We start from the raw sequence: 124,216 nt of genomic DNA, 5'->3' as shown, positions 1-124,216 counted from the left end.
TAATATAAAAATTTCTCAAATGGTAAAATTGAATTTTTATATTAAGTTATCCAAATATATCCCAAGTCTAACCTTGGCCTTTGGACAATGACCTTGCACAAAACATACTGCTACAGTATTTGTGTATTGAAGCTTACATTTGCCAGCTAACAGATAGACAGACTGCTGCATGCACAAAAACTGTTGTCAGGACACACACAAAAAAGAAATGTAATAATTACGATTGTTACACATTATCTGTCTCCAGTATAAAAAAATGGTTAAACAGCAACAATTTTAACTTCTATCAATATATATAAATAGCTTTATTACATGCTTTTCGATGGTTTATAGAAATATATCAGTGATATAAAACTGGTAATTTCACTGTTTGAAACAGTGAAATTACCACTTTGATAATTTCACTGTTTTGAATTTAAGCCCCTTACGTTGTTTCAGTGAAATACCAGCGTGCACAGAACTGGGTAACAACTTAATGACGTGACGTCGTAAATGACGTCACGTTGTATTATTATTTGGTGCGCTTTTCATTCAGTATTAGGTTAAATGTCTTTTTAAAACGCTTCTTTGCATATAATAAAAAGAAAATTTGTTTAGTTTAGTGTAAGATCGAAATATATTTCACCTTGTGAACACCAAAAGTTCATATTTCACACGTGGCTGCGCCACTCGTGAAATATACCTTTTGGTGCTCACTAGGTGAAAATATATTCAGATCTTACACTGAACTAAACAAATATCCTCTATAAATTTTTTTATAATAAAAAATTTGATTTTGTGTAAGTACATATATCATTACTTTAACTTTAATTTTTTAAGGGGTTTCTTAAAAAAATATCAATAGCATGAATATAAGTTTTAATTTACAGTATAAAAACAAGCTACTTTAAGTAAATTTCTTAAAAAGTATCCTAAGGATATTGGATGAGTGTACATGTTACTAAGGTGTAATACTAAATCTATTGAAAGAGTTGAATAAAATCATATTATACGAGCCTCTGGCGAGCATAATATTGTTTTTTTCAACTTGTTAAATAAATTTAGTATGGAACCTATACGAATCTAATATTCTATTTTATCACATACCAAAAAAGAGAGAAGCGGCTTATAGTTAAAAACGAGTCATTTTTCATTGACGCGCCTACAGTGTAACGCTAACATTTAGCGCGCAATAACTCTACATATAGCACAAATGACGTCATAATAAAATGTTATTACACTAGAGTAATATTGATTTATTAAATGGCTTTATTACACTCCTGTGCCGTGGTTTATGTGATAATTAGAGTTATTTAAACAGGTAACAAATTTGACAATAGCAAAATTTTACAACATATACCTTATAACAATGGAATGAAGCGGTTTTGGCTAATATTTTAAACACCATTTACATATGAAACAAACTGTAACTTAAAAAAATCTAAAACTGCTAAACATTCATTAATTTCAAGCTGATCAATTTCTTGTGTTTGTGTACACTGCTGTCATTATTGTTAGAGTTGTGCTATATTTCTGCTCTCCATTACCCTTGATTTGGTTTTTCACATCTGCTTAATATAAAACTTCCATACTATATACCAAACCAGACATGAAAAGAAAGCAAAAATAATGTCAAAAGAAAATCATAAGTAACAAAATATTTATAAGTTAAATACATGTCATGTGTAATAATCAATATGCAACCCTTACTCTTCCAGACAATTGAACCCTTAATCTGGTGGAACATGGGGCCATTAGCCTTTGTCACAGAAAAGAGCAGGCCAGCCTGCACTTTCGTGGAGTCTTACCAAGTCCTCAACTGTTGGCAGCTCAGTTTATTTTCTAATTCACCTAAACTTTGAATTAGCAGTTCTAAATTCAAAGGAAGGTCAATATCTATTTCACAAGTTGAGCAGGTAAAGTGCTATTTAAAACAGACTTGTCATGCATTCTTCTTGTACCTGATTCTTGCAAAATTAATAGATTTAACATTATCTGCAACATTTAAAATAGCAAATCTATGTTAAGACATAAGGTCCGGAAATATTACTTAAGTTGCATTATTTGGGCCTACAAAATTTGATATCGGATTGCCAATTTTGTCAGTTCTTTTCTTATACATGTGTCACGGGTCGTTTTATTTATTTTATTCATTGTTCATTTTGCCGTGCACTGTTCGTCATTTAGTTGCAGGAAAAGTAATCTTAATTTCCGCGCATGTGTCGATTATCGTTTGTCTCCATGGCGTCTGTTATCGTCTGCTATTGTATTTATCGGATGGTTCCGTAATGTACGCTTATAAGCGGAAATACACGGAAACAGCCGAAACAATTTAACTATGTCTGTATCTCGTGCAATTTAGTGAACTGTTTTTGTATGTCCAATCGTTTTGTACGTTGTATGAAAAGTTTTGAGAGAAAGTTTTAGAATGGTTTTTAACATTTCCTTTCTTCCAAATTCCCGCGAACTTTCCTTCTTCACTTCACTTCGTCTTTATTCTCTTACGAGTTTAGATACACAGTTGTACTTTCATTGATTCTATAAGTTTATTTCATAGACTTTTTGATAAGAAATAACTTATTATTAAGTTATTTACTTTTTGTATTGAGACGCTGTGGTAAGATTATTTTCATTTTATTCATTTACTTGAAATAATTCTTATTTGCATCGTTCAATTGTTGTATTGTTGTATTTTATGTATGTTTTAATTAACTTGTATTATAATCATGTATTTATGTTTTTTGGCTTTTTCTTCGTATTATATTAAATTGACGAACCTACGCCAGGAGTTTCTATTATTAATTCTACCCTGTGACATTGGTGGCCAGTGTGGTCTGCGAGAAGCCACAGTTTACTTGAAATAATTCTTATTTGCATCGTTCAATTGTTGTTTTGTTGTATTTTATGTATGTTTTAATTAACTTGTATTATAATCATGTATTTATGTGTTTTGGCTTTTTCTTCGTATTATATTAAATTGACGAACCTACGCCAGGAGTTTCTATTATTAATTCTACCCTGTGACATTGGTGGCCAGTGTGGTCTGCGAGAAGCCACAGTGTCTGGACAGAGGAGGTGGTGAGTTTACGTCCATCGGTAGCGATTGAGCGAGAGAGCCAATCTACAGGTCACGGATGTGAATCCGACCACGTTTTTTCCTAGAGGTGAGGAATTTCCGACAGAGCCGTTAGGACCCCCGATTTTTGAAGAAACCAGGAAGGATTTGTTTCAGATCATTGGAGGATCCTAATTGTGAAATGTTGATGTATCAGGAGTTATTTTATTGTGAAATCTAGCGCTAGTGTTATTTAAGTTATTAGTGTGCACACTCGCGTATTCATTATTGATTTACATCTATACTTGAGAGGATTGAGGAATTTCTACGACGTGTAGTTATTACGGAAACCGGATGACTAACGCCGGATGAGGAAAAGAGGAACATTGTACATTTTGAATGAACATTTAGCAGGTATTTCTAGCTATATAGTGGATAAGGACTTAATTTTGTGTAAATATTGCTTAGGATTTTTATTGGATGTGATATATTGGATATTTGTATAGAGGTTTTGTGAATATGGTAACTGATTTGTCATATATTTTTGTGAGGTATTTTTTTTCTTTCCGATTTTCTTTTTTTTTACTTTTTACTGAGTAAACAATCGATTAGGGATATGTTTTTGTCATTGTTTTGAATCTAGATAGAGTTTATATTTGGTACAACACAGCGTCTTAGCTATTTTTTTTTTTTTTTTTGGTATCTACATTATTTTTTTCTCAAAGTATAGGGTGTGTTATATATTCATCATTTTTTTCTAAAACGTTAGGGCGTGTTTATTTTATTGAGTTGTCCCAATCCTTCGGTCTGATTTATTCTTGTCCAACTATCGAGCACACTTTCTTTGCATACTGTTTTCACATACTATTTGCATTTACTTACCATAGCTGTATGATTGAGAAGAGGAGCGTGTAAGGTAAGGGATATATGTTTTGTGTTGTGTTGTCATTTTGTGTTTCAGTATATTAAATATAAATTTTGAGCAGACGACGGTTGAGTATATTGTGATCCGTGAAATTAATATAACGTATCTGTATACCATTTTGTAAAATTTTGTATACAGTATTTGATATTTTATACGTGTTATTCACTATTCAGCATAGTGTTGTGTAATGTAGTAACATTTACGTACCATAACTCAGTCGCGTACTCCTGACATATTTTCGTTAGTTAACATATTAACTTTTGTGTTTGGTAATAATATCATACACAATATTTATTTGTTTTTCGCGTTATTTCGTTCTTGTTACTTGGTGACCGAACACTAAATAGCTTACTCATTCGCGATTTTACAAGGGGTGTCACAGCTGCTGCAGCTTTTGTATACATATCTTGCAATGTTATAGCTGCATTTCAGAAATTAATACGGTTTGAATGTTTTGCTGAACAACATCCACCTTCGGATGAAACCTCGATAAAAGTAGATCCTCAGTTTGCAGTATGTCACATTTAGATCACTTTTTATTAAAATACTGTTTGCATAGTGATAAATAAGCTTTGAAAGTTCAAAACTATGCACTTTCAGTTTAAAGAAACATTTCTAAACATGAAAGCAAAAAAAAAATGAAAATTACTATTTCATTCATAAAAAGCATTGTGTAAACCTACGTACGCTTCAAACTTCGTATCCACGCATGCACGCGAAAGAATGAATGAATTACGACAGACTCTGTATAAAAATATGCCAAACATCCAATATAAATATTAAATCAAACAAGTAAATCTTATTTTCTTTTTAAATATACGCTTGCATATTTTTTTCTATTTCAAACTGTTTAACAAAACGAGCATATATAGATATATGTCTTATTTAGTGGTATGTAACATTGCAAGCGTCTGTATGAATTGAATAAAAGTTAACGTTCTGAAAACGTATTGTCATATAATTGCATATAATAGAACCCTATCAACATGGTGGCATCGGAGGAGTATGCAATTATTTGCTGCACACCTGCAGTGTGAAATATTTCTGCCACTTAAGTGAAATATATCGCCCTAAAGCCTTTTTCGGGAAGGGGAAGATTCGTACTCAATATAATTCGATTTGAAGATACGTACTCAATATTATTCCAACTAAGGATTCGTACTCAATATTATTCAAACTTAGCCTTCTCAATCGGTATTATTCGAACTGACAATTATGACAGATACGTTTAGACCCCCTGGACATTTAGATGTTAAAAATGGTAACATATCACACAACTTTATAAAATGGAAGCGCCAATGGAAATTTACTTGACCAGTGTTGACTGCCATTAGAAATGCTGAGAAAGATGAAAAGATACAAGTAAATATCCTATTACACTGTGCTGGACCTAAAGTTATGGGATGTGGGGGCAGACATCATTTTATAGAAAAGATGTAAGAAAACACACAAAATTGAACTTGAATCATCAAGTGAAGATGAATTTTGGTTACAATTTGTCAAAATAGGCCAAAAATAAAAAAAGAGCAAAAATGATTGTGAAGTTGATTTTCTGTAATGCTTATCTGTAATTGCATACATACAGACAGTGACACTTCAAATTCTACATGTATGATATTAACATATTAACATACATTAACATTAATATTACCATATTAATATTGAAATGTCTCAGCATGTATAAGGGACTCGAACACCTAGCTGACTCTCGGAATACCGTTCTCCCAACTGAGCTATCTAGCCGGTTACACAAAATTATCTCCCCTAAATAATAAACAGTTTTATTTATGCATGTACATATCTTTGGACAGATAAGAAAATAATATGGTGGCAGATTTGTATTTTGCCTGGCGGGTTGGGTCTTTCCGAAACCTGGTGGTTCAGACCCGTGTGCCTACATTAATAAGATAAGACGGGAGCTGAACTAAAAGTGCACACGGTGTGCACTTTTAGTGCACTAGACCAAATGACCAGGCTGGCCAGGGAAGGTGACACCTAACTGGTTTATTGGATAATTGCATATCAAGTGACAGGGGTCATCCATTGTTAAGCTGCTGTAAAAAAAAAACTTTGGGAAGATCTGGCCTATTCATGAAAATAAATAAGTTAATTTTAAAATCAGCAGTTTTAACATTTTAGGTCATATCATGTTAAAGCTTAATTATTTTTTATTTATTGTAATCATATTTTTATTAACCAGTATTTAACTGTAAGTGTAAAATAATACCCCTTAAAATCAAGTTTATAGAATTAATAAGGTTAAATTTAAATATGCTGCGTAATGGATTATTAAATAAGTGTTTTTAAAGCTTTTTTAATGACCATGTATTTCAATTTTTCTAGTGTACAAATGGGAAAATCAAGTGATAATTCTGGCCCAATTAATTTAGTTTGTTACAACGTAAACTTTTTTTTCATAAGCTCAAACAAATCAAGGAAAGGTTTATATTTAAGCTAAAATATTATTTCTATAATATATAACTTAGAGACAATTCCACATATTCAATATTGAAAGAGAATATTAATACATTGATGTTAAAACAATCAATATACTGTGATAATTTAGTATTCAACTGTGTAATGCTTGCATATGTTTTAAAGATATAAATAATTAACATATTATCCATAAAATAAATAAAATTGATAACTGTTTTCATGGTTTCAATATTAAAAATTTAATGTATTTAGGGAATATTTGTATTGAAGAGGAAAATCTCAAGTCATGCTTTGTATTGGTATTTTCTGAGAGGGGCTGTTTTCATAATACAAGCCTCCTGCTGATCAGAGGGTCACAGGGTAAATAACAGAGAACAGTCAATTTTGCAGATTATAAGTATACATTGAAATACCCTGGTTTTCTCAAAATGCATGTTAGACATAAGCCTGGGGATTCAGCAGGTGTTGGCACTCAGGCTAGTTACTCATATAGATAAATGACCATATTTATTGTATAATAAAATATACAAAACAAATTACATAATGGCTTAAGTGTATATCATATATTATTGTCTCTATAACAGAATTTTCTAAATTAATTTAATCCATTTATCCACATTTATAGCCATTCTGCATAATAATATGTAAATTAAGAGGCAATTCCTCATGTTCAAGATTGAAAGAGAATATTAATTCATTGATTTAAAACAATCCATACACTGTGATATTATGTTTTTCAAGCATGAAATGCTTGCATACGTTTTAAAGATATAAACAATTAAAATAATTCCATGAAATAAATAGAATTGATAACTTTATTCAAGATTTCTAAAAATTTAATGTATAAAGGGAATGCTTGTACACAAGAGGAATTAAGTCTCAAGTCATGCTGTGTATTGGTATTTTTCTGAGAGGGACTGAGAGCGACTGTTTTCACTACACTGGTCTCCTGCTGATAAGAGGGCCTCAGGGTAAATAACAAAAATGTAGATGTATGCAGTATTTATCTAAATTTCCAAAATACATATAAGACATAGATAAATGACAATAATTATTGTAAAATCAAATGTAAAAAATAAACATAATGGCATAAACACATGTTAGATATTATTGTCATTATTGTCTTTGAAGTGGAATTTTCTAATCTTATCATAAAAAACTGGTTTTAAATCAATATCAGTGTTATCTATTCTAGAAAGACCTCATATCAATATTTATCCAGATTTCTTGCATTTCTGCATTAAGGTTTGCAGTATCTTTTAGTTTCCGAACTGGGAAATGTTGATATTTTCTATTAAAGACAAATTTGCCTTGTCAGTTTTAACACATTAAGAAGATAATATATTTTAAATAAAATACATAATTATAAAACTTTTGCAACTTCCTATTCACTTTAATGCACTACAGTAGATCTGTATTTTTTGTGGTTTTTTTTTTTTTTTTTTTTTTTTTTTTTTTTTTAAAGTAAAATATCATACATGAGCAGAAAACAGTTACAGAAGATTAAAGTGTCAAAGGTCATGCTGTGTATTGGTGTTTTAATATAGTACCCTGCTGATAAGAGAAGCCCCTCAGGGTAAATAACAAAGGCAGATGATAAATATAAGTAGGCAATGTAAATTCTGTATTGCAAATAAATTTCATTACAAGTAGTACAAAAAGAAAAAAGAAAACTGAAATATTTTTGCATTTTATAAAAAAACTCATAAAAATAATCATATTGCATAATTATGTTACAATGCATGAAAAAAAGAAAAAAAGATTGGTGTTGTCTAAAAAATGCAGGAATTTAAAGATTTTCTAATCTTTTTGTTACTATCCATGTGAGTAAAAGTATACTAGTGTCCCACAGGTACATATCAATACTTAATCCACACATGTCAATACTAAATCCACATTTCATACATACCACCATCATATATGAATATTTATTTTCAGAATAATATATATCATTTATATTAATCTTAGGTAATTCTCAGATAGAGAAGGTAAGAGAAATCATAAATGAGACAAAATTTAAGCCAATTATAAACATAATAATTCCTTAATGTATTAAAGGCTATTAATGCTTAAAATCATTACCTTTTTTAGTAAATCAACCATAAGTTAATAATTTGCCCCCCCCCCCCCCCCCCCAAAAAAAAAAAAAGACTGAATTTTGTTTAATTAGCATTTCAATGTTTCATATTTCATTACCAGATAATAAAAAAAATAGAATCATATTAAATATCAATTTATTTTGTTTATTTATGCACTTATCTTTATAATTATTTATATTTACTTATTCTTACAATTTAGTTTTAAAGTACAAAATCAGTAAAAATAATAACTTTGACACTTATTGTTCTAATATTTTACGCCATATTTTACAAAACTTCAAATTTATTATGAAAAACTTTTATACAGCTATTTATATTGATCTGTCTTTTGTAAAAGTCAAATTGCTATTCATTGAAATAAAACTACTTAAAGGTAACTGCTTAATACATATAATAGGTCTGGTGCACTACTAGTGCACTTTGAAGTGCACAAAGTAGTGCACATGTAGTGCACTCCTAGTGCACTTTGTGGAACCTTTAGTGTGAACTCAACTGTACAGCTAGAATAGTCTGTAATGACTAAGATAGACAGATAAGAACAAACTATTTAGTTAACATGAGTTACATCCCTTCAAATGGAGATAAAGATGAAACCCATAAGAAATTGCCATGTCTGACAGACAGCAAAATTATAAAATTCTGCAGGCTCAGTTTGATTAGGCCCATTAGGAGGTAGTGGTAATAACTGTGGGTCAAAATTTAAATGATATCATTTTCAAGGGATGTTTCTGATATGATTTACTTTTAATAATGGGTCATTATCAATGAATGTTTCTTTGATTTCTATGCCCATGTATAATAGATTATAGACATTGCCAGCTAGATAGCTAAGCTGAGTGAGTCAGTACAGCCGACATACATGTATAATATTCTGATTCAGGTTTGATTCCGTTTAAACTGCACATTTTTTCTCACCCTGTGGTATTTTCACCCTGTTACTTTTAGGGTCCAATATTTATATGTTTATGATAGTACATAACTGAATCATAAGTCAATTCACTTTTGTTAAGTGTTCCAATGAAAAAGGACAAATTTCAATATGCTTGGGATTATGACAATGCATAGAACTATGAGCCTGAAAATGTTTAAGCTGTAGAGCTGCTGTATGGTATTCCAAGGGTTCTGGTGTTTTTTTCGTAGTGCTGAGGTATCGTATTCTGAGTGTCTCTGGTTTGAGTTTTAGTCAGGCTGCATTTTATTTTCTCACTCTTTGATATTGATAAATATTTTCAGCTCATTATCGGCTGGACTGCATATATTAATGATTTATTTGTATTAAATCAATATTGTTAAATATTTAATTATTGTCTATGTATGTGACTTTATTTTTGATAAGGCATTGTAACAGTACTACTTCTTAATTTGACCTTTTTTGTATTAGGAGGAGACCCCTGGGGTCATATATTAAAGTTTTCCTTATATTTATATAGCAAAAACTTTTTAAAAAATCTTTTTATCAGAAGGTTTAAGGCTTAGAGCTTAGATACTTGGTCAATAATATCATCAGAAAGTTGTTCAAATGTTGCCCCTAGTGAAATAGCACCAGGGTGTCATAGGTTTTCCTTAAATGTATAAACATGTATAAAAAAAAACTTAAACTAGAAATGTGTCATCATGCCACGGATGCCCCCGCATGCAGCCAAAATTTCAGATGGTGCATTTATTAATTTTTTCATTTTAAGTTCAAAGCCATGTTAACATAAACCATTTTCATACAATGTTCAAGGCACTGAAATTATTCAGTCTTAACCTTTTAAAAATAGCATATTGCATATTTGTAGCCAAAATAATGGCTAAATGTATGAGTGCTGAAACTGAAAGTTCAAAATTTTTCCAACATTCAGGAAAATCATTGAACCACGACCAAAATTAAACTTAAACTGCTTATTCCTAAGATGTATCTATATTATTTTCAAAGTGAAAGGGACATAACTCTGCCAAAAAAATCATCAAACCATGACCAAATTCCAACTTGACCTGCCCATTCCTTTGACATATCCATATGTCAAATTTAAGTTGAATATGTAACACTGTTGGGTAGACAATGAACAGAAACTGTAAATTTCATATTATTTTCAAAGTGAAAGGGGCATTAATCTGCCAAAAATCATTGAACCATGACCAAATTCGAACTTGGTCTGCGCATTCCAAAAACATATCCATATGTCAAATTTAAGTTGAATGTGTTGTACCATTGGGGAGATAATAAACGGAAACTGAAAATTTCATATTACTTTCAAAGTGAAAGGGGCATAACTCTGCCAAAAATCATTGAACCATGACCAAAATTGAACTTGACCTCACATTCCTTTGACGCATCCATATGTCAAGTTTGAGTTGAATGTGTTGTACCTTTGGGGAGATAATGAACGGAAACTGAAAATTTCATATTGTTTTCAAAGTAAAAGGGGCATAACTCTGCCAAAAATCATCAAACCATGACCAAATTCAAACTTGACCTGTATTTTTTTCATGACATATCCATATGTCAAATTTAAGTTGAATATGTAACACTGTTGGGTAGACAATGAACAGAAACTGTAAATTTCATATTATTTTCAAAGTAAAAGGGGCATAACTCTGCCAAAAATCATCGAACCATGACCAAATTCGAACTTGACCTGTATTTTCTCATGACATATCCATATGTCAAATTTGAGTTGAATGTGTGCAACTGTTCTTAAGATAATGAACGGAAACTGATGATGACGGAATGACAGAATGACGGAAGGACGGAAGGATGGAAGGACGGAAGGATGGAAGGACGGAAGGACGGAAGGACGGAATGACGGAACAGGGTAACACTATATGCCCCGGCCATTACATGGCGGGGGCATAAAAATATTCTCCTCTGGATTGACAAAGGCTCGATGTTTGATATTTGGCATGAAACCTTTACTTGTGAAGTAGACCTCTATCACTATTGTTCAAATTAAGCCCTGGGATCAAAATTGGCTCTTCCAAGGAGTCTTCTTAGATTTTCCTTATATGGTATGTATATAGTAAAAACTTTTAAAAAAATCTTAGGTACAAGGTTTACCAGGCACCAGGGTTTTCCTTCAATGTATATACATGTATAGAAAAAAACTTAAACAACATTCTCCTCTGAATTGACAAAGACTAGAGGTAAGATATATGGCATGGAACATAGTCTACCTCTACTAAAATTGTTTTAATTTTAGCCCTGGGATAAAATTTGCCTTGGGGGAGGGAGTCATTAATTTTCGTTATGTATTTGTAGTAAAAATTTAAGAATGTACAAGGCTAGAGCTTAGGGCTTTGATGCCTAAATTTTGTCAAGTACAAATGCTTTTATTTTGAATCAATTATTGCACTATGGAGTGCATTTTTTCCAGAGAGTGTTTTTTTCATGGAAACAAAAATGTTCACCTAACTTTTAAGTCTTGCTGAAAGATTCAATACCACATTTTTATAGACTAGAAACACGCATGTTGGTCTTGTTTTTAAAGTAATAATAAAAACACTGAAGACTCTATTTTACTATTTCAGTATTGTATACTGCAGATAATGAACAGGTCTCTGCAAACTGATTTCTGTATTGCTCTTCAGTTTCGAAAACCATATAGTCTTGCCTGGAAAAACACAGCACTAGTCTGTAGGAACAAAACCTTATTCTTGTCCTATTAATAGCTTGAGAAGAAATAAGCCTAGATTTGTGTTTGGAATCGACTGTAACCAGAAGATGACTTCTATTGAGTTAAGTAGATTAAAATCACATGGTCTTGATAACACAAATATTGTCAAGCAATGTATACCTCAGTGCTTGCAGCGCTTTTGATTTATCTTGGTAGAGGTTCACTACCAAAAATAACCTCTAGCATTTGACAATTTCGAGAGATGATTTTTAAAGTTTTTTACTTTATGCATATCAGGAAAACTAATGACCCCAAGGGTGGGTGCTAATTTTGACACTAGCAGGCAAAATTTGAACATTTTTGCGTTAGAGGGACCATATAGATGATAATATACCAAATATCAAAGCTCTAAGCTCTGTTCACATAGTGGACAATCAATGACTTCCGGGGCAGGGCCAATTTTGACCCCAGGGCTATAATTTGAACAATCTTGGTAGAGGTCTACCCAACAATTTGCCTCATGCAAAATATCTAAACTCTATGCCTTGTGGATCTTTACAAGAAGATTTTTTTAAATTTATTCTTATAATTCCTTTTGTTTGCCATGGCAACCAGATTTTCTGCATGGAATGAAATTCTTTGAAACAGCTTTGGGAAGGCCCTTCACAAGGATCAATCCTGCCAAGTTTGGTTGAAATTGGACTAATGATTTTTCACAAGAAGATTTTTTAAGTTCACGTTATATAAATCTATACAAACACACATACACAAAACACACATACATACATACAAACACACACACAGGTTGAATCGCTAATATTGCCACCGCCGCAATTGCTACAGGTGGCATAAAAAAATATAGATCCCTTGACTGGGATTTGAAACCCCCAGTCCTTTCTCACTTCCTAAATGAGCACATGTTACCCCTGGACCTCAAGGAAGTTATATGAAAAATGTCGAAGCAAACCAAATGGTAAACCTGTTGTTTAACACTGATATAAATAATGTAGCAAAAATTTTTATTGCCCCAAACAGCCAACATGTATATAATATTTCAATTTACTTGACAGTTCAAATTTATTTGTGTAATACGGCCTGAAATGTGCCCCGATAATCAAACATCGCTAAAAATAGCGCCTTGATTTACGTGGATTCAATTATCGGAGTGCTTAACTTATGAGGACTATTTTAACTTATTTATAAGAACATTGAATTATTCGATCGTCGACTGCCCCTAAATTCGCCCCCTGTAACTTAAGAGTCAACCATCCTTACTTTAATTTTTAACAGAAAGTCTTAAAAATTAGAAAATGTTTCATTAAGCGGCATTTAATTCCGATCACAATAATCCGAAGCTTTACGGAAATAGCTGAGGCAATTTTTATGATAACAAGAGCTGTTGGAGGACAAAGCAATGCTTGACTATTTGGTTTTACCTAAGAGTTGCCACAAGGATGTTTTATTTGAGTATAAAAAAGGATCATAAAATATGTAAATAAGTAAATTCAGATTATGGGACCTGTTTGCCAATTCCCCATTGGCTTTAAAACAAAATCACAGTGAAAAATGTATGTTAAGTTTTCATTCCATTCCCTTCAGTAGTTAAGGGAGATACCAGCTTACAAGCAAAAAAAGTTAACATGAGTTTCATTGAGTATAAAAAAGGTTGCATAAATTTGGAAATAAGCAAATCACAGCTGTCCGATACAGCATGCTCCATAGTTTATTCAAAATAAATGGCATTGGACTAATGGAAAGTGACAGGGATTGAATACATGTCTACCTTTTTGACAAACCAGCACTCTACCCTGTGCGCTATGCCTGGCTGGTAATTAGGTGAAAATGCATTTTTATATTTATAAAAATATTTATTTGTTGTAGTAGTACTGCAAGTGAAAATTGAAATATTTATTCAAAAAATGCAGTTATATTGATGAACAACTGGTACTTTTTTATTAGTTATTTATGAAATATACAAAATTGGAAGATGCCATTATAAGCTTAAGTTTTCCCAATAAGAATCTGAATTATCATAAAAGCAAATTAAAACATTGAACAAACTAAGCAAAACAACTTTTGAACAAAGTACCACTTTCGGTCAAATTGGCAATGTGTAAAGGTGTCTTTAATAAAAGATGTGATAATTATGATAGCAAAAGTACCTTCTGTACACAAGCAGTACCACATTAATGTATAAATAAAAAAGGCCTCTACCTGTGAACAAAAATGTGTAAAAATATTAAAACAAGAGACACAAGCCGGGCGGGGCAACGCTCGACTTTTTACTTTGTTCAAAAGGCAAACAAGGTAAATGTTTAAACAAATCTTAACGTTCCTTTTTTATAAATTTAATCGGTCTGTCTTGTCAAATTAGTTTTGTCAAAGTAATGAATCCTTTTCCATATATAACCGCATGTGCAATTACAAAAAGAAACTAGAATTGTGTCCAAAGGACACGGGATGCCCCCACTGTGCAGATGTGCTCATAAACAAGAGCATGCATATCTGTATGTAAGATTTTTATGTGGAACTTTTCATTCATTCCACTGTTTCATTTCTGTACATATACCTAAAATGATCTACAGGTAACCTTATGTACATGTTAAATGAAATTACAAATGTAAAATTTATATGTCAATTATTTATATCGATGGTATATAGTGAAAAATCAACAAAGGGCCAAAATCTGTTAAATTGGTCGCAACAAAAATTCCTTACTTTACTACCATCTACACATTAAGGTTGTTCATCCCTGGAAGTTTAAGCAAAATCTGCCAACCAGTTTTAAGAGGAGTTGCGTTCACAAAATTTCTATATGGTATATAGTGAAAAAATCACAAAGGGCCATAATTCTGTTAAATTTGGTCGCAGCAAAAATTCCTTTCTTTACTACCATCTACACATTAAGGTTGTTCATCCCTGGAAGTTTAAGCAAAATCTTCCATCCGGTTTAAGAGGAGTTTGCGTTCACAAGATTTCGGAACGTACGGAAAGATGGACGTCGGACGGATGGACGAACGGACCAAGTGCAACGCTATATGCTCTACCACTTCTGTGGGGGCATAACTAGGAATGTGTCAACAGGACACAGGTGCCCTCACACTCCATCAATTTTGTCAATCCTATGTCTCTAGGTCAAATATTTTTTTTTGGTACATGTGCGCAAGTTGAAAACTAAAAATCTTTTATTAAGTAAAGGGCAAATACAACAAATACTAAATAAAGCCAAAAGAAAACCCCAAGGTGCATTAAGTACAACATGCTGACCAACATTCTTGTAAACTTTCAGGCGTACAGGTCATAAACTTTTTGAGTTACGTGCAACACAAGTTAAATATTGTAAATTTTTACTAAGACAAGGGCAATAACTCTAATAATACTAAACAAGAGCCGGTTGAACCGGGTGATGCTCCCCGAATAGGTTTTGGACACAGGAAGGTATACCTCTTGTTGTGTCAGAGTTATGTCACAGACAAAGTTCAAAGTGTAAAAACAACCCAAAAATTGTGCACGACACATTGTCTAAATATGGTGATCATTTTTGTGAAATAGTTGTAAAATCCGATTTCAAATAACAAAGTTATGCGCCTGACATTATTTTGCTGCAAGGTCATGCTGTGACCTTGACCTTAAACGTAGTGACCTAAATGTTGCATGCGACACGTCAATTCAATATGGTGATCATCTCTGTGAAATAGTTGTTAAATCTGACTTCCAGTAACAAAGTTATGGGCCGGACACGATTTTGCTGCAAGGTCATACCGTGACCTTGACCTTCAAGGTAGCGACCCAAATGTTGCGCGCGACACAATGTCTCATTGTGGTGATCATTTCTGTGAAATAGTTGTAAAATTCGACTTCAAATAATGAAGTTATGTGCCGGACACAATTTTCCTTCATTGTCATGCTGTGACCTTGACCTTCAAGGTAGCGAGCCAAATGTTGCGCATGACACGCCATTTTAATATGGTCATCATTTCGGTGAAATAGTTTAAAAATCTGACTTCAAATAAGGAAGTTATGGGCCGGACACGATTTTGCTGCAAGGTCATGCTGTGACCTTGACCTTCAAGGTAGCGACTTAAATGTTGTGCATGACACGTCATCTTAATATGATGATCATTTCTGTGAAATACTTTTTAAATCTAACTTCAAATAGGGAAGTTATGGGCCGGACACGATTTTGCTGCAAGGTCATGCTGTGACCTTGACCTTCAAGGAAGCGACCCACATGTTGCACGGGACACATCGTCTCAATATGGTGATCATTTCTGTGGAATATTTTTTAAATCCGACTTCAAATAACAAAGTTATGGACCGGACAGGATTTTGCTGCAAGGTCATGCTGTGACCTTGACCTTCAAGGTAGCGACCCAAATGTTGCGCACGACATGTCGTCTCAATATGGTGATCATTTCTGTGTGAAATATTTTTAAAATCCAACTTCAAATAACAAAGTTATAGACCGGACACGATTTTTGCTGCAAGGTCATGCTGTGACCTTGACCTTCAAGGTAGCGCCCAAATGTTGCGCGCGACATGTCGTCTCAATATGGTGATCATTTCTGTGAAATATTTTTAAAAATCCGACTTCAAATAATGAAGTTTATGGACCGGACACGATTTTGCTGCAATGTCATACCGTGACCTTGACCTTCAAGGTAGCGACCCAAATGTTGCGCGCGACACGTCGTCTCAATATGGTGATCATTTCTGTGAAATATTTTTAAAATCCAACTTCAAATAATGAAGTTATGGACCGGACACGATTTTGCTGCAAGGTCATACCGTGACCTTGACCTTCAAGGTAGCGACCCAAATGTTGCGCGCGACACGTCGTCTCAATATGGTGATCATTTCTGTGAAATATTTTTTAAAATCCAACTTCAAATAATGAAGTTATGGACCGGGACACGATTTTGCTGCAAGGTCATGCTGTGACCTTGACCTTCAAGGTAGCGACACAAATGTTGCGCGCGCGACACGTCGTCTCAATATGGTGATCATTTCTGTGAAATATTTTTAAAATCCAACTTCATATAATGAAGTTATGGACCGGACACGATTTTGCTGCAAGGTCATGCTGTGACCTTGACCTTCGAGGTAGCGACCCAAATGTTGCGCGCGACACGTCGTCTCAATATGGTGATCATTTCTGTGAAATAATTTTAAAATCCGACTTCAAATAACAAAGTTATGGGCCGGACACGAATTCGGGACGTACGTACGGACTGACGGACGGACGGACGGACGGACAACCCGACGACTAAATGCTCCCCCGAAATTTTTCGGGAAGCATAAAAAATCCACAAGAAAATACCCAGGTGCACAACTACACATGCTGATCAACATTCCTGTAAGGTTTCATGACTCTAGGTCAAATATTTTTGAGTTACCTGCGACACAAGTTGAAAATTGTAAATTTTTTACCTAAGTCAAGGGCAATAACTCATAAAATTACTAAACATATCCACACGAAAATACCCAGGTGCACAACTTCACATGCTGAGCAACATTCTTGTAAGGTTTCAAGACTCTAGGTCAAATAATTTTTAGTTACGTGTGACACAAGTTGAAAATTGGAAATTTTTACTAATTCAAGGCCAATTACTCTAAAAATAATAAATATATCCAGACGAAAATACCTAGGTGCACAACTACACATGCTGAAGCAACATTCTTGTTAAGGTTTCATGACTCTAGGTCAAATATTTTTTGAAATTTTTTACTAAGTCAAGGGCAATAACTCTAAAAATACTTAATATATCCACACGAAAATACCCAGGTGCACAACTACACATGCTGAGCAACATTTTCATGACATATATGCACCACAAATGAATATATTTTTATGGGGTTTTATGTTTCTTGTCAAAATGTTTTCACCTATTGTAAAATTAAATATATAGTTGATATATATAACTTAGTACCCCTTAGTTCTATTGTTTGGAAATGTTCATTATATGCCTACATAGTGACATATATAAAAACTGACTACATGAAATAATGCCACTCAAGTCGGTCTTATATATGGGCCCCATAAGTGATGGTATGTGTTATGTACTTTTGTACGGTTATATATAAGTTTGAAGACAAGCCATTCAAAAATGACAAAGTTACAGCCAATAATAGCCAAAAAAATGAAAATTTCAATAATTTGACCTTCAAAGTCAATGTCATTTATGAGTGAAGGTCAAGGTCTGTCTGGTTATTTTTAAGGGTTATCCTTGAACATTATTATGTTCAAGTTTGAAGACAATCCATTCAAAAATAACAAAGTTACAGCCAATAATAGCCAAAAAAATGAAAATTTCAATAATTTGACCTTCAAAGTCAAGGTCATTTATGAGTGAAGGTCAAGGTCTGTCTGGTTATTATGAAGGGCAATCCTTGAAGATTTTTATGTTCAAATTTAAAGACAATCCATTAAAAAATAACAAAGTTACAGCCAATAATAGCAAGAACAAGCAAAATTTGGACTTTTGACCTTGAAGGTCAAGGTCATTTATGGATGAAGGTCAAGGTAAGTGTGGTCTACTGAAAGGTCTTGTCCCAAGGGTTGTTGTGGCCAAGTATGAAGACAATACACCAAGAACTAAAAAAGTTATGATCCAGGTACAAGTTTGCGGACGGCACTGGCAACGGCAAAGGCAACATCGCCAGGACTATAACCATTCCTCTACTTTTTGTTAAGAAGTCAAGCTAAAGAGTGCTTTCTCACGCTGTTTCCGGTATTGATCACGTGCTCTTATTGCACATGCGTGATTACTTGCGGGTAATTTAAATCATAAGACCAAGATGAAATGCTAAGCCAAAGGCTTTATGAAAAATAATGTCTCATATACTGAAGGAGATCAAATATTCTGTGGCAAACTTATATTTTTCCCTGTAGACTGGTGCATATCCCAAAGAAATTGGTATAGAAATAAAATACTGCTATTTTCTTTTTCGAATCAAGCAGTATTTGTCTTGGAAATGATGCCTATAATGATGTCAAGGTCACATGTTATTGCTACACTGTAATAAGTCTTTAAAGAAATTTTTTTTTCTTAAATAAATATTATTTACCTTTCTCCTTCCAGCCATATAGTCAAATATTGAACCATCAGCAGAGTAGTCATTGAGTTTAGCAGCTTGACCATATTGGTATTTATATATAGTAGACTTGGACAGTTCTTTAGCCAGTTTAAGCATTTCCTTTATGTTCTCCGGAGCACGTCCTGTTCTTTGAGACAGAGAATCTGGACAGAAAATGTTGTGAATGAACATTAGTATTAATATAAGCAAGCAATGTCAAACGACGCCTATGCCCTGCTTACTAGCCCTTGACTCGTACTATGGAAATTTTGTTATAGAAACATGTCATAATGGGTACATTATAAGTAGTATTCAGTATTGGAAAAAGAGAAATAATGACCAATATATGACCTGAAACTAAATGAAAGCTATCATTAGTATAAAGAGTAGAAACCATTTTCACATTATAGCCCCTGTGACCTTGACCTTTGAATAGGGTTCATCTACTAGTTATGACCAATCAGAATGTGAATATGAAGACTTTGTGATAAATAGTTTTTAAGATAATCAGTGGAAAACATGGGGTCTACCAACATGACTAATCAATATGTGAAATATGAAGACTTTGTGCTAGTTTTTGAAGATAATGAGTGGAAACAATTTTGACATTTAAGGCTTCTGTGACCTTGACCTTTAAACTAGTGACCCCAAAATCAATAGGAATCATCTACAAGTTATGACTAATCCATTTGTGAAATATGAAGACTTTATGATAATTGGTTTTCAAGACAATAAGTGGAAACCATTCTGACATTCAAGGTCCCTGTGATCTTGACCTTTGACCCCAAAATTAATACGGGTCATATTCTAGTTATGACCAATCAGTATGTGAAATTAAAGAGTTTGTGATAAATGGTTTTCAAGATAATGAGCTGAAACCATTCTGACATTTAAGGCACCTGTGACCTTGACCTTTGAACTAGTGACACCAAAATCGATAGGGGTCATCTACTACATATGACTACTAATCAATATGTAAAATATGAAGACTTTGTGATTAATGGTTTGTTTGTTTTGGGTTCTACGTCACATCAACACAGTATAGGTCATATCGCGACGTTCTAGCTTTACTGGTGGAGGAAGATCTCAGGTGCCCTTCCGTGCATTATTTCAGGCATGGTTTTCAAGATAATAAGCAGAAACCATTCTGACATTTAAGGCCCCTGTGATCTTTACCTTTGACTTAGTGACCCTAAATTCAATAGTCACCTACCAACCAACATGTGGTCTACTGATGGACAGATAGACAAACCGACTGACATTAGCAAAACATGTGCATAAAAACAAGAGCTGTTGTTGGCAGCACACAAATGCCCCCAAAGCAAGGCCAAGGAGAGGAACCATGACCTTGACTTGCATCAAAGGCATAGTTAATATAAAAATATTGTCTCAATAGTATATTTTCACAAATTCTCAGTTAGCCCAATTATTAAACAAGAGGGTCAAGATTGCCCTAGATGGCTCACCAGACCCATCAAACTCATCCAAGCAATTAACTAGACAAGCATCCTAACCAAGTTTGATTACAATTGAGTCAAAAATGTGACCACTAGTGTTAACAAGGTTTTTCCATATTTGAGCGGTGTGACCTAGTTTTGACCCCAGGTGACCCATATTTGAACTTGACCTAAAATCATAAAAACAAACTTTCAGACCAATTACCAGCATATTTGGATCAAAACAGTAGTCACTAGAGTGTTAAAAGGGTTTTTCTATTTTTAGCTCCTGTGACCTTAGTTTTCATCCGGGATAGCCCATATTCAACTCACCTGAGCAATTACTTAGACAAGCATTCTGAAAAAGTTTGGTGGCAAGAATGTCAAAAATGTGACCACTAGAGTGTTTCCATATTTGAGCCGTGTGACTAAATTTTTATGACATGCGCATCTCCCCTCGATATTTATTGTTACAATAAAGTTTCATTGAATTCCAGCCAGTAGTTGGAGAGAAGTAGTGCGGAAACGGTTATTGCTCTATATGCATACTGCATAAACTAATCAAAGGAGAAAACTCTGTGTTGAAGAGTCTGAGCGGCACAAAGCAACATGCACATCTCTTGGTATTAATGGCTCCCATAAAGTTTTGTTGAATTCCAGTCAGTAGTTGCAGAGAAAAAGTGCAAAATGATTATTGCTCAACATGCATACTACATAACTAATCAAGGGCCATAATTCGTCTTGAAGGGTCTGAGCAGAACAGGCAATGATATGCCCCTCTCCTCTTAGTAATGGCAGGGCTCATCCGGAAGGGCGATTCAGGAGAAAACTTTGCCGTGTGTATTCCAATTTCACTCTCCCGATTGATCAAAGAGAAGTCAACTTCGCCGATAAAATCTTAATTCCCAAAGAGTAATTACTTGGCGATGTAAAGAGCAGAGACTGTATCCGCCCATATGACGACTGCTAATTATCATTATCCAATCAGAACGTCGCTTTATACTACGCTTATACCTGTATTTTTTACAGTAAAATTGTTATGTCGCTCACGTTTAAGCTACAGGGCGAAATGCCCAAACCTAGCAGTAAAATAAAGTTAGATAAAGATCATGATACACTGACGCGAAAATTTAAGGAAGCTTATTCGCAAAAATCTTACGATTGGTATGTTGTAGACAGTGAGGGTGTTTAGTATTGTTCTCTGTGCAGAAATGTCAAAATGCACGACATCCCGGCTAAAACTACGAATCATGATCATCATGCTACATGTAAGTAGCATATCATGTCTATAACAACAAAATTTGTCAGGAAAGATTAGTGTTCTTATTGTTTCAATATATATATTTGTTTTAATGTCATAAATATGACACTCATATTAAGATTTATCAATATTGTAAATTTCCAAAAGCATTATTTATAAAGATATTACCGAATTTAACATTTCATGAAAATAAAGGGAGGTAATTAGACATTTATTTTCTATAATTTCTCAGTCAAATTTTTCAATAAGAAAAGAATGTATATAATTTTAGTGTTTAAATATAATGTGCACAAATGTTTGCAGTATATATTTTACATATTTTTTGATGTTTGAAAATTGTTTTATAAGCATAATTATATGCATATATAAAATTTCACTTAAATGTGACATTATCTTTAAAGAAATTTCTGTTATCAGAACAGAATATAACAGATTTTATTATCCAAAATCTAATGTAACTGCATCTTCTTTTAAAAGAGATAAAAGTAAATAATATAAAATTAATTTATTTATCATATTTTTTCTTACACATTATTATCAACAAATCTACATGATATAAACAAATATTTAGAGAAAGCTTATAAATAGCTGATAAATAGATATTTGCAGCTCAAAAACATTTAGACGCCATTGCAAGATCTACTATTAATTAATAAACTGTAGAAATATTTTAAGTGCTGTTAATTGTGTTTATATTGTAAGTTAAAGGATGCATACACATTGGGTTATTTCCCTTCTCCCTAATTTTCGTGAGGAAGTCACTTCTCCCTAAAATTTCCCCCCAGGATGAGCCCTGAATGATGCTTCACATTTAATAAATTTTCATTAAATTCCAGCCAGTACTTTCAAAGAAATGGCACCGAAACTATTATTGCTCTATATGCATACTGCGTAACAAATCAAGGGCCATTACTGTTAATGTAGGTTAAAGGGTCTGACCGAAACAAGGGGACAATAATTATGCGCATCTCCTCTTAGTATTGATTGCTAACATAAAGGTTTGTTGAACTCCACCCAGTACTTGCAGAAACCATTAATGCTCTATATCAGCATACTACATAACAAATCAAAGACCATAAGTCTGAGTTAAAGTGTCTGACCAGAACAAGGCAACGATATGCGCATCTCCTCTTGGTATTGAAGGTCCCCATAAAGTTTCATTGAATTCCAGCCATTAGTTGCAGAGAAGTAGCACAGAAACGATTATATATCTCTATATGCATACTGCATAACTAATCAAGGGCCATAACTCTGAGTTAAAGTTCTGATTAAAGTGTCTGACCAGAACAAGGCAACGATATGAGCATATTCTCTTGGTATTGAACGTTCCCATTAAGTTTGTTGAATTCCAGCCAGTATATGCAAAGAAGTAGCGCAGAAACGATTATTGCTCTATATGCATACAGCTGAACTAATCAGGGACCATAACTAAGAGCTAAAGTGTCTGACCGGAACAAGGGGACGATATGCCCATCTCCTGTTGGTATTGTGAATGTTCCCATAAAGTTTCGTTGAATTCAGTAGTTGAAAAGAAGAAGCGTGGAAAACAATTATTGCTTTATTTGAATACTGTATAACTTATCAAGGGCCACAATTCTGAGTAAGTGTCTGACCAGAACAAGCCGATGATATGCACCTCTCCTCTTGATATCAATGATTCCCATAAAGTTTCTGAGTTTCAATGTCAATGGACTTTGAAAATATTTGACGTATTACAAAAACCTTTAATGCAAATTCTAAGTAAAACAAGAGCACCGCTAGGCGGAGCATTATATGCCAAGTGTTTTTTTTTAGTAAGGATGAAGCATTTATTAGACATAGGAATTAGCTGTTCATCATATAAAATTTTACAGATGTAGGTTGATTAATACTTAATTTATTAATAATGACCTTAACCTTTGACCTTGTGACCCTAAAATCAATAGGGGTCATCTACCTTATATGGACAATCATCCTAAGGAGTTTGAAGATTGTGGGCCAAATGGAACTTTAGTTATGCTCCGGAAACTGTTTTCAATTTTAAGGTAATAGTGACCTTTGACCTTTTGACCCCAAAATCAATAGGGGTCTTCTACCCAATATGGACAATAATCCTATGAAGTTTGAATATTGTGGGCCAAATGGAACTTAAGTTATGCTCCGGAAACTGTTTTCAGTATCAAGGTAATAGTGACCTTGACCTTTGACCTTGTGTCCCCAAAATCAATAGGGGTCTTATACCCAATATGGACAATCATCCTATGAAGTTTGAACATTCAGGGTCAAATGGAACTTAAGTTATGCTCCGGAAACTGTTTTCAGTATCAAGGTAATAGTGACCTTGACCTTTGACCTTTTGCCCCAAAATCAATAGGGGTCTTCTACCCAATATGGACAATCATCCTATGAAGTTTGAACATTGTGGGCCAAATGGAACTTAAGTTATGCTCCAGAAACCAAATTGCTAACATACAAATTGCTAACGGACGGAAACTGTTTTCAGTATCAAGGTAATAGTGACCTTGACCTTTGACCTTTTGACCCCAAAATCAATAGGGGTCTTCTACCCAATATGGACAATCATCCTATTAAGTTTGATAATTGTGGGTCAAATGGAACTTAAGTTATGCTCCGGAAACTGTTTTCAGTTTTAAGGTAATAGTGACCTTGACCTTTGACCTTTTGACCCCAAATTCAATAGGGGTCTTCTACCCAATATGGACAATCATCCTATGAAGTTTGAACATTGTGGGCCAAATGGAACTTAAGTTATGCTCCGGAAACCAAATTGCTAAGGGACAAATTGCTAACGAACGGAAACTGTTTTCAGTATCAAGGTAATAGTGACCTTGACCTTTGACCTTTTGACCCCAAAATCAAAAGGGTCTTCTACCCAATATGGACAATCATCCTTTGAAGTTTGAACATTGGGGGCCAAATGGAACTTAAGTTATGCTCTGGAAACCAAATTGCTAACGGACAAATTGCTAATGGACGGACGAACGGACGGACGGACGCCAGGGGGTAAAACATAATATGCCCTTTCGGGAATATAAAAAGGGGCATTATTCTGTCAAAATGCTTGAAACAGTTACCTCCTCCTGTCTACAGGCTGGGATCATGATGGTGAACAAGTATGCAAAGTTTCAAAGCCATATGTCAATGGACTTTGAAAATATTTGAGGTATTACAAAAACTTTAACTTAAATATTAGTCAAAAAAGGGGCATAATTTTGTAAAAATGCTTGACACAGTTACTTCCTCATGTGTACAAATTGGGGTCATCATGGTGAACAAGTGTGCAAAGTTTCAAAGCCATATGCCATATGGACTTTGAAAATACTTGAGGTATTACAAAAACTTTAACATAAATTCTAAGTCGAAAAAGGGGCATAATTCTGTCAAAATGCTTGATATAGTTACCACCTCCTGTCTACAGATTGGGGCCATGATGGTGAACAAGTGTGCAAAGTTTCAAAGCCATATGACAATGGACTTTGAAAATTTTTGAGGTTTTACAAAAACTTTAACATAAGTGGTTATGCCGACGCTTGGTGACTACAATAGCTCTACTTATCCAATAGTCGAGCTAAACATCAAGTTACCCCCATGGCAGGCTTTGACCCTAGGGGCTTAATTTGAAAAATGTTTGTAGAGAACTTCAAGATCATGTTACATACTAAATATCAAGGCAATAGACCTTGTGAATTTTCACAAGGAGATTTTTTAAAGATTTAACTATATAATTTTTTATCACACACCCGTGCCGATTTTGCGACTCCGTAAATATGGTATTGCACGGCCGTGCATATATTTTGACGTGACGTCATAAGCGTTATACAAACATAGTGTAAAGACGCGCTAAATAGAGAATAACAGGTTACTGTCTTTTGAGAAAGGGTTTCTCAGACGAGGTTAGATATGGTCCTGGAAGGGGCGAGGCTTGCCGAGCCCCTTCCGGACCATATCTAGCCGAGTCTGAGAAATCCCTTTCTCAAAAGACAGTAACCTGTTATTCTTTTTATCATGCCTTTATTATGATTTTGCATCTTATTTTTTAATTCGGGGCGCTAATTTCTGAAAGTACAGTAACCACAAGAGGGTTATACGCCAAAAAAGTAGTCCGAGGGGTTTTACCAATACTTTTATAACACAACACAATTTTTGGTACAATTTGCTTTAACAATTTATTTACTGTGTATTATCATAAATATTCAGCAAAGTCAATTAAACAATACCAACAATAAACATCATCAGTGCTGATCTGGCGTAGGAACATAGTGTTCTCAAGTCACTGACTGAGAAAGGTTGCTGTTCTCAGACAGGCTTTATCAGGCAGTTGTCATAGTAATGGCATGATAAATGTTAGCGTTATACTATAGGCTCGTCAGTAAAAAATGACTCTTCTTTCACTTTAAGCGGTCTTTATTTTGGGTTTGTGATAAATAGAATATTAAATTCATGTAAGTTCATTACTGACTTTATTGCACTCGTTAAATAAAATAATATTATGCGAGCCGAAGGCTCGCATAATATAATTTTATTCAACTCGTGCAATAAATTCAGTATTGAACTTACACTCATTCAATATCCTCTATATATTAAACTGATGAGCCCCCTGGTGGGGCCCCTTTTGACCCTAGGGTCATAATTTGAACAATCTTTATAGAAGACTACTATATCATGTTACATACCAAATATCAAGGCTCTACACCTTCTGGTTTTTCACAAGAAGATTTTTTAAGATTTTGTTTTAAAAAAAAAATTTCAAGGAATTTAATTCTTTTAACAACTGGTAGAGCTTCATGCAAGGAACATGCCTGCCAAGTCTCATTAAATTTAGCCAACTGGTATTGGAGAAGAAGTCATTTGAATAAAATAGTTAACACACGGACAGACAAATGACAGACAACACTGTGTTACAGAAGCTCACCTTGTCACTTTGTCACAGGTGAGCTAATAAGAAGTACAGAGTAATGATTCTTGTGCATTGCACTTCGGGTTATTGATACCAAGCTTGGAGTCAATCTGACCTAAAGTGAGTTATGCTCCCAACAAAAAATAAAGATCCCTGTCAAATTCTAATTATCAGGTTAATGGATACAATAAAATTTTCACCAAAACATATTTGTTAACTAAAGAGCACATGTCAAAGTCAAGGTCAAAGTAGTGATCTATCAGAGTTTCTGGCAATATGAATTCATGGCATTTAATAAATATTATACTTTAAATGGAGTGATTGATGGATATATAAAAGTTTAAATACCAGCCTTGGTAAATTGAATGTACAAACCTGCAAATGGAATGTAAATTTGTTTAATCCCCGAGTGAAGTGATAGGAAACCATCAAAGTGGACCTGCTCAGTCAAATCCCTGTAAGTTTGACTCTCTGGCTCTGAAAAATAGCAATAAGTCTCCACAACAAGATTGCATTTGTGAAAAAATGCCAAGATGCATGCATACAACACTAAATAGTAGGAACAGAAGTTTTTAGTTCACCTGAGCTCAACGTGCTCATGTTGAGCTATTGTGATCCACCAACGCATTAATACAGCACTAAATAGTAGGAACAGAAGTTTTTTTATTTCACCTTAGCACAAGGTGCGTCGTTGTGCGTCATGAAAAATCTTTTCAAACAACATCTCCTCTGAAACCAATGACTGCACAGTAACCAAACTTTACAGGAACGATCCTTATGTCCTCTACCACGTTGCAAACTAGAAATGTGTCCATGGGTGCCCCCACACTCCACTGTTTTGTCAATCTTATGACTCTAGGTCAAACATTTTTGGGCTACATGTACCACAAGTTGAAAACTAAAAATGTTTTACTAAGTAAAGGGCAAGAACTTTATAAATACTGAATAAATACACAAGCAAACCCAAAGGTGCATAAGTACATGTGCTGGCCAACATTCAAGTAAACTTTCAGGCCTACAGGTCAAATACTTTTTAAGCTATGCATGAACAAGTTGAAAATTGCAAATTTATACTAAGTAAAGGGCAATAACTCTAACAAAACTGAAACAAGAACGTGTTTGTTAAACACACATGCCCCCGGCTCAGATTCTTGTCAGTAGCAATATTTCAAAAAATGTTTACCCATTCACTCAGTTATGGACAGAAAAATTGCCAAAAAATTGTAAACACAAGTTATATAGCTTGACAAAGTCATGGCATTTTGTAATTGTGAAATAGATAAGTTGCCAAGTCATTGCTCTGACTTGTGAAATTGAAAAATACTCATCTTCATGCAAGTTATCTAAAATCCTACCAAATATGTAATACATCTGTCAATAAATAAAGGCTGTATGGGCAAAAGTGTAAAAATCTATTTTTAGCACTGGTGACCTTGACCCAACTGACCCCTTACTCCATCCAAAGGAAGAATACCATGCAAGTTATCTTCCTACCAAATATGAAATACATCTGTCAATAAATAAAAGCTGTATGGGCAAAAGTGTAAAAATCTATTTTTAGCACAAGTGACCTTGACCCACTGATCCCTACCCCAATCAAAAGGATGAATACCATGCAAGTTATCTTCCTACCAAATATAAAATATATCTGTCACTTAATAAAGGCTGTATGAGCAAATGTGTAAAAATCTATTTTTAGCACTGGTGACCTTGACCCAACTGACCACTAACTCCATCAAAGTTTATGTTTCTATCAATTATAAATAACATCTGTCTATCGAATAAGGTCAATACACCTGTAAAAATGTAAAAATAGATTTTTAACATTGGTGACCTTGACATTGGTAACATTGACCTTGACCCAAATGACCCCTTACTACACCATAAGAAGGAAGACCTCCCTTGGCATGTTTGTATTAATCTAAGACATCATCTAAAAAATAAAGGCTGTATGAGCAAAAATGTTTATATTTATTTTTTAAACCAGTGACCTTGACCCTAGAGACCGCTTACTCTGGACACAAAAAATTAGAGGACCATCAAAGGTATCCCCCTACTAAATATGAAAGATATCATTAAAGAAATAAAGCAATTAGGAGAAATTTAAGATAAATCCAACTTGCCGAAATAGGTTAACCAGACAAGGCCCTATTTTCAAAGTGAAAAAAAGGGAAATAACTGGGAAATATGGATGACACAGTTATATAACTTGGCAATATCATGTACTTTGTATTGATAAGTAAGTGTGGAAATTATAAAGCCATTAGTATAGATAGAACTTAAGATATTTCCAACTTGCCGTTTTAGGTTAACCATTATTCATTTTCTAAGTGCTGAAAAGGGCAATAACTTGGTAAATATGAAAGCCAGAGTTATGTAACTTGCCCAGATTATGTACTTTGTATTGATTAGTAAGTGTGTAAACTTAGAGGCCATTGGTACAGGTAGAACTTGAGAAAAATCCAACTTGCCGTTCTAGGTTAACCTTGTACGGACAGATGGACGGACGGTTCAATTACTATATGCCCGGGGGCATAAAAATTCACATGCAAACCCCAGGTGCATAGCTTCACAGTAAAGTTGATCATTATTCCTGTAAAGTTGGTTGATTCTAACTCGAGCACTCAAGGACCAAATACTGTACAAGTGAATATTTATGTGTCATAAAAATTTTGCGAATGTCAAAAAGTGGACTTTTTTCATGCGGAAATATTTGCAAAAATATGATTTCTTGATACAGTTTTTGTGATATCATTAATTACGCAGGTACATGTTAACTATATGCTGTTATTATAATCATTCTTTAATTCAGTTGTTTAATACTTTTATTATTTATATAACTGTTTGAAATAAACATTGTTAGTTTGATAAATACCTGATCACACATTTCTTTGTCAATTATTTTGAAACATTCTTTTGTATATGAAAACCAATTGTGTTAGTAACACATATATTGTTTTATTTAAAGTGATTTTTTAAGACCAAACTTGAACAATTTTTTAATAAGCAATGTGAAAAAATAATCTCAGTACATTATTATGAGCAGTTAAACTTATTCATGTAAGATGCTGTATGTCAACATGTTTTCAAATGATAGAAGAAAGTTTGCCTAAAATTAAATAATTTTTGCCCGATCAAATATTTGCGAATAATTTCAATTCACAAAAAAATAGCAAATATTTCCATGTCGCAAAATTAACCACTTATAAAGTAAGGTAATATAAAATAAATTCCCAGATTCTCATCTCCGCCCGCCCGGCAAAAATTGCTCCGCTGTTAAAATCAAATTCAACAACTACTAGCATTGTAAATAGTCATGCAGGAAACAGATATTTTTTCATTTGTCACTTATTTTCGCAATGCTGATTTTTATAATAAAAAAAGAAGTCACTAAAAGGAAACTTTGTTTTGTTAAAATTTGTTCAATAACACATTAGATATATTTTATTGATTAAAATTACTTATGGTACTGTTTACATTAGTTTAGAATGAGAAATTTTCCAGTATGTGTTGTACAATGGATATTTTCTTAAGAGAGTGGGGCGGGGATGGGGTGGAATCAATCGGGAAGAAAACACCAGAATGGCCTGATGATACAGGGTTTTGGAAATTATCTTTTTAAATTTTTTTCAAGCACTTCTTTACGGTACAGTGTATATTGATCAATTACAAAGATGCAGCAAAGACAGTTTAACATATTCAACATGGTTTGGGACTCCTACTTTTTCTGGCTTGGGAGTCTCATGATTTTAAAAATCCTATTGAGGACCCTTATTATGTCCAGATTTTGTTTGTTTCTTCAATGAAAGCCACACTCACTCTGTAATATAGGCCCACATTTGCCAGAAATTCCCTAGTAGAAGGTAACTGTTTATCTAAATTACTGCTCTGCAGGATATCTTATTATAACCCTGGCGTGAACTATAAACTGTCCATGGTGCATTATCGATACAACTCTTATCAGAAACAATATGGCCATTTACCAGTGGTCAGTGTGGATTGATTTCACCTCAACATTAGATAAGGTCTAAGGAATGAAAATAATGTTGATTCTGTGAAATATGTTTTATATAGATTTAACAACTGATTACAAATATAATAACAAAGCCATTAATTGTCATAGTGTTACATTAAGTTTTACAGTTTTAAAATACATGCATGATTTAATACAGAAAGTTGTAGGTATTTTACAGTTTAGAATAAGTAAACAAAGATGCAGTTAAGGAAACTGATATAACAAATCAATAAATCAGTAGTACTGCATGCCGCATTCCAAACAAATGTAGTAAAACAAATATTAATGTCTATGTCTGAAGAGTTTGCAAGTACCTGATTGATTCTTCTTTGAAAATTCAAATCAACACAATAAAACTATTTTCGCAACCTGTGTGAAAATCATGAATTTATAATAAATACATGTACATCATCAATAAATATTAAGCTTGTTATTAATAGCAGCTTAAACCACCACACAAATAAGCTTGCCAGATAATTCAAAGAACTGAAAGTATGCTATATTAAATAGCATTTTTGTAAAACCGAGATGATTTTCCGTGACTCACATTCTTACATTTTTAACCTTTTTGAAGAATTTAATTTGTCATGAAAAAATGAATCCCAAAACCAGGAAACAAAAATAACTGCATTTGAGTAAAGCATACAGACAAATTGAAAAAAATCAATTTGTTTTATAGATGTTTTTATTTTGACCTTGGGGTTGATGTAAGTGGTCTCTTTCTACGTGCACCGTGTTGTGGTGTGTCATCAAGCTGACGTTTTGATTTCTTCTGTTTAATATTTGGGAGGTCACAGAGAGACACAAAGTGTGCTTCAGGCCCAAAGTCATACTCAACTTCACCACATGAGTTCCTTTTCAAAACTCCACTTTCAACAAAGTTGGGTAGCACACTGCTATGACTTCCAACTGTTTCCATATACGAAATTTGTAACTGCATAAGTTCAGCGAGTCTTTCAATTGATGACTGTGGTGGGAGCCATTTCTTTGGATTAGCCGTTTTAAAACCTGCCTTTTGACTGGCGTCTTCCTTTTTACCAATGGTGATAGCTCGAATATCATCGAAGGAAACATTTGAATTTTGAAGTCGTTTTGGAGTGTAGAGGTTTTTTATCAACTCGATGAACAGTTCTTTATTAAGGACACATTTCCCTTCAACCGCTTTGTACAAATTATTTCTAAAATTGGCGTTGTCAATCACATATTTCAATACAGTTTCATGGGATATGGCATGGAACTTTGGTATGAAGTCATTTCCACCTAGGCATAAAGTGAATGCTATTTTCATACCAATGTATTGATCATTGTACCTGTGCTCAAACAGTGACAACATTCCTGTTATGTTGTATGTGTCAACCTTACCCCCAGCCTTCTGTAAGACAACAAACATGTCGTTTTTGTATGTGCCATCGTCATGTCTTGGCCAAAATTTGCTGACACCATATAAATGTATATACACAGCGTCAATGTCAGCAGACGTAACATAACACACGGCAGTATCTCCTGTGTTCATTTCACTTTGACAATGAATAAGCCAATCTGCAACAGACATCTCGGCTTCACCCTTTCTTTGTTTAATGTTTCTAATTTCAGAAACGCAGCGGTCCTCATTGTCAGCACTAAATTTACAAATGATTGGTACACTGTAATCCCCTAGAGCTATTCATTACTACATTATTCTTTGAGGTTGTTAAAATATAGTTATTATTATTATAAAATACAGGAATGTAACAGTATTAGTTTTGTATACCTGGTAATCTTTTCCACAGAACATGGTTTCCAAATGTCATGAGGTTGAAGAACTTCTCGTGCACATCCTTTTCACTTTCACATAATTCTAGCAAAGTTCTAGAGACATCACCATCTTGCAATGAAATAGGGTGCTTACATATGCAGTTCAAACTTCCATCACAGTCGGGCAAGTGCCATTCATCTGTTATTTTACTGTCAATCGGAAGACCTTGGATGGTAATGGGCAATGTGCACAGTTGTTTTGATCTATGCTCACCAGGGTTAGGATCCGCAATAAATTGTAGGCGTACTAAATTGTCCAACATCATTATTAAATGACAAGACCTCAAATTCACACTGGACTTTAATGCACCACATGTTGTATAGAACTCCAACGCATGTTCCTTCAAGTAAGTATTGTAGTAGCATAAATCCACGTTGGCATCTTTTTCAGCTGAATTTCAGCATAGGTTAAACTAGACGTGGCTCCTGTTGCGGAAGTAACATCAAACACAGAACCTACACTTTTGTACTCGATAAGTAGTTTTTGTGTATTACTTCTTTGAAAAACACCAATATAATTTCTGTTGTGTATGTTAAGCAAAATGTCATACACAAAGTACAATTTTTCCAGCTTCTTCCGCACAGACTCATCAGGGGTTTTACTCTTTCGTATTGTACCCAGATTTATGAAATGTTCAAAGAGAAGTTGTGATTCAATTGGTAGTTCAATATACCATTCATTGACAATATCAAAATTGTCAACAGTTAGTGGTTTGTTGCGGGTACCAGAAAAGCATGATTCACAGTGGTTGTTAAAGCCTCCGAGGTCTAAAGTTCCATCAATATGGGATTTAGCAAGCCATGTTGTTGAAACTCTGTCAAACTGCTTTGTTTCCAGCACATCTCTGAGACAAAATCTTGAAATTTTACCATCACTAGTAGTGTATTCTGTCAGCTCATGTGACAATATCAATGACACTTTTTCCAAATACACATTATGACGCCTTTTTAAGCTGTAAAAAACCCTTGTGCACAAATCATGAAAATCAGTTTCGAGACCACTTGTTTGAACAAAAACAGCCCAGATGCAGTTTATTTCTTTAGAGTTTGTCACATCAAAACTGACTGCATTTCCTATGCTATCTGGGCAATAAATATCTAAAAGTGATTTTATGTCATTGTCTATTGCTGACGCAATGTGGACCTGACCAGCTACAATTCTTATTTCATCATCTTTTTCTGAAGATTTGTATCGAAGTATGTTTTTTTCTAATTTGTGCTTGTGAGGATCGGCTCCACTCTTTGCTACATTCATTCAGTGACAGGAGAGACTGGAATCTTGAACACTTTAGGTTTACTATGTCTTCATATGACAATTCTCTGAACTGTATGAATTTTGAGAAGTCATTCTCAAACCAGCATATTTGTTTCCATTCCAACTGATTGAAATTCTGCTTATAATCTACTACCAATGTTGGAATATCACTTTCATTGATATTTAAAGAGTCAAATAATATTGATGTTCTTAATATCTGTGTTTTGGCTATCAGTTTGTAAAGTTCTAATGACGTTGTTTGAAATGTACTCTCTTCAGACACAAGCTGTTGTTCAATATCTCTAAGTATCTTCTTACAGGAATTGGTTGTATTATGTTGGCATAAATATTTAAAAACTGTCAATACTGTGGCACATTCTTTGCCTAGAAATGTTCTTGAACCACCCTGAAAAGATTTGAGAGCGCGTTTTAAATTACTTTTCTGAATATTGTCTCCACTTCTGCTAAGGACACTATATATAAACATCCTCAATGAATATAAAATTCTCATTGGTATTCTGATCTTTGTTGATCTTGGTGGTTTGAGAAAATTTCATGATAACCCATTGATGAGAACCTGTAAAAGAAACCTTAAAGTTTGAGTAAAACTTAAAAGCGACTATTTTCAATAACTTATATTTTGTTATAACCTATGGTTGATAAGAAGTAGTGCCTAAATGGACACATAGACATTGTTGTGACATTGGACTGAATTGACTGTTTATACATATTTCATTAATAATATTTTATGGTAAATGTAATAAATGTAGATGGTCTATTAACAAAGCTCCTACTCTGAACAAGTTCTAATAAAATTAGATAGAAACGGTGACCTATAGATAGTTTGAAAGGTTCTACAATAATTTGATTCAGTAAAATAGGTTGTTGTACAAGGCTAAATTTCAATAGTTTCTTATCACATAATTGTAAACGTTAAACAAATGATTTTTTATATATGTACTTTTTTCTTGATTGTAAAACTGACTGCCAATTCAATGGAAATAAATTTCAAACTAATTTCTGACAAAAAAAAAACACAAATAGAAAAATTTGTCCTGAGTGGTATTTACAAAGTTATTAAAAGTTCATATTATTACAGGAAGCCCCAGTGCCTGTTACATAAGTTAGCCTTAAATCTATTCATTAACGTAAATATAATGAGCACTCAAAACTGCTTAAATACAAATGCAGCACTTTACTTTCAATGTATGTTTTATCTTAAATGACCGAATTATTTCTCCGATCTAGACATGTATAAACTAATGCTTGTTACTGAGTATACATTTTAATTCGAACAGTAAATAAATAAGTATCTTACCTTTTCATATTTGCCTTCCACTGTGTTTTAAAATGAAAACAATTATCATATAAAAAGAAAACAGACTTAAACCTGCTATTCAACAAAATAATATGAACAAGAGGCCAGCAATTTATTTGTATTAGTATTTATGTAAACAGAAGTACCATCATTAGTTTCTGGTTTGGGCTTATCAGATGGAAATGGGATATTAATTGCCCCCCATGCTGTGAATCAGCCACACTGACCACTTAATGTCTTCATGGTAATTCTGTAAATAACAGTACTGGCCAGATCAGTAGTGATCAGATTTTTGGGTCTATGGTCTCGTCTGCACTAAGAAAGGTTCAAATTTCATAGCTGTACATCAAAGGACAAGAAAGTAGGTCACATCATCAAAATCTAGGTCACCTGATAATTTTACACATGGCTGTACATCAAAGGACAAGAAGGTAGGTCACTGTTCCCTTTGGCAAGGCAAAATTTTGACTAAACAATCTTGATACAGATCCATCAAACAACGTTTCATGTCAAATATCTAAGCTGTAGCTTTCTCTAATTCAGAAAACATTTGTTTTAATTTCTGTTTACATAATGAGAATCCGAGGACCTATAGATGATATCATATAGCAAACATCAAAGCTCTAAGCCTTGTACCTTCAGACAAGAAGATTTTTTAATTTTTTACTATATGTACATAGTAACAATCAATGACCCCCAGGACGGGGCCAATTTTTTTAACCCCAGGATATAATTTGAACATTCTTGGTAGAGGTTCACAATGCAAAGTCTCATGCCAAATATTTAACGTCTGGCATTTCTCAATTCAGAGAAGAAAATTTGTTAAGTTTTTACTATATACATATAAGGAAAACTATCGCCTCTGGGGCAGGGCACTTTTAACACAAGGGGCAATTATAATTTAAACAACTTTGGTAGAGGACCCATAGATGATATTATATACCAAATATCAAAGCTACCTTCAGACAAGAAGATTAAAAAAAAATTTATTATATCTATAAAAGTGAAAATCAATGACCCCTGGGGCGGGCCCAATTTTGACCCCAGGGCTATAATTTGAACAATCTTGCTAGAAGTTCACTACACAATGTTTCATGCAAGGTATCTAACCTCTAGCATTTGTCAATTTTGAGAAGATGATTTTTTTTAAGTTTTCACTATATACATATAAGCAAAACCTATGACCTGCAGGGCAGGGTTTATTTTGTCACTAGAGGCTAAATTTGAACAACTTTGGTAGAGTACCTATATAGATGATATCATAATACCAAATATCAAAGCTCTAAGTCTTGTACTTTCAGACAAGAAGGCATTTTAAGTTTTTTCTATATGTACACATGCCATGGCAACCAGATTTCTGCATGGAATGAATTCTTTGAACAACTTTGGAAGCCCTTCACCGAAGGATCAATCCTGCCAAGTTTGGTTGAAATTGGACAAGTGTTTTTTCACAAGAAGATTTTTTAAGTTCACTATATAATCTATATAACACACACATACACACACGCACACCTGCACACACACACACACACATGTGAATCGCTATATGCCACCACATCGCAGATACTGCGGTGGCATAAAAAGAATTTCGCACAGTCTGTTCATGGTCAGTGTGCTGATTTATTTGTATGTACTCTTTATAATATCAAGTCATGGTATAAAAGTGAAAATAAGATAGCTTTTTAATACAACAGGTAAATCTCTGTACTTTCTTCCCCAAATTTTCAATAGGTTAGATGTTATTATTTTTGCTATGTGATATATAAGTATGTTTTTCTTTTTGTGTAGCTTGAATCATTGGTTGATAAATTAATTTTTAACAGACTTAACTCCAGAAAAAGTAATATTGATCACCATAGGCATAGTACTTCTTTATTCAACTCTTATAAAATTATGAACATATATATTTTTTTCTTTAATTATTATAAGTTTTGTTGATAAACAATTGCAATGTAAATTGGAAAAGGCATCGCTTCATTCTTTTTTCCGCAAAATATATGTATATACTCTCATTCAATATAATCTAAATACATATAATTATTATGTTCAGTGTTCAACTCAATATTATCAGAAATAGGATACTGATTGAATTGATATCAATAGATATTATACTTATCTTTGCTGATAGTAAAATAAGATGTCTTATTTTGTAACAGTACATGTATATATTGGTTCTTTTTTTGTCCAAACATCAATTTGTTTGATGTCAGAATACGAAAGGTTCAATAAAACATATCATAACGATCAAGATATATTATCATGTTGCTTCTATTCTCAATCTGAATCTATATATTTTACATAATATTAACACCTAAATAGCTTATAATAGAACAAATTGTTAAATATTGACCTCCTTGTGTGTAATTCCTAAACCGAGAATGGAAAATAAAAAATAAAATCCACCCATCCGCCCCATTATTTTCCAAAATTTGAATGAGAATTTAGTTATTTATTTTCTATTGCCTAACACAACATAATGGAATAGTTTTTACTAAGTCAAGGGCAATAACTCTAGAAATACTGGATAAATCCACAATCAACAAGCGAAACGCCAGGTGTACAACTACACATGCTGACCAACATTCCTGTAAAGTTTCATGACTCTTGGTCAAATACTTTTTGAGCTATGTGCGACACAAAATGAGAACAGATGGACGGAAGGACAGATGGACAAGGGTAAATCTAAATGCCCCCCTTATAGTGGGGCACAATTAAAGTCCAGGAGACAAAATTAGCCCTGCCCCTGGGGGTCTTAGGTTTTCTTTGGTATATGATATTATCTATAGGTCCTCTATGAAACTTGTTCGAGTTTTGCCTCTAGTGTCAAAATCATAAAAAACCTTCTCCAAATTGACAAAAGCTAGTGAGGTTAAATAATTGGCATGAAGCATTGTGTAGTGGAACTCTACCAAGATTGTTCAAATTATAGCCCTGGGGTTGAAGTTTCGCGCCCTGGGGTCATAGGTTTACCCTTTATGTATATTAAGTAAAAACTTTAAAAATCTTCTCCTCCAAATTGACAAAGGCTAGAGGTAATATTAGGCATGAAGCATTGTGTAGTGGAACTCTACTCCCATTGTTCAATTTAAAGCACTGGGGTTAAATTTGGCCCGCCCCGGGAGTCATAGGTTTTCCTTATATGTATATAGTAAAAACTTAAAAAACTTCTTGTCTGAAGGTACAAAGCTTAGAGCTTAGATATTTGGTATATATAATATCATCTATAGGTCCTCTACCATAGTTGTTCAATATTTGCCCCTATTGTTTACACTGACCCTGACACAAATAATAGTTTGTCTTCAGGTGAGAGCTTTTTTTTTCCATTTCTATGTAAATGACCTTTGGCAAAACTAATGCAACCGCAGTGTCTAGTGAATTTGGGGGTCAAGGTAATATTTCAGCATATCAAATGAAAGACAATGTGCAGATGTGTCTAATATTCATATACAAAGGTTGTAGTATAATAACTGATTCAAAATAAAGGTATTCTTACTTGATAAAAAGTTTTGGTATTTACTGTATTACATAGCTGTATCAAACTTTGAAATACAGTTACAGTTATTTTACTTTAATACTATCTTTTCAATTAAGCATTATTATTAATTTCTGAATAAATGAAAAAATATTTATGATTTAAATCATCATTACACATAATTATGGTGTTAATCATAATGTCCATATAATGTGCTTAGATCATTTCTCTTGCTAGAGGTCATGATCTCATATCCACCGTGTATATCCAGTAACAAGGGAATTATTATTATTATATACCAAACTTCTTAAGCACTTTTTTCATGCACATTGACACGTTCAAAAGTACTGTACAGTATAACCAAATAAATGATACAATGTTTAAAAGAAAAAAAAAACAACAAAAGAAACAAATTAAAACATCAATATCGCCCAAGTCACAAATTCAAATCAAATGTAGTTTTAAAAAAGTTAAAAAGACCCACATAAATAATAAAATTCAGGTAAGAACCTTAAAAATAATCAGTCCAAATAAAACCTCTTAAATAAGTGAGTTTTAAGTGCTCTCTTAAACACTGTAAGAGTTTCACAGCTTTTAAGTGTTCTAGGTAGGGCATTCCATACTTTAGGGGCTGCTGTCATAAAAAAAACGGTCACCATAAGTCACAGTCCTACTTCGCCGTACAACAAGTGCTAAACAATCCTTCTGGGGCCTACGTTGTTTGGATAGGGTATAAATGTCTAGCATGTTTCGTATGTACGTAGGTGCCTTAAACACATATGTAAGAAGTTTGTACTAGACTCTGATGTGCACAGGAAGCCAATGTAGTTCCTTTAAAACTGGGGTTATGTGGCAGTTTCGCGGTGTCCTGGTAATAACACGAGCAGCCGTATTTTGAACATTTTGGAGCTTGTTGAGAACATACTTTTGAGATCCATATAGCAACGAATTACAGTAATATAATTTTGATGTCACTTAAACGAGTTTATCAAGGTTCTGGTTGAATCAACAGTCATGTATTTACGAATTAGACCTATTTGTCGTATTTTCATGAAGCATGAACGAGAAACTGAGTTCACATGTTGTTCCATGTCTAAATGAGAGTCCAATACGGCGCCAAGGTTTCTAACTGTTGTTGATGGTTTTATTACAGAATCACCGACTCTTACAGTAAGATCTTCAACATCACTTCGTTTTGGTACAAAGACGATCACCTCTGTTTTGTCCGCATTGAGTTTCAGAAAGTTATTACTCATCCATAGTATGATGTCATTCAGGCATGCTTCAATCCGTCGCAAGGTCTCATTGCATGAAATGGCTTCCTTTGGTTTAAATGCCAATTGCGAATCGTCAGCGTAGAAATGATGTTGAAGTTTATGCTTCCGACAGATCGCGCCCACAGGTTTGGTGTACATGATGTAATTCTTCGGACCAAGAACTGACCCTTGTGGCACAGAAAATGTCATACATACAGGTTTTGACAGTTCACCATTGACGCAGACAGTTTGATGACACTCACACAGATATGATTTCATCCATTGTAAAGGTTTGCCTACTATTCCGAAGTGTTGTTCGAGCCTGCAAAGGAGGGTACTATGGTCGATCATATCAAAAGCAGCAGATAAGTCCAACATTACTAGAACAGTAGCTTCATTCTGATCAAGAGAACGGAGAATGTCATTTTGTACACATAATAGGGCAGATTCTGTTGAATGAAACTGCCTATAAGCAGACTGACGCTCTTCATGAAGTTTATGTGCAGATAGGTGTCTTTCAAGTTGGGAGTCGACAACTTTCTCGAGAATTTTGCAGACAAACAATAAATTAGATACAGGACGGTAGTTTTTCATAACCTCTTGATCCAACCCTGACTTTTGATTAAAGGTCTGACTCTAGGACTTTTAAAAGCGGGTGGTACATAGGCTCTCTCAAGTGAAGTGTTTATGATTTTTGTTATCAATGGTAATAGTTCATTTAAACAATCTTTCATCAGCCATGTTGGAATGGGGTCAAGTTCACAGAATTTGTTTGGCAAATTGCGAATAATTTTTGAAATTTCCATATCAGAGACTACTGAAATGTTTGAAAATTGCTCTCCATTAAAGGTGCTTCAGGGACAACATTGTCTGTTTGTTGGTGAGACTTGGTCCTGGCTATACCATTACGTATGCCTTCAACCTTATCCACAAAGAAGTCACTAAAGTCTTGTGCTAGAACGTTTGCAGATTTACCAGATGGCAGCACATCTGTGTTTGCACCCATCAAATGCCGGGTCACTTTAGTAAGGTTTTTCATATCACGACCACATGACTCTACTTTCTCAGTGTAGTACATGTATTTGACTTTGGACATATTTAGAAGCTTATTCGTAACAGCGCATTGGTTTCTATAAATTAAGTGATCTATTTTAAATCCAGTCAAGCGCCACTTTCACTCTAACTGACGTCTTAAATGTTTAGCATCATGTAGTTCTTGGGAATACCACGGATTCATTGGTCTTACAACAATGCTCTTGGACTTAAGGGGTGCGTGTTTGTCAAGAAGGAGAGAAAGGCCGTTGTTGTAGGCATTAACTAGTTCATCAACATTGGAGCTTTCTTAAACACTATTTAAAATATCTGATGTCAAAATATCTGTTTTAAACTCATCTATTGATTTTATTTTTCTGTAAGTCACAGTTTTTCGTACTGGTGGTGGTTTTGATACACTAGCATTAAATACAACAGCGAAGTGATCACGAGACGTGTTTCCATTATTGAGTGGGAGTACAGGATCAGATATTTCTACATTTGATACCGTTGAGTCTGTATCTCTGGTAATGAGCACATCTAGTATGTGGCCTGCTACATGAGTTGGTTCAGTGACGTGTTGTCGCATGCCACACGCTTCCAAGACACTTTTGAATTTTGCGGTGTTAGGGTTTGAAAGATTGTCCAGGTGAAAATTAACATCGCCCACCACAATAATATCGTTCTCAGCAGTTGTAAAGTTTGCAAGAAATGTTGGCCATTCATCATCAAGAAATGTACTAGTCTTAAAGCTGTTGTGTTTGTGTGGAGGCGGCCTATATACCACAGCTAATCGTAGAGAAAAGTTTTTTTACAGTGATGTTGCAGTCCATATATTCAGATGAGGTAACATTAGTATAATTGCGACTGGATGCAAGCATAGTAAGTTTTAGGGGTGCCTTGTAAATAACCGCTACTCCACCACCACGACCTTGGCGATGAACATGGGCAATTTTGTATCCACTAGGTACTAATTCAGCAATACACGCTGTGTCACCAGGACCACCAAGCCACGTTTCTGTCACAGCGATGATGTCAAAATCATTGGATATGATGTAATCAGAAAAGGCCAAACTCTTATTTTTCACTGATCTTGAATTGTGACAACATACTTTAATCTTAGTTTGCCCTTTGCAAACAGACAGTGGTTCAAATGTGATCTTTCTCAAATTGTCAGGATTAACACTGTTTATATTGGGATTATGTCTTTGTTCAAAATTTGTTATTCTTGTTGATACATTCTGAGGTAAAGTTTTAATATTATGAAGGTGAATTCAATCATTTGTGTCCCATATTCGTCTTTCAATGACACAACCCCCTCTAGTACCCCTATATGGACCTTTCCAGTGTTTGCAGTTTTATGTAAATTGGCTAACTTGTTATCCAATTGCTACACTGGGATTATACATAATTACTGGTTGACCTGGTTTGCACAAAAGAACACATGCTTATGTTTGTGATACTGTTTGTGAGCAGTTGACCTAGCAATGAATAGAAAAGGTGTGGCTAAATGTTCCGCTACGAAATACCTGAAAGGTCCATTGCTTAAGTATGTCTAGCTGTTTCAATGTTTCTAGTACACAATGATCAAGTTTGGCTGGTGATAATTGCCTTATATTTATGATGTAGGCTACACCTAATATATTGGATAATCCCTGGTATACACTGATCAGCTAAATCCGCCTTAGGCAAGATACACATATCTGAAATTTTAATTGAAATATCAGTTATGTTTATAAATTCCAAATTTCCACAAAAACTGCAAATTTATTTCTTACAAAAAGTATATATATATTCAAACATTACACATTCATAAACACGTATGACAAATTTCAGGGGAATTTTTTAAGTATTTCTTGTTGAAATTAAAAGTTCACAGAGCACATTTTTTGCAGCCTACATCTGAAGCACTGACTGAAGCAACGGCGGTTATCTCATTAAAAGAAGCTAAATCTTATTTTACCAGCTTCCTTCTAAATTTGTTATACCTAATTTGGTCTTAGGTATACAGAATATGAAAAAACAAGCAAATTCGTTGAATTTATATCCCCCGCCGAGTTCTGGTTATTATTAACACAACAACTGAAGACATAAGGCTTTATTTATATATTAATCATGGCATAAACAGTAATATTCTTTGAACTTGATAAATATTCAGGGCAATAACAGAGCCATAACTTTGTGTTAAATAGTAATATCTGGAAATGCCAATGAGATGTATGCATACTGCATAACTAATCAAGGGCCATAAATCTGAGTTATAAGTATCTGACCGGAACAAGGCGACTATATGCACATCTCCTCTTAGTATCCCATAAAGTTTCATTGAATTCCAGCCAGTAGTTACAGAGAAGTAGCACGGAAACGATTATTGCTCTGGTTGTATACTGCCTAAGTTATCAAGGGTCATAACTCTAAGTTAAAATGTCTGACCCGAACAAGGCGACAATATGTGCATCTCCTTTTGGTATTGAAGGTTCCAATAAAGTTTCATTGAATTCCAGCCAGTAGTTGCAGAGAAGTAGCGAGGAAACAAATATTTTTCTATATGCATACTGCATAACTAATCAAGGGCCATAACTCTGAGTTAAAGTGTCTGACCCCAACAAGGCAATGATATGCGCATCTTCTCTTGGTATTGAAGGTTCCCATAAAGTTTCATTGAATTCCAGCCAGTAGTTGCAGAGAAGTAGCGCGGTAACGATTTTTGCTCTATATGCATACTGCATAACTAATCAAGGGCCATAACTCTGAGTTAAAGTGTCTGACCGGAACAAGGCGACAATATGCGCATCTCCTCTTGGTATTGAAGGTTTTCATAAAGTTTCGTTGAATTCCAGCCAGTAGTTGCAGAGAAGTAGCGTGGAAACAATTTTTCTCTATATGCATACTGCATAACTAATCAAGGGCCATAACTCTGAGTCAAAGTGTCTGACCGGAACAAGGCAATGATATGCGCATCTCCTCTTGGTATTGAAGATTCCCATTAAGTTTCATTGAATTCCAGCCAGTAGTTGCAGAGAAGTAGCGTGTAAACGATTTTTACTCTATATGCATTATAACTGCATAACTAATCAAGGGCCATAACTCTGAGTTAAAGTGTCTGACCGGAACAAACCGATGATATGCGCATCTCCTCTTGGTATTGAAGGTTCCCATAAAGTTTCATTGAATTCCAGCCAGCAGTTGCAGAGAAGTAGTGCGGAAACGATTTTTACCCTATATGCATACTACATAACTAATCAAGGGCCATAACTCTGAGTTAAAGGGTCTGACCGGAACAAGCCGACGATATGCGCATCTCCTCTTGATATTGATGATTCCCATAAAGTTTCGTTGAATTCCAGCCAGTAGTTGCAGAGAACTAGTCCGGACAGATTGACGGACGGACGGACAACGCCAAAACTATATCCCCCTCCCGATTCCATCGGCGGGGGATAAAAATGTTTTGAATGTGTTAAATGTACATATTTTTTTTGACGAAACACAAGTCATTTTAAACGGTAATCAGGTTGACTTTATCAACTTAAGGTATGCACATGCCTTTGTAAAAATCAGTTACTGCCTTGTTCAAACCTAATACGTTTATCTCGAAAAAATTTTATCTCGACATTTTTTTGGACCCGATGACTCTGAGATAACGAGAGTCGACTGTATAAAATCTGAATCTTAAAATTATATCACAATGTTCATATTTGTATCTGAAATAGTGCATGTGTTAAAACTTACTGGTTGCAATTGCTAACGGAAAACAACAGTTCCAGTAGTCAGTGCCTGCTATGCAATTTTATGGTGAAGATTTATGCATTGCTATGGAAATGTTTGCTATGGAAGTCACTGGTTGCTATGAAAAATTATAGTTTGCTCTGAAAAGTCAATGGCTTGCAATTTGCTATGAAAACTAAACTTTAGGGATTTTAGATTTAGAGAAGAAATGTTTTTAATTATTTACAATATACATATAAGGAAAATCTATGTTCCTTCATGGCGGTGCAATTTTTACCCGAAGGCTTTAATTTGTAGAATTTTTGTAGAGGTCCACCAGACAATGTTTCATACCAAATATCTAAGCTAAAGCCTCTTTAATATAATAGAAGGTCTTTTTTTTTTTTTTTTTACTTTATACATATAAGGAAAATCAATGACCCCCTGGGGCAGGGCCAATTTTGAACCCAGTGATTTTATTTGAACAAACTTGGAAAACACCTATTAGAAGATGTTTCAGGCTAAATATCTAAGCTTTAGTTCTTTGGCTTTTTTAGAAGAAGATTTACTATGTTTTTACTATATACATATAAGGATAATCAATGACACTCACGGGCAGTGCCAATTTTTCCCCAGAGATTTTATTTGGTCAAATTTGGTAGACACTAACTAGAAGATGTTTCATGTTAAATATTAAAGCTCTAGCTCTTATGCTTTTTAGAAGAATTTGGGTTTTTTTGTTTTTTATTTTATACATTTTCAATTTTTACCCACGGCTTTTATTTGAACAATCTTGGTAGACATCCCAAGAAGATGTTTCATGCTAAGCTGTATCTTAGCATGTAACAGTATTCTTTGAAGAAACTTTAAAGAGCTTCGTTCATGCCAGGAACATTTCTGCTTAATTTAAACAATATTGGCCAATATGTATAGGAGGAGCTGTTGTCTTAAGAAAACGTTAAATGCCATTCATAACACACAACACACAGAGTGACAGACACACAAAATTGGACACTGAGTGATCACAATAGCATACCCTTGAGCACTTTGTGCTCAGGTTAACTAAAAATATTTCAATATGTATTGTCTCCCTTTCATTATTTAACTCATGAGTTGGACTATTTCATAGCAAGGGGAATGTTTTGAAAAAAAGCCAATATATTGGGCAGTGCCACTTTTTACCAAAAGCTATAATTTGAATAATATTAACAGAGGTTCACTCTAGACAATATTCATGCTAAATATGCTTGTAGTTTTAAAGAATTTTTTTTAACTATATACATATTTATGAAGGTGTCAAAATAATTGACGGACTTCCAATTATTTATGGTAAATTGTACTGGATTTATTAGTTTATACCAATTTATTTTAGTTTGATTGTGTTAGAAGCTATAAGCTTATTGGAACTGTCTCTCGAATCCGTTCCTCAGGAACCTATCAGTACTTAGCAATACGTGTAAAGTTTCTTGCTCAAGGTAATGACTGTGATTTGCACCTGATGGGGTTTGAACCCACATGGCCAGCAATACTTAGATCACTGGTCTGACGCATTAACCATGCCGCCACTTATTCAATTAATTCTATACGGACCATGAAAAAACCTTTTACACATAAAATTTCGTGTTGTGTATAGTTTTTTTTATGAAGAATAAAAAGGGGAAAAACTGGGACTTACATTTTACTTTGGCACATAGAGAAAATCAACTTACCAAAGTTCGACTCAAAGAAGTTCTACTGTAATTTACATAGGCTCTAGGCTTTTTAGTTCAAAAGGATAATGTTGTGGTATTTTTACATTCTTTCTATTACTCCTTTTGGTTGCCATGGCAACCAGATTTCAGCATGGAATCAAATTCTTCGAACAACTTCAGAAGCCCTTCACCCAAGGAACAATTCTTAAGTTTGGTTGAAATCTGACTTCAGGTTTTTAAGGAGTAGATTTTTTAAGGTTATTATCTAATACACACACAAACAAGTGAATCGCTATATGCCACCATCACATTAAAACTTGCTTGAGTAATATAACATTCATTTGCTTTAAATAAAATAATAATGATAACTAAATTTCAATAATTTTGCTAATAATTAATTAATTAAGAATTGTCAAAGTTCTTTAAAAACAATCTTGTTCATTATTTCCATTTAGTTCTGATTGTGTTTCAAGTTCCTTTGACATTAATCACCACAGTCATTTATGATAACTCCAGTCGTTCTGGTAGAAAAAACATCAGATTCCTGTCAATGTATAATTACAGGCTGACTTTATTTAGAATCAAAATAGAACCAATAACTGTCTATAAGCAAAATTTCCTGTTACTGGAAGAATTTGATGGGGATAACTAATAAGCAACTAACACTATCTCAGAAACAAAATAAAGTTAAACATAAGATAAATTTATCTACATGAACTTAACTACCTGAAAATGGTTTTATTCCACGATACTCTTCATCAGAGGGATCTTTTGAGCTGCCTTTTCCTCCAAATTCCCAATCAAAGTTTCTATTTAAATCTACCCCAGAGCTTGTACCTCTCCAACAATAATTGTTTGATGTTTCAACATGCTGTCTACCATCTGGATTAGCTATTGCAACTATGTATATATCTAACTGGTTCAGATCTACATCAGGGTCTTCAGAAGTTTGCCAACTAAAGAGTAACTTTTTAAGCATTTGAAATAATGATTCAACAGGTAAAAATTCTCTTGCATGTTCACCAAAAGACAAAAGCACTTTAACTCGATCTGAATTCTTCAGATTAACATTTTCAAAATTTGTTACACGTAAAACATGCTGTTTTTTTCCAAGTTTTGATAAATATTTTTCAGGTTCTACATATCTTACAAAACCTCTATTTGCCTCAAGAAAATGTTCTATTGTCATGGAAGCTGATGTTAAATTGTGGTAAACTTTGTAGTCTGGTTTAAACCTTTCTCTCTGCCGTTTCACATCCATTGTGTAAACATGTAAAACATTAATACAAAGCAAAAATATTCTGGTTAATGTTACTGTGCTTGTTTGTATTTGACTCATTGCATATTCTGTATGTCATGAAAACTTTATTTTGACTCTTTTCTAATCTTGATTTCAATTACATTTGCAGGTGTAAATATATGAAAAGGATGAAATGTAGTTTCCTCCTGACTGAAATTCAATGAACATATTTCAAGAACATAACCAATATTTAATTGAAATAACACATGTAGTAGTAGTGTTTATTTTAATAAACAAGAGCGATCAGTGATCACATGTGTCGCCTCATGATGCAAATTTCATGTTGGGACAAGTTTTGTGACAGACAGACGGACAGTGCACAACTAGACTTGGTACTGATCATTCCTGTAAAGTTTGGATAAAATTGCACCAGTAGTTTATGAGGAGTAGTCCGGACAAGCTTTTGTGTATCTGGCAACACACAGAAAAAAACACCTTTTTATCAAATTTATAACTCGTCCAAAAATCATTCAACCGGAAAACCCGTTCAATATGCACAAGGACTTGAGATTCAGATCAATCCAGTAAAGTTTCATTGAAATTGCATTAGCGGTATAAGAGAAGTAGTCCGGACACACTTTAAAAATAAAAATTATTAAAGGGCCATAACTCTGACAAAAATCATTGAACCGGAAAATGCTGACAATATGCAAAACTAGACTTGGTACTGATCATTCCTGTAAAGTTTGGATGAAATTGCACCAGTAGTTTATGAGGAGTAGTCCGGACAAGTTTTGTGACGGACGGACAGACGGACGCACAGACGGACGACGGAGAAGTGATCCCTATATGTCGCCACTACTCCGTAGAGGTGACACAAAAATCAAAAACATAAGATATAGATGTACACTCAAGTTAAAATGTGTAAAAGTTTGGTTTACATATAATTTCTGTTAACTTTTAGCTTATTTCTTCCTGATGATAAATATGTTTATTCAAGAATGAATGTCTGGTTAGCACAATTGACTGGGAATCTAGCAATCCTGGTTCAATTCCCAGATAGTGCAGGTCACTTTCGAATTGTGATTGAGCATGAAATCCTTTCCATTGTCATTAGCATTGTACCTCTGCTTTTGCATGTACAGAAGTTATCAGTTCCTTGAGAAAGTGAAGGCAACTTAAGTACTGGTAAACTAATTCACAGCCTGCCCAGGAATGATACAATTTTTCTATTTTAGTAACATTTATTATTATTGACCTCAGGGGGTCCAAAAGCAATCACAACCATGGTCTTCATATAAGCTAGCTATATACCAAATTTGATTACAATATCTAATTCTTAAGTCTTAAGTTACCACATGGAAAACATTTTTCCGTTTTTAGTACCAGTGTCCTTGACCCCAGGCAATCCAAAAGTAATCCCAACTGGAGTCTTCATACAAGCTTGCTTTATATCAAGTATGATTGCAAGATTTAATTGCTTACTCTAGTTGATGTCTGGAAACCATTTTTTATTTCTAGTCACAATGACCTTGACCCCATAAGCAATCCAAACCAGGTTTCCACATAAGTTTCCCTACCAAAATGAATTTATGTGACTTACATGTTTCTTATATGCAACTTATACATGACTTGTAATAGAACTATGTCACATAGAAATCAACTAGAAAACCTGTCTAAGTCAGTTATAGGAAATAATGTTACATATATGTCACTTTCAGCCATTTTTTTCTCAACATTAGTCACAACATTAGTCACATACAAGTCACATGTAAGTCCCTTATACAGGTCAAGTTTGAGATAACCAGTTTCTCTCAAAAGTGTTAGAGGTATCAACTTGAAACTTCATAGGTGGATTTATCTTATTGAGAAGGAATGCTGTGCGCAAGAATGATAACTCTACCCTTTAAAATTTTTGAGTTATTGCCCTTTGTTATTTTTCATACTTTTTGTCTGGAGCTTAAAGCTAACATACTAACATTCAAAAACCTTGTGACCTTGACCTTTCACAGTGACTCCAAAATCAATAGGGGTCACTTACTAGTTATGACCAATCAGTATGTGAAATGTGAAGACTTTGTGATAAAAAGTCTTCAAGATAATATGCGGAAACCATTCTGACATTTAAGGCCCCTGTGACATTGACCTTTTATATAGTGACCCTTAAAGCTATATGGATCATCTGTTGGTTATGACCGATCACTATGTGAAATATGAAGACTTTGTGATAATTATCTTTCAAGATAATGAGCTGAAATCATATTACAATTCAAGGCCCCTGTGACCTTGACCTTTGACCTAGTGACACCAAAATCAATAGGGGTCATTTACTAGTTATTACCAAGATAATGAGCAGAAAATATTCTGACATTTGAGGCCCCTGTGACCTTTACCTTTGACCTAGTGACCCCAAAATTAATAGGGGTCATCTACTAGTTATGACCAATCACTATGTAAAATATAAAGACTTTGTGCTAAACAGTTTTCAAGATAATCAGCGGAAACCATGTGGTCTACCGACGGACAGACAGACAGACCGAAAGACCAACATTAGCAAAACAATATACATTCTCTTCTTCGAAGGGGGGCATAAAAATTATGCAGGGTAGTGGTATCATTCTTGTGCACTGCACTCCTCCTCAATATGATCTACCCACCTATGAAGTTTCAAATTGATACCTCAAATACTTTTGAGATAAGCTCCGGACAAAAATGTTGGTCGGAAGGACAGATGGACAGCTGTTCTAACGAGACAGTAATAATGTGGCTACTCTCTTGTTCTCTCAATTGTTCTTTTTAGCCACACAACAGAAAATAGCCACATAAAAGCATTACAGAATGAATGTCATCAAAGAGAAAGAACAGTTACCTATTGTCCCTCTAGCCACAAAATAACTGTCCAATGGTAGCAGTTGGACGGACGGAAGGACGGAAGGACAGACTGAGAGCTCAGACTAAGTTTCAAGTGAATACCTTATACAATACCTAATGAGCTACTGTATGGACAAAAAATAAGCATGAACTAGAAATGTGTCGTCACGCCACAGATGTCCCCACATGCAGCCAAAATTTCAGATGTTACAATATTTAGTTCAAAATTTGTTTGCACAAACTATTTTTTTCAATTTTAGTTCAAAACCCTTAAAATTATTCAATGTAACCACAAACCATTTTTATACAAAGTTCAAGGTACTGAAACTATTCAGTGCTAATGTTTTGTTAATTGCATATTGCATATTTGTAGCCACAATAATGACTACATACATTTCTACAAAAGTATGAGTGCTGAAACTGAAAAATCAAAGTTTTTCCAATATTCAAGAGAAATAACTTTGTCCAAAAATCATTGAACCACGACCAAATTCGAACTTGAACTGCTTATTCCAAAGATGTATCAATATGTCAAATTTGAGTTGAATATGTACAACCATTGGGGAAATAATGAACGGAAACAAAAAAATTCTGATTTTTTTTCAAAGTTCAAGAGGGATACCTCTGTAAGCTATAATCAAACAAATGATGACCAAATTCAAACTTGACCAGTGTATTCTTATGACAAATCCATATGTTAAATTTGAGTTGAATATGTACAACTGTTGGGGAGATAATAAACGAAAACTGAAAATTTCCTTTTTTTTTCAAAGTGAAAGGGGCATAACTCTGCCAAAAATCATCGCACCATGACCAAATTCAAACTTGGCCTGCACATTTGACGTATCCATATATTAAATTTGAGTTGAATGTGTAATACCGTTGGGGAGATAATGAATGGAAACTGAAAATATCATATTATTTTCAAAGTGAAAGGTGGGCATAACTCTGCCAAATATCATCGAACCATGAATAAATTAAAACCTGACCTGCCCATTCCTTTGACGTATCCATATGTCAAATTTGAGTTGAATGTGTAATATTGTTGGAGAGATAATGAACGGAAACTGAAACCTTCATATTATTTTCAAAGTGAAAGGGGGCATAACTCTGCCAAAAATCATCAAAACATGACCAAATTTGAACTGGACCTGTATTTTCTTATGATATATCCATATGTCAAATTTTAGTTGAATGTGTGCAACCGTTACTAAGATCATGAAAGGAAACTGAAGATGACCTAATGACAGAATGATGGGAGGACGGAATGACGAAAGGACAGAACAGGGTAACACTAAATGCCCAAGTCATTATATGGCGGGGCATAATAAAAATAGGAAAGGGCAATAACTGAAAAATTATGCACGGTAGCGTTATCATTTTTGTGGGCTGCACTCCTCCTCAATGAGATCTATCCACCTATGAAGTTTCAATTGATACCTCTAAGACTTTTTGAAATAAGCTCCAGACAAAAACAAGAGGGCCATAATGGCCCTAGATTGCTCTCCTGACCCATCAAACTCATCCGAACAATTACCTAGACAACCATTCTGACCAAGTTTCATGACAGGTGAGTCAAAAATGTGACCACTAGATTGTTAACAAGGATTATCCATATTTGGGCACTGTGACCTAGTTTTTTACCCAGGTGACCCATATTTGAACTTGACATAGAAATCATCAAAACAAACTTTCAGACCAATTTCCAGGATACTTGGATCAAAACAGTAGCCACTAGTGTTAACAAGATTTTTTATATTTTTAGCTCTGGTGACCTAGTTTTTCATGCAAGATGACCCATGTTCGAACTCATCCGAGCAATTACCTAGACAAGCATCCTGACCAAGTTTGATGATAATTGAGTCAAAAATGTGACCTCTGGAGTGTTAACCAATTTACAGGATATTTGGATCAAAACAGTTGCCACTAGAGTGTGAACAAGATTTTTCTATTTTTAGCTCCTGTGACCTAGTTTTTCATCCGAAATGACCCATGTTCAAACTAATCCAAGCAATTACCTAGACAAGCATCCTGACCAAGTTTGATGACACTCGAGTCAAAAATGTGAGCACTAGAGTGTAAACAAGGTTTTTCTATTTTTAGCCCCTGTGACCTAGTTTTTCATGCGAGATGACCCATGTTCAAACTCATCCAAGGTGTCATCTAGACAAGCATCTTGACCAAGTTTGATGATGATTGAGTCAAAAATGTAACCGCTTTAGTATTAACAAGGTTTTTCTGTTTTTAGCTCCGGTGACCTAGTTTTTCATCCGAGATGACCTATGTGCGAACTCATCCGAGCTATCACCTAGACAAGCATCCTGACCCAGTTTGATGATGATTGAGGCAAAAATGTGACCGCTAGAGTGTTAAAAAACAAGTGTGGACGGACGAAGGACAACGGACGACAGAAGACGGACATTCAACGCTCCAATGAAAATTTCAATAATTTGACATTCAAAGTCAAGGTCATTTATGAGTGAAGGTCAAGGTCTGTCTGGTTATTTTGAAGGGCTATCCTTGTAGATTATTATGATTAAGTTTAAAGACAATCCATTCAAAAACAAGAATTTGTAACAGAGTTACCAACGTCCCCCGCCTCGGGGAAGTTTTATATGAAACATAAAATTGTGCTATTTCAAAAGATTGGGGTATGGATCTCAGGACTTTCAGTCCAAAATTATGATCAATACTAGATCTGCAAATGCAACAATAAATTTATTAAAGAAATACTAGTAAAATGAAACACGGAATTTTAAAATCTACCATGTTAACCTTTGACCTTGGAGGTGAGCATGTGAGCATGTATTAAGCATGACATATCATCATATCATTGTGACTATTTGTGCCACGTATTTTCAAAATTGAAAAAGTTATGGACAGGAAACAAAATATACCATATAACAGACTCTGTTCACCTCTTACCTCTAAGTGTGACCTTGACCTTGGAGGTAGGGGTGCAGGTGTTATACCTGACATATTGTCTTATTATTGTGACTATTTGTGCCTAGTTATTTCGAAATCCCAAAGAAGTTCTAGATCTGACACAAAATATACCCTAAAACAGACTATGTTAACTTTTGACCTCTAAGTGTGACCTTGAACTTGGAGGTAGGGATGCAGATGTTGCGCATGACACATCGTCTTATTATAGTGACTATTTGTGGCAAGTATTTACAAAATTCTTTGATCTATGAAAAAGTTATGGACTGGACACAAAATATACCCTGTAACAGACTATGTTAGTCTTTGACCTCCAAGTGTGACCTTGACCTTGGAGGTAGGTGACTGGTTGTTGCGCATGACACATCGTCTTATTATTGTGAACAATTGTGGCAAGTATTTACAAAATCCCTTCATAGATAAGAAAGTGATGAACCAGACACAACATATACCATCAAATAGACAATGTTGACCTTGACCCTGGAGATAGGGGTCTGGTTGTTGTGCATGACACATTGTCTTATTATAACAAACATTTGTGCCAAGTTATTTCAGATTCCTTTGATAAATGACAAAGTTATGGACCGGACATGAAAGTGTGACGGACTGTCGTACTGACGGACATACAGACAGACGGACGGAGCTTATTACTATATCCCCCTTTTTCTTCGAAAAGGCGGGGGACAATAACAAAGTTACAGCCAATTATAGCCAAAAAAATGACAATTTAAATAATTTGACATATAAAGTCAAGGTCATCTATGAGTGAAGGTCAAGGTCTGTCTGGTTATTTTTAAGGGATTATTAGAAGATTATTATTTTCAAGTTTGAGGACAATCCATTCAAAAATAACAAAGTTACAGCAAATAATAGCAAGAACAAGCAAAATTTGGACTTTTGACCTAGAAGGTCAAGGTCATTTATGGATGAAGGTCAAGGTTAGTGTGGTCTACTGAAAGGTCTTGTCCCAAGGGTTGTTGTGGCATGTATGAAGACAATACACAAAGAAATAAAAAAGTTATGATCCAGGTACAAGTTTGCGGACGGCAACGGGAACGGCAACGCAAAAAAAAAAAGTAGAGCTAAAAATGAACAAAGGGTAATAACTCCAAAATTAGACAAGACTGTGTTTAGCAGTTCTACCCAATGAGATCTATCTCCCTTCAAAGTTTCATGTTGATACATGTATCTCTAATAGTTTTAGAGTTATGTCCCGGACAAAAGTCAAAAAGTAACAAGAAATGTCGAACGACACATATGCCCCCCTTTCTAGCCCTTGACTCACATTATTTGTATTTTGTAAAAGAAACTTGCCATAAATGGGTACATGGAAGTGTTCAGTTATGGAAAAAAGAAAAATAATGAAGACTTAGTGATAAATAGTTTTCAAGATAATGAGCGGACACTATTCTGACATTTAAGCCCACAATTTAGACCACCATCGGGACTGGACCAAAGTGGTCTTTATTGCAGGGTGGTCTTATATATAAAGAGACGTAGAAAGTTCCTGGCACCAAAATCGGTGCTTCTGACAAACTTGAATGGTAAATTTCTTGAACAGGCGCCAAAAATTGAAAAAGATTTATAGAAATAACAAATGTTTCATCATTGCGGTTTTTGTCTGACATGTATATCTTCAAGTTGAAACGATTTTGAACATGCGTCGTGTAAGAAAGTTTGAAAATTTTCGTAAGATAATTTTTATGAAAATAATTGTATTAAACTCGTATATGTGCATAAAATGGATTACAAGATATGAGCTATGTGCTATGGAACAAATACTATAAGGTGTGTTTATTAAAATTTGATAGTAAGTCAGTGTAATATAATAATTAAAAACAAACAACTGGCATGGAGCATTATTAGTGATTGTGACTTGTGACTTGTGGCTTGTGGAATGGATTAGATATTAATTGGATATTAGTTATTAAGTTATTAGATACACTATTAACGGAATATAAAACGAGATAAGTTTCTGTTCATCCTTCTATGGTAATTTACTGTCATAATTAGAACTTTAACCTATATAACTATATATATATATATATCTGATAGAAGTAGGGGTCACGATAGCTGTTTTGTTTATAGCCCCCAGGGCATAGCTGTACAACAAAATTTGTACAGACTGAACTGTTTTAACTATGTCGCCGCCAACAATAGATAGTGGTCAAGATGTCCTAGAACTTGAACCGGTACAATTATCGGATAACACGGAGTTAAAGGTACCAGTGCAGTGTAATGATCCGTCTGATGATGATGCTCTGTCGGAATTTAATCAGTCTGGGTCAGTTATTGTCGATCCGTTCTTTACAGAATACAATCGGCTTGTTCAGTGGTATCAGGAACTACCGTCGGGAATGTTTTTGTCAAAGCTTATATGTGAATATCGTTCTAGTGAGCCTGACCTGGAAGCTACCCGTCAAATGTTTTTCGAGGCTGTTAAATCGTATGAAGATTTTCCTTATGGAATTAACACGGAATTGAAACGCCGAGTTTATACAAGAAAAGGTGATCCACCTGTCAATAAACTGGCAAATGACATATACATTCTTCTCTCTATTTTTGATGGAGAAGATTATTCGGATATGAAAGAAATGATAAGCAATGGGAAATCACGCTCATTTAGTACAGGACGGGTAAGAAGCCAGACTCTTAGTAATAATACTCCGACAAAGAATCGAATAGAGAGTGAACATTCTAAAGTGTCGTCTGTGATTAATGTTGCTGAATTTAAATTACTGAAAGACACTTTATCACAGGTACAAACTGATGTTTTAAATATGAAACAGTCAGCTCTCGCTGCGGAAAAAGTTCGATCTGATCAAATGAAAATTATAAGCTCTACTGTAGAAAGCATTAAAAAAGATCTACATGAATGTAACAGATCGATAGCAAACTATATTCAAAACAGTTTGAAACCAACATCTAGTGACCAAGCTGTTGGCATCAAACCGTTAGAGAATATGATAAAATCAACAGAAAGTCGGGTCAAACAGTTGGAAAACTTCTTAGATGAATCAAAGCTGTTAACAGTTGAAAAGTTAGCTACGGCATTTTATGGTGGTAAATCTGTATCTAACACTGACAATACAATTTTAAAAATGGCCCCTCAAAATTCAACGGAAGCTAAGTCGTGTAAGCAGAGAGCGGTCTCAAGCACACCACAACCAATGCCACCACCGCCAATGCCACCACCGTCGCTACCACCATTTCCACCCAGATATCCTCCACCACCGATAATGATGTGGCCACTTCCGGTTTCAAGACCTTACGCTAGCACACAACAATGCAAAATGCCGTCAACACATATGGATTATAATAATGCAACAGTTGTTAACGACAGAGCTACGAACAGTTGTCTCTCAAAGGTGACGGCTGACTCGTCATCTGGAGTAAGAAGTGATACCAGCGCCGGAAATTCTACACCTATGTCGATCCCTGTTCGAGTCACTTTTCACGAGGAATCTGTAGCGAAAGATTGCTTTATCAAAAAAGTACGCCGTAAGCCAAGGAAATTGTTTGTAGGCGGATACGGTACTTGTGTGTCTACGGACGATATATACAAAATCGTGCATGATAATGGAAGTGTTGTCAAAAATATTAGTATATTTCCATCAAAAAAGGTACTAAATAAAGTAATTGTTCGCTTGTGCGTTATTGACGATAAATCTTCCGATAGATTGTTACATGAAAATGTGTGGCCGCAGGGGGTCACGTGTAAGCAATGGTTACCACGTGACAAAATTAAGAGCGGGAATCGTAACAATACGAGGTCTACAAATGACAGATTACCTCCACGTTTTCGACGTGAACGCAAAAACGATAACAACATCCGCATGAGGCGGAATGAGAATATTGACTAAGTATGTACACAAATGTTCATCAGTGTTTACAACATGTATATGTTTTATATTGTCCTGAAAAACATTATTTTTTTATGTATGAATTTCAATTTATTTACATGGAATGTTACTGGAATCATGTCCAGTTCTTCGTATTTATGTGATGCATTACTGAAGTATAACGTTGATATATGTGGTATATCTGAACATTTTTTGACACCACAAAATGTGCATTTTCTAGATTCCTTAATATCAGATTACAGATTTACAGTGAAATGTGACAAAGACTTATTAGTACCTCACCAAAGAAGAGTAGGTAAAGGAGGTGTTGCGCTATTTTGGCATAAACGTTTGAATGATTATGTTACACCACTTCAAACGGACAGTGACCGCATTCAGTTGCAAACTTCACCTGGACAATATATGTTTTTGTTTCAGGTGTACTTGCCATGTAGTAATAACCCTGTTTCTATGTATTTAAATTGTATAGATGAGTTGTATAATTTGTGGCACATTTACTCCTGCAAAGGGTCAGTCCTGTTGTTGGGCGATTTTAACTCAAACATTATGATAGATTCAAAAATTACACGTGATAAATGCTTAAGACAGTTTTTCAATGATACGAATCTTGTCGCAATTAATACTTCGTCTATATGTTCAGGTCCTCAGTTTTCCTATGTTTCATATGATAATATGTATCACTCTATGATTGACTATATATGTGTTCCTGTAGAAATTATTGATTGTGTAAGTTATTGTCATATTATGGATGACCATTGTCTAAATGTTTCAAGACATAGACCAATTATTGCCCAACTAATTTTACCTTGTGCAGATTTAAACAATGTATTGATAAAAGAAAAGTGTATCAATTGGAAAAAAGTAAATGAAGTAAACTTAAGACAATATAACACATTATTACAGAATGATTGTGATCTTGCAGAGTTGAGGTATTGTGACTTTGACCCAAGGGGCATTGATAATGCATTTGATTTAATCGTGTCAAAAGTGTATCAATATTCATCAAGGGCATTTCCGGTAAAAAAATGTGCCGAATATTTGAAACCCTATTGGAATAGTGAATTAAAGGCTGCACAAAGTGAACAGTGGAAATTAAGAACAAAGTGGTGTAAAGAAGGTAGACCGCGAAATGACTCTCACCCGGCGTTCCATAATTACAAAAAAGCCAAATGTAATTTCCGTCGAATTCATAGGAAAGTTGTTAAGCAATATCTCATGAAACAGAACGAGGAGTTAGATCGAACTGCAGAACTGGACTCAGACACTTTTTGGAAAAAAATCAAGGCCAGACGAAAAAACACTGAATCTTCTTCGTTATGTGCTGGCATGAACTTTAATGGGTGTACAGTTAGAGATCGTAGTGAAATAACTCTAGGATGGGGAAATTATTTTAAATCATTGTATATGCCAACTTCGAATACGATGTTTGATGAAAATTGGAAGAATATCGTTGATCAGGAAATTCAGTCAACTGAAAATACCATCATTCCGGATCCGGATGTCGTCGTCTTGCCGGAAGTAGTGAATGATGCCATAAGTTTATGCCCAAGAGGAAAAGCGGGTGGAGATGACAATCTACAATATGAACACCTAATTTTGGCAAAAGAATTTATATCGCCTATTTTAGCTAACGTATACACATTTATGTTACGTCATGGATATGTACCCGATAACATGAAACGAGGTGTAATTGTCACACTTCATAAAGGGTCAAACAAAAGAAAAGACAACCCTGATAACTACCGTGCAATTACATTGACTTCTGTAATAATGAAAGTTTTTGAAATGGTACTTTTAAAAAGATGTCAAGATAATATTCTAGAAACTATCAATATACAACAGGGCGGCTTTCAAGATGGTTTAGGATGTTTAATGATGTCATTCGTTCTACGGGAAAGCATTTTCTTTGCAAGAGAGTATGGCTCTAGAGTGTATGTTTGTTTTATGGACGGCCGCAAAGCTTTTGACACTGTTTGGCATTCGGGGTTGCTGTTTAAACTTTTAAATGAGATTCGAATTGACTCACCCTTGCAGAAATATATACTGGTATTCAAAAAGTCCCAGTATTTCACAGTTATTATCCTAGAAAATTCCAGAATGTTAAAACCAGTCTTGGCTATTCTAGTATGGCCTAGGAAGTACCAGTTACTGAGAACTAGGCATTTCTAATAATTTTCAAACAACTCATCAATTTCTAAGTTATACTAGGAATTGTAATTTATTTTCTGAGATTTCTAAGACTTAAGATTTTGCAAAATTCCTAGTCTTTAGGAATTACTTAGAATTTATCTTGTAGAACAAAATCCTTAACATCTTTGCTAAATTCCTTGAATCTTACATAAATTCCTAAAGACTAGGAATTCTCTTTGTTGAAAGTAAACAAGTAAATAAAGAAGGAAGGCAATAAAATTGAAAATATTTTTTTTTCTTCTTTTTTTTAAATAAAACAACATACTGATCTAGATCTATTTATTAATATTTTTCTAGGATTACTATTATTATTATTATTTAATTAAAATTAAATAATCAATTGACCTTAGTGGTCAACCTGCATTTATGACAATTTTATCATTGGCCATTTAATTAATAGATAATACCAAAATGTATTAGGAATATATAACCTAAAAAGAAATAACAAATGTACAGGTACTCCAAGTAAATCAAAGACGTATTATAAACCTTAAAAAAAAAAATCAATAATTGACATCTGTAGTATGTAATTCTTATCAGTTGTGTAGAGCTATTTTTAGCGCTGTCAAATTGCATCCACTGATGTCATGCTTCAGTGCACAGGCTTTGTGTATAAACCACTTTATACACGGCTTATATACTGCCTGTTGACATTTTTATTGAGTGTGATTTGAACATATAGACATGTAATTAGGGGTGGATTTAAGGTGATTATTATTGGATAGTTGAAAATCCCATGTGGCAAATTGACTCTTGTGCACTCTTTTTTCACGTGTCAAATTTGTGCATTTCCAAATTTTCACGAGTCAAAACCGAATCCCCGCGTCAATCTTAAAGTAGGCCTATATTTATGCTGACGAAAATTAACGATGATAACTTAGTCTTTACTATTAACCAGCGAACCTTTACGATTATACTCGAGCAATATCCGTATATTTACGCTAACCAAGACGAGCATAATTTCATGACGTATTGGACACGTATACTGATGACGTAGCAACACAATTATTTTGGAAACTTCTGTAGCTTTGTGTGAAATTCAAGCGCTTGTTGGGCTTAAAATAATAAATAAGTGAAATAAAATTCAACGATATAATTGAAACTATTCAGTCATTGTATTGACGGCAAAAACAACGGAATTACACGAAAGTATGCGAATCAAGCACATGTTACTGACGTAGTACACAGGTTTATTACGTAGAACACAGGTTTATTGTGCGCGCAATATTCAAATTTAAGATGGCAGACACTTCGTCTCATATCAACAGTGAACTGATATCGTCTCCCCAATAAAGACATACAACGAGGAAGGTGAAATTGCTCAAGCAAATTATCAGGAGAAGACCTTCAAAGCTGCAATCGGTGATATTCACTGTGAGTATTATCATAAATGCACTGATTTTTTCCCAAACAGAGCCGGCGTGTTTATGACCCCTAGAAAAAAATGAACAGTCTACAGATGAAGAGTCTAGATATTATTTTAATGACCTTTCTTCACTTCTAAAAGCATTATTTTGTAACAATTTGCCGACTGTAACAATAGAAATAATTTATTGTATTTCCAGCTTATTCCTAGTTACAGTTAAGATACTTAAACCTTACTGGAAATATTGCGTAAACGAACATTTGTCACATATTTTCGTGACCTGTTTTTATTTATTTCTTTGTTGAACAGAAACGATATAATAATAATGAATAAAAAACAAAGCATCGTTGAAGATTGAAGATGGTTGTGCTTCCCTGCTTATGCCCTCTAAAAGTTTAAAATATTTTTTTGAAAAATGCATTGTAGCAAGTTATTTTACACCCAGACAGTTCAATACCCTGGCTTGTATGCAGACAGTTCACTACCTTAGCAATTTTGCACTTGTATTAGAAAAAAAAGTTTTTCATTAAGAAACAATATTTTTATATCACTATTAATTTATGTAATTATATCTATTAGAATATGATAAACAAGAGCAACAAGAAAAGATGATGTTCAATAAGCCTACATCATGTCTGTATTTTAAAATAACACTTTATATATTGACTGTATTTTTAAATCACAATAAGAAACCTCCAAAAATTTATTTGCAACAGAAATCATGTTTTCTGTTTGTTTTTGTTGTGTGTGTGTGTGTGGGGGGGGGGGTTTAATCTCTAGATTTCTGTGCATGTATAGGCTATTGAATAGCCGAAACGTAGGTCTTAAATAAAATTATAGAAACCTGACCCACTTTGTTTCATGTGTTTCACTTTCCTTATTCTTTTTATATGTATAGGAATTATTGGACCACTAAAAAGTTGTCTAGGCCACCAAAATTTATCGGTCAGTGGTCCAGGTGACAGCCTAGCTAAAATGGTTTGTCTTTGACACTGCCTAAGCCTATACTAGAGAATCTGAATACTGGTCCATTAAAATAATCCCACATGATGATTTGCAAAGAACAAAAATAGCACAAACAGTGTCATACTTTAAGCACTAACCTGAATACATTGCCTTATTCTCAGTCATTGAATTTAAGATTTTTGAATATACTCCCCCAAAAATTCCAGTTTTTAATTTATTCTACTATATATTTAACTAAATTCTCCTAAAATTTACACTGGTCATGGGCCACCGGGCCAGTGCTAAATTCGATGACTGTAATCTGTTATTGTATTAGTAAGGGGGCAGGACGTGAAGTGGTTGACCACGCTTGAACAAGATATTTTTGTGGCCCCACTTTAGTGGCAGGCATTTAGATTTACCCTTGTATGCCGTTCTCTTTTGTGTCGGATGTAACTCAAAATGTGTTTGACCTAGAGTCATGAAACTTTACAGGAATGTTGATCAGCATGTAGGATGTCCGTTTGACCCTTGAAATGACTCTTTGACCCTTCAAATTTCCGAAAGGCCTGATTTGACCCTCAGGATTTTAACTGGAGGCTCAAATTTTGTTAAAATCATGGGGATTTGACCTAGTAGTCGATAAAAAAACTTAGTCAAAGTGACCCACAGGATTTTATGGCTAGTGAACACCCGGCATGTGCAGCTGTGCACCAGGGTATTTTCGTGTGGATTTATTCAGTATTTTTAGAGTTATTGCCCTTGACTTAGTAAAAATTTGCAATTTTCAACTTGTGTCGCATGTAACTCAATAAGTATTTGACCTAGAGTCATGAAACTTTACAGGAATGTTGATCAGCATGTGTAGTTGTGCACCTGGGTATTTTTGTCTGAATTTATATAGTATTTTTAGAGTTATTGCCCTTGACTTAGTAAAATTTTGCAATTTTTAACTTGTGTCGCATGTAACTCAAAATGAGTTTGACTTAGAGTCATGAAACTTTGCAGGAATGTTCATCAGCATGTAAAGTTGTGCACTGGATATTTTTGTGTGGATTTATTTAATTTTTTAGAGTTATTGCCCTTGACTTAGAATTTTTTTTGCAATTTTCAACTTGTCGCATGTAACTCAAAAAGCATTTGACTTAGAGTCATTAAACCTTACGGGAAGGTCGGTCAGCATATGTAGTTGTGCACCTTGGGTTCCGCTTGTGAATTTATCCCGTAAATGCAGAGGTATTTCCCTTGACTTCGTAAAAACCTTTTCATTATGTTGTGTTATTTGTTCTTTGAGTGCTTGAGTTAGAATCAACCAACTTTACAGAATAATGATCAACATCACTAAATTACAGGAATAACAATGATAATAAATAATTATTCATTAGTTTGCCTTTTTTGGTGAGCTTCAAAACTTACATATATGTGAATAAATGAGCATAAAAACCGCCCTGGATTTTCACTTATCAAATTTCAAAATATGTACATGACCAGTTTATAACTTCAATAGCTTTGTATAACCAAAAGCTACAAATCTGAGACCCAGAACAGAGTGTGTCATAAACACTTCCTTTGCAATGATTTTACTTGCTTGAACCAAGTGTGCATCCACTTCACGTCCTGCCAAGTGATTTAGTATTTATTTCGTATTCAAATATCTTGGTATATTTCCATATGTAGAGAAATGTATTTGTTTGATTTCAGATATGAAAATGGTACCACAAGGCCACAAAGGGAGGAGTTCAACTAACTTGTGGATAATGTTCAAAGCTGAGGAGAGTGAGAGCTTAAATCTATAAAAGGGATCAAAAACTAAGCTGATGTTTAGATGTTTTGATATAGAAACTGTCATAAATTCTTCAGTTAATTGAAAGAGGGCAAGTTGTACAAAATGCCATGGAGCTAAATATACATGGAGAAGAAACTGTGATGTCACACAGTTAAATTCAGTATTGGCAAAATTATGTTCTTATAAGTTATCATATGTTGCGGGATTTTCAGAGATTTGATGCATCCTGGGTAAAAAAAGCCAAAACACTGCCAAATTGAATTCCTGGAGGAAGATGAAACATTTTTTTTGCTTAAATAAGAAGCAATATTTATTTATTGTAAAAGGTACTATAGTATACACACTTTTCTATACAAATATTTCTCTGATGAAAATCTATGTTGGGTATGTAAACAATAATGCATGGATATCGTCCCAAGTTTAACGAGAGTGCGAAAATTGGAGACTATTGAGAACACCCAATTATCAACGAAGCCTGCAAAAGATTTTGGGTCTGAATCTGACTATTATCTATTTCTAGAGCTTTCTATCTATTGTATATATCTGTGAAAATGCAAAAAAGTCGTTGGATTACCAAAGATCAACATTTCATTTGATTACCAGAGATCATCAATTCAGTGGATTACTGAGATTCTCAATACAAAAGATTTGATGACAAGAAAATTATTAAACCGGCAAAAATTGGATCTTACAGCAAGGATTTACTCATTTCAGAAGATGTAGGAGTTGCATGTAATACTGGAGGTTTCTTGCGTTATGTTTTGTACTGTTTAAGTGATGTTTCTTAGACTGTTTAAGTGGCATGTCCCTCATTCAGTTAAGAAAATGATGAAAGCAAATTAAAATCTAGGAGTGACCTAGTCAAGTATTATATTGTTTTAACTTTCAGTGCTAAATTCAAAGAGGTGTCACATGTTACACTGTTTTAAAAAAGGAATCTTAAGTTAAGTGTTATTGCCAAAGCTCATTGCATTCCAGTAACTACAATGATATATCTAAAGAAGTGTGTCTAAACAATACAAAAACAATTAAACTGTAAGGAAAATACTTTGTTTCATAATTATGCAATCATGCTTTTTATTAAATTTAATAGTTTGCTCATGACTGATGTTGAACTGCTTGTCATTTAACTGGATTTAAAAGTGCACATTTTAGTTCACATCAGTACAATGTGCTTATGTGAAGTAATGTGATTGCCCTGTGTCCAATGGCATCTTGTATTGTCAGCATTTTCTTGTAATGATATCTTCTACAAAACCGATTATTTGATTTTAATCGTAATGATCCTTTGGTGGCCCTAGTAACAGTATTTCAGCTGTGGTCAAGTCATACCCAGTTGCTGGGAATTTCCAGTACAGTGCAATCCTAGGCTATTCCAGCCATTCCTAAGATCATGGAAAGACCAGGAACTTCTGGGATATCCAAGTTCTTTGAAATGCCAAGGAATTACGAGAAAAAATGTTCCAAATACCGTGGGCAGGTAATTCTCAGTCATTCCTAAGATTATAAAAATACCAGGAGTTACTGGTATTATCATAGGTCTTTGAAATGCCTTGAAATGCCTGGAGGTGACTAGAAAAATGTTCCAAATACCGTGGGCAGGTCATTCTCAGTAATTAGGATTTTCCAGAACAAGTCAATCTAAGACATTCCTGGTTTCACTTTTTTTTTCTAGTTATTACCAGTAGTTTTCAGTCGTTCCAATTACCGCCAGCCAGTAACTGGAAATTCCTCAGATTTCCTTGCATTTCCTAGGAATTATCCCTGTAAATATTCCTGGGATTTCCCATTAAAATCCTAGTAAAATCCTGGTAAATTACCAGTAATTTCTGCAAGGGTCAACTTCGTTTAGAGCGATCAAATCTATGTACTCAAACATGCAAAGTTGTGTGAAATATCAAGGTCTACGTTCTAAGTGGTTCGATGTTCTACAAGGTACAAGGCAGGGAGGCAAATGTTCGCCAATTTTCTATCTTGCGTACATAAATGGACTTATCAACGAATTACAGGGTAGTGGTTTAGGTATTTGTATGTACGGACTGGACCTAGGAACACCCACAGTAGCAGACGACATGGTATTGATATCATTCTCTTCAAATGGTTTGCAGTCTATGTTGGATATTTGTTATTCATACGCAAGTCCTTGGAGATTCCAATACAATGCTAACAAGTGTTCGGTGATAGTATTCAATGAACGCCAACCTGATAGTAAAATACGACATTATATGCTCGGTGACAATTATGTTAATCAAGGAGATAGTTATGTACATCTCGGCATAAAATGTGACTCTTTTCTCTCTACGAAATCCTGTATTGCAGATGCATGTAATAAACTAAGGGGGACTTTTTTGAATATATGTAATAGTGGAGTTCATCCAGATGGATTAAATCCGGTTTCTTCTAAGATATTGTATAATTCAATAGTCATTCCGAAGAGTTTATACGGATGTGAGCTTTGGAGTAGCATTTCAGACACTGACATGATAAAATTAGAAAGATCACACAGATTTTGTATAAAATACATGCAGTCCTTACATATAAGTATAAGTACAGACTTTGCTTTAAGTACTTTAAATCTAAGTGCTTTAGAAAAAATAATTGAATATAGGAAGTTACAGTTTCTTGGTCAGTTATGTCGGCTTTCTAACCGATATTTAGCAAAGAATGTGTTTAACAACAGACTTATTAGATTTATGAAGTTTGATGCTTGTTATCTGGGATTCATTCCTGATATATTCAGACTCTTGCAAAAGTATAATCTGTCTCATGTACTCCAGATCTATCTAAATGAAGGGACATTTCCTTCAAAATATGTGTGGAAGCGAACTTTGTTACAACATGTAATTAACCCTGATGTTCAAAACAGATATCTAAGACTTGTAGAACAGGATGAATTTGCGTTATTGTGCGAAATTTTGAAACCGAACAGTCACTGCTTATTATGGCAAACTGCTAGAGGAAATTCATATATGACAATACTCTGTAAAAAATTGATAGCTATCACTGGAAAAATATACTCTGCGAATTATTTACAGACGTGTTCAAAATGTTCATGTGTGTCAGATGATATTATTGTACATTTTATTATCTTCTGTAATGCAAATGAAAATTTACGGAGTGCCATGTTAAATCGTTTCATTACAGTGTTTGGGCTAGGTCTATTCTCAAATCTAAGGTCGCAGAGCCCTCGTGAACAATGTATTACTTTGCTCAGATCGGCAATAATGGTATGTAATAACGCTTTCTTGAATTGTTGGCTAGTGAGGTATATCAATGCCATGGTACCCCAAACATTAACTTAGGTTCTATAGTGAAACTATGTGACAACCTATAATATATTATATTTTACATGTTTTAGGTATGCTGTAATTGCAAATTGTACTTTTAGCTTTGCCTCTGTTTGCTTTAAGTCTCAAACTTAGTTTGTAGTTACGCAATTTTTTTTCTTTTTATGTTAGAGTATACAATGTGCTATGAGTGCACACATGTAGTCTGATTTATTTTTGCGTCTGTATTGTTATGCCTTAAAATTAACGATGTATGCTTATATAAACTTAAATGTCATTGTCACAAACAGATAAACGATCTGGCATTTATGATTTTGCTATATTAAGTTTCTTTTTCTGATATACATTATGTTTGTCGAAATTTTTTCATATAAAGAAACATCTCAGACATCCCATCCTTTTGCTGTCCAGCTTAATGTTTTCGTTTCGTACTTAAGCAGGCTGTTGTTAAAGGTATTACTATATTGACGCTATTTTTGTTTGTTTCAGTCTATTAAGTTTCGATCAATAATTTCGAAATAGACTGTTCTATCAAATAAAACTTTGCATTTACCACCAAAAAGTAGTGTCTCTTATGTTCTCACTTATCTTCAATATTTTGACTATTATTATTGAAGAGTTATATTAAATGTTACCCTGGTATAGGTAGCACAAATGTAACTAAATAAATATTCTACTAAGTAATGAAATCTTACTTCAGTCCGTAGTCTTTGGCCTCTTTACTGACACTAAATATTTGCATCTGTTAAATATGTGTACGTGTTATCAAAATACATTTGTGAACTCTCAAAAATTAGTACTATGTTATTGATATTTGATTAGTTTAGTTTGTTGACATACTACTGTATTATGTTTGTTGAATTGTCATAATTTTGTATATATGTGTGATATTTATATGTATGCTTGTTCTGCTCTTCATTCAATGGAGGAATAAAAGATATATATAATAAGATTTTTCTCTTTTTAGCTGCGGTGACCTAGTTTTTCATCCGAGATGACCCATGTTCATACTCATCCAAGCAATGACCTAGAAAAGCATCCTGACCAAGTTTGATGATAATTGAGTCAAAAATGTGACTACTAGAATGTTAACAAGGTTTTTCCATATTTGGGCGGTGTGACCTAGTTTTTGAGCCAAGGTGACCAATATTCGAATTGACCTAGAAATTATTAAAACAAATTTTCAGACCAATTTACAGGATATTTGGATCAAAACAGTTGCCACTAGAGTGTGAACAAGATTTTTCTATTTTTAGCTCCTGTGACCTAGTTTTTCATCCGAAATGACCCATGTTCAAACTAATCCAAGCAATTACCTAGACAAGCATCCTGACCAAGTTTGATGACACTCGAGTCAAAAATGTGAGCACTAGAGTGTAAACAAGGTTTTTCTATTTTTAGCCCCTGTGACCTAGTTTTTCATGCGAGATGACCCATGTTCAAACTCATCCAAGGTGTCACCTAGACAAGCATCTTGACCAAGTTTGATGATGATTGAGTCAAAAATGTAACCGCTTTAGTATTAACAAGGTTTTTCTGTTTTTAGCTCCGGTGACCTAGTTTTTCATCCGAGATGACCCATGTGCGAACTCATCCGAGCTATCACCTAGACAAGCATCCTGACCCAGTTTGATGATGATTGAGGCAAAAATGTGACCGCTAGAGTGTTAAAAAACAAGTGTGGACGGACGAAGGACAACGGACGACAGAAGACGGACATTCAACGCTGCTAAAAGCTCACCCTGAGCTAGCTCAGGTGAGCTAAAAATGAAAATTTCAATAATTTGACATTCAAAGTCAAGGTCATTTATGAGTGAAGGTCAAGGTCTGTCTGGTTATTTTGAAGGGCTATCCTTGAAGATTATTATGATTAAGTTTAAAGACAATCCATTCAAAAACAAGAATTTGTAACAGAGTTACCAACGTCCCCCGCCTCGGGGAAGTTTTATATGAAACATAAAATTGTGCTATTTCAAAAGATTGGGGTATGGATCTCAGGACTTTCAGTCCAAAATTATGATCAATACTAGATCTGCAAATGCAACAATAAATTTATTAAAGAAATACTAGTAAAATGAAACACGGAATTTTAAAATCTACCATGTTAACCTTTGACCTTGGAGGTGAGCATGTGAGCATGTATTAAGCATGACGTATCATCATATCATTTGTGACTATTTGTGCCACGTATTTTCAAATTGAAAAAGTTATGGACGGGAAACAAAATATACCATATAACAGACTCTGTTCACCTCTTACCTCTAAGTGTGACCTTGACCTTGGAGGTAGGGGTGCAGGTGTTACACCTGATATATTGTCTTATTATTGCGACTTCCCAAAGAAGTTCTAGATCAGACACAAAATATACCTTAAAGCAGACTATAATAACTCAATTTAACCTCTAAGTGTGACCTTGAACTTGGAGGTAGGGATGCAGGTGTTGCGCATGACACATCGTCTTATTATAGTGACTATTTGTGGCAAGTATTTACAAAATCCTTTGATCTATGAAAAAGTTATGGACTGGACACAAAATATACCCTGTAACAGACTATGTTAATCTTTGACCTCCAAGTGTGACCTTGACCTTGGAGGTAGGTGACCGGTTGTTGCACATGACACATCATCTCATTATTATGAACAATTGTGGCAAGTATTTACAAAATCCCTTCAAAGATAAGAAAGTTATGGACCGGACACGACATATACCATCAAATAGACAATGTTGACCTGGGGTCTGGTTGTTGTGCATGACACATCGTCTTATTATAACAAACATTTGTGCCAAGTTATTTCAGATTCCTTTGATAAATGACAAAGTTATGGACCGGACATGAAAGTGTGACGGACTGTCGTACTGACGGACATACAGACAGACGGACGGAGCTTATTACCATATCCCCCTTTTTCTTCGAAAAGGCGGGGGACAATAACAAAGTTACAGCCAATTATAGCCAAAAAAATGACAATTTAAATAATTTGACATATAAAGTCAAGGTCATCTATGAGTGAAGGTCAAGGTCTGTCTGGTTATTTTTAAGGGATTATTAGAAGATTATTATTTTCAAGTTTGAGGACAATCCATTCAAAAATAACAAAGTTACAGCAAATAATAGCAAGAACAAGCAAAATTTGGACTTTTGACCTAGAAGGTCAAGGTCATTTATGGATGAAGGTCAAGGTTAGTGTGGTCTACTGAAAGGTCTTGTCCCAAGGGTTGTTGTGGCATGTATGAAGACAATACACAAAGAAATAAAAAAGTTATGATCCAGGTACAAGTTTGCGGACGGCAACGGGAACGGCAACGCAAAAAAAAAAAGTAGAGCTAAAAATGAACAAAGGGTAATAACTCCAAAATTAGACAAGACTGTGTTTAGCAGTTCTACCCAATGAGATCTATCTCCCTTCAAAGTTTCATGTTGATACATGTATCTCTAATAGTTTTAGAGTTATGTCCCGGACAAAAGTCAAAAAGTAACAAGAAATGTCGAACGACACATATGCCCCCCTTTCTAGCCCTTGACTCACATTATTTGTATTTTGTAAAAGAAACTTGCCATAAATGGGTACATGGAAGTGTTCAGTTATGGAAAAAAGAAAAATAATGAAGACTTAGTGATAAATAGTTTTCAAGATAATGAGCGGACACTATTCTGACATTTAAGCCCACAATTTAGACCACCATCGGGACTGGACCAAAGTGGTCTTTATTGCAGGGTGGTCTTATATGTGAATATTCTTATCACTGCTAACATACTTTATGTCCATGGTCTATTTTAGTCATTTTGTATGAAAAAACAATATGTATCTTAACCTACAAATACAATATAAAGGACACTATACAAGTATGCTATGATATTTAATCTCATCAGAGGAAAACATATTTCTGAAGAAATTTATCATTAATTCCTATTGGTCCATGGGTGCTAGTAAAAAATTTGGAAAAACCTGAAAACTGTAATTCATGATCATTTTTCTACATAATCTTATTCTAATAGTAAAGTAGAAATGTGTCCACCGATTTGTCTCTAGGTCAAAATTTTTTTTTGGGCTACATGTGCCCAAGTTGAAAACTAAAAATCTTTTATTAAGTAAAGGGCAAATACTACAAATACTGAATAAATCCACAAGATTCCCCAAGGTACATAAGTACACATGCTGACCAACATTCTTCTAAACTTTCAGGCCTACAGGTCAAATACTTTTTGAGTAATGTGCAACACAATTTGAATATTGTAAATTTTTACTAAGTCAAGGGCAAAAACTCTAAAAATACTAAAAATATCCACATGAAAATACCCAGGTGCACAACTACACATGCTGAGCAACATTCCTGTAATGGTTTCATGTACTTTTTTAGTTACGTGCAACACAAGTTGAAAATTGGAAATTTTTTACTAATTCAAGGGCAATAACTCTAAAAATACTAAATATATCCACACAAAAATACCCAGGTGCACAACTACACATGCTGATCAACATTCCTGTAAGGTTTCATGACTCTAGGTCAAATATTTTTTGAGTTACCTGCGACACAAGTTGAAAATTGCAAATTTTTACTAAGTCAAGGGCAATAACTCTAAAAATATCCACACGAAAATACCCAGGTGCACAACTACACATGCTGAGCAACATTCTTGTAAGGTTTCATGACTCTAGGTCAAATACTTTTTTAGTTACGTGCGACACAAGTTGAAAATTGGAAATTTTTACTAAGTCAAGGGCAATAACTCTAAAAATACTAAAAATATCCACACGAAAATACCCAGGTGCACAACTTCACATGCTGATCAACATTCCTGTAAGGTTTCATGACTCTAGGTCAATTACTTTTTGAGCTACGTGCGACACAAAAAGAGAACGGACGGACAAGGGTAAATCTAAACATGATGAAATTTGTCACTAAAAACCTGAACTTCAGGCATATGCCTGAAAACATGGAACTTAAGTTAAGCTCAAGAAACTGTTTTCAGTTTTAAGGTAAAAGTGAACTCGACCTTTGACCTTGTGACCCCAAAATCAATAAGGGTCTTCTACCCAATATGGACAATCATCCTATGAAGTTTGAATATTGTGGGCCAAATGGAACTTAAGTTATGCTCCGGAAACCAAATTGCTAACGGACTGACGTACTCACAAAATGGTACTTATGTGACTTTTCCTTTGATCTTTTTGGCCATTTTTAGTCACACAAGGCTTAACAAGAGCACCGCTAGGCGGAGCATTATATGCCCGAAAGTGTTTTTTTTTCATTTGTAAGACATGGGAATGAAATACAGTATTACCTCCTTCAAAAAGCAATTCTCCTTTATTGCTGAAGAACCTTCATATATATATAGTTGCTGCTTTCAAAGTATCACCATCAAGAAACCACAACTTTCAGTATAAAGATCATTGTGACCCTGACCTTTGACCTTATGACCCTAAAATCAATAGGGGTCATGTATTTGACATGGCTGTTCATCCTATAAAATTTTACAGCTGTAGGTTGATGAATACTTAAGTTATTGAGCAAAACTGTTTTCAGTTTTAAGGTAATAGTGACCTTGACCTTTGACCTTGTGACCCCAAAATCAATAGGGGTCTTCTACCCAATATGGACAATCATCCTATTAAGTTTGAATATTGTGGGCCGAATGGAACTTAAGTTATGCTCCGGAAACCAAATTGCTAACGGTTGGACGTACTCACAAAATGGTACTTATGTGACTTTTCCTTTGATCTTTTTGGCCATTTTTAGTCACACAAGGCTTAACAAGAGCACAGCTAGGCGGAGCATTATATGCCCGAAAGTGTTTTTTTTTAAATTTGTAAGACATGGGAATGAAATACAGTATTACCTCCTTCAAAAAGCAATCCTCCTTTATAGCTGAAGAACATTCATATATATATAGTTGCTGCTTTCAAAGTATCACCATCAAACCACAACTTTCAGTATAAAGATCATTGTGACCCTGACCTTTGACCTTATGACCCTAAAATCAATAGGGGTCATGTGTTGGACATGGCTGTTCCGCCTATAAAATTTTACAGCTGTTTACTAGTACTTAAGTAATTTAGCGTTTCATATTTAAGGTAATAGTGACCTTGACCTTTTGACCTTGTGACCCATAAATCAATAAGGGTCTTTTACATAATATGGGCACTCATTCTATTAAGTTTGAATATAATGGGCCGAATGGAACTTAAGTTATGCTCCGGAAACCAAATTGCTAACGGTTGGACGTACTCACAAATGGTACTTATGTGACTTTTCCTTTGATCTTTTTGGCCATTTTTAGTCACACAAGGCTTAACAAGAGCACCGCTAGGCGGAGCATTATATGCCCGAAAGTGTTTTTTTTTAAATTTGTAAGACATGGGAATGAAATACAGTATTACCTCCTTCAAAAAGCAATCCTCCTTTATAGCTGAAGAACATTCATATATATATAGTTGCTGCTTTCAAAGTATCACCATCAAACCACAACTTTCAGTATAAAGATCATTGTGACCCTGACCTTTGACCTTATGACCCTAAAATCAATAGGGGTCATGTATTTGACATGGCTGTTCATCCTATAAAATTTTACAGCTGTAGGTTGATTAATACTTAAGTTATTGAGCAAAACTGTTTTCAGTTTTAAGGTAAAAGTGACCTTGACCTTTGACCTTGTGACCCCAAAATCAATAGGGGTCTTTTACCGAATACGGACAATCATCCTATGAAGTTTGAATACTGTGGGCCAAATGGAACTTAATTTATGCTCCGGAAACCATTTTCAGTTTTAAGGTAATAGTGACCTTGACCTTTGACCTTGTGACTTCATAATCAATAGGGGTCTTCTACCCAATATGGACAATTATCCTATGAAGTTTGAATACTATTGGCCAAATAGAACTTAAGTTATGCTCTGGAAACCATTTTCAGTGTTAGGGTAATAGTGACCTTGACCTTTGACCTTGTGACCCCAAAATCAATAGGGGTCTTCTACCCAATATGGACAATCATCCTATGTAGTTTGAATAATGTGGGCCAAAAAGAACTTAAGTTATGCTCCGGAAACCATTTTCAGTTTAGGGCAATAGTGACCTTGATCTTTGACCTTGTGACCCCAAAATCAATAGGGGTCTTCTACCCAATATAAACAATCATCCTATGAAGTTTGAATACTGTGGGCCAAAAGAAACATAGGTTATGCTCCGGAAACCATTTTCAGTTTTAAGGTAATAGTGCCCTTGACCTTTGGCCTTGTGACCCCAAAATCATAGGGGTCTTCTACCCAATATGGACAATCATCCATGAAGTTTGAATAATGTTGGCCAAATGGAACCTAAGTTATGCTCCGGAAACCAAATTGCTAACGGACGGACGTTCCAACATTTTGGGTTTAGGGGCTATTTTCTTTGTTGTTTTCTTTGTTTTCTTAAGGGCTACTAGCCAATAAACCCTTTGATCATGGAATGAAACTATTGTTCTTGTTCTCTTTACTGTTATATAGCCCCTAAACCCAAAATGTTTGCTCGGACAGGAAAGACGGAGGGATGCCAGGGGGTATAACATAATATGACCGAAATTCTTTCGGGCATATAAAAAAAGACACACAAGTAAAAATGGAATGAATAGGATCAAAAAGAATTTACTGTTACCCATTGGTCTCCAAGTTACACAAGTACCTCTGGGTTCGTACGGACAGACGGACAGAAGTTCTCACAGGACTGCCATTATGTGGCTACTCTATTGTTCTCTCTATTGTTCTTTTTAGCCACACAACAGAAAATAGCCACATAAAAGCATTACGGAATGAATGACATCAAAGAGAAAGAACAGTTACCTATTGTCCCTCTAGCCATAATTACTGTCCTGTGAGTGCGGACAGATGGACATCCAGACAGACGCCAGTGGGTATAACATAATATGCCCAAAATTCTTTCGGGCATATAAAAAGGGGAGATAAATCAGCCTAAATGCAAGATAGAGTTATGGACCTTGGTCAGTGACATACAATTATGACCCTTCATGCATATGTGAAGTTTACATCAAAATCTCTGATAGTTATTGAGATATGTAAAACTTACATGTAAACATTAAACAAGAGACTAAGTAAGAAGGGGGGAGATAAATCAGCCTAAATACATGACACAGATACATGTAAGTGCTGTTCAGTGATCATTATTTATGACCACAAATATACATATGAAGTTTCAAGTTTGTATCTTTAATAGTTTCAGAGATATGCAAAACTTGCATTTAAAACTTAACCAAGAAAAGGAGATTTTTTTTTAGTCCAAAAGGGAGCATAATTCAGCCAAAATACATGGCAGAGTAATGGATCTTGAGATGTGACCTTCAATTATGACCCTTAGTACATGTGTAAAGTTTCAAGTAAATATCTTTGATAGTTCTTAAGACCTTTAACCAAAATTTGTTCGTTTCAAAGGGGCGATAATTCTTCAAATATTGCAGGCAGTTATGCAACTTTGCAAACTGATGTACATTGTTACTATAAAAAAAGTATTGTAAATTTCAATTGAATATCTCAAGCAATAATTGAGATATTTGACTTTACAAAAAACTTTTAACCAACGCCGACGTGGACGCCTATACCGGGGCGACTGCAATAGCTTTCCATATTCTTTGAATAGTTGAGCTAAAAATCTATTTCCTAAACATAACAGTTTATACTTTCACTTTGTTTCAACTGTTCAAAGATCATTAATTTATAGAATCAAAATAGAATTGGTCCAGACCAATATTTTTTTATATACTGAATTTCATATTTTGTTCAATGACTCAATTTACAAATGAAAAACATATGTGAAATTAAGTAACTCAACTAGCTTTTTTACATCAAGCAACACAATGTGACTTTTTACTTATAAATCAAAGGATTTAGACTTATATGTGACTTACCTGTGACTAAATAAGTCACTTATATGTTACTTATAAGTTCAGCTTGAAAATGTAAACGTGATTTTATCAAACACAAAATTTAACATTTTGACCATAAAAATGTGTCTTCAAAGTAGGTCATTATAAACATCCAGTCGACAACTCAATTTACCGGACATTGTGTTTCAAAAAACATTTTGAAGCTGACTGCATTGAAATTAATCTTTAAATAATCAGCTAGAACTGTTGAATGGCAGGATTTAGATATTGGAAAACACAAAGATGTCACTAAAAATAGACACAGCATTCCATGCTTGTTACAAAGAGGCCTATATTTTGGGTGTAATGGAAATTAACATTATTAACTCAATTAATTTTAAATCATTAAAGTATTAAATTGTTTGATATTCAATTTGAATTCTTTTCTTTGTCATATGTGTATACAGTTTCGTTTTGGTCATCATGAAGCCTGTAAAAGCCAGAACAAGCCTGCATAAAAGCCAAATCAGTCAATTATTTACATTATATATAGTTTCCTTCCTTGTCTTATACTTAGTTATAGATATGATTTTTAATTTGCATTTCTTTGTTAAAGATAACAAGGAAATACTGTTTGGACTAAATTTAAATAAATTATATCCTGGTTGTACTTTCTACCGGGAATGTAAGCCTTATTTGGCCCGCCACCATATACTGTATTCCTAGAAATGTTCGCGGATACAATACTTCCCGTTTTTCACAACGTCGGCATTTTCGCGGAGAAAAACTTTCACGGATTTGTAGTAACCGCGAATTCCGCGAATATTAAGTCGCTACAGCCTGAATTACAGCTTTTTTATGCTACGGTATAAACCTACATGTATTTGATTTTCCATTTATGAATGTCACATAAATAATTCAGCAATTCATGCAATTCATGATTGACCTTAAAATCTATAAACCAGAACAAGTGTATTACTCAAAGGTAGCAGAAAATTTCCCGGTTTTGTTTTTTGTTTTTTCCCCGGTCCAGACGTCTGGATTTTAAATTATATAACGGTTATGTTGTGCTACTTTAACAGTATTGGACTGTACATCGCTTTCATTATAACAACATTACAGCTGTTTATCAATGTAGCTATTGTACTTTAAAGCTACATTAAATAAATATGTAAAAATATTTTGCCGTCGGCCTAAAAATCAAACATTCTACAGTTTCTTTAACCTGTTTAATAGTATTGTTGTAACTTGTAAATCTCATCAAATATTGTTCATAAATTAGGATTTTAAACGGGAAACCCCACGGTAACACTAAAGTTTGTATACGAATTTTAACATGCAAATGAAGACTATAATTAGCTCGTGTATGCGCTACGTCACAGTTTTATAGTTGGTATCCGGAACACAGCAAATGTGATATTTTCTTGTGCAAACACACTTTAACCGTTTTTGCTTTACGGTGCACTAAACCTGGGGTTCAGTAAAAGTAATCATCTCGTAAAAAGATTAAATTTGATTTAAAACATCGGTTACAATGCGGAAATATACCGTTAAACTAGGACTGCCACTTATAGTCATTTTTGTTGATTTAATATTGATGTACGGATGATCCGAAGGCGGATTTTCTCATGCAAACAGAAATCGTACTTCCCATTTCGCTTTTAAGTAAATCTAAAGAACGAAAATTAAACATCGAGCGGACAGGAAAGAATTAATGCCAGAGGTAAAAAAAATGCTCAAAAATCATTTGAAGAAGGTAAAACAATTGATTTTGTATCAAATACTTTAAATGTGCCTAAATCGACCGTTGGAAGTTTAAAGAAGAGAATTGAGCAGAGAGATTCTATAGAAAATATTCCACGAAGTGGTAGAAAACCAACTGTGACAGCAAGGGAGTATAGGAGGTTAGAAAGGTTAGTTAAAAGGAATAGGAGAGACAGTTTACAAGATATAACAACTAAATTTAAAGAAAACAGAGACAGGCCACTAGCTAAAAGGACATTACAATTTTATTTACATAAGCATGGATTTAGGCGACGAGTAGCAAGGAAGAAACTGACTATCCGGGAGGTTGATCGCAGGAAACGGTTGTCATGGTGCTGAGAAAAGAGGAAACTTCAGGGTTTTTTTCCAGGATTTTGGAAACATGACCCATACCCATGGAATTGGGAACAATAGCAATATTTTGTTAAAAATTGGGGGAAAATGCATTACTTAAATTTTGCAGTCAGTGTTTTTTTCACCAAAATATTCGGCGAAATTTGGCCCCATTGCCCCCTCAAAAGTTTTCCCCCCCCCCCCTCAAAGCCTTACTTTTCCCCTATATGGCAGCCCGAAATTTGCTGCAATGAATATCATTTTATTTTGCAACTAACTGCTGAAAAATGTTTTATTTTATGCCTGTAAGAGTTACTGTTAAGCAAGGTTGTTTACAAATCGTTCTCTGGTAGGTAAGTGGAGCTACTCCCGGCGTCCCAACAAATTTAACATGCGACACATCAATATTTTAGATCCATATATTAAAAAAAGAGGGCCATGATGGCCCTAGATCGCTCACCTGACTTATCAAACTCATCCAAACAATTACCTAGACAAGCATTCTGACCAAGTCTCATGACAGGTGATTCAAAAATGTGACCACTACAGTGTTAACAACTAACAAGGATTATCCATATTTGAGCAGTGCGACCTAGTTTTTTACCCAGGTGACACATATTCAAACTTGACCTAGAAATCATCAAAACAAACTTTCAGACCATTTCCAGGATACTTGGATCAAAACAGTAGCAACTAGAGTGTTAACAAGATTTTTCTATTTTTAGCTCCGGTGACCTACCCGTGCAGAAAATATTTCCTGTTCTCAGGAAGTCCCAGGAAATCCCAGGATTATCCCAGGATTTGTTTCCTACCTCTTAACAAAAGTCCTGTTTACAGGATATCTCAAGACTTTTGAAGATACTGAACAGGACAAAACAGGAATTGTCAGGACTTTAATCTTACCAACAGGAAAAAACAGGAATTCTCAGGACTTTTATTTTCAAATATGTCCTGAGGACAGGAATTATCAGGACTTCATTTGTAGTGAAGTCCTTTAGTCAAAGACAAGAAAGATATTTTCTTAGAAAGCCTTTCTGTAAAGTGAAAAGTAAGAAGTCTTGTTAATTCCTGTTCTTTGGACAGAGGAATAAATGAAATAACTTTTGTGAGACTTTTTATTACTAAGCAAAGCTGAACAAAATGCTAAGTATAAAAACATGAGAAAAATTGATAAAATATATTGAAGTCGGTTTGTAATAGTTTTCTTTAAACACAATGCGTATCAAAATACTCAGAATTTAAAATTCTATAATCTTAGACCTTTAAATCAAAAACAATTAAGATTTTTTTCAAAAAAAGAGAAAAAGTTGCTAATTGATTTTTGAACATAGCAAGGAAATTTTATTTTATATTTAATAAGATATTGTAATAGAGAAAATCAAATATACATGTATATAACCTGCAGATAATTTTGGCACAGATTCTGAGCGGAATTATTACTAAGGGACAGAATTGGCATGGAATCAGTGATTTCTGTGTGGACCATGGACACAAATGAAATTCTATGTCATTCCATTTCAAAACAAAAACAATTCACATAAAAGTTACCCAAAGCATTATTCTTGTTTTTTTTTTGCACTTACAAACATTGAAATGTATATGTTTTCAACCTATTGTACTTCTTACAGTACTTTTTTACTCAAGTTTGAAATTTTACCAAGAGAGACAGGTGTACTTTTTTTTAGACATTTAGGCCTGTATTTTAGATATTTAACAGAAATAAAACAGCTCATGAAACTGTCCTTTTTATCTATTTCAAATCAAGGAACCAATATGCCTGATAATTGCATACATTTAGGATAAAGAAGTACTTAGATATTACACCACACAGATCAAAGATCTGATAAAACTGGCCACCTTTGTTCTCCCACCATATGTGCATGACTAATTTACTCCCTGGTCATTCCTACAAATCAGACTGTTCCATGTGATTATTTTGGGGAGAGGTAACATTACAAATTTGAATGCTATGCAGAATATGTCTAGGACATTGCATTTTTTCTTCTTTATTTAATTCAGGATTTTTTAAATCTACTTATCTATTAGCTATTTGATGTGGTTTTTTACATTCAATGAATGTTATATAAAATGATAACTGCTTTAATTTTTGGATTAACCCTGTTTTACCTAATGATGTACCTGTCCAGTTTGAATGGTCAGCTAGAAGCTTGGAAATAGTGTAAATTACAGAGGATGTACTTCATGTTTAAGCAATTTTGGAGATATAGTTTTGTTTAAGATGTTAAGGTGTTTAAGTTTAATAAGTATAGTTATGGTTAATAAGAATGACAAGAATCAGAATCACCTGGGACAAGGAGATATACAACAGAATCAGGTAATTAAACCTTTAGTTACATTTATACAGAAACAGATTATACATGTATATCAAACAATCAAGGTAGCAAACTAAAATTTGTAACCACTTCATACATTTGATTTATTAATAATTGATTTAAATCTAGATTTGATTGTCAAATTAATTTCTACCATATATAATATACAAAATAGCATATCAATAGATAGATTGTCTTTTTCATTTCTGCAAGTTAAAATAATGTGAAACAAATTTAAATTATGAGGACTGAATGGTACCTGTTCTATACACACCTGTCAGTAAGTTTTGTGCAGCTGAATAAGACTGGGTGAGACAACATAATCATTTATCATTTTATGTGTTGTTTTAAATGGAAAAATCTGATATTAGATTTCACACAAATTGCAGGCTTAAAAGTGGGACCAGTTCTGAGTCTGACTGAGATGCTAGGTGAATAATGATGTGCAGTATTGAGCCCCAAAAGGTATGCTTTATTTTTTTTAAATCTCTATATTTGACTATTCTAAATCTTTCCCTGAAGAAAAATAGTTCATTGCAAAATATTTGAAACCATTTGTTATCTTTCTTTTAAAATTCTTATTTTAATGAAAGTTGCATTTGGGTTCATTTTACATCCAATTAAGCAACAAATTATTCTGCAACCAACTAGTACTAAGCATTATAAGTGTAAAGTTTCTTTCTCAAGGAAACAATGGCTTGTTGACAGGGTTTAAACCAATATGGCAAGCAACCCTTAGATTACTGGTCAGTATGTTAACCTGCATTTGGCCATGCCACCACTTGTGTTTATATTGCATGTAAAGTTTCATGACATCACTGCTTATTTGATATTACAAAACTTTAATTTCAACAAAACCTTTTTCTTCTCCATTACAATGAACAAATCTTATTTTTGAAATAAAAGACAATAACTAATCAGAACACATCTCTTTTTTAAAGAAAGAAGTCAAAGTCTTATTGTAGGCAGGTTAAATGCAGGGTGATTATGTCATTTCTTAAAAATCACTTGAACAACTTCAACTCCTGCTTCATATGTATTAGGAACCTTTTTCTTCTCGTGATATTATATGTACATTTTTGTTAAATTTGATCATGCTAAGGGGGCTAGACTTTGGTTTATTTATACAAACACATTATGATAAATAATTGTTACACTGCTTAAAAGAATAGAACTGTACTTGAGAGTCACTCAGTATTGCTGAACATGTCTTTTTTTCCAGAAATAATGAAGAAGTCCGAGTGTCAGTCAGAGTGCCAATTAACTGTTCAAGTCTGGGAGATAGTCAGCTGGGAGAAAATGACAGTTATCCTGAGAGCAAAATGATGTAAATGCCATGCAGGGAAAGTTTGTTAACTTGTGAATCAAAACAAGTTTCTTAAGATGCAATCACAATCATTTTTTACAGTGTATTTTTTCTCAAATCTATAAACTTTCCTGGATCTTAAGTTCTAATTTGCTGACATTGGTAATGGTGTGTGATTTTATTCATAATATGTTTGTCTTTTGTTCTAACCACTTCAATTATATGTAATAATCATATAAACTGTAAAATATGATGAAATATTAAAATAAATATTTTTAAACTTACTAAATTTGTACATTAAATTAGTATTTCAAAGCAGCATTTATTACAATATCAGCTTTTACTGTTTTCTACATTTCTAAATGTCTGTCCTGGGGACAGGACATTTATTAGATAATGAGACTGTCCTGGGAACAGGACTTTCCTGGGATTATAGATTGTCCTAGGAACAGGACATTCCTGGGATTATGGGATTGTCCTGTGAACAGGACATTCCTGGGATTATAGATTGTCCTAGGAACAGGACATTCCTGGGATTAGTGGGATTGTCCTGGGAACAGGACATTCCTGGGATTAAAGATTGTCCTAGGAACAGGACATTCCTGGGATTAGTGGGATTGTCCTGGGAACAGGACATTCCTGGGATTATAGATTGTCCTGGGAACAGGACATTCATGGGATTATGGATTGTCCTGGGAACAGGACATTCCTGTGATTATGGGATTGTCCTGGGAACAGGACTTTCCTGGGATTATAAGACTGTCCTGAGAACAAGACAATATTCCTGGGATAGCAGAGCAATATTTTTTTACTGTTTTTTCCTGTCTTCAAGAAATTCCTGGGATTGTCCAGTCCCATTTAACGGCGTGAAAAAAATCTCAGGATTATCTCAGGAAATCCTGGGATTTTTCCAGGACAAATTCCTGAGACTTCTCAGGAATTCCTGGGATAGTCCCAGGACTTCTTGTTCATTTTCTGCACGGGTAGTTCCACATGCGATTTCGAACTCATCCAAGCAATTACCTAGACAAGCATCCTGACCAAGTTTGATGATAATTGAGTCGAAAATGTGACCACTAGAATGTTAACAAGGTTTTTCCATATTTGGGCGGTGTGACCTAGTTTTTCATCCAAGATGACCCATGTTTGAATTTGACTTAGAAATCATCAAAACAAACTTTCAGACCAATTAACAGAATATTTGGATCACAACAGTAGCCACTAGAGTGTTAACAAGATTTTTCTATTTTTAGCTCCGGTGACCTACTTTTTCATCCGAGATGACCCATGTTCAATTTATTCCCAGCAAAGACCAAGACAAGTTTCCTGATCAAGTTTGATGACAATTGAGTCAAAATTGTGACCACTAGAGTGTTAACAAGGTTTTTCTTTTTTTAGCTCCTGTGACCTAGTTTTTCATCTGAGATGACCCATGCTCGAACTATTGTAACCTCGAACCACCTAATTTGCATACCAAAACAAATTTCATCTTGAAAAGGTATCTTGTCATAGATTATTTTAAACTTGTTACCGGAAGTACAGTATCGGTAACGATTTTGTTTACAAACTGTCAAATTTCTGACTTAGTCTTTTTGGGCACATTATTCGGTATTTCGTATATTTGATGGCACTTTTTAGTAATAGATAATCGATCTGACCTCGAGCTATTATAGTTTTTCACATATATGCCATTTATTTATGCTGAAATCGTTACAGTATTTATTTATTCATGCATTTGGTCTGAATCCCAGCCACGGTTATTGTTAAGGCCCTTTACAAAAATAAATCATAATTTAAACCGAAAGGTATGACTTTGTCCTGAATTTAGTTAGTTTTCCATGTGTTATTTTTAATTGGCCGCTACCAGGCTTGTTGTTTATGCTACCAGTAAACTGTTTTACTATTTATTTACGTTAATACTGATTAACTTTAGCAATTTATTTGAATAATTGCTGATGTAGTACCCTTGCACATTGAAGTAAAAAGTACCCATTAAAACAACCGGACTATAAAATCTGAGAAAACTGGTTAAGAGAGTAAAACAGGTGATAGTCGAGAGAAAAGTCATACACACGATACAGGGGCGCTACACTATTTATAGCTCCTGTGACCTAGATTTTCATCGGAGATAACCCATGTTCAAACTCATCCAAGCAATTGACTAAACAAGCATCCTGACAAAGTTTGATGATGATTGGTTCAAAAATGTGACTGCTAGAGTGTTCACAAGCAATTGTGGACGTACGACGGACGACGGACATTCACCGATCCTAATAGCTCACCCTGAGCAAGCTCAGGTGAGCTAAAAAAAGAGACGTATTTTAAACTTGTGTTGCAAGAGTTGCTCCCCTTTTCCACCGCAAAGAAAACAATATAAAATAAGTAAACAAATAAAATTCCCCTACTGCATTTTTCCCCCTCCAAAGGGCACCCCAAAAGTGAAAAAAAAACACTGCCAGTGATGAATTGAATACAAAGAATAACTGTCTAGGATGGCATCTTCAAATATTTAAGAACCATTACATTGAAGAAGTTCTTATTCTCAAAGATTTTATATTTGTTATTCAATATTTTTATTTTGTAACTTTCAATTGGAAATTTTTTCCTGTGGATTGGGAAAATAATATACTATTTGGGAATACGACCAAATATCGGCTATAAAATAACACACACAAAAATCCCTGAACTTACTGTTGAAGGTCATTGGAAGAAAGTAATATTCTCTGATGAGTCGAAAATTATTGTTGGGAAAGATTCTTGGATATATATCTGGAGAAAAAGGGTTGAGGGGTGGAGACCAGACCTGGGGTGAGTAACCAGAAGCATTCGTTAGAGTTACGATCATCGTTAAGCCTTGGTTAAGCTCTAGTTACCAAAACGTTCGTTATACCAAAAATTGTAACGAAACTGTCGTTAAATAACGAATACCTCTGAGTACACGTTAGACCTTCGTTGAAGGAAAAACAACGGGTGAAGCTCTTTCAAGAAACTTTTTATGAATATATATTATTTCTTATAGCGTATTTTCTTTCTATTTCCCTGATAATAAGTTTTTGATATGGTGTTACAATATGTATATGTCTTAATGTGTAAAGTTATTATTATTGAATTATTTATTCATTTATTTATTTATTTTTATTATTATTATTATTATTATTATTATTATTATTACTGCATTCATTTTCAAAATAATACGTTAAAGTGACATAATGCCCAACCAATGGTATGTAGTGAGAGAACGGATGAAGATCAAAATAAGTTTTCATTTTGTCATAATTCCTTTTAATTCTATAATTTAGTTCACATAAACAATAAATAACTCACAGATCCAAACGAAATTTCTGTTAATATCTATTAGAATTTACCTTTAGCACTGAGTTAAACAATAATAATAAATTGCACATACCATACTCATTAAACTTGAGTGAGCATTTCTTTCATAAATGATTTTTAGAATAATTCCAAATATCTTTATACAAATGATTTTGTTTTCTCATTCCGCAGACAATGGCCGCCATGCTGCTAGAGTATTTAGATAACTGACATACTTTGGACTCTCAAATATTTGAATTTTTCTAAGGAGGTTGATTTATTTCATTAATACACGCCTTAGCTATCTTATGTGATAGTATTTTTTCTTATCTGTGTCATTTCCTCATATTTCCTTATTTCTCTAAACAAGCTAACACTATTAATTTTGTATTGCATGTTTAACTACGCATAACATTCTTTCATGTATGGAATCAAATATATATAATATTACATTAAAGTTTCTGCTTTCAAGTTTTTAATACTTAAAAGACTTATACTAGTTCTATGTACAAAGTGAAATTAAGGAATTCAGCATAAACACATTCATGTACAATGAAAGAGCGTAACACAGTATATGGATAAATTTTGACGTTTTTGGTAATAATGAAATTCATCTGAGTATATTAATAAAACCATTATATACGTTTCATATGGTTTAAATTAATGGTTTACCTCTATTTTCATGAAAAGTAAAGATAATTAATCGAAACTTGCTTTGTTTCCCAATGTAATTTTAAATTTTCACCAGTGTGTAACAAAGGTTATGTAAAGAACGTTTTACAGAAAAAGCAGTTCATTCTTTAAAATAAAAAAAATTACATTACTATTTAGCGTCAATATTTTTGAAAGAGTTCTTCGCAAGCATCGATTAAGATATAAGCGAAGATATTATTGCCATTGGCCAATTGTCATAAAGTTTTGAACTATTTTATTACCTTATTCTTAAAAAAATATTTCACATTTATTAAAAAATTGATACTTTGCCTTTAAAAGGAAATATAATTTACAATGTCTCTTAAATTGTATATAAATCTTTATTTATGTACATTTCATCACAAAGAAATATCAAATCATATATTTATATTATTTATTTAGCAGATAAGAGATTATTTTACCTTTTTCTATCATTGTATATTTATCTCGAAAAGTATCCAAGTGTTATTGTTTTTTATTTACTTTGCACTTTAAGATTTACTCTTAAATAGTGTACTCCTCTTTTTCATCACACACATATATAACCTGTCAAGACCGAAATATCCTACATCTTAAAAATGAGGCAATGAACGTATATCTTGTCTCTCCTTTTGTATTTTGTTGTTAATCCAAAATGTTCAGTTGTTTCCTGTCTATATATTTTGCTAGAACGTTGTATAATGTTAAACTTTATTGCATTGTATTGTTTTGTATTGTATTGTATTGATAAATTTAATTAATCTATACATCTGTATTAAAGAACATACAAATTCCATTAAACATTTTTATGTATATTGCAGATATTTTCTGATGATATATCTGTGATATAAACATGTATATTTAATTACGTTTAAAACAGTTTATCATCAACACTATAATATCTTTTTTTTATTATTTGAAATAACGTTCTATATAAAGTATAATTACCCGTGCTCGTACTATAAATGACGTCATTAAAATGTAACGTGACTTTGTCTTCAAAGTTTATTTTAATTCATTGAAAATTTGTATTTAAATTGTATTGTTTATGCATTTCTATCAATGTATTATCACACTTAGTATGATGATGTACTATGTACATATCAAAATAAAAAAATGTTCTGTTCTGTTCTATTCTCTACTATATACATACATACATACATACAAACAAACAAACAAACATACAAACAAACAAAAAGATTTATAAAGAGTGTCAACTGTTTCTTTGAAGCAGTTGTGCGTTCACAGATATATGGTTGTACATTTGTACAAACATTTTTAAACAATTTATAAACAATTTATAAACAATTATTTGTACGTGCAATGTAATCTATGCAGGAAAAGCTAATAACAGGTGGTGCCAAAATGCGGTGTATACCCTGAACGATTACACAACGATTCCGTTATTGAATTTTACTAACGACTGATTAGCGATATGGTAACGATGCTTTCTGGTTATGCAACAAAAACAATCGTAAAAATAACTAACGTGTTCGTTACGCCATCGCTAACGCTTTCGTTAGCGTGATTTTAACGAAAGCTTCTGGTTACTCACCCCTGGCTGGGACTCGAGGCGTCAAGCCATGCTTCGAACTAATGATATAATAATGATAACGATAATGCGCCAGTCCTCAGCGCCCGCTCAACCCAGGAATTCCTTCATAGGAATGGAATACCAAGAATGAGTTGGCCAGCACAGAGCCCAGATATCAATATTATAGAGAATCTGTGGCTTCTGATAAAAAGAAAACTCCAGGGACGAGTAGGGAGAATAGAAAGATAGAAAGTACAGAAGATCTTTTCCGGGAAATTCAGCGTATATGGACAGATATTACTCCGGCATACATTCAAACCCTCTACCGGTCAATCCCAAGACAATTATTGAGTGTTATTCGACTGAAAGGTCGGCAATCTCGTGGATAAGACACCTATGTATATTTTAGAAGTAAAACTTGTATATAATACACTATAGAAAACGGAATGAACCTTATATACTGGTCGGGGACCATCAACCGGACACTTTTTGAACATTTTTCCATACAGATTTCATAATTTTTAACCTAGAGATAAGAAAGATTGACACATTTCAGCTAGGTTCTTCTCCTAACTAACAAACTAGTTTGTTTATTTCTGATTGTATTGACACTTATATCTGAAGCTTGACAAAGAGGGTATCAAAAGTACCTAAATTGTATACACTAGTGACTACTGTACCATGTGTCCGGACAGATATGTACATGACATTTAATTCAGATAAAAGCTTGGGTGTTTTGATTTTTTATTTTTACATGATATACAATATTTCAGCAACAAATGCTGAAGTTTTGAATATTCCATTGTTTACTCTGCAAATGATTATACAGCTGTAGCTGGTATATGAGGTCAGGCATTGCTTTCTTGACCCCCACATTTCAACGTCAACATTCTTGAAATAGTCATTTAAATATTACCATTTACGGAGGTTGAAATAAATACGTTTCTCTGAAAACTTAGGTATTCACGGTAAGAATAAGTTAAAAATCGTCCATAAAGTGCGGCAACCATTCGAGATATATATTTGCGACACTTAAAATACGAACTTGTTCATTTTATTGACTTTGCTTTGAGTGTAGGAAAACAAAGGGAGGTTTAAAAAGGGTGGCCCCCTTTAAAACCCCCGCTCGGCGAAAAAAATATATATTTTGAATGGTTTTTTTCCAAACAAAAACGTCAAAAAAACTCCAATGTTATTTCCCCTTTTTAAAAAACCCGTTTGATATTGTTTTAAAAAACCCCTTTGGGGTTTTTTAAAATTTCGCTAATCACTAATGATGTACATGGCGGGCCCTATGATATTTCCAAAAATTAAACAAGAGTGATTTTTGTGAAATTGTTTCCCAATAGTCGGGGGTCTAAAAATCCCTAAAATTGTTTCCCAGGACGGGTTTTTTTCGAAAAAAAATCTTTTTTTTTTCTTTTGAAAAAATTATTGAAAAAAATTGTAAAAAACCAAAATTTAAAGGTTAAAACCTTTTCCCAAGTACCCGACTTTTTTTTAAAATTTTTACAGCCCCAAAACCCTCTAGTGTTAAAAGATTTTAAAAATTTATATGTTGCAGTTACATAGGGTTTTGTTCTTTCAGTTTTAATTAGCTTTGGGTCACGTGACTTTCCCAGCAGTGAACCACCCCAGGATAAAAGGGGGAAAAAGAAAAAAATTTAAAAAGACCAGTGCCCTTTAAATCGGAGTTTTAAACTCCCCCGAGGACATTTTTTCAAAAATTAATTTCTAAAAAAATAATTTGGTTTTTAACGCCAAAAAAAAGGGGCCCATTGGGTTTTTGTGGCCCCCCGGAGCCATTTGGGCCCCAAAAAAACCAACTTCTAAATTTTTTTGGTCCCCGGAATTAAACCCTAAAAACCGTTTTTCCCCGGGTTAAAATTTTTTTTGAAGGGAACCCCCAAAACCTTTCGTTTTACTTTTAAATCCCCTATTTTAAAAACTCAATACAGGTCTTCCGGGCCCCATGGACAGACAAAAATGAAAATTACAGTTTGCTTGCAAATAAAATGAAAGAACGTTCATTAAAACTGATACAAAACTGTTTATTTTCTTAATTTCCATGACCATATGAAATAAAAACTGAACATACTCGCAGAAACAACAAAATTTCCGTTTTGAAATGGTTCGAGTCTTCGACAGTTGCGGTAGGCAATGTAAACATTCGAGACGGAAACGGAAGTTAAACAGTGTTAAACTTTTGCGGGTCTATTGGCATTAGACTGCGGCTATTTTTAACATTATGAATGTTCCCAATATTATCAATATCGGACCGCTCCACAGTGACAGTGTTGAGAAAGATTGTTGGATGTACTTTTCTCCGGTCGGATTTAAAGGATCCATGCAAAGGTATGGCACCACTAAAATATCCGATTTCGAATTACGGACCACGGACGTTTCGGACCAGACATTCGGACCTTTTTTTTTGGGTTCTTTTTCGGACCAGTTTTTTGGGAAAATATCGGCCCAGGAGATGGTCTTTTCACCTTTGTTTATGGCCCTTTGGGCCCATAAAATTGGGGACACTTCGGACCAGAACTTTTTTTTTCAACAGACCATTTATTCCTTTTTAATATAATTATAATTATTTGTTATTTCAGGGTGTTTTGAAATTGATTTAATATACATTTAAGAGTTAATTTTTACCAAGTTAAATTGTGTTCTGGCAGGTAATAAAGAACAACGACATCCTTGTCAGTGCAGTTTTTCACACGTTTAAATTGCTAAATAGAACTCGTTTGTGTCAATTAATGAAGTATGTATTGTAATTTTTACCTAATTTGACAACAAATATTTAAATTGATTGGTTTGATTGGAAATGTGATTAAAGTACGGTTTAAATCAACAATAAACAACAAACAAATGGATTAATTATTTGTCAAAAATTTGATGTCCAGGCTGCAATATAACAGTGTTAAATTTATTATCATTTTCATAACTTATATAGCTTACAAACTGAAAAAAAGTTATATTTTGTCATGTCTTTTTGTATATAATTTATAATAAATTGTTTGCAAACGTGTGTCACCAAAACATTGCTTGTATTGTTTTTTTTGTTGTTTTTTTCCTTAATTTTCTTCATTTATATTGCAAAATATATATAATCTGACAAAACAATGTTCCGAAGTGTCTAACTCATGGTCCGAAATGTCCAACACATGGTCCGAAATGTCCAAAAATCTGGTCCGAAATGTCCCGAAATATGGTCCGAAGTGTCCCAAAATCTGGTCCGAAGTGTCTGGTCCGAAACGTCCATGGTCCGAAATGTCCTATTACCCCGATTTCTAGTCATTTCGGCACCAAGACATTTCATCTCCAATCAAATGTGCCTTTACCACATCGGCCCACTTAAACTTATTATAATGTTTTCTATTATAACTGTACTCGTTAACTCTAAAAATATATAGTGTCCAGCTTTATTTGTCATCCAATGAAAACGCTGTATTTCTTAACCCTTTCCCCCATGAGCATATTGTGAAAAATGGCCATTTTCACTGAAAATCCTCCTCTTACAAGTTCAAACTGCTATGAAACTATGAAAAATGCTTTAATACTAATCAAACTTGGCACAACTGTTGACTGGACCATTGCCTTTGTAACGACATGCTCAGTCTTAAATTTTCTGTTAACATGGCAACGAGGGGACATCTCAAAATTGCCAAAAATCACTATTTTGCCTCGATTTTTTCCATCAAAATTTATTTCAAAGTGCTGCAACTTCTCAAGGAATTGAGATAGAGTCAAAGGCTTTTCAGCGTTGGTTACACGTTACCTTATGATCGACCTGGGGTCATTTAAAGCCTCTCACAAGTCCAAAATTTTCTTGGCGATTTTTGATTTTTACATGATATACAATATTTCAGCAACAAATGCTGAAGTTTTGAATATTCCATTGTTTACTCTGCAAATGATTATAGCTGGTATATGAGGTCAGGCATTGCTTTCTTGACCCCCACATTTCAACGTCAACATTCTTGAAATAGTCATTTAAATATTACAATTTTTTTACGGAGGTTGAAATAAATTTATTTACTTAATTTTAGATGAAACATACATTTATTGTTAATAAAAAGTGACAGACAACCACTGAACAAAGAATATATAGTGGAACCCCATTGTATCGTGCTATTCATTGTATCGATCTATTTACGTGCTCGTACAAATCTCGCGATATTTTGCAAAGTGCGCCACCTACTGACCATTTTCACTCAGGAAGAGGAGCAGAAGTTGTACAACCATATAACCTACATGGCTGAAATTGGATATGGCTACAACAAAATCAATAGGGGTCACCTTATAGTCATGATCAACATCCATGCCAAATATGAAGACTGTGGGTCAAAGGAATCTTAAGTTAATGGGTGGACAAACCTTTTGAAGTCAAAGTCCCTATGACCTTGACCTTTGATCAAGTGACCTCAAAATCTAAAGGGGTCATCTACTAATCATGATCAACATCCATGCCAAATATGAAGACTGTGGGTCAAAGGAATCTAAAGTAATTGGGCAGACAAACTTTTTGAAGTCAAAGTCCCTGTGACCTTGACCTTTGACCTGGTGACCTCAAAATCAATAGGGGTCATCTTCTAATCATGACTCACCTCCATGCCAAATATGAAGACTGTGGGTCAAAGGAATCTTAAGTTATATGGCGGACAAGCTTTTTGAAGTCAAGGCCCCTGTGACCTTGACCTTTGACCTCAAAGTCAATAGGGGTCATCTACTAATCATGACTAATCTCCATGCTAAATATGAAGACTGTGGGTTAAAGGAATTTTAAGTTATTGGGCGGACAAGCTTTTTGAAGTCAAGGCCCCTGTGACCTTGACTTTTGACCTGGTGACCTCAAAGTCAATAGGGGTCATCTACTTATCATGACTAGCCTCCATGCCAAATATGAAGACTGTGGGTCAAAGGAATCTTAAGTTATTGGGCGGACAAGCTTTTTGAAGTCAAGGCCCCTGTGACCTTGACCTTTGACCTGGTGACCTCAAAGTCAATAGGGGTCATATACTAATCATGACTTGCCTCCATGCCAAATATGAAGACTGTGGGTCAAAGGAATCTTAAGTTATTGGGCGGACAAGCTTTTTGAAGTCAAGGCCCCTGTGACCTTGACCTTTGACCTGGTGACCTCAAAGTCAATAGGGGTCATCTACTAATCATGACTTATCTCCATGCTAAATATGAAGACTGTGGGTTAAAGGAATTTTAAGTTATTGGGCGGACAAGCTTTTTGAAGTCAAGGCCCCTGTGACCTTGACTTTTGACCTGGTGACCTCAAAGTCAATAGGGGTCATCTGCTTATCATGACTAGCCTCCATGCCAAATATGAAGACTGTGGGTCAAAGGAATCTTAAGTTATTGGGCGGACAAGCTTTTTGAAGTCAAGGCCCCTGTGACCTTGACCTTTGACCTGGTGACCTCAAAGTCAATAGGGGTCATATACTAATCATGACTTGCCTCCATGCCAAATATGAAGACTGTGGGTCAAAGGAATCTTAAGTTATTGGGCGGACAAGCTTTTTGAAGTCAAGGCCCCTGTGACCTTGACCTTTGACCTGGTGACCTCAAAATCAATAGGGGTCATCTACTTATCATGACTAACCTCCATGCCAAATATGACGTCTGTAGGTCAAATAAATCTTACGTTATTGGGCGGACAAGCTTTTTGAAGTCAAGGCCCCTGTGACCTTGACCTAGTGACCTCAAGATCAATAGGGGTTATCTACTAATCATGACTAACCTCCATGCCAAATATGAAGACTAAGGGTCAAAGGAATCTTAAGTTATTGGGCGGACAAGAAAAAACCGACGGACGGCCGGACAGCCGGACAAGCTGATTTCAGTATACCCCCTTACAACTTTGTTGTGCGGGGGTATAATAAAATCATTTCAAGATGCCATCTTTTGAACTGCCAACGCCACAGCCTTTCAAAGTTATTGGACAAATTACCAACTTATCCAGTTCATGGGACAATTACATCAAACGTTTTGAATATTATATACATGCAGCCGTAATAACAAAAGATGAAAGAAAAAAGCTCTCCTATTACATCTGGGAGGAGAAGAATTACAAGGCATATACGAGACAGCAATCCGTCAAGAAAATTCTTATAGCCAAACAGTCAGAGATTTAACTCATTACTTTAATCCAAGGAAAATACGTACATAGCATAGGAAAGACAGATATTTAGACAGGAAAAACAACAGTCAGATGAAACTGTAGACGATTACATTGTAAGACTAAAAAAACTCTCAGTATCTTGTGATTTTCCAGAAAATACAGCAGAAGATATGATTCGCGACCAAATTATAGAAAATTGTACCTCAAAAGAGTTAAAGATCAAATTTCTACGCGAACAAGACCTGACATTAGAAAAAAATCAACAAATTGCCCGCACATCAGAACTTGCAAACTTGCATGCCTATGAAATACAACAGTCCACAAGAAATCAACACCAATTAGATAATACCTATCAAGATGATGTAAATCATGTTAAACACAAATCAACTAGACAGCGGAAGCAGTACCAGCCAAGAACAAGACCAGCACCAAAACCGACACAATTCAATAACTGCTACCGTTGCGGAGGAAAAGGTCATTCTGGTCACGAATGTCTTAAATCTCGAAATATTACGTGTCGTAAATGCAACAAGCTTGGACATCATGCAAATATGTGCAAATACCGAAAAAGCCAAGTGCACTACGTGAACGATCATCAAGAAAATGTAGATGTTCAACAAGAGGAGTATGTTTTCAACATAAATTCAAAATACCAGTCACCATATGTGCAAGTTAAAATAGAAGGAATTAAATGTAAATTGCTCCTAGATTCTGGAGCTAGTGTTAACTGCCTAGATCGCGCAACCTTTGAAAAAGTGAAAACAAAATCAACATCACTCAACAAATGTCATTCAAAGATCTACACTTATGCTCAAAAAATACCTTTGAAAGTTCTTGGAATTGCAGAAATGAAAATGAAATTAAATGAAAAGGAAACAAAAATAGAATTTCACATCATTGATAAAGAATGCACACCACTATTAGGACAGCAAACAGCAGTTGATCTAGGATAACTTAAATTCTACATAAATAATGTGAAAACAAATCAAAATAACATGGACAATATTTCAGAGTTTAGTGACAGATTTCAAGGATTGGGAAAACTACAGCTACATATCAACAAAGATGTTAAGCCCATTGCGCAGCCCAATCGCAGAATACCGTTCAAAATGCGGCAGCAAGTCAGAGAAAAAATTAAACAACTACTTGATTCTGACGTCATAGAAAAAGTTGAAGGTGCTACACCATAGGTGTCACCCCTGGTAATTATTCCGAAAAGCAATGGAGACATAAGAATTTGTGTAGACATGAGACAAGCAAATACACCAGTTGAACGTGAACGGTTTGCAATGCCGAACATTGATGAAACACTGGAAGAACTTAGTGGAGCCACATTCTTCACAAAACCTGATCTTAACACGGGGTATCACCAGATAGAGCTCGACCCACAATAAAGAAAAATAACAACATTTGTCACAACTCACAAACGATGGAATATATCGCTATCGCCGACTTATGTTTGGAATTTGCTGTGCTTCAGAAGTCTACCAACATATAATACAACATACACTTCAAGACATACCGAACTGCAAAAATATTTCGGATGATATATTGGTATATGGCACAACAAAAGAACAACATGACGCCTCGTTACGTAAAGTTTTACAACGCCTTAGAGACAAAAAACCTAACTCTGAACAAAAGTAAATGTGAATTCGTCAAGACAACCATCATATTTATGGGTCACACCCTCACCGCTGATGGACTAATGGCACATGGCAGTGCTAAATACAACCCCTCATGAACCCACAGGATCCGCATCTGCATCGTTGTTATTCAACAGAACAATAAGGAATAAACTGCCAAACTTTGAAAGAAAGAAAGATGACACAAAAGTCAGTAAAATGGACTCGTACAAAAAACAAAAAATGAAGAAATACGCAGACATGTTTCAGGAAATGATTACTTTAAATTAAATAGCAATAAATGCTATCATTCAAACTGCTAGTGAAAACATTAAGATTAATCAGTGTAACATTATTTCTGAGACTGTTTACAAAATGTCTAAACTTTATTGCTCTGGAAACTTCATGCGTCTTAGATAAATGACCACTATTATCAAAAAATGACATGCCAGATTATGTTCATGATTATAATGCCTTTATTTCAGGGATTTTGAGTTCATGAACTTTTTACACTACTTGAATGTTATTCTTCTGAGAAAAAGGCGGATGTAATATATTGACTCGTTATTAGTAAATAGATTTAGAAACCAGACGGCTGCGTTGTTTAATCTCTCTACCCATGCTTGTTCAGTAACTATGATATAGCAGACATTACAGGGCCTCACTTGACAATACGTGTAACACTTTTGGTCATCGATTGAATTTTGTAAAAGTGCAGGTCTACGTATTATTAACGGTCGAATAGGTCACGATCGTAACGGTAATTATACGTTTATTTCGAGACAGGGGGCGTCTGTTATTGACTACTTACTTCCTTCTAATTGTAATTTCTACTTACTCTCTTCTAATTGTAATTTTTCGAGAATTAGTATTTTTACAGTTCATGCTTACACCGTATGGAGCGACCACTGCCCTATTTCTTTTCATTTATTTAGTAATAAATCACAAAATATTGAAACAAGTAGAGGTTTTGATGCTAAAGCATCAAGTCGCCGGATAGAAATATGATTGTATTATCATAAATTTAAGAAAATATCAGTTTAATGGTTAAAGTATAAAGAAAAGAGGAACAATAAGTTGAGTAATGTTAATTCATAATAAAACATCATATTTGAAGCAAACTTGCTTAGGAATATTGTCAAGAAACTTTTATCATTATTAAATAAGCAAATATTGTTTGGCAATATTGACGTGATAGTTATTAATTTTCGGGATGTGTTTCGTTAGTTTCCGTAACATATTATGATTAATGTTAAAGATTTTATTGTAAGTATAATTATATATCAATTAATACTGCTCTATGGCCTAGTGGTAAGTATGACGCAGTTGTGACCGAGGAGGCGAAAGATCGAATCTTAGACAAATCCGGTTTGTAGTTTTCATAAAAAAAATTTTTTTATATCTTTTAACTATATGAAATATAAGTTGATAAATCGTTTGTTTCATTTCTAGCACTTTTTTTTATTTCATAATTTTGATAAATTTTATTGCCATGTGTACGACTTTTAAATACATTGTGATTTTCGGGCATAACACATAATGGTCCAGTTTTGCGAACTACACAAAAAATCATAAAAGAAAACATAAAAAATCACTTTATCGGACCTACAGTCTTCAATTTGAAACTAACTGAAACACCTTGCCATCGAGTCTTGTAAGGCAAGTGCTATGCTGGAAATTCTACTTGTAATTCTACTTCATATTCATATACCGTTGTACCATGCATTGAAATCCGTATGGTTTACTTCAGAATCCGATAATTACCGACAAATAATTACCGATCATCGAATGTTTGCAAAGTGACTATGAAAATATATATATGCTTATTTATTGCATAAAACAATGCAATTCTACTGTTAAAGTGGTGTCTGCATTAAAAAAATGCGCTATCGAAAAAATATATAATTTAGTTGAAATCAATATTCCCGTCGTTACATACGATAAAGTTAACGTTTAATTGCATTTCAGTGCCATAAACTATCAACACAAAGATAGATTATTGGTTTTCTCTATGTATCCAAAACGATTCCGGCCCCCCTACCGTCATACCGTTTTGGATACCTGCGCGACGGAAATCGACGGAATATTATCAACGATATTTCAATAATGTCTCTTAACATAAATTTTTTTTGTGATGTCCAACCTAAACTAAACTAACGAATGTTCTTGTCAAAAGTTTGACAGTAAGGGCCAAGTATAGCCCTTTACAAAGAAAGAAGGAAAAGGTTTTGAAAATCTATTTTTAATGTGTAAAATATGAGTATATAGACCTTTCTAATGGTATAATATATGAAACTGATTAATGAAAAATAAAGTTGAAATTATTCGTACAAAATTACTTTGATTTGCACTTTACATTGTGCCAACCATTCACAAGTTACCTGTATATCAGTCTTATCAGCCATTTGTTACTATTAATAGATTTTATAACAATAACATACAACGTGTAGTCACGGGATTCTTAGAAAAGAACAGGGAGAAACTGTTTATAATAAATGAAATAATAAAATAGAATAGGTCTCATAAGATATAAAGAACCAGATAATTTTAAAGTGTCATTTCAAATATCATGCATGATTTATTTATGATAACATAGCAACGCTTGACACTTTGAAAAAAGTAAAAGTACCCCTAAATTCAATGACTAATCCATAGGTATACATCATTAATTCATTTTATAAAAATTGTAATGTTGCTTTTTAAGATGTCAATATTTGAATGTTTCATTTCATTGAGCAACGTTATTTTATGTTTGAATTTTTTTAGAATACTGAAAAAACAATTGTGGTCTTTAATTGTTCAGTAATTGATATGCATTTATTTTCAGTTTTTAGGGCCTTTTCCTACCATATGTATAATATTAAACTGTTACAAATATAGTCGCCGGTTTCTACCGGCGACTAATAAACCAATGCAAAGATTTTTTAAAAATATGTTTGGTCAAAATAATCTAAGGGAGGAACTTAGAGCAAAGTTAATAACTAAACTATCGGTATTAAATACATGTTAAATAATGTAGACATGTGTAGTAAATTATCTTTTAATGCTTTAGTTCTGTACGATACAAATGTAGCTAGCCCTTTGTTTTGTAAATCTTACTGTGTAAATAATAGTGTTGATTTTTGAAATACATTTAGTTTGGTTTGATTTGACCAAGAATGTACGCTGGCTCAACATGGATATTTAAATGCTTTATGTAACTTTAATAGAGTAAAAATATAGGGATGTACTTTGTCTTTTAAAAAGTTATTATAAACATATTGTGAGATTAAAGCGGCGACGTCATATTGCTATAAAGGAGCGTGAAATCGAAAAGTTACGTTTTTCAAATCCTAGAGAATTTTGGAAATATTTTAGACATAACACTTGTTTGAAGAATAATAATATATCAGTCGATGAATTTTTTGAATACTATTCGTCTTTTGGAAACGACATTTTTCCGTCAACAAATGATGAATCTGAAGATTTTGAAACAATGTATGATTTTAATAATATTGATCATGGTGATGAAATTTTGATTGCATTTTACTATTGAAGAAATTACAACTGCTGATAAAACATTGAAAAGGAATATATATCTTGGGAATGATTTTCTTTTAAATGAATACTTCATTGAATCTCTGCAACTCATAATTAACAGTTATAAAGATATATTTGGCTGCGTCACTGTTAATGGCGTTACGTCAGATATATTTTGCAGTTTTTTGCAGGGCATTCGACAGCGCGGGATTATGTCTACTTGGAGCTACCTACACTTTATTGATGAACTTTTACAAAAAATTGAAAGTTGCAAACATGGTATTATAACCAGTTATATAGTATGTGGCAATCCAACACTTGCCGATGATTGACACTGTTAAGTCCGTCGTTAACATCACTAGAGCATCAGCTTGCTATTGTTAACACATACGCAAATACACGGGGATATGAATTTAACTATAGCAAATATTGCGTATTGAAGTTAGGCGGAAAATTTCTGACAATATATTTCAAGCAAACTTTGGTCATTCTGAAATATCATCATGTGATACCGTTGGATACATGTTAGAATTAAACTCAATAAGACATTAAGTGTAACAGATACAATAGATCGTATACATAAAGGACAGTCGTCACTTTTTTCAATATCATCCCTAGAAAACAATGTTGGTGATATAAATCCACTGACCATAGCATCATTAGTTAAAAAAAGTATCATTTTTCTCTATGGGGCTGAACTATGGCATAACATTTCAAATACTGACATTGTCAAGATCCAACGATTTGAACGATTGGCAGCGAAACAAATACAACATCTCCCACAGTCAACTAAACGGACATGGCTCTGAGCACACTTGGATGGTTTACTATTGAATCAGACATAGACAAGAGAAAGCTAACTTTCTTACAAAAACTGTGTACTATTCTAACAAACTATCTGTCAAGAAAACTATTTAATTACAGACTAAACTTATTTGTTATGAAAGGCTATTGTAATCAACGCGGCTTTGTTCCAGAAATATGCAGACTATTGTACAAATACGGATTATTCCGTTTCATTTCTGACAACATGAAACATGCACATTTTCCATGCAAGTACTCGTGAAAAAATACTATTAAAAATGCAATAACACATACACAAAACAACATGTGGCAACATAGAATTAACAGTGACAGAGATTTTGACAGATTTATAGCAGTTCATCAATCAGTAACGCCTTTCTTTACATTTATGGCTGTTTTCAAATACAAACAGTGAGATAAGTGCAACGAAAATACCTCTATATCGACAGTTTTCTGTACAAAATGTCTACAAGAAACTAGTGATATAAACAGACATATCTTTGCTGAATGTGATAAATATACACGTGAACGGACACGCTTTACACATTCAATTGATCTGAAATTTAGCTCTGAAGTTTGCAGTTATTTTCTTAGAATTAACTCGGAAGCATTCTTGCTGTCTTTGGTATTAATCCAGAACTCCAAAAAGGCTTTATCAACCTATGTTGTAAATACGTTCACGACATAACGATGGAATATAAAAAGTAATCTCTAGAACATTCTAATAACATTCTCCATGAGAGGATGTTTATCTTAGACTTCTAAGGTTAAATGCAATACAATAAATCCATACTAAATCTTCCCATACATGACACTTATATTTCGTGTTTTTTTCATAATTCATAAATGTAATCGGGAAAATATTTAGTAAAAGTGCATTAAAAATATTCAGTAAATACCATGTCGAACATTGACAATATATCATGTGCTTATTAATAAGTTAACAGTGTGTATGCATGCTGTTATAATCCTGAATATTGTAACTATGTATGATATGTTTTTCGTGTATATAATCAGTAACGTATGTTAATATGTTATGTTCTCATGTAAATGAATGTGGTAATTGATTGTTATATCAGTCACTGAAAAGTGGAATAAAAGAGGATATGATATGTTTTTCGTGTATATAACCAGTAATCGTATGTTATTAGGTTGTAAGATACAGCATCGACTGCTGCTACCATCTCCTTCCTCAGGTGGGTGTCATATTCATTGGGCGTTTTGGCGTTTCCCACAACGCCCTCCTATGGTGCGCCGACTAGAGTGATATCAACTTCTAGCCAGGAGATGGTAGGCTTCAGCTATCCCTGCTTCATCTGTCTTGAAGCGGGAACTGCCTAACTATTGGTCTTTCGACCCTTCATCCATTGCTCTTCTTTCTTGCGCCAGATCAACAATGAGGCTGACTGCTTCATGTGTTATGTTAGATATGGCTTTGTTGCGCGCTTGTCCTGTCACACCAAGGCAACCAAATGCTCGCCATAGTGATCGCGCTGGGAAGCCCCTACATCCAACTTCCACTGGAAAACACAAAGACCACAAGAGGCTGGTATTTTTCCAGTTTCCTCTCATAACTCTCTTCGATTCTTATGTTCGATGTTATGTTCTCATGTAAATGTGTTAATTAATTATTATATCAGTCACTGAAAAGTGGAATAAAAGATTATATATATATATTGTCTGACTAGTTATATATATATATATATATATTTATTAGTCCCCTACCGGTTTAACCGGAGGGGACTTTAGGTTTACCCTCCGTCCGTCTGTCTGTCTGTCCGTCTGTCTGTCTGTCTGTCTGTCTGTCAGTCCGTCAGTCCGTCCGTCCACAAAACTGGATCCCGCGATAACGCAAAAATTACTGAAAATATTTTTATGAAACTTGATATATGGATAGATGGCAGTATGGAGATTATGCACATCTTTTTTTTTCTTCCTATGTTGAAAATTCTGGTTGCTATGGCAACAAATAGTCTGAAAATATGGCAAATTTAACACATAAACTGGATCCAGTGATAACTCAAAAAGTACTGAAAATATTTTTATGAAACTTATAATATGGGTAGATGGCAGTATGGCGATTATGCACGTCTTTTTTTTTTTTTCTTCCTATGTTGAAAATTCTGGTTGCTATGGCAACAAATAGTCTGAAAATATGGCAAATTTAACACATTAACTGGATCCAGTGATAACTCAAAAAGTACTGAAAATATTTTTATGAAACTTGAAATATGGGTAGATGGCAGTCTGGAAATTATGCACATCTTTTTCTTTTCTTCCTATGTTGAAAATTCTGGTTGCTATGGCAACAAATAGCCTGAATTTCAAGATTTCTGATTTAATTTTTTTCAGCTTTTACACTATAAGTTCTTTATTTCTTTAGGTGTTTACATCAATATTTAAATATAAGTTTCTGGTCATCAACCACATCATAAGTGACAAGGTTTACAACTCTAGCACAAAAATTATGAGTATAACCTCCCTTGAACTTAGAATTTTTATGAAAAAAAATGTTGTCTTTTTTAAATAACTTTATTTCCTATAATGTATCTACTTCAAACTTCATATATATGTTTCTTATTATCACTCAACATTTTTGAGAAGGTTAAATACTCTAGCAAGACTATTTCCAGAATTATGTCCCCCTTGAACTTAGATTTTTTTCGAGAAATTGGTATTTTTCACTCCAACTTCTTCATTCCTATGATTTACTTTAAAATCCCACATCGTAATAATATGACAAGGTTGTATAAACATAATGTCCTTACTAGGCAGGGAAACTTAACACATTACTGTGATATAGACAAACTTAGAACTCAAAAGATTTAAGTTCAGTCATGTCATTCATTCACTGATAAAATTGAATGGCCAATGGCCCATCAGAATGTTGCTGGGGTTCTTACCGGTAGGGGACTTATGGATTGCTTGCAATACTATGATAATTGCTTGTTTATATATATAACTTACAAAAAATGAAAACAAGTGCCGGAAAAAAGTCACATATAAATAAAACAAAAAACACAGTCCATGAGTTAACTTATTTAATTATTTGCCAACCGGTTTCTCTTATGATCATCAGGGCAAATGTGACGTTGTCGCCTAGTAACGACGACGTTTTTGTGTACACATGTGTACGCATAATCTAAAAATAGTAACGTCATTATATAGTATTAAGTTTTGGATTAAAAACATCAATAAAATAGACGTCACATTTGCCCTGATGATCATAAGAGAAACCGGTTGGCAAATAATTAAATAAGTGTGCAGTCTTGCTGCCGCATGTGTGCAGTCTTGGGGCTAAAGTGACGCATATACTACTTGTATTCTTCTTTTTTCCTTCAACGTGAAAGCCTTCTGGTATAGTATATATCATTAAAAAACAAGACATTTGTTAATTTAGTTTAAACATATTTCATTTCTCAGAGTATATATACATGTTACAATTTACAATATACAGAGAGCAATTCAATTCAAATATTCTTAAAAAACAGGATTAGAAAGACTTACAAAATTCTTCTCCTAATTGTTAATTTGCAGATAAATCAGCATTTTTATATAGTGTTTTACGTAAAATAAGCATGGCAAGTCGAACTTGCATTTACAATCATGTATAAATACTCAACCATAACGGAACGGTCACGAAAAAACGTTGATTTTCCTTCTTAGATATAAGAGATCCCGGGAATTCGCATTAAGAAAAGCCAGGATCGTATAAGATATATATATCCCTGGAATTGACCATTACCATCTTGCTTTCAGAAAAGCCGGAATCTATTAAACAGTACAGAGATCACGATAATTGACCACCTGTCATACGCGTCAAAAAGTTTTTTTTTGTTATCAATTATGTTAAGTATATCTTATGATCATTCTAAAAATAATATTAAAATGCATGAACATAAAATTTAGCCAAATATTTTATTAACAAAAACTTTGATTTTTCCAATGAGGCATATAATTACAAGTATTGTGATTACTGCATTTTAAGTTTGTTAATAAATAACTCTAAATATATTTAAATCTTAAGTTAAATTAATTAACCGTGCATTACATACAATAAAAAAAAGTTAACGTTTAATCGCCTTTCATTACGACAATAATCAACACAAATATAGCTTATTAGTTTTCCCTATGAAAGTATAGAGCGATGTACTATTCGCCGGTCTGTATCGGTAATTCCCGGTCTCTTCCGGTCTATATATTGACCGGCATTTACTAGAGACCGGCGAATAGCATGGATTTAGCTCAATACAGGATTGGAGCAGTACCTCTAGACGCTTGCAGAAATCATGATCACAAAATAGACAAATATCGTTTTTTTCGCCGATTTTTACATTTTTCCTTGATTATCGTACTTGATTCGGTGTGAAAAGATGAATTAGACCTGTTAAAGTTCATTCCGTTGGGTAAAAAGACAAGATTTTAGCATTTTATCATTCAAGCGCCTTGTCCGGTATATACCGGAATACGGTATTTAGTGTGGTGCTCCAATTCTTTTTTTAGTCACAGCCGAATAGCATCACACGTTTATTGTCCGGTCTCTCCCGGTTTTGATGTAGATGTTAATTGATATCGTAACAGATAAATAAGTTTTTTTCTGTACGAAATCTGCTGTGGTCATAGTATTATTTTTACAATAGCTTCAGCTCTTAAATTTGGTTTGCCATTGCTAATCATGGTCATGCAACTACATAGTTAGGTAAAGAGGCAGACGCTTGTTTTGGTTGAGTCTATTATGTTTTGTTTAGGGGGTGAGTTGTCATACACAAATTTACAATTTATATGCATTTATTTTTTTCCAATGATTGTTATATTATCTTAAATGCTTCTGGGATTGTTGTTTTATCAATTCATGTGTAAATAAGATTGGTATATGTCTATTAACGGAATAATTTTAATGAACACGAAATTAGTTCACACCTACATGTGTATTGATAACGTGATGGTTTAAGCCAATGAAAACACATCAATATTATTACAATCAGGCAGAGAAAAAGAGTAAATCGATAATCTTTATGTAGGAAACAAACTTTGAAAGTATTTTTTCATATCTTTTCGGCAGGATAAACTGTCCGAGGAGGGCCAGGCATTTTCGTATCGTAAAATGGCTGTCATTTACAGCAATTTACAGCATTATCCCAAGCACCACCGCGACTTAGCGCGGGAATTATAAATATAGCTTATCTCGGCGCGTCGCATAGGATGGAAAATATCTTTTTCATATTTTATTGTAATAAATATTTACAAACTGTGCCTTTCGGGTTTTTTTATCAATATATAACCAATAATGATGTTAATATGAATAATTAATCATATCTCAAATCTGCGACTATGATTTACAAGAAATTCTACCTTTAGTGTATTAAAAAGAATTTTAATTTCCTGTAATTTTATTTCGTGATTATGCTTCAAAGCAGTCAATTGACCGTGAATTTTCTTTTCATAATTATTTTGATTTTCTTGAAATCATTTTTCTTATCTGAAGGCATGCAACTTTAATATGATGATACATTAATTACATTCCATGAAAATGTTTAAAGATATAAAATATCTCATGACATGTTTGTTCATTTTACATTAACACCTTTAATGCAGCAAACATAAAAAGTCTTCACAAAAAGTAGTATGCATCTATCTATCTATCTATCTAACCTATATTACATACGAATGTATGTAATATTTTTCTTGTTCCCAAATGAATGGTTGTCACTTAGTTTGGTTACAATAATTAATAAACACAGATAAACTCTCAAATTTATTGATTATTAGTTTACATAAACATACAATTCGAAAAAAAAACAACAACAACAATAGCATGTTTCATTTTTATTATATCAGATAAAAACAATAAATATACATTACAATTATTTTTATAAGAAATGCAACACCTTCTTTGTTTGACTTATTTCCACTGAAAAAAAGACATACCTTTCCATTCATTTTTCCATGATTCTGGTTGATTTTTTGAATGAGTTTCTTGTAACATATAAACAGAATAAGATTGTAATTCAAGCCATTCAAAGAGTTGTTTTCGTTTCCTATTATACATTTAATGTAGCTATTGTAGTTTCCATATTGAAGAAACAGGCATTACATGTATGAGTGTATACAACCATAAAACCTTAAAATTGAAACTGAGTCACTTATGACATTCACATGCATGCATGCATACATACAAATATACATACATACAAACAAATTTTTATCACAAATCATATAAAAAATAGACTTACTAATAGGTTTTTTTTCTCAAAAGTTTATAAAAAATTACATGTTTATTTATTTTGAATTCAGTGTATTTTGTTTATCTTATTTAATTTTCAATGACAAATAAAATTTAAAAAAACATCCAAGAATTGTTCTTATACTTTTACTTAAAAATCTGACGTAGATTTTCCTCTTTTATCTTTGTTATTTATAATTTTATCTATGATATGGGACTAAAAAGTAATAAGAAACAACACTTATTGGAAGTATAAAAGGAAAAAATCATTATGGCATAGACAAAAACATAAGGTATGTCTAAAACAAAAAGGAAAGAAAAACAACATAAAAAAGCAAAAACAAAAACAGTTACTGACACGCTAAACAAAATCTGATTGCAAACAACTTTTGAAAAGGTTTCTACTTATGACAATCCATATGTTTAGAAATAGGATGTAAAAGAAAATTAATCTACTTAATACACTAAGTAAGCATGATAACTTTGAGACAAAGTTTGTTCTCAATTGAAAAACATACGCCATTACTTCAATTCATACAAAGACAATGCATATCTATTAGCTATTGAACATACTAGACACAAATGACATTTAACAATTCATTTATTGCAAACTGTGCAAAAACAAAACTTGCAAACAATAAAACTATATTATTCTTTACAGCAAGGTACTCTTTCATGCATGTATATATTTATATAGAAGTTTAAAGATAGCATTAGTTCTTATATATTCGTATTCTTTTTTATGATTCTAGCAAGCATGTTTAATGACTTCCATTTAACAAACTATTTAACAGTATAAATAAAAAAACTATAGTAACTTTAAAAAAGTTTCATGTATATGTGAAAAAAAAAGATCTAAATAATAGGCTAAAGATTATATAAAAACATGTGAGATAAGATCCCAGTTTTAACTCATGTTATAATTCTTCTTACATAAAAAATTTTAAAAAAAACACAACTAATCTTTGGGGAAAAATATGAAAAGGATATATATAAAATACTTTTACTGTGTAGTTTTTATTTTATTAAAGATATACTATGCTCAAATTTGATATTTAAAAATTTTGAAGATTGTTTCACAGTCTCTTTATAAGTATAAGATAAACATGTTTTGACTTCACAAAAAGTAGATATGTTATGTTTAAAATTCTACACGATATAGGTGGTCATAATATGAATATATAGTGTCATTAAAAAAAACTGGCAGTTTTTTTTTTGTTGTTGTTGTTGTTTTAAGTGATCTTAATAAGGAACGCAGCTTCCATACACAGTTTATTCATTATTTTATTCAAATAAGACATTGTCAGTAAGAATTATAAAGATTTCAATAGGTTTTTGCGATAACAATATTTTGCTCTGGGATGAGAATAGTTTATCTTTAAACTATGAAAATATCTGGTATCATATTTGCTATTAAATTTGGTATTATTTAGCAAATAATTGCCAACAATAATTATACAATTAAAATCAAACACTTTTTTCTCCCATAATGGATCTGACAGATACATAAATAATGTTAAAAAAAAAAAGTTGCCCTTCTGGGATTTGAACCCACGCTCCTCAATTTTAATGTAGTCGACAAGTGATTCTAGCCTATTTGAATACTCTTCAAAGTTGAGGTAATGCATTACCCATGGTCTACCTTAAGGGGAACGAAAATAGAATATCGTTTCAATTTTACAATAGAGAGAAAAAAATAAAGAATGCCTATAGAACGCTCAAAACGACAAAATTGAAAATGTTGCAAGTTCGGTTTGATTGAGCCTGTTCATGGACGGTAATGGAAAGTACAAGTTACCGCCAACGCCCCATAGCACCGGCTTAAGCAGTATTCAACATTTAACACGAACTGGTATAATTTGGAATTTTGAAACATCCGCAGATGTGTTCATATGGCGGTTATCATGGAACCTTCAATGTGACACGTTAGTGCCTTTCAATCAAAAGCGGCATATGGTCCCAAAGTAAAAAAATGCGTGTGCCCTAAACGAGAAAACAATTGGCGGAACTAAATAAAATGGAATTTTGAAAGGCGATCTGAGGTTATGAAGCCTGCATATCACAGGACAAATTTTAAAAGCAGGCCACATATCCTAGGGGTGATTGAACAGTATTTAAGTGAGGAATACTGGAACCACCCGAAAATAAATAAGCCGAAAAGACAGAACTAAAATACCACGGTGGTATTGCACGGTCGTGCATATATTTTGACGTGACGTCATTAACGTTATACAAACATAGTGTAAAGACACACTAAATGTAAGCGTTATACTATACTGTAGGCGCGTCAATGAAAAATGAGTCTTTTTTTCGCTTTAAGCGGTCTTTATTTTGGTTATGTGATAAAAAGAATATTAAATTCGTGCAAGTCCATTACTGAATTTATTGAACTCGTTGAATAAAATAATATTATGATCGCCAGAGGCTCGCATAACATAATTTATTCAACTCGTGCAATAAATTCAGTATTGAACTTACACTCATTCAATATCCTCTTTTTATTTAACCTGTCTTCTCTACAGTAAGTTTTTCTTGTGGTTATTTAAGATATGTGCTCATTCTTTTTTCTTTTTCTTTTCTAAATTTCGGGTCATTTTATCCTTTTCGGTAATGAGTGAATTCACTCTCCGATGTAGAGGTGGTTTTTTTCGTGAAGAAGTTCAGACTCACGTATTAATTTTCACATACATTATGAGAAATGGTCCCTAATTCTACTATCATGCTAAAGAGGTGATTTTTTTTTCTATGAATGAAATGTTTGACACATAAACATGATCTTGTTATATCGGGGTAGCCAACCAATTTTCTTTACAAAATGACTTCAAATATTCTTTCATGCAATAGTTGTAAATCACGTTGTTTACAGCAGTCTGCAAGTGAAGATAGCATTTATAACACTATTTTGAAGGATAATACCGCTTAACATATGCATTCTATACAAACAAACAATGCATATGGAAGTTTTCATGATCTACTTTATAGGGAATTAACCTATTACTTTTGGCTTACCCAAATGGGTACTTGATTTATATAGACTTGTATAGAACTTGTCTCTCATTCCAATACTTATTAACCTATAACAATCAAACTTCATAATTGGGAACACCTTGATGAGTTCTACCTACAACATACATATTCAGGTCCAAGGGACTTGATAGATCAATCAATTAACGGGCCATAAAGTGTAAGTGCGTATACATAGGGACTTCTATCTAGTCCTCAGGTGACCGCTTTGGGGCCAATTGCCCCTTATTATGAATGTAATATTCCTCTTTCTTAATTTTATCTTTATCCAGATTGCTGTTAGACTGAGAGAGAGCTGTCAATTAGACATTTAAACACACTCCATGAAATAGAAATCACAAAAGAGCCGCTACCTTGTCATGAGTTTAAATTGATCTCTAAGAAAAGACACATTTTGAATTGTGTTCACCGCTCTGATCTTTGGCAAAACCAGACATAATCACGTGCATATACATAAACTTAAACATATGCATAAACTCTAATAGACCAGGTAAACGCAGCTTCAACATTCAAATATAGGGTTAAATTATAAAACCTTGAGCAATCTGATTGGTACCGAACATCATTACTTGTTACATTGTAGTTTTTTCGGGCGACAAAGAGAGCATTTTCTCCAAAAAGCAAATTTCATACACGAACGTGATCATTCGCTTAAATCACTATTAATATCAAATAACAGACATGTTTAAAATTAGGGAGCCTCGTAAAATTTATTAATTCTATTATAAAATCAATATTATGCCTCCATATTTAATATTTAATTCAAAATTTCATTTAATATTACTCATTTGTTAATCTGTTTGTTTCCTGTTATTTGTATGTTTATTTCTTTCTCAGTATTTTCTTTTAATGTAATGACTTATTTACAAATGAAGTCATTGTTTTCATAAAAACAGATGCTTGTTAGAAATACAAGTACATATTGTCTAACTGTAAAATTTATAAAAGTTTTGCAAGTAGCATCAATCTTCAGAACATGTATGTACTGGTGGTATTCATTTTAAACTTTAACAAATAACATCAGCTTTTGAAAGAAATCAGAAAATATTTACATGAAACCTAATACATATCTTGGGATCATAATTAGTGGTCTCTACCCAAGCCCCATAAAACTTTGGCATAGATTTTTACTGCCCTTTGTGATTTCTTTTGGTGCAACATGACTGGTGTGGGGTCCTTTTTGACCACATTTATGCAATTCCCTTTTCATGTCCGTAGCATCCAGTGGCAGAATTAAATTTACAGAATTGACAAAATTGAAATTGTTTGAATTTCGAGGTAAATAATCTATCAAAAAATGATAAGAAATCAGAGAGTTGCCATATATAGGCTGGATTTTCATGTACTATCTGAAAAAACGAAAGGCAAAAATGGGAAGAATTCAGTAAAAATGCATGCTTATTTTTTTATAGGTTACCCGCAAATAAAACCCACTAGAGGCCTTCACTGCTTTATGTTGCCAACATTTTGGCTACAATTGTAGTGTATTCAACTGTGGTAAACGTTTGTTCAAGATAAGACCAAAAACACAAAAGCACAATAATAATAATATTAATAAATATATATTCTATGAATTAGATACTTCTTGAACAAAAATTTTAAAATAATAGAAATAATGTCTGCAATTGATTTATTAATCTTTATACCTGGAAAATTTACAACAAAATATGTTAACAACACTAAAATCACAATTCTACTTACACAATTAAACAAGAGCCACCGCCGGGCAAGGGTAACGCTCGACTTTTTACTTTTTCTAAAAGCAAACAAAGAAAGGTTTCTTAACGTTTCCTTTTTATAAATATAATCGGTCTGTCTTGTCACATTAGTTTTGTCTATAAATTTTGTAATATATATATGAAAGAAAGAAAGTCACGAGCGGGAAATTATACATAGAAAAATCGCACGAAAAAGCAACGGCCGCTGTGGTGTAGTGGTTAGCATACTGGACCGGCAATCCAGAGACCCGTGGTTCGAGTCCCGGCTGCGGTGTGCCGATTTTTCGTGCGATGTATATATATATATATTTCTATTTCTAGAATTGCGTGTTTTTATTTATAGAAACACGCAATTCTAGAAATAGAAACACGCAATTATATAAATAGACACACTCAATTCTCAAAATAGAAACACGCAGTTCTATTAATAGAAACACGCAATTCTATAAATAGAAACACCCAATTCTAAAAATAGAAACACGTAATTCTATAAATAGAAACACGCAATTCTATTAAATAGAAACACCCAATTCTAAAAATAGAAACAGGCAATTCTATAAATAGAAACATGCAAATCTAAAAATAGAAACACGCAATTCTAAAAATAGAAACACGCAATTCTAACAAAAGAAACACGCAATTCTATGATGTTGTTGTTGTTGTTGTTGTTGTTGATGATGATGATGATGATGATGATGATAGATAGATATCTATATATATATTCAGTAATTTTACCTTCAAGGTCAAGGTCATTAAAGAGCCCAAGTCAATTTGGGTTTGATAAACAACAAGGTCTTGTCTTTAAGAATGTTCTGTTATAATATGAAGTTGATCCCTTCAATAATAGCAAAGTTACAGCCAGTTACAGCCAAAACAATGAAAATTTCAATAATTTGACCTTCAAAGTCAAGGTCATTAATGAGTGAAGGTCAAGGTCTGTCTGGTTATTTTTAAGGGTTATCCTTGAATATTATTATGTTTAAGTTTGAAGACAATCCATTCAAAAATAACAAAGTTACAGCCAATAATAGGCAAAAATATGAAAATTTCAATAATTTGACCTTCAAAGTCAAGGTCATTTATGAGTGATGGTAAAGGTCTGTCTGGTTAATTTTAAGGGATATCCTTGAAGATTATTATGTTCAAGTTTGAAGACAATCCATTCAAAAATAACAAAGTTACAGCCAATAATAGCAAGAACAAACAAAATTTGGACTTTTAACTTTGAAGGTCAAGGTCATTTATGGATAAAAGTCAAGGTTAGTGTGGTCTACTGAAAGGTCTTGTCCCAAGGGTTGTTGTGGCAAAGTATGAAGACAATACACCAAGAACTAAAAAAGTTATGTTCCATGGAGGTACAATTTTGCGGACGGCAACGTCATCGGCAACGGCAACGCCGCCGCGACTAAAGCAATACCTCTATTATTTTTTTCTATCCAGATCCCCGGATTTATCTCCAATAGAGCACCTTTGGGACCATCTTGGCCGCAAGGTACGTCAACGTAATGACGTCAACAACCTGAGGGATCTGGAACGAGCGTTACACGAGGAATGGTTAAACATTCCACTCCAATTCATCAGACGGCTGATCAACAGCATGAGGAGGCGCTGTTTGGCAGTCATCAACAAAGCAGGAGGACACACCCGCTATTGACATCCTCCAGAATTTCGCTTTTGACCCCTAGATGACGCGAATGACGATTAACTTCTTCCAATTGATTGAATTTTGTTTTGATATGGATGAAATTAAAGAAGATACTTTACTGATTTCGAAAAATGTTTTCTTGTTTATTTCTTTAGAGCTTCAATACATCAGTCCTATCATCTTTGTGTACTGGCTAAACTTTTTGTGTTGAGTTTATATTGCGTTCTGATGGGCTATTTCTTTTCTTTTTTCCATTTGCATTTAATTATAATTTCACTGCATATGCATGTACGAATATGTCATATTCAACAATGAGAGTACAACAAATTGATATGATTTTACAATAAAGACGAAACACTAAAGAGTATAAATAAAGACATTGACCATTGTTATTTTTATTTTGCCATAAAAGAATATTAATTTTGAACCTCTAGAAAACATTATTTTACATATCGAGGTCTGAATTATTTATATGATAGAAGACAGTACAAAAGTATATCTACCTTAAAATAATATCAAAATCAAGCAATACAAATCACATAACTAAAGCTACTAATTATTATTGAGATTTTACATAGATCTTTGACTTTTAATTATTTTTACAAATTATCTGGTTATTTGTTTGGATCGTCAGACCAAACAAATATCGGTAGCGAAATTTCAGACCCTGATGCTGTTAATTGCAAATGCCGAAAGTAGTCCGCTTTTTTGAAGCGGTTACTTCCCTTTATATGTACACTAACGCTAAAAAATTCAGGGGAGATCACTGCGTAAAGCTTAAGATGGTCAAATGACAGGTGCATTAATAGCAAAATAGTTCCCGAATGGTCGAAGATTTCTAATATTGTTTTATTCTTTATAGATATACATGCTTACTGTATAGTAAGCTCGATGGTTATTTACATCAGTTAGCGTCGAAATAATAAGGGTTACAAACCCTAATTTAGAATAATATAGTTTTCTTCAGGCCGTTAACATATAACTTCACCGTGGCTGAGGTTTACGTGCTCGCTTAGGAAGCGAGAGGTCTCGAGTTCAAATCCCAGTTAAGGCAACTCATTTTTTTTTCAAATTGTTTAAGTCAATTAAACATTGAATTGAATATCAGTGTTGCAATTAGTCTTATAGCCAATTTACTACAATTAAAACGCTGGAAAACATTGGTAGCAGTATACAAAAACAAATTGGTTTATAATCTCACAACCTTCACCTTTCTGACATTCTCAAACAAATTCAGCGCCTTCTGTGCTTTGATTTTGTGAATGCAAGACATTAACTTACCATTAATATGCCTATTTATTACATGGTGTCTCTACCACATGGCATTTTGTGATCTGCGTTGGGCAGAAAATTGATACAAAAGTCGATCCAGTCATTATTTCTTTTTTCGTAATTTTCTTTAATATTTCATTACTTTTAATGAGATAAAATGTAGACTCAGCTTATTCTAATAACAAAAATCAGTTATTTTTATGTGAAACCGCGCGATTGGACAATAATAAATTTTCGGCGTTTCACTATACGAAAAAACGATTGATTTCACCTCCCCCCCACCTCCCTAAGAAAAAAATACATTGTATACATTGTATGTATTGGTAACTCACTTAAATAGCATTATCCCACACAAACATAAGGATTTTTAAAAAAGTAAATGATGGACCAGCTATTCTATTGGTTTTCTGCGCAACGCAGATCACAAAAAGTCACATTGTAAAGGCACCGTGTAGTAATGATAAACTTAAATAATCAATATATTAGTTTTAATGGAATTCGATGACCAATACTGGTATACAAATAAATCAGCAATTAAAAATGATCCGGGCGACGGACAGACGGATAGATAATGTCCTTTAATTTCTACTCATTAATTTTATTAAACAAATTATAGAAGGGAGGTATTGAAGCAAGTATAAAAGAATCATATTTTACGTTTATTTGCATTATAGAACTGTCTCATATAAAACCATTGAATCGTTTGAATATGTTACCTGCTGGACATTAAACTCTTTATTTGACAAAGTTCATCGACAAATCACAAGCACAAACTCTGAAAGAGAAAATACTGGTATATGTAAATGCCCCGGTCACATATTCACGGATAATGCCACGGAAGAGCTACGGTCTAATCGTTCACGGATTACTGCGGAAATGTGAAATTCTGTAGTCCGCTACAGTTCCAGTATGGACACACAACAGTTTGAGTACGGAGTTCGTCGGATTTACCACCAAAAGCCCCGGGAGATACACGGATTGTTACGGACCGCGGAGCGACACGAATCAGGACGGACGCACTACGGATACACTACGGTCTGCTACGATATAAGCACGGGTTAGTACGAATAAATACGGTCTGATACGGAGAATAACGAATTGATACGAAGAAGAACGAATTGCCACGGATCTATACAGACCTATTACATCCGTCCACAACATTTTGTATGCTCATTTTCAAAATGCCCCACAAGAAAAGAACACCTAGAAAACGAATTGCAGAGTTCAATGATTTTGGCGGAGAGGATTAGGTCTCATCGCGTCCAACCTCCGAGACATATCAGGTCCGATCAAAGTGAATTTCTTGAAGGACACCGGATCCTCAACAAGTTTGGCCATGAGAGCCTCATACTAAACATGAAGGGGTCTTCGTAAAAGCCCATCTCTAGTCCACCATTTCCTCTGTGTTTTCGTACCTGATTAGATATGGACTAGTAATCATTAATGAAAAATATTGATCAATACTGCTTCTCTTTTGATTTTAAAATTTGCTGTTCATTTTACAGTCACATTAATTATCGTGAATGTTTATGTTTTAAAAATATGTAAAAAGCTTGTTAATTAATCTTATTACCACTCAAGGGCTAGCGTTCGAGGCTTATGAGACACTTCGTTTTATGTACATATTTAATCCAATTTCACGATCCAATATGTAATATTATTGTTATTCTATTACTTATGAATTGTAGTACGATATAAATTTATTTTTACCTCTATGCATGTCATCAAGCAGCTCGACCACTGCCTCATTTCAATATACTGAAGTTGCAGCCAGTAAATGGCAATTATCATTTATTGAATGTTCACGCATATTATGTCTGTTTTTAACAAGAATGTAGTATCATTTATACCCTTGAAAACGTACATGATACTTATTTTATCCGTACTAAACGGTGGTGGACCGTACCATTCCGTACCGTTTCGTGTTGCAACGCAAAAAAAAACGTATAATACCGTGCTAATCCCTGCCTCTCCGTAGTACAAGGTATTACGATCGTGGCTTTCCGTGACAATGGCGTATTAATCCGTATTAAAACCGTAGCTTTTACGTAAGGTAACCCTACAAAAACGTAGTTCTCCGTACCAAACCGTGGTAATCCTAGACAAGTTGGGACCCACGAATCAGTACGGACTAGAACGGTTTTTGTACGGACCAGTACGTATCAGTACGGTTTAATACGGACTAGTAGGGATTTTTCCGTAACACATTTTTGTGCATGTTCAAAAATTGTCAAGGATCGTTACGGATATACAAGGACTACTACGATTGATAGCTATAATGTTCACTGTTATACCCCAGTCACATATTCACGGAATACGCCTACGGAAGAGCCACGGATTAATTCCGGCATCGTCCGTAGCTACCCGTACTGGTCAGTAGCTCTCCGTATTGAAACCGTAATCAATCGTAGTAGTCCTTGTATATCCGTAGCGATCCTTGACAATTTTTGAACATGCACAAAAATTTGCTACGGAAAAATCAACCGTAGCGTATCCCTACTAGTCCGTATTAATCCGTACTGATTCGTACTGGTCCGTACGAAAACCGTAATAGTCCGTACTGATTCGTAGTCCACCAACTTGTAAAGGATTTCCACGGTTTGGTACGGAGAACTACGTATTTGTACGGTTACCCTACGTATAAGCTACGGTTTAATACGGATTAATACGGCATTGCCACGGAAAGCCACGATTATAATACGTTGTACTACGGAGAGGCAAGGATTAGCACGGTCTTATACGGTTTATTGCGTTGCAACACGAAACGGTACGGAATGGCACGGCCCACCACTGTTTAGTACGGATGAATTAAGTATCATGTACTTTTTCAAGTGTATAAATACTACCTTCTTTTTAAAAACAGACATATGTATTTGCACAAACATTTGATAAATGATAATTGCCATTTACTGGCTGCAACTTTATATTGAAATGGCTGAGAATGCGGAGGCAGTGGTCGAGTTGCTTGATGACATGCATAGAAGTAAATTTATATTAATATCGTACTAAAATTCATAAGAAATAGAATAACATTTAACGTTACATATTTTACAAACATAAGATCGTAAAAATGGAGTAAATATGTACATAAAACGAAGTGTCTCATAAGCCTCGGACACTGGCCCTTGAGTGATAATAAGATTAATTAACAAGCTTTTTACATAAACATCACGATAATAAATGTAATTTTAAGATAAGCAGCAAATCTTAAAATTAAAAGAGAAGCAGTATTGATCAACATTTTTCATTAATGGTTACTAGTCCATATCTAATCAGGTATTAGAAGACAGACGAGATGGTGGACTAGAGATGGGCTTTTACGAAGACCCCTTCATGTTTAGTATGAGGCTCTCATGGTCGAACTTGTTGAGGATCCAGCGTCCTTCAAGAAATTCACTTTAATTGGACCTGATGTGTCTCGGGGTTCGGACGCGATTAGGCTGAATCCTCAGCGCCAAAATCGTTGAACGCTGCAATTCGTTTTCTAGGTGTTCTTTTTTTTTGAGGCATTTTGAAAATGAGCAAGCAAGAGGTTGTGGAAGGATGTATTAAGTCCGTATAGATCCGTGGCAATTCGTTCTTCTCCGTATCAATACGTTCTTTTCCGTATCAGACCGTACTTATTCGTACTAACCCGTGCTTATACCGTAGCAGACCGTAGTGTATCCGTAGTGCGTCCGTCCTGATTCGTGTCGCTCCGTATTAAACCGTGTCGGTCCGTATAGCAATCCGTGTCTCTCCGGGGGACTTTGGTGGTAAATCCGTCGGACTTCGTACTCATACCGTTGTGTGTCCGTACTGGAACCATAGCGGACTACGGAATTTCACCTTTCCGTAGTAATCCGTGAACGATTAGACCGTAGCTCTTCCGTGGCATTATCCATGAATATGTGACCGGGGCAGTACGATTTATCGAAACACGAAATATTAAAACGCTATTCAGAAACAATATGGTAATCGATTTATACATTTTAAAACATTAAAACTGAATGAAACATCAACGTTGCGCTAAGTAACGTAAATCATATTTTCCGATTTTTCTATGTACCAATTTGTTCACTTCGATGTTAATTTTTCGTTTAAGTTAAGTCGTATTTTGAAACGGAGCATGCGCAAAACCATTTTTATAGACTGCTCCTACCCAGCAGGCACATCAACGTTGTTTCAACGTTGAATTATGGTCAGATTTCAACGTTGAAATGAGGTTGGATTTATATTCGGATTTTAAAGTTGAAACAACGTTGAAATTTCAACGTTGATACAACGTTGCAGCTTCAACGTTGGTACAACGTTGAAGTTTCAATGTCATTTCAACGTTGAAAACCCACCATACTTTTTTTTTGGATATAAAGCAAAGTAACCATATTTTAACAAAATATCAAGACAATATTAAATACTTCAGATATTTTATTTCAAAAATACAGTTCAAGTGCAGCTTAAATTCACTTTAATAGTTTAACAATTAAGCTACAATCTGTTCCAATCTTTTCTTCTAGATCTTTCTGGGTATGTCAAGTGTTTGAGTACTTCTTTGGCTGTCTCTTTCTGCTTCTGCAAATAAAAATAAGAAGTTTGTAGTTAAAAGTGACTTGGTTAATCTCAAATTATACATATAATTACTCAACTTAGTGATTTGTTTTTATCTTAAAATGCTTAATCTGCTTATCTCTAAGATCTACATCATAAAACAGCATAGAAATTGAAACATATCTAAGTTTCATATTGACAGCAAATACTGTACATAAAACAACAAAATCTTTTTAAAAAGAAGCTATTTAAAAGTCTCACCTATGATTGGTAAGAAAAACTGCTCCCCGTCAGTTACTTGCAGCATATTCCCAAGAAATTATCATTCTAGGCTCTAGCTTAGACCATTTTATGCAGCATCCTGAAATCAACAAACATGTAAATTTTATGTTAATAATGTTACAGGAATATTCTGATAATAATATATTTTAAGACAAGATAAATATCCAGTAGTTGAAAAATTTATACTTTGTATTGTAAAGAAATTCAAATATATAAATTAATAAGAATTAATTTCAATTTAACAAACCTGACAGTCCTTTTCATGTTGAATGTATGGTATACTGGCTACAGCTGCAATACTCTAAATACTCTAAATTTCAGCCGGGACCAGGATCTAGAATATAAAATAATAGAAATAGATTTATTATTCCCTATAAATTTATGACTATTAAACTTATAAAGTTTAACACTCAACTTTGTTATTTAACTTCATAATAATGTTTTTTTTTCAAACTAATTAACACTGTATTATACCATCACTAAAATATAAACATAGTTATATTGACGAATCGTCTTGGGACGTAAATTATGTGGGCCGAACTACTTTATAGGTTTGATTAAATTTTAATTAGGATATAGTACAGAAAAATGTTAAATATGAAAAATGAATTAAAGAAAGACAAGATTTGTAAAATCATAAATTGCAAAAGACATCAATAACTTCGTGTTTAAAAGGCCTACCTAACCCAAATCATTCAATTAGGTCGCGAAAACGTGTCAAATCAACTCAATCATGTGTTTTCATCTCTCATTTATTTCATAAAATAAATTAAAGTAGAATTTTAAGAATAAATAATAATAATTTAGAAAATAATCAGTAAACTAAAGTAAAACATTACTGTAATACCTCCGAAATCCAAATAAATTGCCGAATCGTGTTGTTTTTTAAATTTCGAAACAGCGCCACCATTTCCACGAACGATAATCATAGACAACAAACAAAATCAGGGACCGCAACAATTACTTCCCCTGACCAGCGTTATTTTATAAACGGGGTTTTGACTAATATCAATTAATTAATTAATATTATTCATAAAGAACTAAAAAAAAACAACATACAACCAAACATATTTACTAATATTAAAAGCGTTAATAGAAAGTGAAAAATTATCTCCAACTTCATTTGTTTAAGCGCTTATTTTGAATATCCGGAAAAAGATTGTACCGCAAATTTTCCTGATAAAAATCACTTACAGACTTATTCAATAAAGGAATAATGACACGAAATTAGTGGTATAAAAGTTTATATAATGATAAAACTAAATGTTAAACTTCGACAATAAACAACGTTGAATCAACGTTGAATATACATTGGCAATATATCCGTATGGTCGCCCATAGTTGAATATTGGTTGAACAACGTCACGACCATATTTCAACGTTGTTTCAACGTTGAAACAACGTTGAGTGCCTGCTGGGTAATGATATTACGCTTTACATGAGATTCATTCAGTACAATCAGATACACAAAAATGGATGCCGCCATAATGATTGGCATCCGCGCCGAACGCGACGCTCTTATGGAATGAAATCAGATTTTGTGAAAGGGCAATTGCAACTTCTCGGGCCTTTTCTCGATCATAATAGCCGATAATTCCGAATGGTACTTGATTATTCCCTGCGGTCTGGAGACCGCAGGGTATTGGTACGCGTTTAACTTTTGAGGCATGGAGGAGCACGTGACCTGTTTTTGGTACATGGAGGAGCATGTGATCTGTAAACCTGACATGATTGGTTAATTGACCTTTTCGAAAACCTAGCTAAATACCGTTTGCCGGTATGTTACGGATTTACCGCTAGGGAATTAGTCCGAATTACACTTAATTAAGAACAAAAAGCTATAACGTGATATTTCTAATTTTCTATAATTATTTTACCGTTTAAGGTGGAGAAACTTGGATGATGTGTTTGAAATTTTCAATGATTCTTTAGTATCTTTCTCAAATTTTACAAACAATAAATTGTTTATACTGAAAATCTACAAGATTAAAATATACGTAGTGGCATCTGCCATAATTAATAGATAGAGATATTTTTTGCGTAAATTTGTGTGTTTACTTTTTTTTTGCTCGAAATTATTCATAAAATGGTAGTCCTATTTAATAATTTTCTTAAACAGAAATAATTGTTTTATATTCAACCTTCAACGGTCATCAGTTTTCAAAGACCTACTTCTATATTGATCGTTTATTGTCAACTATATTCCTGATACAAACGTTTATTTATCCCCCAAAACATTGTTGAAAATAGTTAAATTAAATATCTTTATATCATTAAAAATGTTCCCCGCAGGAAACCATTTTACTTGTTAAAAGTGACATGTTCCGATATGTACAATGAATAGCGAACTGGCGAATTATGCAATGCAAACATATTAAAATGAAACTATCTTTATCGTTGTTAAATTGCGTTCTGTTCGTTTTTTTATTAATCATTTTGTAGTACACAGTGGGTAATTATGTATTTTATTGTAGATGTACATGAATCCGAAAGCTATAAATAGAATAATTACCTTAACATTGTGAAAGTCCGAAAATCTATTTATAGAAGTAGTTTTTTTTTTGTTTAACGAAATGGTCGTTCATGTCGCGTTATAGTATGGTAATAAATAACGAACAGGCGAATTTTGCAGTAAATGAAATGCAAACATATTCAAACAATCAATTGCACTCTTTTAAAATCTAAAGAAAAACTTCTGATGTTCTATATTTTGTTTAAATGAAAGTTTGAGTGGAATGTTGATTTGCCGAATATTGTGACATTTTAACAACAGAAACTTTCAGCAATTTTAGCATAAGTTGTTATGAGTCAGACGAGGTTTTTGAAGTAATTCATTCAAATGGTTGAATGACCTTCCAATTATTAACAGACTTTGTTCATTTTGACTACTATTTTGTATATTCCAAAGAAAATACCACATGAACTTGAAATTATATCAAATAAGCAATATTAATGATAATATCCAAAAATACCCCCTATATAGTATAAATAAACTTATATTATATAGGGGGTATATATTGTATATCATACACCTGAATATTTTGAAAATTATCGTTAATATTGATATAATTTCAAGTTCCTGTGGAAAAAAAAATAATTCTAATCTCTAGCATGCCTACAAAAGTTCCTGATGAACAGTGTCTTTCGTCCGCCGATTCATAAATAATAATTAATTCTGGTAAAAACAATTAACCATTGAAAAGTTTATAAGAATATCTGGTCATCAGATGTCTTACAGTTCATCTTCACTTGCTGTTTCTCTTGCCTGGACACCCTTTGATGCTTTGCATCAATGCTTTTCTTGTTTTACGCTTTAAATGAGATCCATTCACTACAAAACTCTAGCAAATTATTACGAGCATCTAGATTGAAAAACAGAAGTATGCATGCAGGTCTCTGTTATCGACTTATTGAAGACTGTGGAGAGGTCTGATGACCTCTCCAATTAATCTGTGGCTCTTCCGTGGGCGTATTTCGTGAATATGTGACCGGGTATAACGGTTTTATTTGCTTCATGCTTTTAATAACACAAATGTGTATGCTTATCTAATGGGAAGTACGGTTTTTGTTGTTGTTGTTTTTTGTTGTTGTTTTTTATATACAGAAAAAAAAATTACTTTGACTAACGATGTATTTTTTTAAACATAACCAACATCACTTTTATACAATCACATCAGTGACGTCTGACCAGGCAATACAATGTTGTCTGAAAAGCGTTAAATTTTCATTAAAAATCCCCAAATTGATAATGGACAAAACTAAAAACGGAAGCTGGGAGCATTTCTTTATGGAATTCAGAATCGTTTGTGTTAACATGACAAAAGCTTGCCCCTTAATGCTACGGTTCGAATCCTTTTCTTTAACGTGATGAAGTTATATAAATTGCACACGAGCGACTCGTTAACCCAGTGGTAAATGTAGTACATATGTATGCATACCACAGGTATGACGATGGGACATCTGACGAATTCCTTTTATGTAATTTCGATGACAAACAGGATATATTACCATGGATATTAATCATTCCGTCTTTGATATCTGCCTCTAGCATCATTTCATCAATTTCTGCATCTGTCATACGATCACCTAGCGTCTTCAAAATCTCGCGAAGATCTGAGGCTCTTATAAATCCCTTACCATTATCAAATACCTGTGTAAAACAAAACAAAAAACTTTTAATAGGAGTTTTTTTTGTGTTTTTTTTTAATTCACACAAAAAGCATGATAGAGGCTATACTAGCCCACTGGCATTATTGTTTCTACAAATGAGCCAGCAAAAAAGGAGTTATTGGCAATATGTTTTCATTTTTGAAATGCAGCCTGATTTATGATACGTAAATCATGTCCCGCTGCCGGAGCATATTGATTTAACTTCGGCTGCAAATTTTTGCCAACAGCTGTTCACGAATTCGAAGACATTTTGACCCCTTATTATATCCCCACCACAAAATGTGTGGGGGCTATAATGGATTCGCTTTGTCGCGTCGGCCGGTCGGTCCGTCCGTCCGTCCGTCTCCATTTTCGTGTCCGCTCTATAAATCGTATACCAATTGAAGTATTTTCTTCAAACTTGGCTCAAATGTTCACCTCAAATGTGCAGAACCTATGTTGCCCATGTGTCAGCTCAAGGTCAAGGTCACAATTGAACGTCAAATATCAAACAATCAAATAATAGACAGTTTGTCGTGTTCGCTCTGTAAGTCCTACACTAATTGAAAGATTTTCTTCAATCTTAGCTCAAATGTTCACCTCAACAAGGTAATGTGCAGAACCCATGTTACCCTTTTGCTGGCATAAGGTCAAGGTCACGCTTGAAGGTCAAAAATTGACTTAGAAAAAATTCTTAAATTTTAATATGTACATGAATATTTTTAAAACTAGAACAGATAGTCATTTGAAACTTCAAATAACTCAGTTTTGCATTTTGACAAAGTTATGCCCCTTTTTAAGTCTTTAAATTTACATACAATCAATACTAGACAATATGTCGTGTCCGCTCTATAAATTCTATACTACTGGAAGGATTTGACTTTTAACTTGACTCAAATGTTCACCCTTGTGCCAGCTTAAGGACAAGGTCACACTTGAAGGTCAAAAATTGACTTAGAAAATGTTCTGAAATTTTAACATGTACTTGAATATTTTTAAAACTGTAACTTTGTATTGAATTTTGACAAAGTTAAGTCCATTTTTATGTCTTTAAGTTTATTTACTATAATATTTCTTAAACAAAAACAGATATTTACTTGAAACTTTATATGAATGGTTACAAGCAAGCTCAGATGACGAAAATTCTACAATTCCATTGAATTATGACACAAGTTATGCCCCTTTTAGGCTTATAAAAATGTTCTGATATAACCATTAATACTTAAATGTTTCTGAAACTTGAACAGATATTCACTTGAAACTATATAATATATGAAGAGTCACAAGTAAACTCAGTATGCAAAGTTTTTCCGCTCTTAATTACATTTTGACATAATTATGCTATTTTCTTAACTTCACTGCTTTTGTTTGTTTTAGTACATTGGGAAAATGAAAGGTTATTTGTAACTGTTTCGAACATGATTTGACAATATATATTTATTTTATTACCTGTACAATTTGTCTTTTTTTTCACCAGAGATAATTTCTTTTTATGTATATGTATTTGTGCCACTAAAGTTATTCTGTCATGGACATTGGTGGGGGTATGAATCGCATTCAGCGATAGTTCTAGTTCTATAATGTACTCGTTACTTCAGAAAAAGAATGTGCATAAATTAAGACGTTAAGTTAGAAAAAAGTGATGTTTTGTACAGGTTTGATTATTATAATTATACATGTATAATTGAACAGATTAATTGAGTTTTAAGTGAAATCATATTTGAGACTTATTTGTTATACATAATCATTCTTCAAGTTAATTATCTTACATAAGAAAGAGTAACACACGCATTACATTTAAACAAAAAATATATTATGCATTATTACGAATGACAACCCCATAATCACAGGAACCTCTAGCATTATGAATTTGCATGCCATAAAACAGGGACAGTTACTCAGTACCTAGCTGTCAGAGAATCGGATCGTAACTCTCCGTCATCCCCCATGGTCTTAATCTAGCACCTTGTGACTTCTGGTTATTTCCTTAACTGAAAGAACTTACAGCTGGAAACAATTTTACGCGTGCGTGCCCAAGACCTGCCAAAAGCAGTAAATTCAGAGTTATGGGGTATGCTTAGTAACATTCGACAAATGGCGTAGACGACTGCAACTTTTTGTAGAGAGGAGAAGAGTACTTTAAGGGACTGTAAAAAATAAACTGAATATGACAATTAACGTAAGAGACAATAAGGTATTATTAGAAGTAAACGAGGGCTGGAAATCTTATTTCTCGACACTATACCAAATGAATAATGATGATTACTTTTATTCTGATTACAAATTATATATAAAAGGTGAACTTGAAACAATTAAAAGTAAGTTTCGAAGCAAACTGCATGCATAATCACCAGCGATATGGTAAAAACAGCGCTTATTTCTTGCAAGAAACGGAAAGCC

At 33.9% G+C, this 124,216-nt stretch overlaps 2 protein-coding genes, 1 long non-coding RNA gene and 1 other non-coding gene across 8 annotated transcripts in view; 1 reads left to right on the top strand and 3 right to left on the bottom strand.

The window, feature by feature from the left end:
* Positions 1-18,192: 18,192 nt before the first annotated feature.
* On the bottom strand, positions 18,193-89,134 carry LOC132719314 (carboxypeptidase A5-like). 5 transcript variants are annotated; one of them, XM_060703081.1, is made up of 5 exons: positions 87,812-87,972; positions 75,684-75,725; positions 47,026-47,749; positions 27,137-27,238; positions 18,215-19,331 (listed from the first exon to the last, which is right to left on the bottom strand). In XM_060703081.1, the coding sequence occupies exons 3-5, from the start codon at positions 47,636-47,638 to the stop codon at positions 19,090-19,092; spliced, it is 957 nt and encodes a 318-aa protein (XP_060559064.1). In that variant the 5' UTR covers positions 47,639-47,749; positions 75,684-75,725; positions 87,812-87,972; the 3' UTR covers positions 18,215-19,089. The 5 variants fall into 5 exon arrangements, with proteins under 5 accessions (XP_060559066.1, XP_060559064.1, XP_060559062.1 ...); XM_060703079.1 differs by lacking the exons at positions 75,684-75,725; positions 87,812-87,972 and adding an exon at positions 88,994-89,134; XM_060703080.1 differs by lacking the exon at positions 75,684-75,725 and having other exon boundaries at positions 87,812-87,966.
* Positions 89,135-110,142: 21,008 nt separating this feature from the next.
* Trnaa-ggc (transfer RNA alanine (anticodon GGC)) lies at positions 110,143-110,215 on the top strand. The gene has a single exon. It is a non-coding gene; the product is annotated as a tRNA-Ala (tRNA).
* A 3,289-nt stretch (positions 110,216-113,504) lies between these two features.
* The window catches only part of LOC132719311 (calmodulin-beta-like), a 26,182-nt gene continuing 15,470 nt past the window's right edge, over positions 113,505-124,216 (bottom strand). The window contains exons 4-5 of the mRNA XM_060703076.1: positions 121,676-121,817; positions 113,505-113,633 (exon numbers count right to left, since the gene is read on the bottom strand). Of these exons, the coding sequence (XP_060559059.1) occupies positions 113,608-113,633; positions 121,676-121,817 (168 nt within the window). The 3' untranslated portion in view covers positions 113,505-113,607. The remainder of the gene's footprint in view (positions 113,634-121,675; positions 121,818-124,216) is intronic.
* LOC132719315 (uncharacterized) lies at positions 115,628-121,669 on the bottom strand. The gene is made up of 4 exons (XR_009624204.1): positions 118,515-121,669; positions 117,915-118,001; positions 117,647-117,746; positions 115,628-117,409 (listed from the first exon to the last, which is right to left on the bottom strand). It is a non-coding gene; the product is annotated as an uncharacterized LOC132719315 (long non-coding RNA).

This window comes from Ruditapes philippinarum, unplaced genomic scaffold (assembly GCF_026571515.1).
Source record: "Ruditapes philippinarum isolate M1 unplaced genomic scaffold, ASM2657151v2 ctg399_1_1_1_1, whole genome shotgun sequence".
Classification (NCBI taxonomy): Eukaryota; Metazoa; Mollusca; class Bivalvia; order Venerida; family Veneridae; genus Ruditapes; species Ruditapes philippinarum.
This window is presented reverse-complemented; position numbering and strand designations above follow the sequence as displayed.

Excerpts from the sequence above, each read along its gene's own strand:
- LOC132719314 (XM_060703079.1), bottom strand. The coding sequence starts at position 47,638 with ATGAGTCAAATACAAACAAGCACAGTAACATTAACCAGAATATTTTTG. Across the intron at positions 27,239-47,025 it reads TGGAATAAAACCATTTTCAG|AGCCAGAGAGTCAAACTTAC; the intron begins GTAGTTAAGTTC and ends GCTATTTTTCAG. Across the intron at positions 19,332-27,136 it reads AATTTACATTCCATTTGCAG|ATTCTCTGTCTCAAAGAACA; the intron begins GTTTGTACATTC and ends TTTTCTGTCCAG.